This window comes from Drosophila melanogaster, chromosome 2R (assembly GCF_000001215.4).
Source record: "Drosophila melanogaster chromosome 2R".
Classification (NCBI taxonomy): Eukaryota; Metazoa; Arthropoda; class Insecta; order Diptera; family Drosophilidae; genus Drosophila; species Drosophila melanogaster.
Window position 1 is genome coordinate 2,740,454 of NT_033778.4, and position 144,179 is coordinate 2,884,632.

A 144,179-nucleotide genomic window follows, 5' to 3' on the forward strand; every position below is an offset into this window, starting at 1 on the left:
TACATAACAATCACATATACAAATAGGATTTAAGATAAGCGTCAGCTTCTGCTTCCAGTTTTGGTGATCTGTTTGTAAATTGTCAGCTTGTTGGATAGCGACAATTTAGTGCGCGAACAAAGTAGCCAGTAGTGCTTCGCCACCTTAGCACGTAGGCGCGTTCTGACGTCGGTCACATGCTTGGCAATGTGAGCATGCGATCAAGAAGCACTCCATGGTACTTTGCAAGGTACTGTAGACGGGCGGTGGCGTTCTCCGCTTTAAAGTATAGCAGACGTTGTTGGATTTACTGCTACTGATGCCAATGTCCCAATGTCTTGCCCATTCCGAGAACCGGTCTGCAAAGTCCTGGATACCATCGCCTGCGTCGTGCTCGCATCGGGACCTGTAGGTGACGCACGCGTCATCGGCAATAGGGCCAACATTGATTTTCCGTAAAGGCTTACATCCGGCTGCGGCATGTCGTGGCTATACGGCAGTAGAGCAGGTGGCCGAGGACACTACCTTGTGGAACACCAGCTGCCACGTTGTGCTCGGTGGAAATGAAAGCGCACAGCGAACCTCCTTCCTTCCAAGTACGATTTAAGCAACCCAAAATATGGAGCAGGCAGCGTCTGCTTAATTTTCGATTACGAAAATCGATCGATCGATCACTCGATCAAACGCTTCTCCAATGTCGAAGAAGAGGCTGTTACAATATTCCTTATTGTCATTGGCAGTCACATTTTGCTCGTCGACCCGATGCAATCAGTCTCTCAAACACTTTCGAAATTGAAGGGAGGAGACTTATCGGTAGGTAGGAGGCGGGCTCCCTTTCCGGCTTGCCAGGTTTTGGATCATGGAGATTATCCCGAGCTTTCACTGATAAGGGAAGTATTGCAACCTAACAATAGCGTTGAAAACTAACGTTATGTAGAGAATCGCTTGCCTGGGCAGGGCCTTCAATGTGGCGTTGCAGATGACGTCATGTCCTGGGGCTTTGTTTCTACTCTGGCACACAATGACTTCGGCTACCTCGCAGGGTTCAAACGGCGTGATTGTCAGATCCATTTGAAGCGCTTGGCTTAACTGGTCCTTAGTTTCTTCAACCTGTTGCAGACTGGCAAGCTTGAATGGTTGAAATCGCTCGGAGAGGTGCGCAGCGAATACCTCCGCTTGTCCCAAGTTGGTCCGACACCATGTCCCGTTGCTATCGACTAAAGGCGCCTTCCTCGTGCAACGCCTTTTGATTGCGCGCGTGCCCTTCCGCAGCGAATGCGTCGCTTCGCTTTCGACTCCAGTATTGGCAAGCCTTTCGTCGAACCATGCGGATTTGTGCAGCACCAACGCGCATCGGAGCCTACTCAGCGCTCGATTCCATTCCGTCTTGTCTAACGGGTGACGAGACCTCATCCACCTAGTGCGTAAGCGCCTCTTCTCAGATATAAGCAGCAGGATCTCCTTCGTTATTGGGATTCGATCTGCCGGGGGCTGCCGAGATATGCTGCGAGTGGCCAACCTAGCTGCTGACTTGATATTGTTGGTGAGCACTTCAATAGCATCATCAACGTCCTGTCCAGAGTTTAACGCAGTGTTGAGGGGCAGTGTGGACTCCAGTTGCGATTGAAATACCTCCAGGTTAGTACGCCTAGTGATAAGCCCCCGCATCCAGCGTAATTACCAGAGGCAGGTGGTCGGAGCTAAGCTCAACAACCGCACTTATGTTAGCGTATGCCCAGCACACCCTTTGTCAGTGCAAAATCAATGTACCCTGGTGAGCATCTACTGCCGTACAGGTATCTTGTTAGTCCTCCTGTTGCTAGCGAGTCCACCTCCGAGTTTAGGACGAGATTCACTATGCAATGCCTCTTTGGTTGCTCCTTCCCGCACCCCAGAGCCAGTGGGACGCGTTCCAATCGCCCGCAACGATGAATTTCGTCTGGAACTCTTCCAAAATGTCCTTAAAGTCGTCCGTAGTCCATGCAAATCTCGCAAGTTGCACCTTGTCAGTGGCTATTGGTGTTAGCGGGAAGTAGGCAAGGCTAGATTTGATCAAGATAGCTGCCCCGCCTTTGACGTTGCCAGCACTCGGATCATTGGCAGTGTAAGCTACAAAGCCGACTAGCTTACTCATACTCTTCGCTCTCGAGCCAGTTCACTATGGTGCGCATTTGCCGATACTTGATTTAGGTTTTTTCCTTTCAGTCTCCGGAGAAACACGAGACATTCGCTTTCAAAAAAAAATCGCTGCGTGGCAGCACATGGGGGGGGGGGGGTCGAGAGAACCGCAGTAGCCACTGATTCATCAACCGCAGCAGTTTCATTTAAGTAGTTCATACTGTAAGTGTGCAGCAAATCACCAGGGTTCTAGCCAAGACTTGAACCCTGGGATAGAAAAGCTTTAAGTTCGCCAACAGATGTTTGTGCGATCGCGTGGCAGCTGGGCAGCGAAGCCCCAATTCGAGTAAATTAACTTTATCTTTTTGAATGAAAATGTTTTAGTTTCACTATTATTTCACTGTTAGTGACTTAGGGGGTTACTATTTGCGGTATGTGACAGTATTTTGGACTTGTCCATAAGTTTATTACCGCGAAAACTAATTTCACTTTATCCACATCGTCAGGTGCGTATTGTTAGACAACCTTTTATCATCATTCTCAATAATTACGAGAAGGAACTTCAAAGATTCGAATTGTATATCTCTTGGATTAACCGGCCCAGGCTGTCCTGAATGATTACGATGTTGTTAAAGAAAAGCCATTGTTCCGCTCAATAGTGTATCATTTTGGGCAAAAATAAGGCGCGAAGCTGAGGAAGCACTCTACTCTTATTAGGTAGGCAATTGGCAGGAGATAAGGAGAGTTCTAGCGCTACATTAAGCGGAAAAGCGTGATGTGCGGACGATAGAATACCAGCTTAGCAAGTTTAGTCAGGACAACAGGACTGTGGAGGAATACTATTTGGAGGTTAATATACACCTCTCTCGTGTATCCTAAGCGGACTAAAAATATGGGTCACCCGACGGAGGGAGTTAGATCATTGGCCGAACATTCTAGGGACAAGGCTCTCGATATTTTAATAACCGGAGTCGGTAACGAGGCATCGTGGTTATAAGTAATGTGTAGGACTTGCAAGAAGCTTACTTCTTGTACCGTTGGTGGGGCAAATGTTCCTTACAGAGCAAAATATATAAATAAATACAAGAATAAATTACGTCAGATCACAAAACACAGTGACATATATTAAGAAACATTGCCGTTAGAAGATATATTGAGATTATTTTTTCAAAATATTTACTAATGCATGATGAATTTATAGAAAGTAACACACTGAGTCGGTAAGTGATAGTGAATTAAAGCCTCCTTAAATTAGCCAATTCCCTAAATTTGCCACATCACTCATCACTCAAATTTTAAAAGCTTCTTAGATTTCCTGAGCTTAGTAGTTTCGCTTAAGTAATCCCATTTAGCTATAGCAGTTGGCTTAATAAAGGTTATACCAGGAATTAGCTAACGAGAATTAAGTCCGAGAAATAGTAATCAAAATAAAAGAATATAGTCGAGGGAGAATCATTAGATGTAATTTCATCATTACACCCAAGAGGTGGAAAAATGGGCAAAGGCCCTAGAAGGGGAATATATAAATGACCTGTCCTCAGACATAGCCACAAAGTACAGCACAACACTTTCCGTCAAAGAAATGCAATTAACTTATCAGGGATGCTGGCACATTCAATACTCTGGATGGTGCTATGTCCAAATTTTTAAATAGTTGCCCATATGCCAGAAACTGTACTGTACTATGGACATTGAAGGGAAGGGAATTGCCTTCAGGAGTGTTCGCTCATTCCACGGTCACTTTCGGAGAGGAATTCCAGATAAGAGCTGTTCTCAACTCCTGAATGCCTAAAATAGCGTCGGTGTTTGTATGCGCTTCTGCCCGAACGTCCTTCACGTACATATAATTTGAAATTATTTTTTGATATCGTGTAGCTTGATCACTTGATGTATTTATGTATGTTATGTAGTTGTTGGTGGTCTTTTGGGTATTTGTATATTTATATTTATTATGTCAGTGTCACAATGTTTTGCGCTAAGTTATACCCAAACATTTATTGTATTGGTAGAGTAGATATGCTACAATATGCTACAATTTTGCGCCATTTGGACTATCAATCCGATCTAGATAGCTTTCAAATATGGTGCCGTGAAAACGTATTAAACTTAACTGGCTCCAAGTGTAAAGTTATGACCTTTTGTCGTGTCAACCCAATACAAACGACTTACACTCTAAATGGTTGCCCTTTGGATAGAATAACACGGGTTGATTATCTTGGTGTTTTTCTGGACCCTAAAATAAATAATAAAATTTTCTGACCATATTTCGACTATTGTCAATAAGGCCAGGGGTGTGTTTGGTTTTATAAAATTTTTTTATTTAACTTCTCTGTTCCAAGTAGATTGACTAGAAACTATATACCCCTTATCTTAAATAATTGTAGATCTAACTATGAGTTGCATGCATACTTTATCCTATTATCTGTAATCTTGACTGTCTGCCGCTCTTAAAGCAATCAATTTAATTTTTTAGTACATAATTAGATCCTTTTAACACTAATATTAAATATAGTTAATAGAGTTATTTTACATTATATTCCTTTCCTCGTTTCTGTTCCCTTTTCTATATCGCTTCTATCTTCTCGCGAATCGAGCAGTACGATACACGGCAGCGCCCGTCGGTCGGTTGCGAAAAAAAAAAATATATACTACACCTCCCTTTTTATAGAAATAACGTATACACCTAGTCATTTAGTTTTAGTGTTGATATATTGTGTTACAAAATATATATATTTTTTAAATGATGACAAACATTTTTTTTATATATATTTTTTTTATATTAAATTACGTTATGTTTTGTTTTATGTTCAACTTTCTTAGAAGAATATTTTTTTTTGGGTTGATCCTCTTCTTAAATGAATTGTTTCATTGATCATATATTTTTAACCTATCCTTATGTACTTTTTGTTTCTTTTTCTTCTTATCTCTAATTATAATGTTATCTCTGTCTTCTATGGTTTCTACCGTATAAGGACCTAAATATACTGGACCTAACTTATGACCCGCTTCGTTTCGTAGTGTAACTTTATCTCAAGACAAGAGACTCGAAGAACTCTGCAGGTACAGTGGTACTCCTATGCGTGCATGGCTTGTCGCTGGTGACAGGCGGAAGCTATCAATGCCGTGTGCGGTTCGCTCCAAAATAGCGAAATTGCACCGACAAAGTTTGTAGCATTGTCACTCCTAATGGTATGTGGACTGCCACGAAGTCTGATAAATCATATCTGCGCTGTGATGAAAAAATCCGTTGTGAGATGCTGGAAAGCTTCCAAATAAGCCGTCTTCGTGGAGGACCAAACGAAGAAGATTATAAGCTATAGCTTATAATAGAATGGTGCAAAATAGTCCACTCATGTAGTGTGAAATGCTGGATTAGGCTGCACTTGATTTGCAGCAACGAACTTGTGGCCTTTAATCGGCCAGAACCTTTGCGGTAATGTTGCAAGTAACGCCTGCAGTCTGAAAATGCCCGGGGGAAGGGAACCCGGAGAAGGGACCGTGGAGCTGACTCACACCAGGTGAGCCGCCGCCGCCACCGAAACTGTCGTGGAAAATTTCTTGCAGGCAGAAGTTGGCCTTCGGGGCGCTCGGGGACAAGCCACCCCGGAGCATGATGGAGCATACATACATACATAGGTGGAGCTGGAAAAAAGAGTGAGTTGGGTCAACATGGAGGTTATACGCAGAAAACCGTAATACTTACCTTCATTAAGCTGCTACACCGAAACCGCGTGCAATAGAAGATCGGAATGGGGGCGCTTCATCAATGGCGGTCGATCGATAGTGAGATCGATAGGGAGCAAAAATACTGTATACGCACGGATTTTCAACATTCGGCCGCACTATGGGCAGCAATCCGCACAACATGGCAGCACTAGAATATCAATAGATAGAGGCAACGCCGCTCGTCGATATCGGTAACACATTAGTGATGAGTTCGGCGGAGTTGCCAAACACGAGAGATCGTGGATTTAAGAACGGAAGACGGAAAGTTCAAATACCGAGCTGGTGGGGAGGAGCAGAGGACAGCAGCAGATGGAAGCTGGAGAAGGGGGCAAGGATCGAGGTGCGTGGCGAGAGGCCAAGCGACAGGGTCTGATAGGCTGAGACTCCCGGGCCGAGGTCGACGAGAGGAGTTTGGAGAGGTGTATGTGAAGAATCGAGATGCCACGTCAAGATGCTAAACGAAAGGGTCTACTAGGATAAACGGAAAGGCTGAGATCAGGAAGGTGCATGACAACAGAAGGAAGATGAAGAAGGACGCGATGAGGATCGGCGGAATCTTCATCTTTTTCCCCAAATTTGAGGAGTCTAAAAACTGCCCAAAATCTCGTTGAAGCGGAGCGTCCTCGCAACAGCGAAGAGAGCTAGGATGCAAGAAGAGTCAAGGGCGGTCAGGTCGACCGGTAATTAATGGACCTTGGACCCTGGCGAAGCGGAGAGACCGTGAGCTAATGGTACATTCCAGCCGGCAGGTGGTCCTTCGAAGGAGACGACAAGGACCTGGCGTGCTTGAAGGGGACAGGGGATTCAGTGGTCGGCAAAGGTGCTCCCAGGCCGAGCGTTGCCTCAATCGTGGACAGGCAGGGAGTAGCCCCCATAACATCCCAAACCCTTTCGAGCCGGCACGTTGTCCGTCGACAAGAAAACACAGAACAACGAAGGTAAAGCGCGCAGGAGTAACGCCGCAGGAGCAACGCGATCACCGGAGAAGTCAGCAATAAAAGAGAGAGCTCGACACGCGAAGGGAACGATTCGATCTAGAGCAGGCTTACAAGGCCCGCCAGCAGCGAGATTTCCCAAGGGTAGAACAAAACGCGGTGTGCAGGAGGTGCCAAGATGACACCGCAGGTCCGTCGAGGTACAGCAACACAGGCGAAAGCCGGAAGCCAAACCCGGCACAAGTCTGCCCTAGATGTTGTGGCCAGGGCCATTGGACTCAGGAGTGCCGGAACAGGGCGACCAATTTTTGTTTGACCCGCGGTAGAATCGGTCCCAGAACTGCGTAGAACAAGATCGGGAAAAGCCACACGGCCCCAGACTCAGAGGGGCAACCAGGGTTCTCAAGGTGCAGCCCCTCAAAATTAATGGGCAATCTGAAGGCGGAAGAAAGGCGGAGGAAGAGGTCCTACCTACAAGGAGAGAAGTAAGGATGGCAAATGGACTGTATGAAGAAGTCGAATCGCTGATCGAATTAAACATAAGACTCGGGCAGAGGACTGTCCGAATGCAACTGCTGATTCTACACAATATAATCGACGTTCTAGTACTGGGTTGGGATTTCCTGAGCGTAACGATACCGGTTGGCTAAGGTTGTAAGTAGCAATCGTGGAGAGGGCTGCGGACTTCTCGGTGATATTGCTGAATCAGTCAAACTGCGGTATTACCCGAAGAACCCTTAGTTGCAGAATCAGATTATATGTAGGTAGAAATCAACACCAAAGTCGACGACCTATTACAAAAAGGACGTATCGCGCCGTCTAGAAGCCCGTACAGCTCACCAATAGTAATTGTTAAAAAGAAGACGGGACAATGTAGGTTGTGCAGAAATTGCCTGTTTCAACGGAAAGTGATGCCATTCGGACTGCACTCCGCGTCGGCAACGTTTCAACGTGCATTGGACCAAGTAAGAGGGCCCGAAATGATGCCGCACGCCTTCGCATATCAGGACGATAGTGATCGGGTTGACGCTGCAGGACATAACGCAACCAGGAAAGTGAAGACGGCTCACATCAGCAACTTGAAGTCGGAAGCGCGGAGGTTACCGAATCTGCTATACAGGGTATATACAATTCGAAACCAACCGCCAAGCATCCAAGAGATTCATTGCCCACACGAATCGAACTCTGTGACAATACTTTGTTGCAAAGCTGATGGCACTACTTAGTTGCAATGCTTTCGTAAAAGAAACCAGAACGGACGACACAGCACTTTCGCAGATACAAGTCGCCAACAGAATCTTTGTATACATCTAGCCTAACTGAAGTAAGGCAGCTAAAAACGTAAAAGGAAAACCCTGGAAAACTCAGCCTGGAACCGAGATCGTGGCCTACAACTGGTAACTCGGGCGCCGGGGGTACAGGGGACATCGAGTGCTAAACGGTACCAAAAACCGTTGGGTGAAGAAGGGGAAAGACGATACAAGGTATCGAATCAGGACAGGAGACGCTCACACACACACACACGCGATACAAGACATAGAATCAGCACAGAATTCACTCACACACACACTTAGGCCCGTTGAAGCGCCAGAGCGGCACAAGGAGGTTACGCAGCCAAGAACCGTTAACGGTTAACGCACACAGCTGCAAATTCCGTGGAAGGCGAGTACGCGGACGACGAAAGCCCCGTTACCGGTACGAGCCCCACGGAATAACGGCGCAAGAAGCAGAAGGGAAAAATTGACATTTCGTCGCGGAGAGTGCGGCTCGAGTCCGTCTTTTCAAACGAGATTTAATCATGGCAGCACGCATCGTTCACGCCCGAGAGGAATCAAGCGGTCCGCACGATCGAGATGGGAGGGCGCCTATGGCACCAGCAGTCGGTAACGTGGACGTGACCCGCGCCGAGTGAAACTATTGAAGTGTCGGACAGTAAAAAGCGCGCAAGACACGGAAGGACGAGCAGTGGTAGAGCGGGTCTGTAGAGTCAGTGGTCAGCAGAGGTGGTCCCAGGCCGAGCGTTGCCCTATCCCGTGGATAGTATCCTCCTTGTCTGCCGGAGGAGACGACGGCGTGCTTCAATTCAAAGGTCGGCAAAGGTGGTCTCAGGCCGAGCGTTGCATTAACCCGTGGACGATACATCCTGCCCCCTGCAAGTAAATCCGCAATGTTTAAGTCACAAAAACTGGCTTTATTATATCCGTTACTCGTAGAGTAAAAGAATGAAGCTTTTCCGACCAGGATCAGGATCAAGAGTCGATCTAGCCCTGTCCGTCTGTCCGTATGAACGTCGAGATCTCAGTAACTGCTACAGCTAGAAGGTTGAGTTTGAGCGACAGTTTGTTAACCCATGTTGCCACGCCCACTCCAACGCCCACAAGCCACACAAAACTGCAACAACACCACTTTTGAAAATGATGTTGATATTTTTTCATATGAAAGACTTATAAATTTCTATCGATTTGCAAAAAAAAATTGACATGCCCATTTAGCGCTCTTAAACCGACTAAAACTGCCACGCCCACATTTATAAAAAAATTTTCGATATTTTTTCATAATTTCATATTATTTATTTTACGCCCTAAAAGCCACGAAATCGGCCACGCCCACAACATTGAAAAATTTTTAAATTATTTTTCATTTTATTCCCTATCGATATCCGAGGAAAATTATGAAATTTCGCGTTCGCATTCACACCAGCTGAGTAACGGGAAGCTGGTCTATAGCATTTTCTCTTGTTTTTTATATTTTACGCTTTTATATTTTCTGAGGAGCTATCCGGCTCCTACAGAACTCACCACGAAAAAGCGTGTGAGAAGTCTGAAAACTTCCCACAAATCTGAATGCAAGAAAGGCCAAGGCACAAAGGTCGAACGGTAATTTTGCGGACACATAGAAGACCGCGCTGGACATTGAACTCGACCTGGTCAAGGGCACAGAGGTCGACCGGCGTCTTTCGGGTCGTTTATTGCATTTTTGCATGGGAGAGCCCTCAGCGATACCACTGCTTGTGCATGTGGTGATCCATATGAGGACTGGATGCACATATTATGCGCTTGCCCCCATATGCAGATTTGCGAGACCTTGATGGACTTGGAGTGCAGCGCGTTGGCGAATACTGCAGGTTCGACAGAATTCCCGAGGATCAAGAGAGGACTGAGTAAGCGTTCCGGAGGAGGAGGGGTGTTTAGCCCAATGTCTTAGCAGTGAGGTTAGCGGGCGAGAATACTATCACAGCCCGGTGTTGCTTGTCGTACTAATAGGTTTCTCTAACCATGCTTGTCGAAGCAAAAGGAGGAGGCCCACCGAGCCTATTTTTTCGGTACCACGGGTTGCGCAGCTATCCAAGACTGCTCATTGAGGTAGGCCCCCTGGTGGGAGTACCGTGGTGCCTGTGGTTGGTACCAATATTGCGGGTAGAGCCTTCGTGTTCGACGTTTAAGTTACGGCGCTGGTTGCGCAAAATTCGGGTGCTGTGACCCAGAGATCAGTAGATATTTTAGGTAGATCTCGCTCCTCAGCAAGGGGGAGTGCTTGCCCGGCAAGCAAGTACTCGAATTGCTACCGGGGTGGACGCCATGTACATAGCTATAGACACAGACACATGCACCATATGCTCACTTGTGGGTGTATAGGATGTCATGGTTGTAATCCCTTCAGTGTGGAACACGCCACGTAAAACAAGTTCGGAGGGATCCGAAAGTTATTCTATGCTAACACCCATCTGGCTATTCTTCCAGAAGGGCTTTCTCCTAGCACTCCTTCTCTCTCAAAAAAATATTGAAGTTCGCGTTCGCATTTCCACTGGCTGACTAACGTGTACTCTATCTGTACAGATTCCGTTTCTCTAAACGCCCTCTCCAACCCTCCGTTTCCCACAGCCGTTACTGCTCTCTGATTTCTTGCGAAACTGGAAACAGACACGCGCTCCTTTCGACATTTGCATTTGTTTGACTCCTCACATTCTCCCCATTCGTCGGGAGACAATGAAACCGTTTTTGTTGAACCCTCCTGAGATTCCCTCGGTGCTCAAAGCTCCGTCTTGAGTTCCACAGCGCCAATTTCCTCCCAGCGCACTGTTCCACTCCTTCTTTTAAAATTTTCCCCCGATTCTCATTTCCGCTTTTCTGTTCTTCCATCATCTGGTCACACTGCCTTCTTTAGATTGAGTGTTGCCGCCTTCCGACATATCCCCCTGGTGCGGTGTTGGGTAATCGTTGGATTTCATCAGTGTGACACGTCATGTGCCATCTTGGCCACAAATCCCTTGCCCGCTTTTGACAAATGGTGCACGACGTCACCAATCCTTGGCTTCCATTGATTTCTTCGCATATTGTAGTGTCTTGCCTGTTCTTGGGAGACTCTCTCTTGGTTTCTCCGCACTATCTCAAAGATCTCCTTCATCTTCTCGAACTTTCCTTTCGGTGACTCTGTCTGCTTTCCTGCGTTTTTCTGTCGTATAGTGGTCCAGTGGACTGGCTCGCTGCTCTGTGACAAAAACGACGGTGAGTAACCCGTACACTCTAATATACTGGAAATTACAGCCAACATAATTTCGGGCCAACTTTAATCCTCTGTCAGGCGTACTTTGCTATCTTTATCTTTACAGCACGATTCGCTCTCTCAGTTGGATTCTCCTGCGGGGTGTATGGTGCCGTAAACTGCTGCATTTTCCCCATGTCGCTGAGATACTTCTTGAAAGCCCGACTCATAAACTGCACGCCTTTGTCTGAAATAACCCCTTTCGGGACTAAAAACTTCACGACTATGCGTTCCCTAAACGCTTTCTGCGACGTTTCCGCAGTGGCTGTTCGGTACCAAGGCACCATCTCAGTCCATTTAGAAAACAGGTCGACCAGCACTATCAACATATTGTTTCCGTGCTTCTATCTCGGCAATAATACGACGAAGGCAGCACACACTGTTTCCCAGGGTTCTTCCAGAATTTGCGTCAACATTTTTTACGCTGCCTGCCGCTGATATGGTTTGATCCGCAGTCTTCGTATTTCCGCACGTACGCCGTTTCCTGGCCAGTAGTACTGCGCTATTGTCTTTCGACTGTCCACATAGCCGGCTGCTAGGGAGTCGTGGCTTTCACGCAGGACGGTTTCCCTTAGTTCCCGCGGAACGCATAGCATCCAGGTAATCACATCTTCGTTCCCTGGACCTCGCATAACTTCCCGTTGTTTATTTACATATACTGTTCCTATTCTCTTAATCAACTTAGCCTCCACTTCTATTGATCTGCTTCCCATACATAATCTGTTTGCTAGGTGCTGTCACTAAGAGTTTCCAGTGTTGGAAGATAAATTTGCAGCAAATTATATACTTGCTTTTGAGTTTGTGCGCGTTGACTGGAAAAGTGCCGTTACCAGCATGATCCAATTACACAGGTCCCGCCACACGCGTGGAAAATGGATTCGATTGGGGGCAGCGCAGAACATTACGAGTTTCAGTCGGAGATCACACACATAGAACATATTGAACCGGGGGAAGCTTCCAACGGACAAAGTTGCAGCATAAACATCAGCGACCTTGTACCAGAGAATAATGTTGGGACATAAGCATCAGCGGCCGGTCAGCCGCCGACATCCGCCCAAAAAGTTTGACACCGCATTCTTTTCTTGTAGATAGGGCAACATATGCATACACACACACAAATCAATGTTAGCTTATTTAAGTCGAAGAATATATACGGTAGTAAGTTAATAGCGAACAGCAAACATAACAGCAAGTGCCTTTTCCTTCTCGAAAACTTCACAGCGACGATAACAAAAGCGAAGCCCAAGTCAACCTCGACCCACCTACAAGCTACATTAATACCTACCGTTGACTCCCCGGAGGTAACTGGTGCAGCCGGAAAACTGTAATGGAAAACCTTTTAAACCTATTATTAATTTTACTGTAAGTAGTTATGAGAAAAGACTAAAATGAAGAAAATGTCTAAAAATGTTAAAAGTGATTACAACAAAAGTTCAACTACAATATATTGGGTTGCCCAAAAAGTAATTGCGGATTTTTCATATAGTCGGTTTCTTCTGTCAGTTATCAGCTGTTACTTTTAGCTCGCTTCAGAAAAAAAGTGCGCGAAATTTTGTTTACATTTGTTTGTTTGGCGTCAATTTTAATATGGAGCCCACAAAGGATCATTTTCGTCATATTTTATTTTATTATTTCCGTAAAGGAAAAAACGCGGAGCAGGTTGCTAAAAAGTTACGAGATGTGTATGGTGATGAAGTCTTAAAAGGAAGACAGTGTCAAAATTGGTTTCGCAAATTCCGTTCTGGAGATTTTTCACTTAAAGATGAGCCACGTTCAGGTCGTCCAAATGAAGTTGATGACGACCAAATCAAAGCATTAATAGAATTGGATCGTCATGTAACTGAGCGTAAGATAGGAGAGAAGTTAAATATACCATAATCAACCGTTCATTATCATATAAAAAGTCTTGGACTGGTGAAAAAGCTTGATATTTGGGTACCACATGTATTGAAAGAAATTCATTTAACACACCGAATCAACGCTTGTGATATGCACCTTAAACGCAATGAATTCGATCCGTTTTTAAAAGGAATAATAATAAAACAATAATTTAACAAACATACAAAACGATCATAAAAAAATCAACACCTTACTAAGCTTAAACATGCTGTGTTCGTGAAACATTATATGTGTTGTACTTGTGTGAAATCAATCGTTAATCATCACAGCAGCAAACTAGGTAAAGCCAAGTACCATATCCCCGTATACGTAACATGATATGTGTTGTACTTGTGTGAAATCAATCGTTGATCATCACAGCAGCAAACTAGTGTAAAGCCAAGTGCCATATCGCCCTATTCGCGAACATATAATACATTAAAAAAAGAAATAAATAAATAATATATATATATATACAACAAATATCATACATATACATATATATGTACACACGTGTAAAAGTGAAGTGTAATGTACTTGTGTGAAATTAATCGCTGATAATCACTGACGAAGTATATAGCTAGCGTTGAGGAAATAATTATGCTATTAGGGGAACCGACCAAGCACCACTCAGGGCAATAAGGAATAAAATAGTTGGAAGAGCAGACGAAGCCCCTAACTTAGCTAACACCAAACTTATATGGGACGATATCAAAAATAACTTGCTGTTTTTATTCTTAAAAAAAAAGCGAAGCCAAGAAGACACTATATGGCAAAGTTTGTCTAAATGCCTTCATTTCAGGAATTAGAGAACCACTTAAAACAATCATCATACATCATACAAGCTATGACAGATAGAAGGGGCTCGATGCCATAACAGAAATCCATACCCCCCAATCCAAAAAAAAACACCGAACGACGAACGACTAAAAATTACAATGACAATATTAGCAACAATCGCAGTTACAACAACGACCACAAGACCCGTAATTTATCATACACCCAAAATATCATCTGCCCAACACTGGCAATAAAATTGATAACCCGTTATGGGCTACACAACATAGAAGAAGGAAAACCCACCATAGACAACACGCCTATCCATCCAAAATCCTATAGATACCCCTTTGTCCAACAGAAGTCAAAAAACAAATTGAATCAGCAAAAAAATCTCTATAAAACGATAGACCCGTATGCTTTGCCAGCAGGAAAAAAATAAAAAAAAAGGTATATGGGCAGTAAAATACTTCAGACCATATTGTAGGGGTATTATATATCCTCTTAGTTAACTAAAACACACAAAGGCAGGAGTTGGACTCTTTGATTTATTTGTTACTTCCCGTGTTCAGCTTTAGCATTCGACTGCCTCCCTCTCCGTTTGCGATCTGCCTCTATGCTTGTTGCTACAGGGCCGATGTTGCGAAACAGAGAGAATGCCACCCGAAAGCGAACAAGTACTTAATGTTTATATACTATGTTGCTATTATGAACTGAACTTATGTATGTGTACCTCTAGCCTACTACAATTCGACCATCCTGACATTTAAGATCACCTGATCTTGTCGAAATTTCCAACTTATAACTATTACATTGTTCTTAGCCGCTATTTGTTAAATTTTTTTTACTTTTCTTATCTTTAATTATACAAATTTACTTTCTACTCCCTATCCAATGTTTAATATTTTGACTACTCCAGACACCTTGATATGGATTTCGCGCCAATTGAAAACCTTCAACATCTTTAATTAAAAACCTATCATTTTTCAATACCTTCTCTATTTCATATGGACCCTTATGTTTAGGTATTAGCTTTCTAGCAACTCCTCCTGTACTATCGAAATTCTTAACCATAATGTAATCTCCTACTTTGTACTGCGTACTTTCTTTTTTCTTATTATTATATCTTTTTTCATTATCCCTCTGTGCTTTTAATTGCGATTCCGATCCTTTTCTTCTAATTTCTTTCAAGTCTCTAATTTCACTAACATTATCTAACTCTTCTAATTTTTGTCTTAATTCATCAACAACTTTTCCCTTTTGTTCAATTCCAAACAACATCTTGCTGGGAGATTGCGCTACACTTCTTTGTTTGGTATTATTCAGAGAAAATTCTACGTCTTCAATAACTGCATCCCAATGCAATCCCTTTTCAATGTCTGTTAATTTAGCTATCATAGGCCCTACTATTCTATTGACTCTTTCCACCTGTCCATTGGCCTGGGGTGAACCTGTCGCTATCTTTATGTGTTTAATATTATACTCTCCCATAAATTTTGCAAAATCTTCGGATGTAAAACAGGTCCTCTCATCTGATACTATAAATTTCGGCCTGCTATATGATCTAAAATAATCCTTTAACGCTAGAATCACTTCCTTTGTGTTCGTTGTTTTTGTTGCGTATAACCTAACATATTTAGTGAATCCATCTATTATTACAAACAGATGTTTCTTTATTCTACCGTTATCTACTGGTCCGTAATGATCGATGTGTATTATCTCAAACGGCACATTTCCCTTTGGGATGCTATGCAGCATTCCTTCTTCTTTTCCCGACTTCGGTGAAAATGACACACATCTCAAACAATTTCCTATATGCCTAACAACTTTTTCTTTCATATTCGAAAACCAATAAATCTTACCAATAGCATCTATAACCTTATCTCTCCCTAAGTGACCTAATTCATTGTGATATTTATATAAAATTTTTTCTACCATTTCTTCTGGTACACAAAACAACAATCTTCCACCGTTTGCCTTCCTATAAAGTACACCATTTCTCATTTCAAAAATTTTATCTTCCGTTTTCTCTAACTTTTTCCTAATATCTTTCAACTTTTCATCTCTTGCTTGACAAATAATTAAATTATCTTCAAAAGTATTAGTTTCTATCACTAATATGTTCATATTTCTGCTCAATGCATCCACATGTTGCATATGCTTTCCTGCTTTATGAACTACCTCGAAATCGTACTCTAATAGTTCTAATGCCCACCTCGCAATCCTAGGGTTTAATTCTACTTTATTTAACGCTAGACTTAATGCGTTGCAATCCGTAACAATTTGAAATCTCTTTCCTTGTACATTCTAAAGCTTCTTAATGCATAAACGATGGCCAATGTTTCAAGTTCAAAACAATGATATTTGGCCTCATCCTTTGTTGTGGCTTTCGAGTATAAAATATAGGGTGCCATTTCATATCCTCTTTCTTTTGCAATAACACTGCACCAAAACCTTGTGCACTTGCATCTGTATGTAACTCTATTTCATCCTTATAACAATATAACCCTAACACTGGAGCTTCCACTAACTTTTTTTTAAGTGTCTCAAAACATTCTAACTCTTTTTCTTCAAACGAAAATTCTTTATCTTTCTTTAATAAGTCATATAAAGGTTTTGCAATCGTTGAAAAACCCTTAATAAATCTTCTAAAATATGAACACAATCCTAAAAAGCTTCTGACACCGTGCTCCTTATCTGGTACTGGAAAATCTCTAATTGCTTCTATTCATTTGTCATTGGCCTGTATTCCCTTACTTGTTATTAAAAATCCTAAATATTGTACACTCGATTGCAGAAACTCACATTTATCCATTCTCAGCTCTAATTTGTTCCTCGTCAACCTGTCAAAAACTTCCCTAAGTACTTCCATATGTTCCTTAATTCCTTTGCTAGCTATCATAATGTCATCCATATATATAATAACTTTATCCTGCCTTATCATATCCTCGAAAATTCTATTAATAAATCTCTGAAAGACCGCCGGTGCATTTTTCAGCCCCATTGGCATCCTTAAAAATTCAAACTGTCCTAAAGGCGTCATAAAAGATGTATATTTCATTGATTCCTTATTAACAAAAACATGAAAGTATCCATGTTTAAGATCTAACTTCGAGAATATCGTTTTATTTACTAATCTATCGAACAGATCATCAATCAATGGTAAAGGATAATTATCTTTGACCATTGTTTTGTTAAGTTTTCTGTAATCAACACATAATCTTAGGTCTCCTGTTTTCTTTTTCACTAACACTATCGGAGATGCATACTCTGAATCACTCGGTTTAATAATTCCGTTTTTTAGATATTCATCTAAGATAATCTGCAGCTTTTCTTTTTCAGTATATGCTAATCTTCTAGGAGAACAACTAAACGGTTTTAGGTCATTTAATCTTAATTGTATTTCGCACCGAATTTCCGGTTCTTTCGGTCTTTCTTTATTAACATAACAGTTTTCTACAAAGTCAATAAATTGACATTTTATACTATGATCCACCTGATCACCTATTTTGTAATCAATTGAGTCATCTATTACATTAATTTCAAACATTTCCCTCTCCACTTTGCTTATTTCAGCATTGACAGCTTTCTCTAATTTATTTTTAACCGTGTCACTACTCATTTGACTTTTACTACTACCTTGGCTAACACTATCGCTAACTGTTTTATTATTGTTGTACATATTTTCTTCCTTTAACATTTTATCGCTTTTCTTGTTACATCGACTTTCAATTTTATCCACTGTAATCATTTTCAAGGTGTCCAGATTCAAGATTAAATTACATGCTTCCATAAAATCTCTTCCCAATACTACATCATGATTCATAGACTCGTTTGCCACCATTATTAAATTAAAGTGTATTTTATTCAAATTTTTCATAATGTAACACAATATTTTTCCATATGTTTTCAAGGGACTTTTGTTTAATCCGTAAAATGAACTTAAAACTGGTACTCCAATAACATCTTTGGGTACTTTACTAATTTTTATGAACGAAATGGGGCTTCCCGTGTCTATGAGGCATGCTGTAATAAATTTTGATTTAGCATTGTTCATAAAATTAATTTCAAAATATCTTACGTAATTGTTTTCATCCCCATTCTTGTTTTTCAGGCACTTTGCTGCAAAGTGCCCCATCTCACCACAGGCATAGCATGACCCTTTTTCGCGCTTTGGCTTCATGCACTCTTTGGCCCAGTGTCCCTTCGAATTACAATTGAAACAACGCAAGAGTGTGCTGCTATTATTGTTCACCGATGCCACCTTCTTGTCTGCTTCATCCACTTTCGGTAGTTTCACTTCCGCAAATGCCTTCTTTATGTGCTGGATATCTTCAAATCATTGGATACGCGCTTGGTTACGTAGCATTTGATTCGGAATACCTTCAATGAGGAGCGCCACCAATTCTTCCTTATCCATTTTTATTCCATGTGCAAGCATCACCTTATCGTCTGCATAAGCAACAAAGCTTTCGCTCGCTGTCCACTTTCGTTCCTCAAATTTTCGCCTTGTTTCTAACTTCGACTTCCTCTTACCAAACATTGATATTAGCTCAGCCGCCAACTGCTCCGTTGGTAGCAATACACGTTCTGGATCTGCATGCAACCACATGCATGCTTTTCCTTTTATCTTACTGACAATCAACATCTTTATATACGGTTCCTTTATTCCATAAACGCTGGCTATGTTTTTCACCTGTAAGATCCATTTGCGCGCACATGTATCTCCCGAAAATTCATTTACTGCCTCGGTTGCCATACGCAATAATAAATCCATATTTTGCACAGCTTGTCCCACTGTATTTCGTTTATTCTTGCCACATTCTTTGTTCATTTTCTCACCGCCGCCGTCTTCGCTGTCGCAAACTTCGTTTTCGTCGCTATTCCCGTCGGCGCTGTTGTTGTTGCGGGCGCCGTCTGCACTGTTGTTCTTGTAACTGCGTATCCCGCTTTTGTCGTCATATTCGCCGTTACTTTTGTGGTTGCGCACAGTGCTCTTCTCATCGCCGTCTTCGTTGCTATCTCCAGCTTCGCTGTCACTTTCGTCGTCTTTATGCTCTCCGTCTTTTCCGTTATTTCTTTTTCCTTTTTGAACATTATTATTGCTGCTTCCGTCGAAATCTTCTTCCTCGCTTTTTAATAATAATTTCAATTGATTTCGCTTTTCGTTTGTTAAATTATTTAAACGCAAAATCAATTCTCTTTTTGTTCCCGTGGTTGGTTCTTTTACTTCACTCAACCATCCTTTCAATTGCGCCGTCGATGCATTGCTTATATTCATTTTTTTTTCTCTTTGGCTCGTGATCGGCCCACTTCTGATATTGTAGGGGTATTATATATCCTCTTAGTTAACTAAAACACACAAAGGCAGGAGTTGGACTCTTTGATTTATTTGTTACTTCCCGTGTTCAGCTTTAGCATTTGACTGCCTCCCTCTCCGTTTGCGATCTGCCTCTATGCTTGTTGCTACAGGGCCGATGTTGCGAAACAGAGAGAATGCCACCCGAAAGCGAACAAGTACTTAATGTTTATATACTATGTTGCTATTATGAACTGAACTTATGTATGTGTACCTCTAGCCTACTACAATTCGACCATCCTGACATTTAAGATCACCTGATCTTGTCGAAATTTCCAACTTATAACTATTACATTGTTCTTAGCCGCTATTTGTTACATTTTTTTTTTTTTTACTTTTCTTATCTTTAATTATACAAATTTACTTTCTACTCCCTATCCAATGTTTAATATTTTGACTACTCCAAACACCTTGATATGGATTTCGCGCTAATTGAAAACCTTCAACATCTTTAATTAAAAACCTATCATTTTTCCATACCTTCTCTATTTCATATGGACCCTTATGTTTAGGTATTAGCTTTCTAGCAACTCCTCCTGTACTATCGAAATTCTTAACCATAATGTAATCTCCTACTTTGTACTGCGTACTTTCTTTTTTCTTATTATTATATCTTTTTTCATTATCCCTCTGTGCTTTTAATTGCGATTCCGATCCTTTTCTTCTAATTTCTTTCAAGTCTCTAATTTCACTAACATTATCTAACTCTTCTAATTTTTGTCTTAATTCATCAACAACTTTTCCCTTTTGTTCAATTCCAAACAACATCTTGCTGGGAGATTGCGCTACACTTCTTTGTTTGGTATTATTCAGAGAAAATTCTACGTCTTCAATAACTGCATCCCAATGCAATCCCTTTTCAATGTCTGTTAATTTAGCTATCATAGGCCCTACTATTCTATTGACTCTTTCTACCTGTCCATTGGCCTGGGGTGAACCTGTCGCTATCTTTATGTGTTTAATATTATACTCTCCCATAAATTTTGCAAAATCTTCGGATACTATAAATTTCGGCCTGCTATATGATCTAAAATAATCCTTTAACGCTAGAATCACTTCCTTTGTGTTCGTTGTTTTTGTTGCGTGTAACCTAACATATTTAGTGAATCCATCTATTATTACAAACAGATGTTTCTTTATTCTACCGTTATCTACTGGTCCGTAATGATCGATGTGTATTATCTCAAACGGCACCTTTCCCTTTGGGATGCTATGCAGCATTCCTTCTTCTTTTCCCGACTTCGGTGAAAATGCCACACATCTCAAACAATTTCCTATATGCCTAACAACTTTTTCTTTCATATTCGAAAACCAATAAATCTTACCAATAGCATCTATAACCTTATCTCTCCCTAAGTGACCTAATTCACTGTGATATTTATATAAAATTTTTTCTACCATTTCTTCTGGTACACAAAACAACAATCTTCCACCGTTTGCCTTCCTATAAAGTACACCATTTCTCATTTCAAAAATTTTATCTTCCGTTTTCTCTAACTTTTTCCTAATATCTTTCAACTTTTCATCTCTTGCTTGACAAATAATTAAATTATCTTCGAAAGTATTAGTTTCTATCACTAATATGTTCGTATTTCTGCCCAATGCATCCACATGTTGCATATGCTTTCCTGCTTTATGAACTACCTTGAAATCGTACTCTAATAGTTCTAATGCCCACCTCGCAATCCTAGGGATTAATTCTACTTTATTTAACGCTAGACTTAATGCGTTGCAATCCGTAACAATTTTAAATCTCTTTCCCTGTACATAGATTCTAAATCTTCTTAATGCATACACGATGGCCAATGTTTCAAGTTCAAAACTATGATATTTGGCCTCATCCTTTGTTGTGGCTTTCGAGTAATAAAATATAGGGTGCCATTTCATATCCTCTTTCTTTTGCAATAACACTGCACCAAAACCTTGTGCACTTGCATCTGTATGTAACTCTATTTCATCCTTATAATAATATAACCCTAACACTGGAGCTTCCACTAACTTTTTCTTAAGTGTCTCAAAACATTCTAACTCTTTTTCTTCAAACGAAAATTCGTTGTCTTTCTTTAATAAGTCATATGAAGGTTTTGCAATCGTTGGAAAACCCTTAATAAATCTTCTAAAATATGAACACAATCCTAAAAAGCTTCTGACACCATGCTCCTTATCTGGTACTGGAAAATCTCTAATTGCTTCTATTCCCTTGTCATTGGCCTGTATTCCCTTACTTGTTATTAAAAATCCTAAATATTGTACACTCGATTGCAGAAACTCACATTTATCCATTCTCAGCTCTAATTTGTTCCTCGTCAACCTGTCAAAAACTTCCCTAAGTACTTCCATATGTTCCTTAATTCCTTTGCTAGCTATCATAATGTCATCCATATATATAATAACTTTATCCTGCCTTATCATATCCTCGAAAATTCTATTAATAAATCTCTGAAAGACCGCCGGTGCATTTTTCAGCCCCATTGGCATCCTTAAAAATTCAAACTGTCCTAAAGGCGTCATAAAAGATGTATATTTCATTGATTCCTTATTAACAAAAACATGAAAGTATCCATGTTTAAGATCTAACTTCGAGAATATCGTTTTATTTACTAATCTATCGAACAGATCATCAATCAATGGTAAAGGATAATTATCTTTGACCATTGTTTTGTTAAGTTTTCTGTAATCAACACATAATCTTAGGTCTCCTGTTTTCTTTTTCACTAACACTATCGGAGATGCATACTCTGAATCACTCGGTTTAATAATTCCGTTTTTTAGATATTCATCTAAGATAATCTGCAGCTTTTCTTTTTCAGTATATGCTAATCTTCTAGGAGAACAACTAAACGGTTTTAGGTCATTTAATCTTAATTGTATTTCGCACCGAATCTCCGGTTCTTTCGGTCTTTCTTTATTAACATAACAGTTTTCTACAAAGTCAATAAATTGACATTTTATACTATGATCCACCTGATCACCTATTTTGTAATCAATTGAGTCATCTATTACATTAATTTCAAACATTTCTCTCTCCACTTTGCTTATTTCAGCATTGACAGCTTTCTCTAATTTATTTTTAACCGTGTCACTACTCATTTGACTTTTACTACTACCTTGGCTAACACTATCGCTAACTGTTTTATTATTGTTGTACATATTTTCTTCCTTTAACATTTTATCGCTTTTCTTGTTACATCGACTTTCAATTTTATCCACTGTAATCATTTTCAAGGTGTCCAGATTCAAGATTAAATTACATGCTTCCATAAAATCTCTTCCCAATACTACATCATGATTCATAGACTCGTTTGCCACCATTATTAAATTAAAGTGTATTTTATTCAAATTTTTCATAATGTAACATAATATTTTTCCATATGTTTTCAAGGGACTTTTGTTTAATCCGTAAAATGAACTTAAAAATGGTACTCCAATAACATCTTTGGGTACTTTACTAATTTTTATGAACGAAATGGGGCTTCCCGTGCCTATGAGGCATGCTGTAATAAATTTTGATTTAGCATTGTTCATAAAATTAATTTCAAAATATCTTACGTAATTGTTTTCATCCCCATTCTTGTTTTTCAGGCACTTTGCTGCAAAGTGCCCCATCTCACCACAGGCATAGCATGACCCTTTTTCGCGCTTTGGCTTCATGCACTCTTTGGCCCAGTGTCCCTTCGAATTACAATTGAAACAACGCAAGAGTGTGCTGCTATTATTGTTCACCGATGCCACCTTCTTGTCTGCTTCATCCACTTTCGGTAGTTTCACTTCCGCAAATGCCTTCTTTATGCGCTGGATATCTTCAAAGCATTGGATACGGGCTTGGTTACGTAGCATTTGATTCGGAATACCTTCAATGAGGAGCGCCACCAATTCTTCCTTGTCCATTTTTATTCCATGTGCAAGCATCACCTTATCGTCTGCATAAGCAACAAAGCTTTCGCTCGCTGTCCACTTTCGTTCCTCAAATTTTCGCCTTGTTTCTAACTTCGACTTCCTCTTACCAAACATTGATATTAGCTCAGCCGCCAACTGCTCCGTTGGTAGCAATACACGTTCTGGATCTGCATGCAACCACATGCATGCTTTTCCTTTTATCTTACTGACAATCAACATCTTTATATACGGTTCCTTTATTCCATAAACGCTGGCTATGTTTTTCACCTGTAAGATCCATTTGCGCGCACATGTATCTCCCGAAAATTCATTTACTGCCTCGGTTGCCATACGCAATAATAAATCCATATTTTGCACAGCTTGTCCCACTGTATTTCGTTTATTCTTGCCACATTCTTTGTTCATTTTCTCACCGCCGCCGTCTTCGCTGTCGCAAACTTCGTTTTCGTCGCTATTCCCGTCGGCGCTGTTGTTGTTGCGGGCGCCGTCTGCACTGTTGTTCTTGTAACTGCGTATCCCGCTTTTGTCGTCATATTCGCCGTTACTTTTGTGGTTGCGCACAGTGCTCTTCTCATCGCCGTCTTCGTTGCTATCTCCAGCTTCGCTGTCACTTTCGTCGTCTTTATGCTCTCCGTCTTTTCCGTTATTTCTTTTTCCTTTTTGAACATTATTATTGCTGCTTCCGTCGAAATCTTCTTCCTCGCTTTTTAATAATAATTTCAATTGATTTCGCTTTTCGTTTGTTAAATTATTTAAACGCAAAATCAATTCTCTTTTTGTTCCCGTGGTTGGTTCTTTTACTTCACTCAACCATCCTTTCAATTGCGCCGTCGATGCATTGCTTATATTCATTTTTTTTTCTCTTTGGCTCGTGATCGGCCCACTTCTGATATTGTAGGGGTATTATATATCCTCTTAGTTAACTAAAACACACAAAGGCAGGAGTTGGACTCTTTGATTTATTTGTTACTTCCCGTGTTCAGCTTTAGCATTTGACTGCCTCCCTCTCCGTTTGCGATCTGCCTCTATGCTTGTTGCTACAGGGCCGATGTTGCGAAACAGAGAGAATGCCACCCGAAAGCGAACAAGTACTTAATGTTTATATACTATGTTGCTATTATGAACTGAACTTATGTATGTGTACCTCTAGCCTACTACAATTCGACCATCCTGACATTTAAGATCACCTGATCTTGTCGAAATTTCCAACTTATAACTATTACATTGTTCTTAGCCGCTATTTGTTACATTTTTTTTTTTTTTACTTTTCTTATCTTTAATTATACAAATTTACTTTCTACTCCCTATCCAATGTTTAATATTTTGACTACTCCAAACACCTTGATATGGATTTCGCGCTAATTGAAAACCTTCAACATCTTTAATTAAAAACCTATCATTTTTCCATACCTTCTCTATTTCATATGGACCCTTATGTTTAGGTATTAGCTTTCTAGCAACTCCTCCTGTACTATCGAAATTCTTAACCATAATGTAATCTCCTACTTTGTACTGCGTACTTTCTTTTTTCTTATTATTATATCTTTTTTCATTATCCCTCTGTGCTTTTAATTGCGATTCCGATCCTTTTCTTCTAATTTCTTTCAAGTCTCTAATTTCACTAACATTATCTAACTCTTCTAATTTTTGTCTTAATTCATCAACAACTTTTCCCTTTTGTTCAATTCCAAACAACATCTTGCTGGGAGATTGCGCTACACTTCTTTGTTTGGTATTATTCAGAGAAAATTCTACGTCTTCAATAACTGCATCCCAATGCAATCCCTTTTCAATGTCTGTTAATTTAGCTATCATAGGCCCTACTATTCTATTGACTCTTTCTACCTGTCCATTGGCCTGGGGTGAACCTGTCGCTATCTTTATGTGTTTAATATTATACTCTCCCATAAATTTTGCAAAATCTTCGGATACTATAAATTTCGGCCTGCTATATGATCTAAAATAATCCTTTAACGCTAGAATCACTTCCTTTGTGTTCGTTGTTTTTGTTGCGTGTAACCTAACATATTTAGTGAATCCATCTATTATTACAAACAGATGTTTCTTTATTCTACCGTTATCTACTGGTCCGTAATGATCGATGTGTATTATCTCAAACGGCACCTTTCCCTTTGGGATGCTATGCAGCATTCCTTCTTCTTTTCCCGACTTCGGTGAAAATGCCACACATCTCAAACAATTTCCTATATGCCTAACAACTTTTTCTTTCATATTCGAAAACCAATAAATCTTACCAATAGCATCTATAACCTTATCTCTCCCTAAGTGACCTAATTCACTGTGATATTTATATAAAATTTTTTCTACCATTTCTTCTGGTACACAAAACAACAATCTTCCACCGTTTGCCTTCCTATAAAGTACACCATTTCTCATTTCAAAAATTTTATCTTCCGTTTTCTCTAACTTTTTCCTAATATCTTTCAACTTTTTCATCTCTTGCTTGACAAATAATTAAATTATCTTCGAAAGTATTAGTTTCTATCACTAATATGTTCGTATTTCTGCCCAATGCATCCACATGTTGCATATGCTTTCCTGCTTTATGAACTACCTTGAAATCGTACTCTAATAGTTCTAATGCCCACCTCGCAATCCTAGGGATTAATTCTACTTTATTTAACGCTAGACTTAATGCGTTGCAATCCGTAACAATTTTAAATCTCTTTCCCTGTACATAGATTCTAAATCTTCTTAATGCATACACGATGGCCAATGTTTCAAGTTCAAAACTATGATATTTGGCCTCATCCTTTGTTGTGGCTTTCGAGTAATAAAATATAGGGTGCCATTTCATATCCTCTTTCTTTTGCAATAACACTGCACCAAAACCTTGTGCACTTGCATCTGTATGTAACTCTATTTCATCCTTATAATAATATAACCCTAACACTGGAGCTTCCACTAACTTTTTCTTAAGTGTCTCAAAACATTCTAACTCTTTTTCTTCAAACGAAAATTCGTTGTCTTTCTTTAATAAGTCATATGAAGGTTTTGCAATCGTTGGAAAACCCTTAATAAATCTTCTAAAATATGAACACAATCCTAAAAAGCTTCTGACACCATGCTCCTTATCTGGTACTGGAAAATCTCTAATTGCTTCTATTCCCTTGTCATTGGCCTGTATTCCCTTACTTGTTATTAAAAATCCTAAATATTGTACACTCGATTGCAGAAACTCACATTTATCCATTCTCAGCTCTAATTTGTTCCTCGTCAACCTGTCAAAAACTTCCCTAAGTACTTCCATATGTTCCTTAATTCCTTTGCTAGCTATCATAATGTCATCCATATATATAATAACTTTATCCTGCCTTATCATATCCTCGAAAATTCTATTAATAAATCTCTGAAAGACCGCCGGTGCATTTTTCAGCCCCATTGGCATCCTTAAAAATTCAAACTGTCCTAAAGGCGTCATAAAAGATGTATATTTCATTGATTCCTTATTAACAAAAACATGAAAGTATCCATGTTTAAGATCTAACTTCGAGAATATCGTTTTATTTACTAATCTATCGAACAGATCATCAATCAATGGTAAAGGATAATTATCTTTGACCATTGTTTTGTTAAGTTTTCTGTAATCAACACATAATCTTAGGTCTCCTGTTTTCTTTTTCACTAACACTATCGGAGATGCATACTCTGAATCACTCGGTTTAATAATTCCGTTTTTTAGATATTCATCTAAGATAATCTGCAGCTTTTCTTTTTCAGTATATGCTAATCTTCTAGGAGAACAACTAAACGGTTTTAGGTCATTTAATCTTAATTGTATTTCGCACCGAATTTCCGGTTCTTTCGGTCTTTCTTTATTAACATAACAGTTTTCTACAAAGTCAATAAATTGACATTTTATACTATGATCCACCTGATCACCTATTTTGTAATCAATTGAGTCATCTATTACATTAATTTCAAACATTTCCCTCTCCACTTTGCTTATTTCAGCATTGACAGCTTTCTCTAATTTATTTTTAACCGTGTCACTACTCATTTGACTTTTACTACTACCTTGGCTAACACTATCGCTAACTGTTTTATTATTGTTGTACATATTTTCTTCCTTTAACATTTTATCGCTTTTCTTGTTACATCGACTTTCAATTTTATCCACTGTAATCATTTTCAAGGTGTCCAGATTCAAGATTAAATTACATGCTTCCATAAAATCTCTTCCCAATACTACATCATGATTCATAGACTCGTTTGCCACCATTATTAAATTAAAGTGTATTTTATTCAAATTTTTCATAATGTAACACAATATTTTTCCATATGTTTTCAAGGGACTTTTGTTTAATCCGTAAAATGAACTTAAAACTGGTACTCCAATAACATCTTTGGGTACTTTACTAATTTTTATGAACGAAATGGGGCTTCCCGTGTCTATGAGGCATGCTGTAATAAATTTTGATTTAGCATTGTTCATAAAATTAATTTCAAAATATCTTACGTAATTGTTTTCATCCCCATTCTTGTTTTTCAGGCACTTTGCTGCAAAGTGCCCCATCTCACCACAGGCATAGCATGACCCTTTTTCGCGCTTTGGCTTCATGCACTCTTTGGCCCAGTGTCCCTTCGAATTACAATTGAAACAACGCAAGAGTGTGCTGCTATTATTGTTCACCGATGCCACCTTCTTGTCTGCTTCATCCACTTTCGGTAGTTTCACTTCCGCAAATGCCTTCTTTATGTGCTGGATATCTTCAAATCATTGGATACGCGCTTGGTTACGTAGCATTTGATTCGGAATACCTTCAATGAGGAGCGCCACCAATTCTTCCTTATCCATTTTTATTCCATGTGCAAGCATCACCTTATCGTCTGCATAAGCAACAAAGCTTTCGCTCGCTGTCCACTTTCGTTCCTCAAATTTTCGCCTTGTTTCTAACTTCGACTTCCTCTTACCAAACATTGATATTAGCTCAGCCGCCAACTGCTCCGTTGGTAGCAATACACGTTCTGGATCTGCATGCAACCACATGCATGCTTTTCCTTTTATCTTACTGACAATCAACATCTTTATATACGGTTCCTTTATTCCATAAACGCTGGCTATGTTTTTCACCTGTAAGATCCATTTGCGCGCACATGTATCTCCCGAAAATTCATTTACTGCCTCGGTTGCCATACGCAATAATAAATCCATATTTTGCACAGCTTGTCCCACTGTATTTCGTTTATTCTTGCCACATTCTTTGTTCATTTTCTCACCGCCGCCGTCTTCGCTGTCGCAAACTTCGTTTTCGTCGCTATTCCCGTCGCCGTTGTTGTTGTTGCGGGCGCCGTCTGCACTGTTGTTCTTGTAACTGCGTATCCCGCTTTTGTCGTCATGTTCGCCGTTACTTTTGTCGTTGCGCACAGTGCTCTTCTCATCGCCGTCTTCGTTGCTATCTCCAGCTTCGCTGTCACTTTCGTCGTCTTTATGCTCTCCGTCTTTTCCGTTATTTCTTTTTCCTTTTTGAACATTATTATTGCTGCTTCCGAAATCTTCTTCCTCGCTTTTTAATAATAATTTCAATTGATTTCGCTTTTCGTTTGTTAAATTATTCAAACGCAAAATCAATTCTCTTTTTGTTCCCGTGGTTGGTTCTTTTACTTCACTCAACCATCCTTTCAATTGCGCCGTCGATGCATTGCTTATATTCATTTTTTTTTCTCTTTGGCTCGTGATCGGCCCACTTCTGATATTGTAGGGGTATTATAAATCCTTTTGTTTACTCTCCGTTTCGTGCGTTGTTCGCAGTGCTGTTTGGTGTTGTTTTTGTTTGCACATAAATATGTTAGCTTATTTTAGTCGAAGAACATTAAGATTAAATACATATATCCAGATTAAACTCATAATACAACTGTTAAGAAGCCATCGAGATGATCCTGATAGTACAACGGATGAAGTATTAAGAGATGCAACAGTCGTTGCAGAGTCAATTGGGTTGGTGGAGGATATGCCATCACTTCCTCGTATATTTGGTAAGCAATGTAACCGAAATAACCAAAACCAAGCCTGGCTTTGATGAGTGTTCACCGACGACTACTTATGGACGATTTGGATGAATTCAATAACAAAGTTTTAAAAGAATTTAGAAAAACCCCAGAAAGTTATATTTGCTTCAGCTTTGTTCCATTTAAAATAAAAATTGCAGTTTAAAAAAAACTTATTTGTTTTGTATTTGTATATACCCTTCACTCAAAAAGTGAATATTTAGTTAGGTATGAGAGGGTTTGTAATTTACAAAAGGAGGCGTCGCAGACTTATACTTATTTGCACAGATGCCATATATGCCACAAAGCTGTTATTTTCGAAAATATCTTAACCATATTATGCCTCATGAAATCGGGTTATCCAACCGCCAGCAAGCAAGGCCAGTTTTTCCAATGGTTAAGAAACTAATAACGATCCTCATAGACCCGACTTTTGTTTTTTGTAAGATTTTCGAGAATTTTAAATTTTTATAAGCGTGTAAATAATAAAGTTTACTATGTTGAGGAATAATTCACTGTCTACAAATAGAAATAGAAGTTTTCAAACTGTTCTCACTGGCTACTTAAGCGCAACTTGAATTCAGATGTTTTGCTGAAAACATTACCTAAGAGGATAAATTTTATTTAGTTGGAGATTTCTTTGTTTTTTTCATGTTTTTAAAAGCCCCCCAGCTATATTTTTTTTATGGCACCAAGTAGTAAGGAAATATCTTAAAATTTTAAATTTATTCACATTTTTTTTTTTGAGAACAAGTACAGAAAGTTAAAAACAAAAGTTTCAGTTTTTATTTTTAAATTTTGCATATATCTTTAACTTCTCTGGAGTCTCCAGCTGCTTTACACACTTCAGAAAGTAAGTCTTTTAATATTGATTCTTGCCTTCCTTGGGAGCCATCTATTGTGATTGTTGGAATAAACGTAATAGGAGGCCTTAGTGAGTTAGTTGATTCTCCAATTACTTTAAGCAAATCCACACCACGATAACTTTCAAAACAATTTTGGATGACGCTATCGTCAAAATTGATTTGACTTGTGCACTGAAAGATATAAAAATTTATATTGAATATAAGTCCGAAAAAAGTTGTAATCAATTGTTCTTAGAATACCAGAAAGTTATTCCTTTCTTTAAATTAGTTATTTTATTATAAATTTGTTTATGTAAAAATAATAATAATACTATTAACTATTTCCCTTGTTATACCCGTTACTCGTAGAGTAAAATGATATACTAGATTCGTTAAAAAGTATGTAACAGGCAAAAGGAAGCGTTTCCGACCATATAAGGTATTGTAATATGAAAATCCTTGTAGTTGTTTGTTCTTTGTGGAGCATAGCTCCGTTTATTTGATTGACAGGCTCGTGTCAATGGTAAAATTCGACTGATTCTTAAAGCTAAAACAATATTCTTAGGCTATTAATTGCGCCTTCGCTGCCTGGTGAAGTCGGCAGAGAAGCGACTCTTATGTATATATGTTAAAGAGTTGAGCGAAAATGATATGTGCGCACATTATGTATGTATGTATGTATGTAGCTCATAAGCGGGCGATCATATAACGCTTCCACTTGAACATTATTGTTTATGCTAGTATTCTAAATATATGTGTACGCATACCACATCTCCTTCCTTTTAAAAATAACGTAACATAGTGTAGTTATTTTATTCTATTATTGTTATTATTATTTTTTTTTTTTTGGCTTCTTAAATTGTATTTTTCCATTATTAGAATGCTATTTGTATTAAATCATGACGTCATTTATGAATAAAAAACTTTTAATCGATCTTTATGGACTATTTGTCTTTTTATTTTTATTCTTTGATATTGTTATATTGTCTCTTTCTTCTATCTTGTTTACCTTATAGGGTACCGTATATTTAAAATTTAATTTATGACCTACTTCATTTCTAAATACAACTTTATCTCCTACTGTTATTTCTATATTTTTGGTTTGTAAATCATAGTTTTCCTTATCTTTTTTTTATGCTCTTCAAGCATAGTTCTAGCTCTTTTATATGCTACTTCTAATCTATATTTTATATTCTTCGAGTAATCTTCTACATTATACAGTGGTTCTATTCTATTTGTTTTATTAACATTTGCGAACTGCCTTGGTAATCTTCCAAAAACTAGTTCATATGGACAGTAATCATGCATGACTCATGGTGTTGTGTTGAAACAATATACAAAATATTGTATCCAAACGTCCCAATCAGTTTTGTCTGCAGAAATGTATGAACGAATGTATTCATTGAATGTTCTATGACTTCGTTCGATTGTCCCTAAAGTACGGTGGTGATATGCGGTGGATGTAAGATTTTAAATCTTCATATATTTACACATATCTTCAATTACCTTTACCTTATTACCTTTTTATACTCGTTACCCATGTCCGAAATGAACGGGTTCATTGGACCGTACTTTAGTATACAATTTTCGAATATAGCTTGGGACAGTATTTGCGCTCTTGTTCGCGACAGGTATGCCTACCAGATATTTTGTTAAATCACATATTAGTGTGACGATGTATTCATTGCGATATTCTGTTTTCGGTAGTGGACCAACTGTGTCCGCTATCACTAATCAAAAGCATTTGTTGGGGTTTCTGTATGAGTCATTGGGGTCTTCGTATGTGTCGTTGTTTTCGACATTTGGCATTTATGACATCTACGTAGGTACTCTTTTATATGACGAGTCATATTTTTCCAATAATAGTGTCTTTTTATTTTTGCTAGCGTTCTTGTCATGCCTGTATGACCTCCTTGAATTGGATCGCTACTGGATCGCGCTACTCTCAATTTTATATTGCCCATATTTTTGAAAGTATCTATTGAAATGGTTTCAAAGATTTTTTTTACTTGGTGCCAATTTGAGTTGGCTGATTTTTAGTATAACGGCTTGCATTTCAAGCCTGTGGAAGAACTGACCTAAATTGAAAATTCCATTGGTATATAAATCGTCAACATCAATTCTTGCAATAACTTTATTTCCTCTTTTTAGTAAACAAATAGATTCAGTTATTCGCAAGGTCACTACTTTTCGTACTTCATCATTTGTTATGACTTCGTGTCCGTTGGGCTTAGATACATTTTCGATACTTTGCCTAGGCAATAGTTCCTTATTTGTTACTGTACAGTTTTTATCTTGTCTACTTTCTGATTGTTTCGGCTTCCTCTATTTGAGTAGCCACGGCCTCTATAATTGTTACCATTATTTTGGTTACCGTTATTGCCGTAATTGTTCTTGTATTGGTTATTGTAATGGCCTCTGCCGCGACCATTACCTCTACAACCTTGGCCTCTAAAGTTAGAGTTAGAGTAACCTCTCTTTGAATACATTACATGATTCACATTTCCGGTTACTCTGGTGCTAGTTCTTCTGTACGCACCTATGGCAGCATCCATAGTTGTGCACGTACCTGCTTCTAGCACAGTCTTCACACTTTCGTGTTCGGTCTTTTTTATCATAACATCGATGGCATCCCTAGTACTCAATCTATTGGCTTGCTCACTGTGTAAACCTTCATCGATATACGAGCCTTCTAAGAGCTTACGTAAATTATCAACTTCGGTTGTGAACTGTGTAGCTGTTTTGCCTCTTTGTTGTACTGTAGATAATTTTGCCTTGATGTTTTGGGATGTCTCCCCAACAATTGAAGTTTGCAGTTTATTAATTATTGCTTCAATTGTAGATTCGCTCAGTACCAGATTCAGAGTAGTGCCAATCAATTTTGATTTTATTACTTGGACTGCAATGTCCTCAAATGGTCCTTTTGCAAGGTCTACTAATTTGATGGCCATAATAAACCTCTGAAGATGGATCTTTTGTCCATCAAACTCCGGAACTGCCGCTGTCATTTTGCTTAAAGTTATTTCCTGTTCTTCTTTTTTCCCTGAATCTTCTGGCAATTGCAACATTGCTGGTATTGTTAGATCGTTCAGATCTTCTTCTTTGATTTCTAGTTCAGTCAGAATCATTGAGTGATTCTGTTTCTTCTTCACTTAGAGTCAAGAGGAATTAAGAATTGTTGGTATGGATATGTTTAAATCGAACCTTTCTTTGATATTTATTAGATTATTATATATTCTATTATTATTCTATATTATGCTATATTCTTATTAGCAGTTTGCTTATCAAATTTTTCATTTATTCCATTTAAGATGGCTGCTAAATTTTGCCAATCCATAATTTATATGTAGAAAGTAGTAGTAAAGTAGAAAGTTTTTTTTATTATTTTATTATTATTTTTATTTCATTAGTGACCTCATTATTTAAAAATTAAATTGTTTCTAGGCCATTGGCCCTGCTATTATATCTTTTCTTTAAGCATTTATTATGGAGTTTGTACACTTTTATGAGTGCATGTATCATCATTAATATAAAAATTGCTAACAAGAGTAGAGTTATATAGCTTAAATTGTTTGACTCCATCTCCACTTTGTTTATTACATTTGCAGTGGAATCCGCTGTTGTATCAATTAAACCCATATTGGGTTTAAAGATTTCTTCAATTTTTTTCGCAAATTTCTTCCTATATATTCTGGGTGTTACTATTGACATTTACTTTAAAAATGGTATTGCTATTAGTATTTTTATTTTTGAATTTTATGTTAATTAATTCTTTGTTAAAGAAAATTTAGTTTTTTTTTATAAGTATGTATATACAGCTGTGTTCAGAAAAATAGCAGTGCTTTGGACTTGAGAGTTTAAGATAAAAAATACCTATGATTTACAGTTTTAATGGGAATTTTTTTTTATAATATCATTAGGTATTAAATTTCAAACAATTTAACAAATGTTTCACTTTTATTTCTTCAATAGTTTCGAAAATATAGATTAAAACAACATAATAGGCAGAAATTCTGGTGTTCAATGAAATAGCAGTGCTAAGAAAAAATTGTAACAAAATTCAACTTGACTTAGAACGAACTTAGTTTTTCTTTTTAATATGTTAATTAGGGCCTAATACTTGGCTGGAAAGCCTTAGTTAGCCAGCACAGCCAGTAGTCGTCTCCGAATAGTAACGTCACTGATTCCCAAGTTCAGCTCAGACTTTATGTCCCTAGAGGATGCAAAAGGATAGGCGTTGCTCTAACGAACTATGCGTCGATCCTCTATATCTGTGGTTTTTTGTTTGGTACCACGGGTTTCGGGCTTCCATTCATATTTAATGGCATTGGATACCATTTTGGAAAACATTCAAGGGTTTTTTGAATGTCCCTATATGTTTTTCCTTCCTTTCTAAGCTTATGAATTTACATTCTTTTCTGCTGGGAGCAGTGCTTTCCTCTAGCCACTAAAATATATTTTTTTTATTTTTTTTAATGTATTGCCCTTTTAAATATACTAATTAACTTAACCAAACTCACTTTTTAGAAAATATTGACAATTTCGGGACTTTACGTTGGTCAAAACCAGACACTGCTATTCTTATGAACAGCCTAAAAGTTGTGATTTTGCTCAAGAATGTAAATAAAAAAAGGATAACAAGAAAAACTAACCGGATTTTCTTTTTTTCCCTATCTACACATTGCATTTAACAAAAATAAGTGGGATAAAAAGTCGATTCCGAAAAGGGACATGGAAAAATACCTTTGTATTACTTAGTTTCCTTCGCACTGCTATTTTTCTGAACACAGCTGTATAAGTTAACACGAGCAAGTCAGAGGGGTGCAACGACCAGCCGAAATGCCATCCAACACCGGATGTTCCAACAACAACATCGACGACGCTGAATCAGCCCAGTTACGCATTTCGCTTTAGCGAAAGCGATGTGCAAGGATCAGCGTGATGCGAGGCGGGCATGTGCGCGCTGGGTGATCGTCGAAGGCATGTAACTCCAGACGGCACGAGGCGCCTCCAACCGAAGACTTGGCGGCCTTAATAAATTCGATTTGTAGTTACTTCGTAACAGACCAGAATTCAGAGCAGTTGGCTCTAATAAAAGAACCATTTAATAATACAAACGTATTTGGTTTTATTTATATATTTACTTGTTTCTCGTTTATTCTGTTTTCTTTTGCTTAGTTTTTCTTTTTTCATATGTTCCTGCCTATTATATTTGTATAGCTTTACAGGCTATACGGCTCATCGGGAAGAAATATTTCCGCTCAATGTTACAATTTTTGGTTTTTTATAGTTAGAAAAAAAAAAAAGCATCGCAGTGAAATTGAAAAAAAATTACGCTTTCTGAAACGCTGTCGGTTCCCTTGCTGGCTTAACTGGACGCGTTGCAGTTTTAGTTTTTATATTATTTGTGGTTTCGATGAATGAGAGAGTTGGGCTTTGGGTTTTTATTGACGCCTTTTTTAATTCTTGTTGTAAGAAATCAAGCTCCGCTTGTAGTTTGTGAGCAGTTGACCAGGCTGGTGGTGGCCATCTTAGGTGAGCTATTCTCTTTTTTTTTGCCGCACACCGCCACGCTTGTTTCCCATTGCCTCACTCTACTCACTCAAAATTTTGTTTTTTTCATCCGTGTCTCCAGTCCAGTCCAGATCAATTTTTGATTTTATAGGGATTTTAGGAGTCCTTAATCCTTTGTAGTTCTAAGGCCCCTTGTCCTTAGGCCTTAGATCCGACGTCCTGTCACGGTCGCAATGTAATATGAAAATCCTTGTAGTTGTTATTTGTGGAGCATAGCTCCGTTTATTTGATTGACAGGCTCGTGTCAATGGTAAAATTCGACTAATTCTTAAAGTACAATATTCTTTTTAGGCTATTAATTGCGCCTTCGCTGCCTGGTGAAGTCGGCAGAGAAGCGGCTGTTATATATGTATGTTAAAAAGTTGAGCGAAAATGCTATGTGCGCACAGTATGTAAGTATGTATGTAGTGGCATTTGGTTAGCGTGTGAATGCTGACCATGCACTTATGTATGTAGCTCATAAGCGGGCGATCATATAACGGTTCCACTTGAACATTATTGTTTATGCTAGTATTCTGAGTACATTGTACTCTATGTAACTATGTATTCTAAATATGTGTGTACGTGTACCACAGTATATATATTCTTGATCAGGATCAATAGCCGAGCCGATCTGGTCTCAGGTGCTAAATAAAACCTTTAAGGTGGAGATTCAGCATACAGATTCTAGAGACACCGCAGCGCAAGTTTGTTGACCCATGTTGCCGCGAACATTCTAACGTCCTAAAACCGCTCAAAACTGTCACGCCCACACGCGTGTGACTTCGAACTATAATAATCATGAGTCCCAGGTTCTGCCGACTGAGCTAGCCAGGCTATTGGTATATATATATATATATATAATATATATTTTGATATAAAAACAAATTTAGCTCATGGGGTTTTTGTATAATTATTTATGCGTAAAAGTATATATATATAGTATAGTATATAAGTATATATATTATATATTTGTATACATCTGTTTTATATTGAAAGACGCCTACAAATTGTTTAAACCAGCCAAACATTTAAGAATGTTTCTTTTTATTATTTGTCTTTCCGATTTCAAGCACTCGAACCGCCCAAAACTTTCATGGCCACATTTTTTTAACAATTTGGGATATCGTTAATTTTAATTTTTCATGAATGATATGCCGAAAACATTTTGTCCACGTCCACTCTGACGCCTAAAACACGCATTAAAATTATTTATTTTTTCGCCGATTTCTACCGATATTCCTTAAAAATTTTGAACATTTTTGGTCTCACTTGGGTAACGGGTATCTGATAGTCGGGGAATTCGCCTATAGCATTCTCTTATTTTTATATTTTATTTAATGCCTCAATACTTCATTTTATACTTTACTTAAGATTTCTTGAAACAAATAAAACCGGTAAAATATAGTAGCTTAGCAGCCTTCCACTCAAAGAAGGCAACATCTGATCAGCATTCAGGATCCTTATTTCATCATCACCAGCTCCCCGAGGACCGGCCGTATAGAATCGTATTGCGTAACATACCCCATGGAGTATGTCTACAGAATGAAGGCCATATCGTTGTACGTGTATATACTCCACGCAATAAGTCGACCTCCCTCCCCCTTAATATGAGGTTTATTGATCTCAAAAAAGCGGGAAATAACAAGCTTGTTAAGAATATTCTTGTCTTGAGTGATATGGGAGAAACCACGTAAGCAAGTCGAGCCTGTACAATGCCATAGATGTCAAGGCTATGGCCATACCAAAACGTATTGTTCTCGGCATTTTATTTGCAGAGAATGTGGAGAAAACCACCCCATTTCGGAGTGTAGGCTCAAGCAAGATGATGCCAGATGCTGTTATCACTGTGGAAAGCCCCCTGCAGCTAACTTTAAAGGTTGCATTAAATACCTTAAAGAAGCTTCTACTCGTAAGCATCATTTGAAGACCAATGAACCCACTGCTGCTGGTCCTATTAACGGATCCCCTGCCCTTGGCGTTGGAAGGCCGTCTTTTGCGTCCGTTGTCAGAGGAAATCAGCCTGCTGTTCAGCCAATTCATTGGCCTGCCGCTACTGCTACTAATGTAACTACCAACCTGGACTCCAAACTGGAACAGCTTTTTTCTAGGCTTGACAGAATGATGTAGTTAGTGTAAACGTTGATGCAACTACTTCTCCAGACCCGTCCTTCGCCCTCTGCATTTAAAAATGGGTCTTCTTAAGATAGCAGCATGGAATTCAAATGTGGCCTCCTCGAAGACCAATGAGATCCTCGCTTTTATTGAGCTTCACGACATAGACATCCTCCTGATATCAGAAATCCTTTTCTCCTCCCGGTCCAACTTCAGGATGACAGACAACAAGGTGGTGCGGTGATCCTTGTTGGATCAAATATCTCTCATCAACCATTCGACACTCTATCCAAAAATCATATCCAGGCAGTAACTATTCAGCTGACTGCAAGCAGAGGAAACTTTAATGTTCCCTCTGTATACTGCCCTCCGACTCTATTGTTGGGCAGTATACACACAATTTGGCACAAAGTTCCTTGTGGCAGGTGACTGGAACGCAAAACACAGATGGTGGGAAAATTACAGTATCAGAGGTAGGGTGCTGTATTCTTCACGTGCAGAAAATCGAATCGACATCGTTGCAACTTGAGAAGTCACATAACATGTGCCATTGATTTTGGGATCTCCAAAGGCTTTAGACAGCAATAAATCAGGGTGAATGTGCTGACAGAACTGTCATCTGATAATCTCCCTTTGCTCTTTGAGCCATAATTTAGATCATTTTTAAATATTTAGAAGTGTTACAAAAATGCTGTCTCCACAAGCGGACGTTCGGATCTTTAAAGAGCACATCGAGGCTACTGTAGAACTCAGAATATTACGTACGTACGTCGACTACTTCACATCTGCAATCATTGAAGCTGCCCCAACCCCTTCCCAAGTTGGTCTCACGACCATAAGGAGGCCTCCCATTTTAAGCTTGGAGGCTAGGGACTTGCTCAGCCAAAAAAACGCCTCAGAAGGCTATACATCACGACAGGAGATCCAACAATATTCAAGTACTACTAATAGACTGTGCCGTCCGCTAGCCAATAACCGTAAAGCAAACCAAAAATAAGGTATCATTGGAGAGTGCTGGATTCTCAATATGGAAACTCACGAGAGGCAAGAGACAGCTTTTGTGTCAATCACCAATTCAGGACCGAGGTGGCATCTGGCTTAAGACGGATGATGAGAAAGCGAGTGCTTTTACTTCGTACCTGGCCTCCACTTTCATGCCCTTCAATTTAACGGACGACACCAATCGTGAAACCATCGTAAATTTTTTGGATACTCCGACTACAATAACTACTACTACTATACCTATAAGACATACCTCACCGCAGGAAGTAATGATGCAACTAAAGGCTTTGCAACCTAAAAAAAACCGCTGGTTACGATGGCATAGACAACAGAACTGCGAAATTTCTACCACGCAAGGGAGTGCTTACTCTTGTGAAAATATTTAATGCCATGCTTAGTTTAGGTTATTTCCCCAGGCAATGGAAGCGTGCGCGCATTTTAATGATCCACTAAGCTGGAAAGTCACCAACCCAGTTCGACTCATACCGCCCGATAAGCCTGCTACCAACTTTCTCCAAAGTTTTTGAGAGAATTTTGCTTACCCGCTTGATGGAACTGCAGCAGGTAACAGAACACATCCTACAACACCAATTCGGCTTCAGGAAGTCTCATGGTTGCCGCGAACAAATCTATCGCCTTGTAATGTACATCACACATGTCTTTGAGCACAAGCTTAACACAGTCGGCAAGCGTGTGGCATGAAGGTCTGCCATTTAAAATGAAAGATCTCCTCCCAGCAGCCCATTATGCCATCCTCAGCGACTTCATCGCTGATCGGACCATCGATGTTGCAGTACGAGACTGTCAGGGGTTCCCCAAGGAAGTGTGCTTGGACCCTTCCTGTATACCCTGTACACTGCTGTCTGCTGTGCACTAAAACACCGATAAAGCCTCTCCTGCTCAGCTGCTCCTGGCCACCTACGCTGATGACAACGCCATGCTTTTGTACTCATCGCACTCATCCTTGCAATTCGCTTCCAATGCAATCGATGAACTGCCTAAGGGAACATAGCCATTAACTGCAGCAAGTCGGCCAGATTTACCATGCGACCTCAAGCCTGCCTCGGCCTTCTCTTCGACGGAAATACCATTGACTACGTCTCACCCAACTGCTACCTCGGAATTCACCTTGATCGGACGCTGAGTTGGAAAGCCCATATCACGGCAGTTAGAGCCAAATTCTCATAAAAACTGAAAAACTGGACTGGCTTCTACACTCAAGAAAACTACATTTGGCAAGTAAGGCTCTCTTAATAAAAGCGATATTAGGTCCAACACTGAGCTACGCTATCCAAGTTTGGGGAACTGTCTCTAAGACTCAGATCAATACGTTTAGAGTAATACAATCGCTAGCGGCACGACATGCATCTGGGCTACCCTGGTATGTGAGCAACCGAGTTAAAAGTTGTCCCACTGGGAGACCAAGTAAACTTCCACAGCAGCCGATATGCCGATAGAGTTAGCGTCCACCCGAACAAGATGGCGAATGAACTTGTCGACCCTATTTCCCACCGACGCACTTCGTTTTTTTTTGGGCAGTCTAAGTATTTATGTCAATATATCGTTCTTTGGCAATAATTTTCTAAAAATTGACCGAAAGCTTCACTAAATCGTTTTATGAGCTTTTAAAGGTGAAGTGTTGAACAGCTGATTGAGAGAAAGCAATTCCCGCCAAATTATTTCCTTACTTTTGCACTTACGATCGTTAATACGCATCCATAAATTATAGTAAAATATGGAAAATAAAGGCCAAGGTATGTTGTTTTTAACGTATGTAGTTAATATATGTGTAGTTGTACTATATTTTTGTGTTGTGTAACATCCAATTTATGTGTATTTTAGCAGAAAATTCTAATGTGTCCCCTGTGTTTTCAGGAGTATAACTAATTTTCTGACAAAAGCTAAAAACGTCAGTTTGTATCTTTAACTAGTGTCTTTGACGGTAAAGTAATATCTTTTGCCTATTTTTGCTCGTTTTCCTAAAATTTGATTTTATATAGGCAAGTTCGAGTTCAGACATAGCGACCTCATGGACATTTGGAGGCGTAACAATCGACAAGTAAGTTATGTTTCAGGTTACGTTTATTCTGCAATTAACAACAATAATCTGGAATCGAAAAAGACAGAAGAGGTTGACAAAAAAAATAGTACATTTTCAATTATTCATTAAAAACTTCCCGAGTGCAACAGACAACTAGCCCGATTTATTTCCAAACATACTAAGTGGATGGCGTCCAAGATAACAAGTCCTGTTAGTGATTTTGAAAACTCCAAGACACCACAGCAGATGGGACGCAGAAACTTATCTTACCAAAATGCAGGAGAAAGACTAAAAAGGAAACTGGCATCCAATCTGGCAAGTTAAAGTGATCACGACACAAGTCTTATGATCCATGCAGCCCCTGTTTCTGGTAGAAATAAATGCAAGAGGGACGTTGCCTTTGTTCTTATTGAAACTTTAAAAACACCAGAATTTTCAAGCGAATCGAGGATGCAAATTCAATGGCAAAAACCAACCCCTCTTTCACCAGATGAGCCTCTAGCTTATCTCCTGGAAATCACGCTGACAAAACAGCAATATATAAGCACCAGGCTTTTAAATAAAAGCCATAACAGCGACATATGTCCGCCCTACAATGAAGTGATCGAAGCAAAATTAAGTGCCGACCAGAGGGTATAGAAGTAATGGAAAACACTGCTCAAGTGCTATTACAAAATCTCTTGGATCATACATCGCAAAGATTAATTAAGTTGCAATCTGATGTTTTCAACCAATTTCCAGATATATTACAAGCAGAAATTTGAAACTGAAGCTCTTGGCACACCAATTTCTGATCAATCATTATTTTTAACTTATGTCATACCCATACAAATTATAGATTCATTTTATCGGCATATCTGGATAAACAGAGCACCGCAGTCCATTTGATTTTGCAGGCCTCTAAAAATTGAGTTGATAAAGGAAACTGCTGTTCGGCTTTGATTCCACTTAAATGCCTAGGCGAAAATGCGAGTGAAGCCCGGAATAAACTTTACAAAAGGGACCGACTATCACATGCAAGGAAAATAGTCGGATCAATACGATGAGTGATATTTTCCACATAGCGCTTGATTCCTCGGACCCACAATAGTGGGTATAATAATCAACAATTTGTTTAAAAGAAAGAGAGAGAAAAAACAGGAAAAAAACACTTCCGAAGGCAGTAATAAGTCTTTTGGAAATACAGTCTGTCAGACAAAATATTGGATTAACATTCTGATTCTGATTCGAGTTCAGATTCGGAAATCTATAAGGTATAACCAGAAGAAGAAGAGGGCGATTATTTTTAAAACAACAATATACACACTTTTATTAAAAAAAAAAAAAAAACAATCAAATTTCGTTGACTCATGAGACATACCAGTAGTTAATATGGGAGGCAAGAGAGGTGCATGGTCGCACAAACCAAATTTTGTGTGCAAACATTGTGATTTAACAACAAAATGTACAAAGTTTCAAGTCTGTAGCTCAATTTTTAGACTTTATGCCAAATCGAGTACTGGACCACAGTGCGACGTCTGAAGAGAATACATCCCCATGAACTCCTTGCACGTAGGATAGCATAATCTCTCCACGATATATACATTATAATTAAGGAACGATATCCATAATATTATCTTTTGAGCTACACATCACATTTGACAAAAAAATGTTTGTCATGTTCACTTTAACATCTACAAACCGCCCAAAGCTATTACGACTTTACATTTTTCTCCAAAATATATAAAGGTAAAGGTTACTAAAATGAAGTATTTTTTTTTAGCAAACTGATATGCTATCTTGGCGGATTCTGCGACCGAACAACCCAACGAAATAACGCTTGGGGAACCAAAAAAGACCAGGCCTCCACCTATATTCGTAAGAGAAAAGATTACAATTCATTGCTTTGGTTGGTGACACCAAATTCCAAATTATCACGTTTAAAAAGGAGGTAAAGCTGGTAAAAACTACTACACCCACCAATTAAAGATGCAAAGGGCTATAGGTAGTACTTAAGGGCATTGAAGCAACAGCGACACCTGCAGAAATAATTGAGGCTCTGAAGGGTAAAAACTTTTCTGCAAAGACAGCTATTAATATTTTAAACAAAGACAAAGTTACGCAGCCACTATTAGAATAGAACTTGGACCACGAAAAACGAAGTGAATCCAATATACAATCTATAGCACTTGCTACATGTAAGGATCAACGTGGAGGAGCCGCAAATGCAGTAATTGCGCGGAAAAACGTGCTGCAAACTAGTGGTTTGTAAAGGATTAAAGAGCCGCCTAAACAAACGTATTGCCACAGCACATACATACAACAAATTCAATTTCTGCTCTCCCCAACCGATGTTTCAACCACCATTAACTGTCCCAAGCACTACCCCTAAAATTTCCTTTGCTAGCGCCTTAAAATCCGGACTAGAAGAACCCGCCCCACCGACAAGAACTGCATATTCCGAACAAATACCAAATACAAATACATCGTCGTAATGATACTATCAGAAACGAACCTCACAAATAAATACAATTTTCATATGCCAGGATACTTGCTTGTACTTGGTACAAATCATCCAGATGGTTAAGCCAAAGACACTAGACTAACAAGATGCGTAACGCCATACGATTTTTTGGCACACGATTTTTTCGCCGTGGCTCTAGAGGTGGCTCCAGGCTCTCTCGAATTTTTGTTGGAGAGCGGGAGAGCGGAGAGGTCTACAGCGAACAGTTCTTTTCTACGGATACAGTGATAGCAGATAACTGTATGTGTGCACACGTATGCTCATGCATTGTAAATTTGACAAAATATGCCCTTCACCTTAGAAGTTCTTAGACTTTTAATCTATATTATTTTTGATCAATGAACACCAAATTCTTGTTTTATTTCTCAATGTAATGTCTTCATTTTGGAAAATTTATGTTTTAAATTACAGTAGTTATAATATTTTCCTTTGTATTTGCTTTAAATATTTAGTATATTTATTAAGTCATTTGACTTTTTTTTCTTTTTTACTCACACAAGCAAGCAAATTCTATTTTTAGAATTCATAAGCTCTCAGCGTTAGCGAGCGGACAGAGGGCAATTTTGGCCGTAAAAACCACAAGCAGGCTTACAAATGCTCTTAAACAAGAGGAATAAAACAGCCAACGTTCATATATCTCCCATCAGCACTAAGAACCCCCTTTGTGGAGAGCTCACAGAATTCACAGAATATTTTTAGAATTCATAAGCTCTCAGCGTTAGCGAGCGGACAGAGGGCAATTTTGGCCGTAAAAACCACAAGCAGGCTTACAAATGCTCTTAAACAAGAGGAATAAAACAGCCAACGTTCATATATCTCCCATCAGCACTAAGAACCCTTTGTGGAGAGCTCACAGAACCCTTAAGTCTCCAATAGCTTCAATTATGCCACTACGAAGTCCCTCTGGCACCTGGTTTCGCCATTTACAAAATAAAAAAAAAAATTTCGACGAAATCCCGAAACCAACTCATTTATTCTCCCTCCTTTAATAGAAGCAAATTTAGAACCTCAAGAACCCATTGAATTCCGACTATGTGAATTAGCAAAGGTTACCAAACAGTAACTTAAGCCAAAGAAATCGCCTGGCATCGACTTTATAACTCCAAAAACGCTCATTGAACTCCCAAAGTGTGCTATAGATAAAACGCAGCCATTATCATATAGACCGATAAGCTTATTAACTTGTCTCTCAAAGTGGTTTGAAAAATGCTACTCCTACCAATTAGCCCTCATATTAAAATAAACATACTTCCAACATATCAATTTGGATTCAGGGAAAAACATGGAACCATCCACTCGAATCACGTCAGAAATTTGTACTGCTTTTGAGCATCGAGAATATTGTACAGCCATTTTTCTAGACGTCGCGCAGGCATTTGACAGAGAGTGGCTTTTGCCCCAAAACACACATAGCCTACTGAAGACATACCTATACAACAGAGTGTTTGCAATAAGATGCAATACAAGCACCTCACGCGATTGCGCAATCGAAGCTGGAGGAAATGTTCTGGGTACACTCCTATACACCGGATTTCCCCACAGACTACAATATAACAACCTCTACGTTCGCTATATATACCGCGCTACTCAGTCGCTCCAAATGCCCAACAAAAGCCACGGCACTCCTATCTCGAGACTTAAAATCTGTAAAACGATGGCTTTCCAACTAGAAAATCTCAATTAATGTACAAAAAAAGCAAGCAAACAAACAAATATGCCCACCACTGGTCCTGAATAATATGTACATCCCACAAGCCGACAAGGCAACATATCTGGGTATTCTTCTAGACAGGCGGCTCACTTGGTGCAAAAATATAGAAGCCAAGACAACTTAAACTTAAAGAAAAGAGTTCAAAGCTCTCATATACAACTCCGTCTTAAAACCGATCTGGACTTATGGCTCCGAGCTGTGGGGCAACGCATCCAAGAGTAACAAATACATTATTCATTATTCATACATTATTTTGAGAACCATCACTGGAGCGCAGTGGTACCTTCGGACCGAAGACACACACAGAGACCTAAAAATCAAATTAGTAATCGAAGTAATAACAGAGAAGAAAATGAAATACCTAGAAAATCTGACCACCTATCCAAGTACCCTTGCAAGAAAACTAATCCGAGTATACAGTCAAAGCCGGCTGCACCGCAACGACCTCCCAGCCTAGAATTAAACTTATTAGAGTATTAATCACAAACACTATCACTTAGTTTTTTTTTTTTTTTTTTTTTTTTTTATTTTACTTTGCTTTTATTTATTGAATCTTCTTGTATAAGAACTAACAATAAGTTTAAAAATCTTAACTATAACAAGTATTTTTTGAACAGTTGTATTATTTTTCCAACTGTTCTATGTTTAAACGGCCCTAATAATTTATTCGCTGGGTTGGTAGGTCCTTTCGCCGGAGACGGGAACGGCTGCTGAGCTGGATTAGACCTCGCGCTAGGTGGTTGGGGTGCGTGTGAAGCTTGCTATGGTATTTTTCCTTAAGTTCCGTGATTGCGTTGGTAACTGATGGGATATTTAAGTCTCTTTGGATGTTTTCACTCCGAACGTACCACGGTGCCCCAGTGATGGTTCTCAGAATCTTTGATTGTGCTCGCTGAATGATGTCAATATTGCTGTTGCTGGCATTGCCCCATAACTGTGAGCCATAGGTCCAGATTGGTTTCAATATAGAATTGTAGAGCAAGACCTTGTGATCTAGGCTGAGCGGAGAACCAGAGTTGATGAGCCAGTGTAAGTTGTTGGCTTTGAGTTTAAGTTGGGTTTTTTTGGCTTCAATGTGCCTGCGCCATGTGAGTCTTCTGTCTAGGTGTACTCCTAGGTACGTTACCTCGTCTGCTTTCGGGAGTGGTATGCTGTTCAACAAGAGCGGAGGACAGTCTTGTCTGTTTAGCGTAAACGTCACGTGCTTGCATTTTTGCTCGTTTACTTTTATTCGCCAGTCAGAGAGCCACTTCTCAATGTCGATGAGGTACAGTGCCAACTGTGCTGTAGCTTGGATAGGGGACCTTGAACGGCTAAGGATAGCTGTATCGTCGGCAAATGTGGATACCGTTAAGCGACTATTTGTAGGGATGTCGGCTGTATAGATGAGGTATAAGGTTGGCCCAAGAACGCTGCCTTGGGGGACTCCAGCCTCAATTGTATGAACAGTGGAAGTGCCAGTGTTGCACCGCACTGCAAACTTTCTGTCATAGAGGTAAGACTTTAGAAGTTTGTGTGTGCTTTCGGGTAGGGATGTTTTAATTTTAAACATTAGGCCGTCGAGCCAGACTTTGTCGAATGCTTGGGATACGTCTAAAAATACTGCTGTACAGTATTCGCGATATTCAAATGCAGTTCTTATTTCCGTTGTAATACGATTCACCTGTTCAATGGTTCCGTGGCTTTCGCGAAATCCAAATTGGTGGGCTGGGATTATATTGTGGTATATCAGATGTTGATTAAGTCGGATCAGCAGGCATTTTTCGAATAGTTTCGAAATGCATGAGAGTAGACTTATTGGTCTGTAAGATGAAGCGACTGTGTGGTTCTTACCAGGCTTTGGAATCATTATGATCTTCATCATCTTCCATCGTTGTGGAAAGTAACCAAGTTTGGTGATGGCATTAAAGAGCTTGGTTATGTAGCGAACTGCAGAATGTGGCAGCTGGATGATCATTTCCGGTGTTATAAGGTCGTAGCCGGGGGATTTTTTCGGGCTGAGATTGTCTTTGATTATTTTAGTTATTTCTTTAGGACGAAACACAATTGGGGTGTGTTGCTGATGGCGGTTTACGGGATAGGACGGTAGCGCGAATGTGCTAGTAGCCTGGTTTGGCGTGAACACATTTTGTAGGTGAGCGGCAAATGTGTTGGCTCTGTCTTCATCACTACGGGCCCAGCCACCTGATGAATTCCTTATCGGCAAAACGGTTTCAGTCGGTGGGCGAAGAGTTGAGTGGGCTCGCCACAGTGACTTTTGTTTTGTGCCTGTTGGTGTGAGTTGCTCTATGTATCGGCGCTGATCGTCGTCCTATCACTTAGTTAATGTTAAATAAGCTAGATTAAGATTTGAATACTTATTGTTAGTCTCTTAAAACAAAGGGAAGATTCAATAAATAATATATTATATGTAAAAAAAAAAAAGGAAACGATTCGTAAGAAATCTAAAAAAATCTAAGAAACAATCGATATTTAGCCCTAAAAACAAATAATATATAGTGATGTTTTTGCGCCACCCAAACCGGACATTTCAATATTTCGAAGAACTATAAACAATAAGTCACTTAATTGATTTCCATTCTCTATGCCATCTGCGCAGTATGCGTTTTAATAAACATTTCTTTGGCAACAGCACTTAGCCGTTCTTGTAAAAAAAGCCTGACCAAAGCAGCTTTGTCTGCTATCTTTGATCTTCTAAACTTTAGGATCCAAGAGCAATGCTCTCCCGAAAAACAATATTCTTAAAACATTGAGGCTTCTCGTCAATCCCACTTAGTCTCTGTAAACCAAGGTAAGATTTAATAAATAATATATTATATGTAAAACACATAAAAAAAAAAAATTATTTTCTTTCAAATTCACATAGAATTCGGAATACCACGAATAACATAGCGAAGTAGTCCCCGTAAAAATACCATACACAATAACTGTATTGAAGAATTGGTTAAGCCAAAGAGTTTTATGTGTTTTGTGGTATAGGGAGTCTCGAATTCATTAGGTCAATGTTTGGCGGTTGCCCAGCCCCACTTTGCTTTACTGAGAATTATACCAATGTGATCGATAGTTTTTAGGCTGTGGCTAAAAAAATAATTTCAAGAGAAATTGTCTTGTTTATCCCACAGGAATAGATAATAGTATTTGGCTGAGTATGATGAATTCATGTAATTTAATAATTAATTTGTGAATAAACATTTATCCCTGTCAGGGTAAACGCTCTTTTAGAATGCGTAGGCTTAATCGGCGAATTCTTTCCATTGCCATTTAGGTTAAGAAAACAATTTGTTTCTGCGCCGATTCAATTCGGGTTGCAGGAAATGTTTAAACCAGAGAGTTCGATTGGGTGCTTGTGAATAGTGATCCGCAAATTCCTTTATATTGAATTTTAATTCAACGGGAAAACGTAACCTTCTGTCAGCGGTATTATCAGGATAGTACTTTGCTAGTCTGGCTGCTATATACCAGAATTAAGAAGGTGGTGCCCGAGACTTACGGACTAAAATTACAAGATTATAACTGATTTCCGATTTGGATTTTTTTGTTTTGGTAAAAAAAATCTTTCTTGCAGCATTACCAAAAATACGTGTAACTCAGAACGGTTATTAATCGACTCTACATCAGCCATGGGCTAGGACCGTTTCGATTAGATACAAATTTATTATTTAGTTTCAGTTTTTTTTAACGTGAATGTTTAAAAAAAAATGTTAAAAATGTACCTTAATGTGACTTTAAGGAGAGAAATTAGTGCAGCTAGTAGAGTAAGCCTACTATAACTTATATTATACGTTATAAAATTATACTAGAACGTAATGCTTGTAGTTCGCTTAGACTATATTCTTAATATAGTAATCTAATCTTAACATAGATCCTATATCTAATTATTTTATACATATACATCGTATACATAAATATATAGTCAATTCTTCTTATAGTGATTGAGTAGTGAAGTGTTCTGACAAGTCTGCTTCGGTGCTTCCCTTATTCCTGCTGGAATGAACGATATCTATTCTTCGACAGCAGACAGATTGAGATCATGGTGCAGCGGTTTATTACTGACGTACCATTCAGAGCCAATAATAATGGAATCATGGAATCTAAGCCGTGAAAATATTTTCTTAAATGGACACACACTTATCACTTTATAAGGAGATCCTGGAAATTAACGAAGTTCTAAAATAGTATTTTCATTTATAGATCACAGGTGTAACTTCAATCAGCTAGTGTGATTTAATTGGCGATTCGATGGAAATTTTCAAAAAAATTTATAAAATAAAAAATATTTAAAATGTTTGAAATGTGGGAATGACAGTTTAGAGAGGGTTTTGACGTTATAAGGGGCGCGTTCAAAGTTTTTCGGTATATCGATAAATACTGGCATGCAAAAATTTAAATTATCAATATATCATATCGCATGAATACAAAATCTTGTTCGCTAAACTCAATAACAAACATTTAATTGCTCAAAACCAGAGTTATACAATAACTTTTTTGACAATTCAATAGAAAAGTAAGCGACAAATAAAAATGGTTCCAAAATTCGGGCGTGGCAGTTTTGGGCGTTTTTTATAACGTTAGAAAATCGATAGAAATTTACAAGACTAATAAAATTGTAAAGAAATATCCAACAATTTTTAGAAATGTGGGCGTGGCCGTTTGGGCGGTTATAGGGCGTTAGAGTGAACGTGTGCAAAACGTTTTTGTCAAATCGATAGAAATTTACAAAACTAATTTAATTATGAAAAAATATCCTAATATGTAGGAAACATTTAGGCGTGGCAGTTTTTGGCGGATATGGGCGTTAGAGTAGTCGTGGCAAAAAGTTTTTTTTTGCAAATCGATAGACATTTACAAGACTAATAAAATGTGAAAAATATCAACACATTTTTCAAAAGACAGTAAAGTAGATACGGGACACCTAAATCAGGTGGTTTCTTTTCTTAAGATGCATTTTCAAACAGAAGATAGTTGATGGTGATGATTCTTTCTTTTCGTCATCCCCTACCTGTAGAATCGGGAAATTTATATGATCCTACCCATATCAAGGTGAGTACCTCATTTAAGTTCTTTAATCCTATAATAAACCGGTACAGGCTTTTTTCGCATGGCGACAATTAAATGGAATTTCTTCTTTTTATAAACTAGTTTTTTAAATAATTTCCAACACAAATACGAGAAAACCCTTTGACTTGGATTATTATTCTAATTCAGTTGTCTAACTTAAAAAGTGGAAGTGGAACTAGAAAACTAAAAACAAATACAAGACATTAAGTCCGAAAGGAACTAGCAATTAAAGCCAACATATGTTTAAAATTCTACGAAAGTTAAGTTAAAAAACTTGTATATTAAGGTAATAATGAAATCAAAATAAAAATATTAATATAATATTTAAAAGAAAAGGATATTTTCTAAAACAATAAAAATTAAAAATCTACAATAACAATGTCACAATCATTTATTGCCGCAAACCGTGGCGCTGAACGATAACAACCTTGCCGAAGCCCGTCGGCAGGTAAAAGACATAATGTAATTTAATGGTGATCCAGAAAGCCTAATCCAGAAATAAAAAAAACTAATGCTTCTGGAAAAATTAAATATAAAGTAGTAGTGGATTATAGAAAACTCAATGAAATAACTATTCCCGAACGATATCCAATACCAAACATGAGCAAAATCCTTGATAAACTGGCAAAATGTGAATATTCTACAACTATTGATTTGGCAAAGGGAGTTCACCAAGTAGAAATGGACCCAGAATCAATATTTAGAATTTCATTCTCCATCAAAAGCGTTCATTATGAATACATTCGAATGTCATTTGGCCTTAGGAATGAACCTGCTACCCTTTAAAGGTGCACGAATAATATCCTTCGACCTTTGCCAAACAAACACTTCAAAAAACTTAAAGCTTTAATAATAAGAGATTCTCCAATTACTCGATTGACTTTACTTTAACCACAGATGCCAATAATTTAGCCCTTGGGGCAGTACTTTCTCAAAATGGTCATCCCATTGCCTTTACTAGCTATCGAAAAAAAAATACTTGCTATAGTTTGGGCAACCAAAACTATTCGACATTATTTTCTGGGACGACAGTTTATAATTGCTAGTGACGATCAACCTTTTAGATGGAGAGCCAAATTAAACGATTACCAATTTTAAATCGATTAGATTAAGGGGAGGGAGAATTTATTGTAGTTGCATTACGTAGAATTAAAATTGAAGAAAACCATCATAGTAACGTTACTCAACATAGTGCAGAAGAAGACAATACCATTCTTATAACAGAAAATCCAATAAATTATTTCAAACAACAAATGATTTTTGTAAGTCCGATAAAAAGAAAGTAGAGCATTCAATATTCGGTAACCTATTACCACAATTCAATATGATGTAATGACACTCGAAAGGGCCAAACAAATTTAATTAATCATTTTATTCATAGAAACATTACCAATTATATTGAGAGCGACGTTGATTTTGAATTTATTCAAAGAGCACACAGAGAAATTATAAATACCACTTACACTAAAGTAATTCACAGTCTCTTCCTATTAAAGAATGTTAGTTCATAAGCCGAGTTCAAAGAAATTATACTTCAATCACATAAAAGACTTTTACATCCAGGTGGAAATGACAAAATTATTTAATGAAAATCTCTTATTTCCAAATAGCCTATTACTAATTCAGAATATAATTATTCTAAATTAAAAATGACCTTTATAATAACTCAGAATCCTGAACATCGTCGAGACCAATTTGTGGTAGATATTAATTCATCTGAGGGAAAACATTACATCAGTTGCATTGACATTTATTTTAAAATCGATACACTTGAGCAAATTAAAACAAAGGACTGGATAGAATGCAGGAAAGCGTTAATGCGCAATTTTAATCAGTTACGTTTACGTTTACACTAAAGGCAGACAGCTTTCTCCAGCTTGACTCTAAAGCGATGGCTTCAAGAAGAAGGAATCGAATTGCAACTCAATACGGCAAGCAAACAATAAATGAAAATTCGTATAATCAATTTATCTGATGACGAAGAAACAAAATAAAGCAAAATAGAAACAACCCTTTACACATAATAAAAATAAAAAATTAAAGAAAAGAAAATAAATAAAAGAAATCAAGATCGACAGAAATATTATATTGACAGGAAAATTAGAAAACCCTGGTGTATAATGATGTGGTGACTATTGTTCACCACGGGCCACAGTCTACTCACTCTTTTCAAGCAATCCAATTCATATACCAATATGAACATCACTGTCTAAGAATCAATTTAACGGAAATCAATGTAATCACTTATTCTTGTGGTAACAAAATCACAGACTCAAATGAAGTACTTATACAATAAACTACCGAAAGAATAAAATGTTTTAACTATACACCAGCAAAACAGGCAGAAACGCTGTCTATTTTAAATTCTTTTAAATTCCTTTTTGGCACACTTGATGAAAATGATAGAGTAAAAATAAATAAAAAAAGGGATCTAATTGCAGAAAATTATATCCAACTTTATAAACTAAATTATGTCGAAAGTTTTGTGAATGACTGCACAAGCTTACTTACTACGAAAATAACCGTAAAGTATTTACTCGTTTATAAATGCAATTTATTAAATACATAAAAGACATAGAAATGGGCATGTAACTTTCACGTCTTGGGCTTTTTATTCCGAAATTACTCAATTACGACAAGTTAGAAATTAATAACCAAAATATACATTCAATCAATATACTTTCAACTTTTGACCACAAAAATAACAAATTATTACATATCCTTATTAAACAAAAAAAAAAAACAACACCATCAACACTATTAAACCAACTCTCTCAATGGAAATCATCCACTGTGTTACTTTGTAAATATAATACTTACATACTTACAATTCTCTCAAAATTGTCAAGAACTAAATGGCGATATAAAAGTAAATGGAAGCAAAATTTGATAATAAAACAATGTAAAGTTAGGATTGGAAATGTTACTTTAAGCAAGAATCCTTTTCATACGATTTAACTCCATTGTACATGGTGCGGCAGCATAATTTTCTCTTTTCAAAACTCAATGAAAGCTAGGCATTGGAAAATATTTCTTTATTTTTATAATGAAGGTACATGTCTAAAGTTTCCTTATATATTAAATTTAGAAAGCAAGAAAAAATAATCAGGAACCACAACAAGAAATAGAACCCGCACAAAACCAGTTGCCTACATTAACCCTATAATGCCAGCCCAAGGAATCCAATTTATATACCAGTAGTATATGAACATCATGTACGTGGAATCCGGCTTGAGAGGTCTTCTTCATACGAATTGGAAACACTTGTTGTGGTTAATGCAGTTAAGCATTTTCGACAATATTAACATGGTAAAGGGTTTGCTATATTCACTGACTGTAATTCCTTAAAATCATCTCGAAATAAAAATGAGTTGTTACCTAGAGTTTACCGTTGGAGGGCTTATTTACAGACATTCGACTTCGACAGGCTCATGCTTATTTCTTTTCGAATTAACCGAAGTCGAATTAACCGAAGTATCTGAAGATTGGATTCGTGCAGCGCAACAGAAAGAAAGGTATTGTAGAAATCACTTCCAAGTTGAACAATGAAGGAATAATCCGAGGACTCAAGACACAATATTTTGTTTTCGTAAATTGCGCGGCCGGCGTGTAATAAAATTTTATAATCTGTTCCAAAAACACCCGGTTGGTTTCCCAAACGTTTCCACGCCTTCCCATTTCCAAATTTCGTAGGTGATTGATGTATTTCATATTCATATGGAGGAAACTAAAGCCCTTGAATAGGTCAATAGTTCCGCATAAACGCCAAAAAATCAGGGGCAACTCAGATGTGGCCTTTCTGTTCTATAGCGTCCAAGACGACAACTGGTGGGAAGTAAAGCGAGATCTCGCTCTACAATATGCAGACCAACGAGATTTAGGAACATTAGAGCACCAGTTGAGTCAAATGACCCAAGGTAACAGTACATTATAAAAATTTTTCATGGAGGTTTTCGCTGATTTAGGGAATGGAAGTCACGCCCTTGAGGTAATGAACGCGTTGAGATAGGGCTTTGGATGTGTTCATCCGGGGGGTTAATGGGTATTGTTCCAAGATTTAGTGATTCGCCATCCAAAAAATTTGCCGGAGGCATGCTCCTGTCGCGGCATGTTGTCTCTAGGGTGGCAACCAATCCCACTACGGACACGTTCTCTCATCAGCCCACGACGCCCCGCCCCCACCCCACATCAGTCTTCCGGTCCTTCCTGATTTTCGGGCCCATTCCAATTGCACCACAGACAACCAATGGGACCATCCTATAATCCGGGATCGGGAAGAGGCTATCAGAATGCACCTAGATTCCAAGGACGGCCATAAAAATAGAGACGATCCGACCCGGCCAATCGTACTGGTCAGGCTACAGCCAAGGGAACGGCTCCAGTACCAAAAGAGCTTGAGGAAGCCGAAACCCCTTCCGGAAGACGCAAAGGTTGTATCACACGCTAGCTCCCGACAACGAGGGAACCCATGGCTTCCCAAGTTCTACTTCCCGAGGATGACGAGCACAATACGCCCCCAATTATACTCTTGCGAATGTTGCAAACTCTTTAAATACAAAAGAGATTCAAACAAACGTGAATTACAAACCATACTGTTCCAACATATCCGTGTGAAATACATCACATTATTAATATCTTCACGTTGAAGGAAAATGTGTACTTAAAGCTGTATAAAAAAATTCCCCAAATTTTCCAAACTTTATCCCTTATAATCTAAATTTAAAAGACTGGTAGGGGTTCTTCACTATTTTACTGTCTCAAAAAGGGTAGTGTCAGACAACGAGAGGGGACTTTAGTGCCCAACAGTCCTGAGTAAGTCCAGAAGAGTAAAGTCAATGGCCAAGTCGAAAGGTTTCACTCCATCTTTTTGAAAATATATAGGTGTCTCAAAAACGAGCAAACAAGCTTCAAGAATCCCGAGCTACTCCAAATTGCTGTAGATAGATACACTTTTGTCCACTCAGTGACTTACAAGAAGCCAGCCGACATCTTCTTCGGCAGACCTAGCAGAGTATCTACCACATCTACAATTATGAAGTCCCGCTTTAACACGGCAATATCTGGGAGATCAAAGGCGTCTTCAAGATGACGCACGTCGTTGACCTTGTAAAAATGGGACAACTTATGGAGGAACTCGCTCAAGAAAGCGCTACCCTGGCGGACAGTAGTATCTCAATGACCCAACGAAGGGTATTGACCGAATAGCCAGTGCGCCCGTGAGGAAACCTTGCTTTATAAACTGGTTTGGATCTGCTTGGAAATGGTTAGCTGGGACTCCCGGCGCAGCTGACTGGAACGCGATTCTGGCAACTCAGGAGGTCGCCTCGAACAACTGAGGAAAGAGTCAATTAAGAGAATAAACGAGGTCATCGCAAGAGTAAATGTCATCGATGGGGACATCTACGCTACGACTGCTGTCCTAAGCAAAGCTATCATCCTTGCCAACCAAGTCTCGGAATACACAAGAGCTTGCCAGCTAGCTAAGACGGAAATTCGAATCTCTTGGACCTTGTGGAGGTCGAGAATAAACTGGAGGATGAGGTTAGCAATTTGCCTTACCAGAATGCGGTTGATGCTATCGAATTCTCCAGCCCCTCGATTATGACGAATGAGACTTTACCCTTGTACATACTGGCGTTCCCAAAGGTAGAGGAGAAACCGTATCGACTTACGCAGCTACATCCCACGATCCACGAAGAGAAGCAGGTAATGCTGCAACACCCCACCTCCAACGCAGCGTCAGCACCGGACACAGGCCAACGACTCTGTAGCGCTGCAGCGTATCGCTGACTAAGTAGCATACGCTGCGCGCGTGACTGCAGCGAAATGCGCTGACGCCGTGGGATTTGGCTAAGCGTTAGCCTATAAGAATCTAATAGCACTTGTATGCAAGAGCAATTGCACTTGAATCCAAGAGAAACGCAAAACTTTTTCTCTTCATGATCAAAACCCTAAAGTCTAAAGTCCATATCAGAAAAGCTCGATACCGAGGCTTGAACGTCAATCAGATCAGAATAATTATCAGAATTCAGTTTGAGACCTAATTGTAAAAGGTCGGTGTTCTTTTGAAATAAAAATTTTGTAATCATTTAGTGAAATAAAATTTTTATTTTTTTCACTTATAAACATTGCATTTAATTGGTGCAGTCGGTAGAATCCAATAAAATAAAGAGTCCTTTTAGTAAGGTACTGATCAACTGAAGGATATGATATACGACTAGCTATCCAAGATCAGCGAATCAAAATAGTGATTCGAAAAGATTTTAGAGATCCGCAAAAGAATCTACGTGAAAGTAGTATTCAAAAGAAAATCATGTACGGTCGGAAACAAAAATTAATCAAAATTTTTTAATTCCGAAAATTAAAACCAAGTTTAAATAAAACTTAAAGCCAAGTTTAAAACAAAATTAAAACCAAGTTTAAATCAAATTTAAAACCAAGTTTAAAACAAACTTAAAACCAAGTTTAAAACAAACTTAAAAACAGAACTCAAAACCAAAATAAAAAAACACCATGGCGGTTCCACAACTCTTAGAAACCCATCTAAACCAACAATTAAACCAAACCACCAGGCAAGCTAAATGGATTCGTTAACCAAGTAGAACAACTACTCAATTTATATCCAACACAAGATGCCAGACAAGCACACGTCATATATAAAGCAGTGAAGCGGTTATTAGTGTATTCAGCCTTAGAAGTCGTAACCCAGGAAAGAGCTAACACATGGCTGGACATGAAGAAAGCACTGGCAATGGCATTTAAAGACCATAGACCTTATGTAACACTCATCAGACAATTAGAAGACACATTATATCCAGGAAGAATCTGTAAATTTATAGAAAAACTAGAATCACAATACTGGATTATGTTTGATAAGTTAGAATTAGAAAGTGACCCTGTTGACAAATCGAATTATACAGAAATGTTAAACAAATACCGAATAATCAAAGAGGGAATTATTATGCATTCAGACGAGACTTAACACAATCTCAACAGAACAACCCACTTAATAACCCCCTTAACTTCCAACCTTCGACATCAAATAATATTAACAGACAAGGGCCAGTAAAAAGACAACGCGAGAGTCAGAGTGACCAAAGCAGGATGGATGTACATTTTCATCAAGCTGCCTCGGACACTCAAATGATAGTGAAGGACACACAAGTCCCTATGTAAAAAATAAGTCATCATAGTAAAAATTACAAGGGAAAATTTCGAGAATTTAGAAGAAAAGGAAGAAAACCTAACAGTGTATACTACAATATTAAGGGACTAATAAAACTAAAGAAAATTATAATAATAAAACCTACTTCAGTATGTCCGTCTGCTCAAAAATTCTACATTCACAAATTCTCCGATAATTATGATTTTCTGTTAGGTCGAAAGTATCTAGAAGATACAAAAGCTAAAATAGATTATGCTAACGAAACAGTAACACTAGGCTCAAAAGTATTTAAGTTTTTCTATGGAGAAAAGAAGGGCGAGACCGCATCCAAATGCCTCGACCCACAACAAAGGAATGATTCTGCTCCAGTGGACAGAATCAAACCAAAAATGCAAAAGATTAAGACCGCACCTAAGTGCCTTAAACCAAAGCATCAACAACAGAAGAAGGAGACCGCATTACCAAAATGTCTCACTTCAAATGTTTTTAAAGATACAGTGGACAATTTAACACATCTCGATCCCATGTCCGTTGACAACGATATAGTCAACTTCGCGATTAACAATGAGTTACGCGAATGTAACGAGTATAGACTCGAACACTTAAATGTAGAGGAAGTTGAATGTTTAAAGAAGGTCCTATACGAATATAGAGACATTCAGTACAAAGAGGGCGAAAATTTGACCCTCACCAGTTGTTCACACATGAACACGAATATATTTAAAGACTTTGGGCAATTTTGGGCTCCGTTCATCATATGTAAATGAATCGAGAGCGATAAATTATATTTAGGATTTTGTTATCTCAGGCGACATGGGTGCAGTGCTCAAAAACATCTAATCTAAGTGCACACTACATGAGTCAGTCACTTGAGATCGTTCCCCGCCTCCTAAAAAGTCCCTTAGTGGGAGACCACAGATAAGGTCCTCGCCGCTCAAGATAGGCAGATGTGCCGGAGCGTGGGACCCCGATGAGTCGGGGACTATTTACTTAGGCCTCTGCGTAGGCCATTTACTCTAAGATGCGATTCTCATGTCACCTATTTAAACCGAAGATATTTCCAAATAAAACGAGTTTCTTACAAAAACTCAACGAGTAAAGTCTTCTCATTTGGGATTTTACACCAGTACTATTAAACATTTCATCCAGACTCAACGCGAAAACCCAGTATACCGTAAACTCACAAGTACCCCCAAAGCGTTGACCAAGAAGACAACAAATAAATTAAAGAAATGATAGAACAAGGGATTGTTCGCAAATCGAAGTCCCCTTATTGTTCTCCTATTTGGGTGGTCCCCAAGAAGGCAGACGCCTCTGGGAAACAAAAATTCAGGTTGGTAGTCGATTACAGGAATCTAAATGAGATAACTGTTAACGACAAATTTCCCATTCCCCGAATGGATGAGATACTGGACAAATTAGGTAGATGCCAATACTTTACAACTAGAATCTAGGATCTAGCTAAGGGTTTTCACCAAATCCAGATGGATGAAGATTCTATTGCAAAAACAGCATTTTGAACTAAGCATGGGCATTATGAATATCGTATGCCTTTGGGTTAAAAACGCTCCAGCTACTTTTCAGAGATGCCTGAATAATCTTCTGGAAGATTTAATCTACACAGATTGTTTAGTATATTTAGACGATATTATTGTTTATTCCACTTTATTGGAATAACACATTTTATCTCTAAAGAAAGTCTTTGGAAAACTAAGAGAGTATCAAGTTGCAGCTTGATAAATGTGAATTCATGAAGAATTGTCACAACAAATGGCATCAAACCAAATCCAAATAAAACTAAAGCAATTACAAATTTTCCATTACCCAAGACACCTAAGCAAATAAAATCATTTTTGGGATTATGTGGGTTCCATCACAAGTTTATTCCTAACTTTGCCAAAACAGTTAAACCCATGACCCTCAAATTAAGGAAAGGTGCTATAATAGACACCAAATGTAAAGCCTAAATCGAATCATTTGAAAGACTAAAGGTATTGGTAACTTCAGGCCCGATATTAATCTATCCTGATTTTTTAAAACCCTTTTCTCTGACAACTGATGCCAGTAATGTAGCTAACGGTGCAGTGTTATCACAGAATCACAAGCTGGTTTGTTATGCCAATAGAACGCTAAACGAACAATAAATCCATTATGCTACAATTGAAAACGAATTGTTAGCTATAGTTTGGGCTACAAAATATTTCAGGTCATACCTATTCGGCAGGCCATTTGAAATATTAAGTGATCACAAGCCACTGGTATGGCTCAACAACATCTAAGAACCAAACATGAAATTGCAAAGATGGAAAATAAAACTTTGATTGCAAAATCAAATATCTTCCAGGAAGATTACAAAAATCATGTCACGGATGCTCTTTCCCGCACAAAGATAGAAGAAGTTATGGTTGGCGAGGTCGCAAACAGCGCAGACGCAACTATACACAGTGCCAGTGAAGACAATCTAAATTACATATCTATAACAGAAAGATTAATTTCTTCTCTAGACAAAAAAAGGCGATAACGATACAAGTGTAAGAGATTTCTTTCAAAAATTAAAGATTAAAATAGTCTATTAAGAAATTACACCTGAACTCGCCAAAAACCTCATTAAGGAATATGTGTGTACCAAAAAGAGTGCAATTTATTTCCCCAATGACGAAGATTTTCTGATCTTCCAACAGGCATTTACCGAAATTATACGCCCTAACAATTTCGCAAAACTGTTGAAATGTACCACAAAGTTAATTTATATACTAACTTATGCAGAATTCAAAGATTTAATCTTAAAGAAACATAATGAACTTTTACATCCGGGTATAGAAAAAACAATTAATTTGTTTAAAGAAGAATACTACTACCCTGATAGTCAAAAGCTTATTCAAAACATTATCAATGAATGTGAAATTTGTTATCTGGCGAAGACAGAACATCGAGACACAAAGCTGACATATGAAACAACACCAGAAATATTAAACACAAGGGAAAAACACGTGTTATACGTATCCTGTACGTATATAATCATAAAACTAAACATAATAGTACCCAGCAGACATTTTCATATATGCAGGCAGCCCAGACTTTAACGTACAACAAAATAAAATCGATAAGATAGAATACCTCAATAAGAATAGGCACGATTTTGAAGTTGATGCAAAATATAGACAGGCCACTTGTAAAAGTAAAATCACCAATCCATTTAAAAGGACAGGAAGGATTGAGCAAGTAGACAATAAACATTTTGAAGAAACAAACCGCGGGAGGAAAATCCTTCACTATATAATTTAAGAAACAGAAAATTTAATAAGAGCAAATATGATAATTCCAGACTAGCCAAAGAAGCACAAAGTACACAACATACTTCTAATAATGCTTAGTTGCATATTATCACTTATCACCATGGTCAAGTGCAACGATATAGAAGTAAATCCAATAAGCGCGAAGAACGGATATCTTATATTCCAAACAGGAACAATGGAGATTCCAACCAGCTATGAATACCAATATTTAAGCATAACAAAGACTCATATTCGAAAAGTGTTCGATAGTGATTAACTAAGAATGAGAAAGTGCACATTCATTCATTCAGCTTTTTGGTGGAGAAAGCAGCACCTTTAGCTACCTTCTGGCCGATCTGAAGAATGGGCAGGCCGTGATCATTGATCCTGTTTAGAAGCAGGCGAAACGAGGTGCCCACGTAATCTCTACGAGAATGTGCACAGCAAGATCTTCACACTCCCGGAAAACTTCCGCATATATCCGGCGCACGACTATAAGTGAGTGGGATCTGGAATGCTATGTGATATAAATCTGATGGCGGTCATTTCCAGAGGTCAAATGGAAAGCAGTGTGTGGGAGGAGAAGCGGTATAACCCCAGACTGACTAAGGATATTGAAGAGTTTGTCAAAATCATGGAAAACCTGAACTTACCATATCCCAAGAAAATAGGTGGGGATCAGAAAATATTAAGCACTGCGTCTTTTACTTAGTTAAATATCTTTTAGATGCCTCGCTGCCCGCCAATCGAGTAACTGAAGCAAACAACTATCCCAATGTACCACAAATATAATATTTAGTCGACAAATAAAAACGAGAAATAAATGGGTTAAGAATTATTAGTCGAAGCAAAAGAGGTCTTTTAAACGTAGTAGGAAAAGCATACAAATACTTTTTTGGTACATTAGATGAAGACGACAGAGAAGAGTTAGAAGAATGAATAAACAACATGTCAGAAAGCTCTGTAAAAACTCATGACCTAAACACGATTATAGATGTAATCAATAGTGGTATAGATATAATTAATAAGCTTAAAGTAGAAAAAGAACAACACCAACAAATTGCAGTACTCATATTCAACCTACAGCAATTTACAGAATACATAGAAGACATAGAATTGGGTATGCGATTACCTAGACTAGGAGTCTTCAATCCATAGTTACTAAATCACGATTATTTAAAACGCGTAAATTCGGAAAAAAGGCTAAAGATAAAAACGTCAACTTGGCTTAAAACAGACACAAACGAAATTTTGATTATTTCCCATATTCCTAGCGAAGTCACTAAAGTTCCAATATATCAAATTGTTTCGTACCCAGGTGAACATAATTATATTCTAACCGAGCAAATATTCGATAAGTTCTACATATTTGATAACCAAGTATTCCATAAAGATACCAATAGGGTAGTATTCGACAAATGTATTATTGGAATCATCAAACAAGAGCAAACTCAGTACAAATATATTAAAACCCATAAAAACTACCAAATAAGTTGTATAGAACCAAATATACTTTTGACAAGGAATATTCCTGAAACAGCTGTTAACCAAGACTGTACAAACAATAAAATATTAATATCAGGAAACAACATCATTAAAATTAAAAAATTTACCATGCAAATAGATGAATTCCTAATTTCTAATAATCTAGCAGACTACACAAACAATTTATATCACCAACAATGTCACACGTTTAGAACCAATAAATCACTTACAAACGAGAGAAATGATAGAATCCCATGTAAAACACTATAACTTTTTCCCACATGCATTACAACATGTAGTTGGACTCTGTATGTAGCAAATAAGATTAAAAATATACCTAAGAAAATTATTGTCAAATAACGTAAGCAAAAAGAACACACGCACCTTGAAAATAATGTCAATGAAAATATTCGACAAGGAAACAATATTACCTTATGCCCAAATTTAACGACCTGAGGACAGGCCAAATTTAAAGGTTGGGGGAGTGACATATCCATAAGTCCCTAAGACTTAAGCACATGCCTACATACTAATACACATACAACTTGTGCATACACCCCAATACAACATACACTACTCCGGATGTACCCAACAGATATCAGATAAGAATAAGGTTGTTATATGATCCTCGATAATGGAAAAACTCCAACTCTAGATAAGTCACCCACTGGTAGACTAAACATCCAATCCCTGATTTAAACAATTCCTTGCTTAAGCCCTCACCCCATCGTCACGTTCCCACGTTCAAAGCTCGGACTCGCCATCCCGAAAAACGAAAGTATGGATTTCAATAAACAAATTATAAGAATCTAAGAGCACTTGTATGCAAGAGCAAATACACTTGAATCCAAGAGAAACGCAAAGTTCATGTTCAAAACCCTAAAGTCTAAAGTCCATATCAGAAAAGCTCGATACCGAGGCTTGAACGTCAATCAAATCAGAATAATTATCAGAGTTCAGTTCGACTGTAAAAAGGCCTAATTGTAAAAGGTCGGTGTTCTTCTCAAATAATAATGTTGTAATCATTTAGTGAAATATGAAAAAATTCAAGCATTAAATTATATATATTTTTCCATATATATATATATTGTAATATATATATTATGTGTAAATAAATATATATAGTAGCATATGTGCCATAGTATAAGACCACATATACTTACACACACACACACATACATAACCACATAGGAACAGCCATACACAAAATCATAGAATGCCTTAGGATATAAGTCATAAAATCATGTATCCAATAAGAACCCAAATTCTGGTGACAATAACAAATCCAGCCTACCCTAGTGTAAACATTAACATCCGCTGCCGAATCAGTTATTCCCACCAAAGGGTCAAAACTTTCCACGTAGCTCAAACTCGGCTGATCTATATCCATGCGCAATCCACTCAAGAGAGCGCCTTATTAACGTAAACATAAATGAGAGCCTGTGTACGCTCAATATGAAGAAGTAAATAAGCTCAGCCAAGGGTTTGCTAAGCGTTCGCTTTGCAAATTAGATTTAGATTTTATTCATACTTTAATTGTGTAAGACGTGAATTTGTCTCCGACATTCGCTTAAGTTTTTGATCAATAAAAATACTTTTTTTTATAAACCAACAAACCGCGAAATTGTAATTGGCGCAGTCGGTAGGATCCGCGTGTGAATATAATCTCTTAGAGCTAATAGATTAGTTCGAGATTAATAAAGCGCAACTCGTGACGAACAAAGTTTCGCTTGTTTATACAAAGCAGATCCGCAAAAGAACTTATGCGACAAAATATTTGTGAACAGTTATCTAACTCTCGATGTTGGATACTATTAATACAAATATAAATTAAAAAACTGCAAGTGACCATTAAAGTGTGACCCACCAAAATAAATAAAAGGTGTGACTGTTACCAGGTCAGTGTTGTGTAGCCCACCCGACAACAGACAAGAGGCAACATAGTGTACTCTACAGTGCCATCGAGAGGCAGCTGTCCCAACATGCACGATCAGTCCTCATTGATGAATTTAAAACCCAAATCCCATACGAAGAGTTGCTAAGAAGACTTTACAACACCTACTGGAGTGGTAGTATTCGTAAGTTTGTAGAAGAACTAGAAAATAAGATGTTCGAAATTTCAAGTAAATTATCATTAGAAAATAATTATACAAATACAACTCTTTATACCGCCGCAATGGCTAATACTATAAAAGATGTAATTTATAAAAGAATTCCAGACAAAATGTTCATGACATTAGCAAGATATGACATTACAACAACAAAATTATTAAGACAAGTAGCTCAAAGGGAAGGCCTTTACGATACAATTGTATTAAATACAGAAAAAGCTAAAGCTAAATTAAACAGTCCATCTACACCACAAAGCAGTAGTAAAAATAATGATTCTCAGAAGAATAAAGGAAATAATAATGACCAAAGTATAAAACCTTATTATATTCAAGCACGGCAAAGTCAAAATCGAAATAATTATGCAAGTAATAATTCAAAAAAAGTTGAAAGCAACCAAGCGACATACAATGTGTTCAAACAAAAGTTAGACCAAGGTAGAGCGCAAAACGCTCTAAATTTTCAAAAACCCACATCTTATTCTACTACTAACCAGCCCCAAAAAAGGCAGCGCGAAAGTTCCAGTGGTCAGTCTAAAATGGATACCAGTGAAAATTTTCATCAACTTGCCTTGGGATCGGAATCAGAAGTAGAAGAAGAACATACCCATTCATACAAATAACTATGAACGATATCAAACTCAAATGTTTGATTGACACAGGTTCATCAATAAATTTGATGGGTAAAAATTTTTTCAATTGTCCGATCAACTCAAAAGCTCCATTAGATGTACACACAATAAACGGTCAAATTATTTTAAAATCAAAAATTACAGTAAAACCAAAGACACTAGAATAACAAGATGCGTAACGCCATACGATTTTTTGGCACACAATTTTTTGGCCGTGGCTCTAGAGGTGGCTCCAGGCTCTCTCGAATTTTTGTTAGAGAGCGAGAGAGCGAAGAGCGCTACAGCGAACCGCTCTTTTCTACGCATACAGTGATAGCAGACAACTTTATGTGTGCACACGTATGCTCATGCATTGTAAATTTGACAAAATATGCCCTTCACCGTAGAAGTTCTTAGACTTTAAATCTATATTATTTTTGGTCAATTGGCACCATGCGAAAAATTCTTGTTTTGCATTGCCTTAACGTTATTATTATTTGAAAATAGATTAGAAAAAGCCAAATCTATGTACATATTATCACAAAAATCAATTTCAAAAATGACTTTATATAAGAATATTTGTCATTAGAGTATTCATCTTGCGGCGTGTGAAAAATTAATAAGGCAATGATTGTTGAGTGCTTGTGTCCGCACTTCGTGCCTCAAGATATGACCAAAACAAAGACACTAGAATAATTCTAGTGTCTTTGATGTGACTTTTGCAATAAACAGTTTTCATATTTAATGTTAAACATTAAAATATTTAAAGTCGACTCGAAGGTCATATACGTAAATATAAGACCCCATTACAATTGTAATGGCCTCCCCGTGGTGTTCCCTGGGTACCGACTATTACACATATTACACATAAATAATTATCAACATAAATATAAATATGTAAACGGTAGCTAATTCGAGCGGCGATTTTAACAAACGAATTTAAAAAGCTTTAAAATTAAAAAAATTTAAAATTAAAATTAAAATTTTAAAATTATAATAAGAAGGGCGCGAATTTTTAAAAATTATTTTATTTCATCATATTGCTACGAAATTGGAAAAAACTACCCTAATATGTACAATGTAAATTCATTTCTTTGATCAGAATTGATATCGGCCCGAAAATCGTCTTCTAGCACAACACGCACACATATACGCGTTCTCGTCTCTTGTTTTTACTCACACAAGCAAGCAAATTCTATTTTTAGATTTCTTATGTTCTCAGCGTGAGCGAGCGGAAAGAGAGCAATTTTGGCCGTCACCAAAAAAGTGGCTGCATAGTGCCAAACCAATGTATGGCCGTTACGCATCTTGTTATTCTAGTGTCTTTGGTAAAACCTAGTAAATTATGTCCGACAAAGCAAACATTTTATTTACATAAATTCTCAGAAAAATACGACATTTTGTTAGGCAGGGAATTTTTGGAAGATTCCAAAGCAACTATATGCTATACATCCAATACAGTGGCAACGCTTATTAACGAAAAAAACCGAAAAGGAGGGGCTTCGAGTAGAATGGTGAACGAGAGCAGTCGCAAGTTTTTCAATCGCGCCATATACTTATACAACTAGACCTAAACAATTGTCATCAAACAATAAAATAATAATAAACAAGAACTATTGTCATTAAACAATATAAAGTGTACTATAAACAATTGTCATTAAACAATAAAGTAACACTATAAATAAAAGAAGGCCACGCCGTAGAAATTGCAAGCAGACAATTGAAGAAGAACGGCAAAACGACGGTTACGGTGTAGCAGAAGAAGAAGAACGGTGAAGCAATCAGAAAACGACAGTCGCTTCAGTGGCAGAAGAAGCAGAAGAAGAATAACGGCGGAGAAAGAGGCGAGGCAGTAGGAACGAAAGAGGCGAGGACAACGAAGAGGCGAAAACGACGCGGCAAGTTGTGTATCGTTTGCTGTTAACATAGATTTAACAGAGTTGGCTAAGTAGTTTTGAAAACTTTAAAGAGAGGGTATGTTAAGTAGTTTTGCAGCTTGACGGAAAGAATATACAGTTGATTTTATTTCGTATTAAGAATTTTGTACTGATAAATTTTATAATGTTTAGAACGGTTCGGGTTGAAATTCTTGGGCTGCGCGTTGATGACCTACGAAATAAGCTGTCTGAGTTAAATTTGCAGACAAGTGGTACTAAAAGCATGCTGCAGCAGCAGCTCCTTGCTCACTACAGATTAAACAATGAAGAACAAAACATTTCGGACGATGAGTCAATAGCAACTGCACCAATGATGACAAATGAAAATAATAGGTCATGGTTTACTCTAAAAGATGTCGAAGGTAGTATTTCTGAATTCTCAGGTACTATAGGTAGTGTTGATGTTGACCAGTGGATAAATGACGTAGAAGAATGTGGGAGTACAGTTCAGTGGAACCAATTACAAATGTTTGTCTATGCGAAGCATCTTTTACGAGGTGCTGCTAGATCGTTTGTCAAAAGTCAACAAAACATTCGAAGTTGGGAAATATTGAAAACTGTATTGCTAGATGAGTTCGAAGTTAGTGTCATCAGCAGAAATACATCGAAGATTAAATAGACGGCAAAAGAAAAAAGATGAGAGTTTACATGAATTCTTGTACGCACTGATGGAAATAGCTAAGCCAGCAAAGCTTGAAGATGAGAGCATTATAGATTATTTCATTAGTGGCATTCAGGATTCCCCTGCAAGCAAAGTAGTGCTGTATCAAGCAAAAACATTAAAAGAGCTAAAACTTAGTTTGGATGTTTACAAACAAGTTTGTAGTTCAAGCAAGTCATTAAACAAGCCTGGATCATTCGTCGATAAACAGATTTCTGAGTCCAAGAAGATTAACAGTGACAACAAGACACGTAAATGTTTTAAGTGCGGTGATGATACCCATTTGCTAAAAGATGGTAGGAAAAAAGATTTTGTTGGTTTTAAGTGTAACCAACCAGGACATCGCGCATCAGAATGTAAAATAGATGGAAAATTTAAGCAGGATCAAAATACAAATGTTGTACAAGATAGGAAGGAAGAGTTAAAGCCATTAAGCATTTTCACTTCTTCAGGTTTAGAGTTAAAAACTGTGCAGTATAAGTCAATGATGTTTCAAGGATTAGTTGATACAGGTGCTGACCTTTGTCTTATACGCAGAAGTGTTTATACTAAGATGGGCAGAAATAAGTTGACAGGCTTAGCGAAGTGTTTGACTGGCATTGGTGATAGCCAGGTGCTTACATTCGGTAGCTTTGTAATTTCGGTTGAGGTAGATGGTATAGACATGCAAGTTGAATTTCACGTAGTTCCTGATGAGGATATGGGTTTTAATTCGATTTTAGGAAGAACAATCTTAAACAGCGTGGATATGAAAGTAACCAAAGGTGGCACGGAGTTTATAAGTCAAGTTGTAAACCAAAAAAAGGTTGAGAGTCAGAGAATCCAGACATTGGACAAAGGATCATGTGCTGAGTTGTTTGTTGAATTCAAAAGTATGTGCATGTTGGGGGTGGAGCAGGCTGACATATTGGATGAGGTTGATTTATCACATTTGAGTAGTGTTCAAAAAGAAAAAGCTTTAAGTCTAATTGGAGATTATAAGCCAATTCGAAATTGTTCGACACCAGTGAAGATGAAAATACTGTTAACCGATGATTTACCAGTATTCCAACAAACAAGACGTTTGGCAGAGTGTGCAAGTTAACACGCGCAGGGCCAAAATCGCTAACTCCACGATAAGACCGGACGCGGCCGCAGTAACGTCAGCGCGACTGCAACTAAGTCGCGAAATATGACTCCTGCATTCCAACATTCTACTGCCCGGAGCGTGTGAAGCGCAATGTCAGCGTTCTGCCGTGAGCGCTGCTTCAAAAGACGGGCTACTTTATATTAAGCTTAAGTTTTCTGTCTTCAGTTTTAAGAACTCATCTGAACGCGCATAGTCGCAGAATAAACCACAATAACTAAAATTGTTGTCTGTTAATTGGCGCCCACGGCACTCTTATAGAACTCACAATATTTGTTCACCAGCCAAAGCTGTGACAAATAAACGAAAAAGTGCGAAGTGAACTGTGACAAGCAAATTATAAGTGCAAAGCTAATTATAGAACTCAGAATATTTGTTCACCAGCCAAAGCTGTGACAAATAAACGAAAAAGTGCAAAGTGAAGTATTTTTCCGACCAAGAACACAGCAAACAAAGCGAAAACAAGAATAAAAATAAAAAAGCTAAACAAACCGTTAAAACAACATACAAATTAAAAAGAAAAAAACGGTTAAAACAACATACAAGTTAAAAAAATAGAACCCCAACACGAAGTGTCGAGAGAGTAAAGAAAAAATCAACAAATCAACAAGTGCACGCATCGGCAGTTTAAGCAGTTACCCAGAAATGAAATACATGTAAGTGATTTGTTCATTGTGCCATTATAAATGCAGAAAAGATTTAGCGACAGTAGTTTAGAAGGCTATATCCCCTCTTACCGAGAATACAAAAACCGCACAATGACGCAACAAGAATCAGTACAGATTGACCTTCACATACGAAATTGTCTGGCAGAGCAAGCACAAATATTTGACCAAAAAATAGCAACTTTAACAGAACAACTGAACGCCTTAAAGGTTACTGCGCCAGAGGTGACAGCTTATAAGCCTATAGAAATCATACCAGAAGTTAGATGTGAAGAGCCCCTAGACATAGTTAAATCTATTCCTGAGTTCGACGGCAAACAAGAACATTATATCTCTTGGCGCCAAGCGGCCAACGCCGCATATAAAGTCTTCGAAGCTTATGACGGAAGTTCTAGGCATTATCAGGCTGTTGCCATAATACGCAACAAGGTTAGAGGATCTGCAGATGCGATCTTAGCATCATTTAATACAGTTTTAAATTTTCACGCGATAATTGCTAGACTGGATTTCACATATTCAGACAAAACTCCGGTTCACGTAATTCAACAAGATTTAAGTACTTTAAGGCAGGGTGACCAGCCCCTTTTGAAATATTACGATGAAATAGAAAGAAAGCTGACGCTTTTAACTAACAAAACTCTCATGACCCACGACGCAGCTTCGGCAGCTGTGTTAAATGACAAATATAGAAACGATGCACTTCACACATTTATCTCAGGCCTGAAGAAAAAATGGGCAGTTTTTCCAGCCCAACCTCGAGACTTATAGACTGCCCTGGCATTAGCACAAGAGGCAGAATCAAGTAACGAGAGAAGCATTTTTGCCGCAAACTTCGCTCGGCACATAGATGAAAAAGCGCAAAAATCTGGGAATCAGAGGTCCCAAGGTTCGCGTCAAAACTCCCAGCAAGAGAGCGACGCTCCCACTATCTTTAGGAAAAATCCCCATTACCAGAAAGGTAACGGTCAAAAGCCGAACACTTCAGGTAGCGCTAGACAGAGATATTACCAGAAGCCACAAGAATCAACTTCCGAACCCATGGAAGTAGACACGTCATCACGCTTTAGACAGCCCACTCAAGCAACAAATTTTAAAGGTGGTCATTCAGCGAAAAGTCGCCAATCATTGAACCACATGCCCCAAGACCAAAAAACCGAATACGAAGAACAGGGAGAATCCGAGGCAAATGCGGCTGAAGACGATTTGTCTGAGGTCGAAAGCTGTAATTTTTTAGGGGTCACTCCCTGCTTCCGTACATCACACGTACAGTAGCGGGGCAGACCATAAAAGTTCTTATCGATACAGGGACTTCGAAAAATTACATTAAGCCACTTCTAGGGCTGCCACACTTTGTGCCAGTCGACAAGCCATTCCAGGTAAAATCACTACATGGTCATACAAGAATTGAACGGAAGTGCCAAATTCAACTTTTTAAAACTAAAACATATTTTTTTATTTTAGAAAATCTAAGTGATTTTCACGGCATTATTGGCCTAGACTTACTAAAAAAGATTAACGCCAATGTTGATTTCGAAAAAAATTGTATCACTTATGATCGCGGTTCAGAGCCAATCAAGTTTACAAAATGCCAGAACGTAAACTTCATTAAAATAGACGATGGCGATGTTCCTGAAGTCATTAAAGATGACTTTAACAAAATGATTAATAAAAGAACAGGGTCATTTGCAGATGTTAATGAGTCCCTGCCCTACAATATCAATACAGTTGCCACAATACGAACTGACGGGGAGCCAGTATATTCTAAACTGTACCCTTACCCAATGGGCGTATCCGAGAGGTTAAACAACTTCTAGCGAATGGCATAATAAGACCGTCCAAATCACCTTACAACAACCCGATCTGGGTTGTCGATAAAAAGGGGGTAGACCAATCGGGCCACAAGCTAAAGCGTATGGTCATCGATTTTCGTAAACTTAACCAAAAAACGACTGATGATAAGTACCCCATCCCAAGTATTTCAACCATATTATCAAATATGGGCGAGGCACAGTACTTTACTACTCTTGACCTCAAATCGGGATTTCATCAAATCGAATTAGCGGAAAGGGACCGGGAAAAAACCGCTTTCTCCGTAAACAACGGAAAATATGAATTCTGTAGACTCCCTTTTGGTTTGAAAAATGAGCCAAGCATATTTCAAAGAGCCATTGATGATGTCTTAAGAGAGCAGATAGGGAAAACCTGCTATGTCTACGTCGACGACGTAATTATCTTCTCTAACAACAAAGAAGACCACGTTAAACACATCGATTGGGTGTTAAACAGTCTTCAGACGGCTGGCATGAGGGTGTCTCAAGAAAAATCCAAGTTCTTCAAAAAGAGCGTGGAATATCTGGGATTCACGGTATCCCGCGGCGGGATTCAAACTTCGCAAAGTAAGGTTCAGGCCATAAAAGACTTCAAACCGCCAAAAACCTTGTTTAGTCTCAGATCATTTCTGGGGCTAGCAAGCTATTATAGGTGCTTTATAAAAGGCTTTGCCAACATCGCACGACCCCTAACGGACGTCTTAAAAGGCGAAAATGGTAAAATAAGTGCCAACAATTCAAGGAAAGTAAACCTTGAATTAACACAAGATCAACTAAAGGCTTTTAATAGACTAAAAGACGTATTAGCCTGTGAGGACGTTATTTTAGCATACCCAAACTTTAAAAAACCATTCGATTTAACTACGGATGCCTCAGGGCACGGTCTTGGAGCTGTGTTGTCTCAGGACGGACGTCCAATAACCTTGATTTCTCGAACATTACGAGACAACGAAGTAAACTTTGCAACTAATGAGAGGGAACTCTTGGCCATTGTTTGGGCCCTAAAAAATCTTCGAAATTATTTATATGGCGTAAAAAATTTAAATATCTTCACGGACCATCAACCGTTGACTTTTGCCGTGTCGGATAGGAACCCAAATGCGAAGATAAAACGCTGGAAAGCTTTTATTGACGAGCACAACGCAAATATTTTTTACAAGCCTGGCAAAGAGAATTTCGTGGCAGACGCCCTATCTCGCCAGAATGTAAATGTACCTATACTATCGAAACGACCGAAAAGCCTGTAAATTGCTTTAGGAACCAGATCGTAATTGAAGAATCTAACGCCCCATCAGTTAGATCTACTATTTTGTTCAGGGAAAAAACCAGGCACGTTATAAGATTTTTTGACCGTAACACACTTTTGCAAACAGTACAAGACGTCGTAAATGCCAAGGTAGTTAACGCAATACATTGCGACCTACCCATTTTGGCATTCATACAACACAGTCTAGTAAAAGCGTTTCCGTCAACCACATTCCGACACTCCAAAAATATCGTGATAGACATTGTCGATAAAACCGAACAGAGAGAAATAATTATTGCAGAGCATAACCGAGCGCACCGAGCAGCGCAGGAAAATGTGAAGCAAAATCTCCGGGACTATTTTTTCCCAAAGATGAATTCGCTGGCAACAGAGATTGTCGTAAACTGTAAGGTTTGTTCAATGGGTAAATATAATCGACATCTGGTCAAGCAAGCGATGGGTGAGACCCCAATCCCATCATATGTTGGGGAAATATTGCATGTTGACATTTTTAGTACCGACAAAACATTTTTTTTAACATGCGTCGATAAACTCTCAAATTTGCGGTCGTCCAATATATTACTTTACGCGCAATTGTGGACGTAAAGGCCACAATAAAAATAAAATAAAAAACAATAAAAAATATACTAAACAATTTTGATATTCAGATTTGTAATGCCCCACCACTCCACAGCACCTCTAATGGTCAAGTGGAAAGATTCCACAGTACCCTTAAAGAAATAGCCCGTTGTCTAAAAATAGATAAACACCTTAACGAAACCAAGGACATAATCCTTTTGGCGACCATTGAGTATAATAGGTCAATTCACTCAGTAACAAACAGAAAACCGACAGAATTAATTTGCTCCGCCCCTTCGGATTTATTAACAGAAACTAGGGATAAAATTGTACTTGCGCAAGAAAAACAACTTGGGTACATGAACCGAGATAGAATCCATAAAAAGTATAAAGTAGGTGAAAAAGTATGGCTAAAATCAAACAAACGATTGGGTAATAAACTGTCACCACTGTGCACGGAAGAAGCCATTGATGCTGATTTAGGTACGACGGTTCTAATAAAAGGGAGGGTGGTCCATAAGGACAACCTTAAGTAAACCCAAGAAAAAAATTAAAAACAAATATAAATAAATAAAAAATTTCATCGCTTATAGTACTTTTAATTTTAATATTTTTATTACAGGTTAGGATATTTGTGTGTGCTGGCTTCCGCAATCACCTTGACAATAACGACTATGAAACTTAATGACTATTCACACGCAGACTACATACCTATAATAGACGGTGACTTAACGATATGGGACAGATACGGATATCTCGGACACACTTCTAACATAACTTCTTATGAAACTTATGTTGAAGATACCAGACGGCAACTGAACTACTTTGGAAAAAACCATATGCGAAAACTACTGACTTGGGGCACATAGAATCACTAATAGCTACGATTAGGGTACACCATAGACATGCTAGCAGTATAAATCTACTAGGTACAGCACTCAAGGTGATAGCCGGAACCCCAGACTTCGACGACTGGGAACAGATTAAATTTAAACAAGGGCAATTAATAGATTCAGCAAATAGACAGATCGAAATAAATACGAAACTTCAATCTCGACTAAACGAAATTACAAGGTCAATGAATGCAATAAGTAAAACAGACAACGCGGACTCAGAACACCTATTTGAAAGTATACTTGCTAAAAATAGAATAATTATTACAAACCTAGAAGACTTGATACTGTCGGTAACTCTAGCTAAAATAAATTTAATAAGCCCACTTATTTTGGATAGTGTTGACATTCACGAGCTGGCCAGTGAACTTCTCACAAATACGAGCGTAGCAGATATTTTAAGAGTATCTAGCGTTAAAGCCTTTCAGAACAACGATTTATTGTATTTCTTAATCAAATATCCTAAACCAGAAACAGTTTGTAAAAAAATTAACGTTTTCCCAGTTCAACATAATAAGATAATATTAGACTTTGAGAATAATAATGTAGTAGCCGAATGCGGTGCACGCATCTACGCCGTCAAGGAATGTAACGCAGCCATGAGTACCACCTTCTGCAAGAGATTGCAGAACCCGACTTGCGCTCAACAATTGGTGTCTGGAACCGTCGCACAGTGCACCACTCTCCTTGGCCATCTGGATCCGGTGACACTTGTTGAAGAAGGTGTCCTGATTATCAACGACGCAACCTTCAGGGTCGAAGATAGCCTAGGCAGCAGTAAGATGATCTCGGGAACCTACTTAGCCACATATGACGATCGTATATCTCTAAACGGCACCCACTACGAAAACCACCAGGGCGTCCTAAAGAAGAAACCCGCTGCGGCAGTGGCCTCTCAGATCAATGTGACTAGCCATCGAGATCAACTAAGCTTGTCGTTCTTGCACGAGCTGTCGCTGCAGAACCTCCAACATATTGGTAGTCTGAAATCTGACATCATTTCGAGACCCATTTTAAGCAGTGGCATCACCATCGCCGTGGTCCTAATTGTTTATGGGATCATCCAAAGCATCCGTTACTGTCGAGTCAAAAGACGACACCCCGACTCCAGCATCGAGATGACGATACCTTCCCGAAAAGCCGAGGACGACTTTAACCTAACGCGGGGAGGAGTTAACACGCGCAGGGCCAAAATCGCTAACTCCGCGATACGACCGGACGCGGCCGCAGTAACGTCAGCGCGACTGCAACTAAGTCGCGAAATATGACTCCTGCATTTCAACATTCTACTGCCCGGAGCGTGTGAAGCGCAATGTCAGCGTTCTGCCGTGAGCGCTGCTTCAAAAGACGGGCTACTTTATATTAAGCTTAAGTTTTCTGTCTTTAGTTTTAAGAACTCATCTGAACGCGCATAGTCGCAGAATAAACCACAATAACTAAAATTGTTGTCTGTTAATTTGCACAAAAGATTGTGGATGATCAAGTTCAGGAATGGTTGCGTGACAAGATTATAAAGCCGAGTGTGTCGGAATACGCACCTCCTTTGTAACACAAAAGGGACAGTACGAATTTCTGTATGTGCCCTTTGATATTACAAACTCACCTGCAGTTTTTACTCGTTTCATAATATAATGACAGTCTTAAGGGAACTAATCAACAGTGGAGATGTAGTAGTATACATGGACGATGTGATTGTGCCCAGTAAAAATGTGTGTGAAGGATTGGTAAAGCTGGAGAAGGTGTTTAGTGTTGCCAGTGAAAATGGATTAAAAATAATTGTTGTACCGTCGCAGATGGAAAATGAAATAATCGTGATTGCTCATAAGCAAGGACATTTTGCTGCGAAAAAAACGCAGGATTTAGTTGAGAAATCTTACTTCATACCAAAACTTAAAGAAAAGGTTGTTCGTGTTGTGTACAGTTGTGTGGAGTGTATTGTATTTAATTCGAAAGCTGGGAAGAATGAAGGTTTCTTGACCCCGATTGAAAAGGGAGATAGACCGTTCATGACGTATGACATTGACCATGTTTAAGTTGTTAAGTTGTATTGTGAGGAGCAGAAAATTCAGCATCTAGTGATTACAACAGGAGTACCACGTGGAAATGGTCAGGTGGAGAGAATGCATAAGACAGTAGTGTCGATGTTAAGTCATGAAAGTGCAGAAGACTGGTATAAGCATGTCAGTAAAGTGCAGCAAATAATCAATAGCACACCGCCTAGAAGCACTTTAGTGTCGCCTTTTAAAATCTTGACTGGCACTGAAATGCGTCTTCCGAATTTGTTGATAAAGGAATCCTTAGTGAAGGATTTAGATGAGGACAGAGAGCTGGTGCGCGTAAGAGCTTCCGAAAACATAAAACAGTTGCAGACAGGGACTTCGAGTAGAATGGTGAACGAGAGCAGTCGCAAGTTTTTCAATCGCGCCATATACTTAAACAACTAGAGCTGAACGATTGTCATCAAAAAATAAAATAATAATAAGCAAGAACTATTGTCATTAAACAATATAAAGTGTACTATAAACAATTGTCATTAAACAATAATGTAACACTATAAAATAAACTTACTACATAAATACACATTTAAATTGCGACTTGAAGATATTAATGAAGAGGAGGGAACTCCTAAAGAGAGTTTAAAAGAAAACTTATTACAAATATTGAGTGTGTCAATTATACGAGTTTAGTGACATATGGTACAAAGAAGGTGAAAATTTGACCTTCACAAGTACAACTAAACATGTCATAACAACTAAACACGAAGACCCAATTTAGAGACGTCTATATAAATACCCACAAAGCTTCGACGAAGAAGTCGAAAACCAAATGAAAGACATGATACGACAAGGCATCATAAGAAAATCGAACCCTCCATATTGCTCTTCTGTTTGGGTAGTACCCAAAAAGCCAGATACATCGGGAAAGTCGAAATTTCGCATAGTCATTGACTATCGCAACCTCAACGAAATAACCGTTGATGACAAATACCCAATAACAGTAATGGATGAAATATTGGACAAGCTTGGAAATTGCCAATACTTTACAACCATTGACCTCGCAAAAGGTTTTGATCAAATACAAATGGATGAAAATTCTATAGCGAAGACAGCTGACCAAAAATGGTCATTTTGAATATACTCGAATGCCATTTGGTTTAAAAAATGCACCCGTAACTTTTCAACGTTGCATGAATAATCTCTTAGCAGATTTAATATACAAAAACTGTCTCGTATATATGGATGACATAATTGTGTATTCCACTTCATTGGAAGAACACATAATGTCTGTGCGAAAGGTATTCTTAAAGCTCAGAGAAGCAAATTTAAAATTACAGCTAGATAAATGCGAATTCCTAAAAAAGGAAACTGAATTCCTAGGGCACATAATTACAACAGATGGTATTAAACCAAATCCCGCAAAAATTAAGGCCGTAGTGAATTTCCCTATACCAAAGTCCACTAAGAAAATAAAATCATTTCTTGGTCTTTGCGGTTTTTACCGCAAATTTATTCCAAACTTCGCTAAAATAGCAAAACCAATGACATTACGACTAAAAAAAAGCTCAATAATAAATATCAAAGATTCAGACTATTACTTAGCTTTTGAAAAATTAAAAGTGTTAATAACGTCCGATCCCATATTAATACACCCAGATTTTAAAAAGTCTTTTTCATTAACTACTGATGCTAGCAATTTTGCTATAGGCGCGGTATTATCGCAAGAGCATAAACCTATATGCTATGCTAGCAGAACTCTGAACGAACATGAAGTTAATTATTCCGCAATAGAAAAGGAACTCCTTGCTATTGTTTGGGCCACTAAATATTTCAGGTCCTATTTATTTGGTAGAAAATTCAAGATCCATAGTGATCACAGGCCATTGGTTTGGCTTGATTCTATTAAAGAGCCAAACATGAAACTTCAGAGATGGAAAATCAAATTAAATGAATTTGACTATCATATCAAATATCTCCCTGGTAAAGAAAACCATGTAGCAGATGCTCAATCGAGAGTAAAAATTGAAGAAAACTTCCTAGGAGAAACCTCCAGTAACATTTCGTTACCAACACAAGCTACTTTCACAGTGCTCAAGAAGATAACCAAGCTTATAAAATATTTCCTTGACGGAAAGACCAATTAATTACTATAACAGGCAGATATAATTTATAAAAGACGATAATAATACCCTATACAAACAAATACAATACAAACTAACCTTTTCAAAGAAAAATATTATTATAAAAATATACCCAGACAACCAAAAGTTAATACAGAACATTATTATTAAATGCGAAGTATGTAACATATCCAAAACAGAACATAGGTATACTAAACTAAACTATGAGTTAACACCAGAAACTTTTAATCCCAGAGAAAAATATGTTATAGATTTTTATTTAATCAATAATAAAACGTTCCTGTCATGCATTGACATTTATTCAAAATATGCCGCTTTGATTGAAGTCAGTAGTAGAGACTGGCTGGAAGCAAAAAGAGCTCTCCTTAAAATTTTCAATGAAATGGGAAAACCGTCCGAAATAAAGGCCGATAAAGATTCAGCTTTTATATGTTCCGCGTTACATTTATGGCTTAGGTCCGAGAATGTGAATATAAATATCACAACAAGTAAAAATGGAATTTCTGACATTGAAAGATTCCATAAAACAGTCAATGAAAAGTTAAGAATCATTAATAGTGAGTCCGACCCAGAAAATAAGATAACACAATTTGAAACTATTCTCTATGTATATAACCACAAAACTAAACACAATACAACTGGGAGAACACCAGCTGATATTTTCCTTTATGCAGGAACACCTGCATATGACACCCAAAAAGAGAAACAATCAAAAATAGATAAGTTGAATAAAGATAGACATAGCTATGAAGTAGATACTAGATATAAACAAGCACCATTGGTAAAAAGTAAAACAACTAACCCATTTAAGAAAACAGGACACGTAGAACAAATAGATGAGAAACATTACGAAGAAACAAATAGAGGAAGAAAAGTTGAACATTATAAATCTAAATTTAAAAAACAAAAGAGAATTAATAAAAGTAAATACAATTCCAGCTCAACTCCCGAAAATCAAGTGGGGTCCGATTAAACAGTTATTCATAATAACACTTATAATATGTTTCATCCGTGCCGTCCGTGGTCAAAGCCTAGAGGTGAACCCGATACAAGCTAAAAATGGATATCTTATATTTAAAACAGGATCAATTAATATACCTATAAACTATGAATATCACTATTTGTCCGTAAACTTAACAAAGACCGAACAAACTTTTGCAAATTTAATTAAAAAAGCTGAAGAATATGGTACTATAGCCCAAATCCAATATTTAACTGAAAAATTAGACAGAGAAATGAATGGAATAAGAATAATAAAACGCAATAAACGTGGTTTAATTAATATTATAGGTACCGCATATAAACACCTTTTTGGCACTTTAGATCAATATGACAAAGAAGAATTAGAACAAAAAATATACGATCTTTCTCAACATAGTATTCAAATTAATGAATTGAATGAAGTAATAGAAGTAGTCAATAGAGGCATTGAAGTAATCAACCATTTAAGCGCAATAAGTGAAGGTGACAGAAGACTAGAACTTTTAGTATTTAACTTACAACAGTTTACCGAATACATTGAAGATATAGAACTTGGTATGCAATTAACAAGACTTGGTATTTTTAATCCCAAATTATTAAGACATGATCCATTATCACATGTAAATTCCGAAAAATTGCTAAAAAATAAAAACTTCTACGTGGTTAAAATCAGATGCAAATGAAATACTTATTATTTCCCATATTCCTAGAGACATTATAAAAACTGCACTTTTTAACATCGTACCATATCCAGACAAAGATAATAATATACTTATAGAAAATGTAAATGATAAATATTATATTCAAGATAATCAAGTTTACAAACAAAACTCAGGAAAACCAATAATAAACAAATGTATTACAGGAATATTAAATCAAATACCAACAGAATGCAGATATTCAAAAACACATAACAATATTGGAATAACTTATGTAGAACCAAACATAATTTTAACTTGGAAATTATCAAAAATTGTATTAAATCAAAACTGTATAATTAATAGAGAAATTATAATAGAAGGAGACAATATAATAAAAGCTTTTAATTGTTCTGTTCAAATAGAAAACATATTAATTACAAGCACAACACTAGACTACACACAAACGGTCTATATCAATAACAATGTAACAAAATTAGAACCATTATCATATCTAAATGCTAAAGAAATAATTAAAGAACACACTAATACATACAACACATTACAAATTATTACATTAACTATACTTGCTATTATAATACTTACACTTATACTATATTTTATTTATAAATATAAAGGCATTCCCAAAAAACTAATTGTTAAATATAAAAAAGAGAACCCAAAACAAATAGAACAACAAAATAACACAACAACAGAAAATATAAATACAGTACTTGATACTAATCCTGTATTGTATCCTAGAATATCCGCCGGAGGACAGGCTAAATTTAAAGGATGGGGAAGTAGCATATGTGCCATAGTATAAGACCACATATACTTACACACACACACACATACATAACCACATAGGAACAGCCATACACAAAATCATAGAATGCCTTAGGATATAAGTCATAAAATCATGTATCCAATAAGAACCCAAATTCTGGTGACAATAACAAATCCAGCCTACCCTAATGTAAACATTAACATCCGCTGCCGAATCAGTTATTCCCACCAAAGGAATTTGATATTGAGATGTCATCAATTTGTATGGAGCAATTAAAAGCTTATATTATGTTATCTCCCTATATTATTATATCTCTATTCATGCTATTTTGGTTAAGTATATTTTGGTAAGTTCCAGGTTAATATAATATTAGGTTCGACATAACTGATTTCAAATTTCTTATGAGTTTTTACATATCTACATTCTGTATTGAATTGATTCAGTAAGCCAGTTAAACATTTATTTGTTATCAAAGTTTTTGAAGATGATAAGTAAGTGTGATTATTTTGAACATAAAATTCATTTTGTACATTTTCTATTAAAATGTTTTGATCACTGTCTGAATATGGAATTATTGAAAGGATTGGGGTTTTACTTAATTCTTTAGGAATATGGGAAATTATAAGAATTTAGTTTGTATTTTTTTTTTTGACCAAGTGGAAGTTTAAATATGGAAAAGTTTTTTCGAAATTTATATGCGTTAAGTAATCATGTTTTAGTAATTTGAGATTAAAAATGCCGAGTCTTGTTAACTGCATTTCAAGTTCAATATATTGTACATTCGGTAAACTGTTATAAATTGAATAATAAAATGTTTAATCTTTGATCACTTATATTCATCGCACTTAATAAATTCATTAATTCTATGCACTTATTTACTGTATTTATGACTTCGTTGAGTTCGTTAGCTTGGACGATGTTTTCGGACAAATTGTAAGTTTTTAATTCTAACTCTTCTTTATCTGTTTGATCTAATGTTCCAAAAAGATATTAATACATTGTGCCTATAATATAAGCTAAGCCCCGTTTGCTGCGCTTTGCTATTCTTATGCCATTTATTTCTCTTTTTAATTTTTCTACTAAATATTGAACTTGGTTCAGATAAGTAATGATACTCGTAATTAGTTGGTAAGCTTATTGATTAGGTAGCCATTTTTGGCTTTAATTGGGTTATCTTCAAGGCTTTGTCTTTTGGCATATCGGGTAGAACATAGTAACAAATAGTAAAGGATCGTCAAGAATGTGTGGGTTATGTTAAATTGTCTTGATCGTTTGGGTTTGTGCTGGAATTATTATCATATTTAGTTTCATTAATTTTATTACTCTTTTTATATTTCGATTTAGAGTGAGTAATTTTTCTTCCTCTGTTCTTTTCTTCATAATGTTTACCATCTATTTGTGTAATTTTTCCTGTGTTCCTAAATGGGTTTGTTGTTTTAGTGGTGCTTGTCTATATCTAGTATCTATTTTGAATTCGTTTCGTAATTTATTTAACTTATGTTACCTACTTTATTTTTCTGGGTATCGTATGCTGGTAAATAAAAATATTGGCTACAGTTCTTCCAGTTGTGTTACGCTTCATTTTATGATTGTATATATAAAGTACGGTTACGAATTTGGTTTACTTAGTTTCTAGATTATTTTCTGTATAAATTATCTTTAGTTTCTCATGAAACTTTAACTGCCTTGAATTGTACTGGCTTACCCATATGGGTAAACACTAAAAGTATAGCTCGCTTAGCTTCGACCCAATCTCTGCTATTAATTTCTATTAAAGAGGCGAATTTGGAATAAACGTCAATGCAAGATAAAAATTGTTTATTGTCTATCATATAAAAGCCCATTACGTATTTTTCTCTTGGGTTAAATGTTTCTGGGGAATGCTAATTTGGTGTTTCTATGTTCTGATTTTGCAATGTTACATATTTTACATTCGTTTAAAATATTTTGAATTAATTTTGGATGATAAGGGTAGTAAAATTTTTGTTTGAAAATGCTAATGGTTTTTTCTTTTCCTGGGTGCAAGAGCTCTTTGTGACTTTTAAGTATAAATTTATATTTATTGTTTTTTTTTTGTAGATCTCATAACTTTTGTTAAATTATTCTTTTGGGCATAAGTAATCTTATATCCATTGTTTTGCCTGATCGGGTGTCATTTCTTTATACGTAATATGTATTATGGTTTTATGAATATATTATTAGTTAATTGCCATCAGAATTTCCTTTACAAAATTTAATTTGTCGGTTGTAATAATTAATTGGTCTTTCAGTTTATGAAATGTGATTTTGGTTATCTTCATTCGCCGTAGAAGTTTTCTACGACATGGTTTTCTTTTTCTACATAGTTTATTTGGTAATCAAATTCGTTTAGTATTATTTTCCATCTTTGGAGTAGCAAACAGGTTTATGATCCTGTGATAATACAGCACCTAGAGCAACATTGCTGGATCTGTGGTTAATGAGATCGTTTTTTCGAAATTTGGATAAATTAATATTCGTTCGAACATGATAAAAAAATTTAAATTTTTCGAAGGCTGATATATAATCGGTATCTTTAGAATTTAGAACGGAACCTTTTTTTAATTTTTGTGTTATGGGTTTTGCAGTTTTTTCGAAATTAGGGATAAATTTCCGATAGAAGCCGCAAAGTCCTAAAAATGATTTTATTTCTTTATTAGTTTTAGGTAATAGGAATTTTTGTATTGCTTTTATTTTATTTGGGTTGGGCTTTATGCCTTCGGTACTTACAATATGACCTCAGAATTCTGTTTCTCTTTTCATAAATTCACATTTGTCGAGTTATAACTTAAGATTAGCTTCTTGTAGTTTAGCAAATTCTTTACGTAGAGATAACAAGTGTTCTTCCAATGAAGTGGAAAAACTATTATATCGTCCATGTAAACTAAACAATCTTTGTAAATTAGGTCTTCTAATAGATTGTTGATGCAACGTTGAAATGTTGCAGGTGCATTCTTCAATCCGAATGGCATCTTGTATTTTATCTTATCTTGTATTTTATCCATAACTGGAATTGGGTATTTGTCAACAATAGTAATTTCGTTTAGTTAGCGATAGTCGATTACTATCCTAAACTTTGTTTTACCGGAAGCATCGCTTTTTTCGGTACTATCCAGATGGGTAAACAATAAGGTGAGTTCGATTTCCAAACGATGCCTTGTTGAATAATTTCTTTGATTTGTAATTCGACTTCATTGTCGTAGGCTTGTGGTTATTTATAAGGTTTTCTATAGATTGGGTCATCATGTTTAGTTTTGATGACATGCTTTACAGTACTTGTGAAGGTCAAATTTTCGCCTTCTCGGTATTGTATGTCCCTAAACTCGTGAAGAATTTTAGTAAGACAATTTGAATCTTCCTTATTTAGATGGTCAAGCCTGAATTCATTTGATTCGTTTAGTTCGTTTCCTATTGCGTAATTTGTGGCATCATCATTCGTTAATAATGACGGCTCAGTCAATATTGTCTTCTAGGCTACCTTCTCGTTCTGGTGTATACTTCATTAGGAAGTTGTTATTGTTTAACTTTACGCTTGCTTCACCAAAATTTATTTGGGCTTTTGCGTCTTGTAAGAATTCTGTACCTAATATCATATCATATCATATTTTTCTGAAAAATTATGAATATAAAAAGCTTGTTTAGTGGGGCAAAGCTTACTGGGTTTGAAAATATAACTTCTTTTAAAATTATTGCACCGTTGATAGTGTGAACTTGTAGAGTAGTACTTTTAACTGAAGACTTAAAAATGTTTCCTCTTATGATGTTTATTGTAGACCCAGTGTCTATGATACATCGGAGCTGTATATTGTTTAAAACATTATTTATGAAGGAATTTTGTCTTCTTCTTCGTCCGAGGCATGTAGATGAAAATTTTCAGACGTATCCATTTTTGAACGGCGGCTGGTGCTAGCTCTTTGTCTTTTTATTGCCTGATTCGAAGTAGTTGAAGAAACTGGACTTTGTTGATAGTTTACAGGATTTTGCGCCTGTGCCTGGCCGAGTTTTTGTCTAAATTCTTGATATAGGTGGTTATAAGATTGGTCACAGCTGTTATTATTTCTGTTGTTATATTGGTTTCTATTTTGGCTAGTTGATGCTTGGTTATAGTTTTGACTTCTATTTTTATTAATTGAAGCGTTGTTGTATTTTGGACTGTGGTGATTTTTATTTAGGGTATTTTTAGTGTTTTGAAATTTTGGGCGATCGGACCATATATCGTCATAACAACCCTCTTGCTGGACAATTTGCTTTAATTTACTAACTGTTGTTATGTCAAACCTAGCCAAATGCATGTAGAGTTTGTCTGGGAGTTTTTTAATAATTACATTTTTTACTGTATTGTTCATTGAGTTTATATAAATTTGATTATTTACTTCGTTATTTTCTAGGGCTAGCTTATTTGTTATAATAAAGCATTTTGCTTCTAGTTCTTGTATAAACTTACGAACTGATCCATTGAATTGTGTGTTATATAGTCGTTTTAAAAGTTCTTCGAACGATGTTTGGGTGTTTGGGTCCTTCAATTTCGGACGGGTGTTAGCTGCACTGAGCTGGGATATTCTTTGGGCGTCACCTCAATTCGATCGCCGACGTGTGAAGACGTTTTTATCGTGCTCCGCACAAAATCGGTTGTTTTGAGTGAAGTGAACGCCAAATAAAATAAACTAAATAAAAAATCTGAAAGCGAAAGAGACGCTCTATGCGATGCAAGATCGCTTAAATACATAGTGAATTGTTATCTTAAATAATAAAACTATGAGTCAGAATGACACTCGCGCCCAGCGTCAGCGCGAGCATGACGAACGCCGACTCTCAATTCAGCGCAACAACGCGTACTTCTCCTACGTCTCACCGACAATCCCAAACGCAGACATCGAGCGGTCAATAACCCATAGCCCAGGAAACCTTCTTCTACCAACAAATCAAGAAAGAGCGCGCTCCTGCTCTCCCGCTCTATTGGCTCCGACAGAAGCCCCGCTACCTCCAACAACAACAGCTGGAGAGGGACCGGCAGCCCGCTCTGCCTCGTCATCGGCTGCACCCGCTCACGGTCTGACTAAGTCAGCGAAAGCAAAACCGCTAGCAATAAACGGTACTGCTGCACTGCCAGCAAAACAAAACGAAAACGTAAACAAAAAAGCTGGGTCGACCTGGCAGACTGGAATGGACCGCTACATTACAATAAAGCGAAAGCTCAGCCCGGAAAATTCAGATTTGGGAAACAAGCCGAAAAATACACGCGACAACTCTACCTTGATCAAAAATGTAGCCCCTGCAAATACCAACAGATTTGCCTTGCTGGTAGATACCGCTGAGGACGTGCCGCAGGGATCCGTTGATATCGAACCGAAGAAAACAAAGCCTCCGCCAATATACATCCGCGAGAAGAGCACAAGCCGTCTTGTAAATACTTTGATTGGCCTTATTGGGAAAGATAGCTTTCATATAATTCCCCTCGTAAGAGGTACTATCAACGAAATCAAACTTCAGACGAAAACGGAGGACGACTACAGAAAAGTCACAAACTATTTTACCGCACAAAAAATAGGCTTCTACACCTACCAGCTTAAAAGCAGCAAGGGCCTGCAAGTAGTCCTGAAGGGCATTGAGTCTGATGTTACGCCCGAAGAGATAACTGAGGCGCTAAAGGAAAAGGGATTTTACGCCAAAAACGTGTTCAATATCAAAAACAGAAACAGGCAGCCCCAACCACTCTTCAAGATTGAGCTTGAACCAGAAAACAAGCCTCCTAGAAAAAACGAGGTTCACCCAATTTACAAACTCCAGCTCCTTTTGCACCGTAGGATCACGGTAGAAGAGCCGCACAAACGCAACGCTCCTGTACAATGTACAAACTGCCAAGAGTATGGCCACACGAGGTCATATTGTACACTTCGCCCGGTGTGCGTAGTCTGTGGAGATCTCCACGACTCCAAACAGTGTCAAATTAACAAAGAAAATGCATGCGAGAAAAAATGCAATAACTGTGGGGGCAATCACACAGCAAACTACAGAGGCTGTCCAATCTACAAAGAGCTGAAAATCCGTCTTCACAAAAGAATGAACACGGCGCGGGCACACCAAGGATCAGCTACCCTGATACCATCAGAGACAAATCCTGAAGTAATTTTCTCGAAAGCAGCTAGTTTCGCTCCCTGGCCTACATTCAACACTAACAAGACAACATTTGCTAACGTTTTAAAATCAGGTATGACGCCTCCAACCCAAAACTCCCGAACTCCACATGAAGTGCACACAAAATTAGACACACAACAAAACTATCACCCAGCTGCGCAGCAGGAAACAAAAACTGAAGCTATGATGGAATTTATGACATTTATGAAGACCACCATTCAAGACATGATGCGTAATCAAAACCTTTTGATACAAATGCTTGTAGCCCAACAATCAAATAAATAATGGCTACCTTACGCATAGCTACGTGGAACGCCAATGGCGTTTCACAGCGCAAACTTGAGCTAGCTCAATTCCTACATGAGAAGCACATCGACGTAATGCTTCTTTCGGAAACTCATCTCACAAGCAAATACAATTTTCAAATAAGAGACTACCATTTCTACGGTACAAATCATCCCGACGGAAAAGCACACGGTGGCACCGCCATACTCATAAGGAACCGTATGAAGCACCACTTTTACAAAGAATTTGCGGAAAATCATCTTCAGGCCACATCTATCAACATTCAGCTGGATGACAACACTCTCCTTACACTAGCGGCCGTATACTGCCCCCCCCGTTTCACAGTATTAGAAGCTCAATTCCTGGATTTCTTCCAAGCACTAGGGCCACACTTCATTGCAGCAGGTGACTACAACGCTAAACATACTCACTGGGGATCGCGACTTGTGAACCCAAAAGGAAAACAGCTTTATAAGACGATAATAAAAGCCACTAATAAACTTGACCATGTTTCCCCCGGGAGTCCTACATACTGGCCATCAGACCTCAATAAGCTGCCAGACCTGATCGACTTCGCAGTTACGAAAAATATTTCCCGCAGTTTGGTTAAAGCTGAATGTCTGCCGGATCTCTCATCTGATCACTCGCCTGTACTAATTCACCTCCGCCGATACGCAGAAAACGTGAAACCACCAACCAGATTGACCTCTAGCAAAACAAACTGGCTCAGGTATAAAAAATATATAAGTTCACATATTGAGCTAAGCCCTAAACTCAATACTGAATCTGATATAGAGAGCTGCACGTGTGCATTGCAATCCATCCTTACTGCAGCAGCTCTTACTGCAACACCCAAAATAACAAATAATACAATTAATTCAAAAAAGACCAACGTACAAATCGAGCAACTCGTCCACGTAAAACGTCGCTTACGCAGAGAATGGCAATCTTCCAGATCCCCAACTGCAAAACAAAAGCTAAAAGTAGCCACACGGAAACTGGCCAACGCTCTGAAACAAGAAGAGGACGACGATCAGCGCCGATACATAGAGCAACTCACACCAACAGGCACAAAACAAAAGTCACTGTGGCGAGCCCACTCAACTCTTCGCCCACCGACTGAAACCGTTTTGCCGATAAGGAATTCATCAGGTGGCTGGGCCCGTAGTGATGAAGACAGAGCCAACACATTTGCCGCTCACCTACAAAATGTGTTCACGCCAAACCAGGCTACTAGCACATTCGCGCTACCGTCCTATCCCGTAAACCGCCATCAGCAACACACCCCAATTGTGTTTCGTCCTAAAGAAATAACTAAAATAATCAAAGACAATCTCAGCCCGAAAAAATCCCCCGGCTACGACCTTATAACACCGGAAATGATCATCCAGCTGCCACATTCTGCAGTTCGCTACATAACCAAGCTCTTTAATGCCATCACCAAACTTGGTTACTTTCCACAACGATGGAAGATGATGAAGATCATAATGATTCCAAAGCCTGGTAGAACCACACAGTCGCTTCATCTTACAGACCAATAAGTCTACTCTCATGCATTTCGAAACTATTCGAAAAATGCCTGCTGATCCGACTTAATCAACATCTGATATACCACAATATAATCCCAGCCCACCAATTTGGATTTCGCGAAAGCCACGGAACCATTGAACAGGTGAATCGTATTACAACGGAAATAAGAACTGCATTTGAATATCGCGAATACTGTACAGCAGTATTTTTAGACGTATCCCAAGCATTCGACAAAGTCTGGCTCGACGGCCTAATGTTTAAAATTAAAACATCCCTACCCGAAAGCACACACAAACTTCTAAAGTCTTACCTCTATGACAGAAAGTTTGCAGTGCGGTGCAACACTGCCACTTCCACTGTTCATACAATTGAGGCTGGAGTCCCCCAAGGCAGCGTTCTTGGGCCAACCTTATACCTCATCTATACAGCCGACATCCCTACAAATAGTCGCTTAACGGTATCCACATTTGCCGACGATACAGCTATCCTTAGCCGTTCAAGGTCCCCTATCCAAGCTACAGCACAGTTGGCACTGTACCTCATCGACATTGAGAAGTGGCTCTCTGACTGGCGAATAAAAGTAAACGAGCAAAAATGCAAGCACGTGACGTTTACGCTAAACAGACAAGACTGTCCTCCGCTCTTGTTGAACAGCATACCACTCCCGAAAGCAGACGAGGTAACGTACCTAGGAGTACACCTAGACAGAAGACTCACATGGCGCAGGCACATTGAAGCCAAAAAAACCCAACTTAAACTCAAAGCCAACAACTTACACTGGCTCATCAACTCTGGTTCTCCGCTCAGCCTAGATCACAAGGTCTTGCTCTACAATTCTATATTGAAACCAATCTGGTCCTATGGCTCACAGTTATGGGGCAATGCCAGCAACAGCAATATTGACATCATTCAGCGAGCACAATCAAAGATTCTGAGAACCATCACTGGGGCACCGTGGTACGTTCGGAGTGAAAACATCCAAAGAGACTTAAATATCCCATCAGTTACCAACGCAATCACGGAACTTAAGGAAAAATACCATAGCAAGCTTCACACGCACCCCAACCACCTAGCGCGAGGTCTAATCCAGCTCAGCAGCCGTTCCCGTCTCCTGCGAAAGGACCTACCAACCCAGCGAATAAATTATTAGGGCCGTTTAAACATAGAACAGTTGGAAAAATAATACAACTGTTCAAAAAATACTTGTTATAGTTAAGATTTTTAAACTTATTGTTAGTTCTTATACAAGAAGATTCAATAAATAAAAGCAAAGTAAAATAAAAAAAAAAAAACCTCCGATTTGCGTTTCAATCGCACTGAAGAGAATGTGTGACTGACGGATGTCAGTTGTTGGGTAGAGTTTTAGTATGAACTCGATTCTTCTTATGAACGTGCTCAGTTCTAGTGTTGTACCGGTAAATGTTGGTACTTGTCGAATCTGACCAAGAGCCTGGTTCAGACGATTCTCGGAGATTAGTTGCACTTGTTGATGTGGTTGTTCCATTGTTGTTGTTTTGTTTCTTTCCACGTCACGTAGCGGTCACACTTTTTGTAAAGCGCGCTACGCACTGTCTTTATTTAATACACAAAACCTGGAGTTTCAGTTACCCTTTAATGGTCTTGTTCTTGCAGCACTAATGTAATTTTTATCACTTCTAGAAGCGGTCACACCTCTATGGTGGGCTACCAAGCTGAAACGATTTTAATTATAAAGCACTGTCTGACTGGCGGATTAGTTACTTCTTGTAGCACTGATTAGCCTCAAAGTTTAATTTAAATCACACACGAAGGTACTTTTGTTGATCACTGTAAATGTAGGACCACCGACTGAGCCAATAACGAATCCATATATATATACCATATAAATATATATATATCCATATAATATATCCAATATGTATTCAGATATATAATTATATATGTATATATACTTATATATACATATAATATATATATTATATGTATATATATATATATATATATTATATGTATATATATATATATATATATATATACATATAATATATATATATTATATATCAATGTTTAATATACATATATAATTATATAGATTATATGCGATCAAAATGTTGTATGTAAAATCTACTGACTTTATTCATAGCTTCTTGGGGTGAGTGATTGTCCATAATCATGCAGGTTGCTACTTCCAGTCGCAGTAGGGGATCTTCAATTATCTCAGCAGCACATGCGTGGTAAATGTTAGCTTGGCATTCGATAGGACCGTGCTGGCAGTCAAAAGTAATTTTACCGTTGTGCTCTTTCGTTTTTGCTTTGCCATACGGTGCAAGCTTAACCTCCATAATCGATTTAGCGATCTTAAATGTTGGCAGCAGTTGCTTAGTAAGAAAATACTTTGAGTCTGGACACAACGCCTCATAGTACACAGTTACAACCACTTTCATTAGGGCCCCTCCGTGAAGCTGACTCTAAAAAAAAAACGAGCAATAATGAATGCTATAGTTGTACCAAAGACACTAGAATAACAAGATGCGTAACGGCCATACATTGGTTTGGCACTATACAGCCAATTTTTTAGTGACGGCCAAAATTGCTCTCTTTCCGCTCACTCCCGCTGAGAGCGTAAGAAATCTAAAAATAGAATTTGCTTGGTTGTGTGAGTAAAAACAAGAGACGAGAACGCGTATATGTGTGCGTGTTGTGCTAGAAGACGATTTTCGGGACGAAATCAATTCTGATCGAATAAACGAATTTAAATTGTACATATTATGGTAGTTTTTGCCAATTTCGTAGCAATATGATAAAATAAAATAATTTTTAAAAATTCGCGCCCTGACTATTATAATTTTAAAGCCTTTTAAATTTGTTTGTTAAAATCGCCGCTCGAATTAGCTACCGTTTACACATTCATATTTATGTTTAATTCTAATTTGTCTCTCATCTGACAATTTTTGAAGTGCGAAATATTTTTTTTGAAACACTTTTAATGTTAAATGACTTAATAAATATACTAAATAATTAAAGGAAGTACAATAGTAAAATATTATAACTACTGTAATTTCATAAAAATATGATAACTGTTTATTGCAAAAGTCATATCAAAGACACTAGAATTATTCTAGTGTAAATAAAATTAGAATAACTAGAATAATTCTAGTGTCTTTGCTTTGTTCATATCTTAAGGCACGAAATGCGGACACAAGCACTCAACAATCATTGCCTTATTAATTTTTCACACGCCGCAAGATGAATACTCTAATGACAAATATTCTTATATAAAGTCATTTTTGAAATTTATTTTTGTGATAATATGTACATAGATTTGGCTATTTCTAATCTATTTTCAAATAATAATAACGTTAAGGCAATGCAAAACTAGAATTTTTCGCATGGTGCCAATTGATCAAAAATAATATAGATTTAAAGTCTAAGAACTTCTACGGTGAAGGGCATATTTTGTCAAATTTACAATGCATGAGCATACGTGTGCACACATAAAGTTGTCTGCTATCACTTTGTGCGTTGAAAAGAGCTGTTCGCTGTAGCGCTCTTCGCTCTCTCGCTCTCTAACAAAAATTCGAGAGAGCCTGGAGCCACCTCTAGAGCCACGGCGAAAAAATCGTGTGCCAAAAAATCGTATGGCGTTACGCATCTTGTTATTCTAGTGTCTTTGGCTTGTCGCACACCAGTTCTGTTATTCTCCTGTCCCTTATCGTTCTTTGATCGGTTAAATAAAAACAAGAACAATAACTGCATCAGTGAGTTAGTGAGAGCGAAAAAAAAGAGAGCAGAGGAAGAGAGTCTCAATCATCAATAAGTAAATGTGTTGTCGCACCAAATTTAAAAAGAGCGTAAGAAGATATTCGGATACGCAGAGAAATAATGTGTGTATTAGAGTGTTAGAAAATATTCGTAAACGCAAAGAAAAAGAGCACCAAATTTGAAAAGAGCGTAAGAGGATATTCGGATACGCAGAGAAATAATGTGTGTGGAAGAGCTGTTGAAAATATTTGTAAACGCAAAAAAAAAAAATGGTTTACAAGAATTTGGTATAAATAGCCCCAAAATTGAGAAAAATAAAGCTGACTTTAAGTCACGGGCAGTACTAAGAGTACAGGCCTAAACAAAATATTCAAATGGGAGAAGTAACTACGAGCTTTTGAAATTTATCCCATAACCGAGGCTCACCACAGCTATTTGCAAGAGAAGTAAACTTCTTCATCTGGGGGGCCACAGCTTCAAACTGTTGCATTCTCACTACCTGACGCTGTAATAGAGAATATCACTGATAAACAAATAGATATTTAGAAGGTTCTTGTTGATAGGCTATGTGCATATTTCTCACCAAAGCAAAATTTCAGTTTTGAATGGCATTTGTTTAGGCAAAGACACTAGAATAACAAGATGCGTAACGCCATACGATTTTTTGGCACACGATTTTTTCGCCGTGGCTCTAGAGGTGGCTCCAGGCTCTCTCGAATTTTTGTTAGAGAGCGAGAGAGCGAAGAGCGCTTCGCTCTGCCAAAAAATCGTATGGCGTTACGCATCTTGTTATTCTAGTGTCTTTGGTTTAGGAGTCTTGCCCTACAGAAGGGGAGACGTTCGCACAGTTGGTCTTAAGGCTGCAGCATTAAATACATAAATGTAATTTTGGAGTTACTAAAGCAGAAATCGAATAGACTTGTCTAAAGAACGAAATAATGGACAATTGGGCCAGAATAAATCTAAAAAAAATAATTTTTAGAAAAAGAATACACCCTTTTTGAAGCTCCCATTTAAATAGATTTGAACCCTGAGGTATTTGCTTTATTTTTTTGTAATAAAAAACGCAACACAATCATTATTTGGAAAGGATACGGCACTCAATCGATGCAACCATCAAACCGATTCAGCAACCAATAAGAAAAATACCAGTTGCACTTGAAAACAAAGTAATCGCAAAATTGGAAGAAGCTGTGGGTTTTGACATTGTTGAGACAGTAATATGTCATTCAGCTTTGATATCACCTATGGTCATAGTATTCAAAGAGAATGGCGACATCAGAATTTGCATACACAAGAGGCTTGCTAATAAGGCAATCTTAAGAGAGAACTATAAACTTCCTGTACTTAAGACAGAAAATTAAGAGGAGCCAAGTACTTCACACTATTAAACCTGAAAACCTAAAAACAAAGGCATTGAAGTAAATCCGGAAAAATTGACAACTATTCTTTCATTCAGAGACCCTAAGAAAATTGCATACGTTGGCAAATTCATTCCCGACCTGGCCAATCGTACAGAACCCCAAAGGAGATTGCCAAAAAGGGAAAGCAAATTTAACTGGGGCCAGACAGCAACAACGGGTTTTGAAGACCTAAAGCTTGGCGAAAATTCCGAGGTTATCTTATTATGTTGAACTGGGAAAACGTTAATTTTTTTACAAACTGTTTCTGGTTTAGGATATTTGATTAAGAAATACAATAAATCGTTGTTCTGAAAGGCTTTAACGCTAGATACTCTTAAAATATCTGCTACGCTCGTATTTGTGAGAAGTTCACTGGCCAGCTCGTGAATGTCAACACTATCCAAAATAAGTGGGCTTATTAAATTTATTTTAGCTAGAGTTACCGACAGTATCAAGTCTTCTAGGTTTGTAATAATTATTCTATTTTTAGCAAGTATACTTTCAAATAGGTGTTCTGAGTCCGCGTTGTCTGTTTTACTTATTGCATTCATTGACCTTGTAATTTCGTTTAGTCGAGATTGAAGTTTCGTATTTATTTCGATCTGTCTATTTGCTGAATCTATTAATTGCCCTTGTTTAAATTTAATCTGTTCCCAGTCGTCGAAGTCTGGGGTTCCGGCTATCACCTTGAGTGCTGTACCTAGTAGATTTATACTGCTAGCATGTCTATGGTGTACCCTAATCGTAGCTATTAGTGATTCTATGTGCCCCAAGTCAGTAGTTTTCGCATATGGTTTTTTCCAAAGTAGTTCAGTTGCCGTCTGGTATCTTCAACATAAGTTTCATAAGAAGTTATGTTAGAAGTGTGTCCGAGATATCCGTATCTGTCCCATATCGTTAAGTCACCGTCTATTATAGGTATGTAGTCTGCGTGTGAATAGTCATTAAGTTTCATAGTCGTTATTGTCAAGGTGATTGCGGAAGCCAGCACACACAAATATCCTAACCTGTAATAAAAATATTAAAATTAAAAGTACTATAAGCGATGAAATTTTTTATTTATTTATATTTGTTTTTAATTTTTTTCTTGGGTTTACTTAAGGTTGTCCTTATGGACCACCCTCCCTTTTATTAGAACCGTCGTACCTAAATCAGCATCAATGGCTTCTTCCGTGCACAGTGGTGACAGTTTATTACCCAATCGTTTGTTTGATTTTAGCCATACTTTTTCACCTACTTTATACTTTTATGGATTCTATCTCGGTTCATGTACCCAAGTTGTTTTTCTTGCGCAAGTACAATTTTATCCCTAGTTTCTGTTAATAAATCCGAAGGGGCGGAGCAAATTAATTCTGTCGGTTTTCTGTTTGTTACTGAGTGAATTGACCTATTATACTCAATGGTCGCCAAAAGGATTATGTCCTTGGTTTCGTTAAGGTGTTTATCTATTTTTAGACAACGGGCTATTTCTTTAAGGGTACTGTGGAATCTTTCCACTTGACCATTAGAGGTGCTGTGGAGTGGTGGGGCATTACAAATCTGAATGTCAAAATTGTTTAGTATATTTTTTATTGTTTTTTATTTTATTTTTATTGTGGCCTTTACGTCCACAATTGCGCGTAAAGTAATATATTGGACGACCGCAAATTTGAGAGTTTATCGACGCATGTTAAAAAAAATGTTTTGTCGGTACTAAAAATGTCAACATGCAATATTTCCCCAACATATGATGGGATTGGGGTCTCACCCATCGCTTGCTTGACCAGATGTCGATTATATTTACCCATTGAACAAACCTTACAGTTTACGACAATCTCTGTTGCCAGCGAATTCATCTTTGGGAAAAAATAGTCCCGGAGATTTTGCTTCACATTTTCCTGCGCTGCTCGGTGCGCTCGGTTATGCTCTGCAATAATTATTTCTCTCTGTTCGGTTTTATCGACAATGTCTATCACGATATTTTTGGAGTGTCGGAATGTGGTTGACGGAAACGCTTTTACTAGACTGTGTTGTATGAATGCCAAAATGGGTAGGTCGCAATGTATTGCGTTAACTACCTTGGCATTTACGACGTCTTGTAATCTTATAACGTGCCTGGTTTTTTCCCTGAACAAAATAGTAGATCTAACTGATGGGGCGTTAGATTCTTCAATTACGATCTGGTTCCTAAAGCAATTTACAGGCTTTTCGGTCGTTTCGATAGTATAGGTACATTTACATTCTGGCGAGATAGAGCGTCTGCCACGAAATTCTCTTTGCCAGGCTTGTAAAAAATATTTGCGTTGTGCTCGTCAATAAAAGCTTTCCAGCGTTTTATCTTCGCATTTGGGTTCCTATCCGACACGGCAAAAGTCAACGGTTGATGGTCCGTGAAGATATTTAAATTTTTTACGCCATATAAATAATTTCGAAGATTTTTTAGGGCCCAAACAATGGCCAAGAGTTCCCTCTCATTTGTTGCAAAGTTTACTTCGTTGTCTCGTAATGTTCGAGAAATCAAGGTTATTGGACGTCCGTCCTGAGACAACACAGCTCCAAGACCGTGCCCTGAGGCATCCGTAGTTAAATCGAATGGTTTTTTAAAGTTTGGGTATGCTAAAATAACGTCCTCACAGGCTAATACGTCTTTTAGTCTATTAAAAGCCTTTAGTTGATCTTGTGTTAATTCAAGGTTTACTTTCCTTGAATTGTTGGCACTTATTTTACCATTTTCGCCTTTTAAGACGTCCGTTAGGGGTCGTGCGATGTTGGCAAAGCCTTTTATAAAGCACCTATAATAGCTTGCTAGCCCCAGAAATGATCTGAGACTAAACAAGGTTTTTGGCGGTTTGAAGTCTTTTATGGCCTGAACCTTACTTTGCGAAGTTTGAATCCCGCCGCGGGATACCGTGAATCCCAGATATTCCACGCTCTTTTTGAAGAACTTGGATTTTTCTTGAGACACCCTCATGCCAGCCGTCTGAAGACTGTTTAACACCCAATCGATGTGTTTAACGTGGTCTTCTTTGTTGTTAGAGAAGATAATTACGTCGTCGACGTAGACATAGCAGGTTTTCCCTATCTGCTCTCTTAAGACATCATCAATGGCTCTTTGAAATATGCTTGGCGCATTTTTCAAACCAAAAGGGAGTCTACAGAATTCATATTTTCCGTTGTTTACGGAGAAAGCGGTTTTTTCCCGGTCCCTTTCCGCTAATTCGATTTGATGAAATCCCGATTTGAGGTCAAGAGTAGTAAAGTACTGTGCCTCGCCCATATTTGATAATATGGTTGAAATACTTGGGATGGGGTACTTATCATCAGTCGTTTTTTGGTTAAGTTTACGAAAATCGATGACCATACGCTTTAGCTTGTGGCCCGATTGGTCTACCCCCTTTTTATCGACAACCCAGATCGGGTTGTTGTAAGGTGATTTGGACGGTCTTATTATGCCATTCGCTAGAAGTTGTTTAACCTCTCGGATACGCCCATTGGGTAAGGGTACAGTTTAGAATATACTGGCTCCCCGTCAGTTCGTATTGTGGCAACTGTATTGATATTGTAGGGCAGGGACTCATTAACATCTGCAAATGACCCTGTTCTTTTATTAATCATTTTGTTAAAGTCATCTTTAATGACTTCAGGAACATCGCCATCGTCTATTTTAATGAAGTTTACGTTCTGGCATTTTGTAAACTTGATTGGCTCTGAACCGCGATCATAAGTGATACAATTTTTTTCGAAATCAACATTGGCGTTAATCTTTTTTAGTAAGTCTAGGCCAATAATGCCGTGAAAATCACTTAGATTTTCTAAAATAAAAAAATATGTTTTAGTTTTAAAAAGTTGAATTTGGCACTTCCGTTCAATTCTTGTATGACCATGTAGTGATTTTACCTGGAATGGCTTGTCGACTGGCACAAAGTGTGGCAGCCCTAGAAGTGGCTTAATGTAATTTTTCGAAGTCCCTGTATCGATAAGAACTTTTATGGTCTGCCCCGCTACTGTACGTGTGATGTACGGAAGCAGGGAGTGACCCCTAAAAAATTACAGCTTTCGACCTCAGACAAATCGTCTTCAGCCGCATTTGCCTCGGATTCTCCCTGTTCTTCGTATTCGGTTTTTTGGTCTTGGGGCATGTGGTTCAATGATTGGCGACTTTTCGCTGAATGACCACCTTTAAAATTTGTTGCTTGAGTGGGCTGTCTAAAGCGTGATGACGTGTCTACTTCCATGGGTTCGGAAGTTGATTCTTGTGGCTTCTGGTAATATCTCTGTCTAGCGCTACCTGAAGTGTTCGGCTTTTGACCGTTACCTTTCTGGTAATGGGGATTTTTCCTAAAGATAGTGGGAGCGTCGCTCTCTTGCTGGGAGTTTTGACGCGAACCTTGGGACCTCTGATTCCCAGATTTTTGCGCTTTTTCATCTATGTGCCGAGCGAAGTTTGCGGCAAAAATGCTTCTCTCGTTACTTGATTCTGCCTCTTGTGCTAATGCCAGGGCAGTCTATAAGTCTCGAGGTTGGGCTGGAAAAACTGCCCATTTTTTCTTCAGGCCTGAGATAAATGTGTGAAGTGCATCGTTTCTATATTTGTCATTTAACACAGCTGCCGAAGCTGCGTCGTGGGTCATGAGAGTTTTGTTAGTTAAAAGCGTCAGCTTTCTTTCTATTTCATCGTAATATTTCAAAAGGGGCTGGTCACCCTGCCTTAAAGTACTTAAATCTTGTTGAATTACGTGAACCGGAGTTTTGTCTGAATATGTGAAATCCAGTCTAGCAATTATCGCGTGAAAATTTAAAACTGTATTAAATGATGCTAAGATCGCATCTGCAGATCCTCTAACCTTGTTGCGTATTATGGCAACAGCCTGATAATGCCTAGAACTTCCGTCATAAGCTTCGAAGACTTTATATGCGGCGTTGGCCGCTTGGCGCCAAGAGATATAATGTTCTTGTTTGCCGTCGAACTCAGGAATAGATTTAACTATGTCTAGGGGCTCTTCACATCTAACTTCTGGTATGATTTCTATAGGCTTATAAGCTGTCACCTCTGGCGCAGTAACCTTTAAGGCGTTCAGTTGTTCTGTTAAAGTTGCTATTTTTTGGTCAAATATTTGTGCTTGCTCTGCCAGACAATTTCGTATGTGAAGGTCAATCTGTACTGATTCTTGTTGCGTCATTGTGCGGTTTTTGTATTCTCGGTAAGAGGGGATATAGCCTTCTAAACTACTGTCGCTAAATCTTTTCTGCATTTATAATGGCACAATGAACAAATCACTTACATGTATTTCATTTCTGGGTAACTGCTTAAACTGCCGATGCGTGCACTTGTTGATTTGTTGATTTTTTCTTTACTCTCTCGACACTTCGTGTTGGGGTTCTATTTTTTTAACTTGTATGTTGTTTTAACCGTTTTTTTCTTTTTAATTTGTATGTTGTTTTAACGGTTTGTTTAGCTTTTTTATTTTTATTCTTGTTTTCGCTTTGTTTGCTGTGTTCTTGGTCGGAAAAATACTTCACTTTGCACTTTTTCGTTTATTTGTCACAGCTTTGGCTGGTGAACAAATATTCTGAGTTCTATAATTAGCTTTGCACTTATAATTTGCTTGTCACAGTTCACTTCGCACTTTTTCGTTTATTTGTCACAGCTTTGGCTGGTGAACAAATATTGTGAGTTCTATAAGAGTGCCGTGGGCGCCAATTAACAGACAACAATTTTAGTTATTGTGGTTTATTCTGCGACTATGCGCGTTCAGATGAGTTCTTAAAACTGAAGACAGAAAACTTAAGCTTAATATAAAGTAGCCCGTCTTTTGAAGCAGCGCTCACGGCAGAACGCTGACATTGCGCTTCACACGCTCCGGGCAGTAGAATGTTGGAATGCAGGAGTCATATTTCGCGACTTAGTTGCAGTCGCGCTGACGTTACTGCGGCCGCGTCCGGTCTTATCGTGGAGTTAGCGATTTTGGCCCTGCGCGTGTTAACTTGCACACTCTGCCAAACGTCTTGTTTGTTGGAATACTGGTAAATCATCGGTTAACAGTATTTTCATCTTCACTGGTGTCGAACAATTTCGAATTGGCTTATAATCTCCAATTAGACTTAAAGCCTTTTCTTTTTGCACACTACTCAAATGCGATAAATCAACCTCATCAAATATGTCAGCCAGCTCCACACCCAACATGCACATACTTTTGAATTCAACAAACAACTCAGCACATGATCCTTTGCCCAATGGCTGGATTCTCTGACTCTCAACCTTTTTTTTGGTTTACAACTCGACTTATAAACTCTGTGCCACATTTGGTTACTTTCATATCCACGCTGTTTAAGATTGTTCTTCCTAAAATCGAATCAAAACCAATATCCTCATCAGGAACTACGTGAAATTCAACTTGCATGTCTATACCATCTACCTCAACCGAAATTATGCCAGTCAAAAAACTTCGCTAAGCCTGTCAACTTATTTCTGCCCAACTTAGTATAAACACTTCTGCGTATAAGACAAAGGTCAGCACCTGTATCAACTAATCCTTGAAACATCATTGACTTATACTGCACAGTTTTCAACTCTAACCCTGAAGGAGTGAAAATGCTTAATGGCTTTAACTCTTCCTTCCTATCTTGTACGACATTTGTATTTTGATCCTGCTTAATTTTTCCATCTATTTTACACTCTGATGCGCGATGTCCTGATTGGTTACACTTAAAACAAACGAAATCTTTCTTCCTACAATCTTTTAGCAAATGGGTATCATCACCGCACTTGAAACATTTACGTGCCTTGTTGTCACTGCTAATCTTCTTGGACTCAGAACTCTGTTTATCGACCAATGATCCAGGCTTGTTTAATGACTTGCTTGAACTACAAACTTTTTTGTAAACATCCAAACTAAGTTTTAGCTCTTTTAATGTTTTTGCTTGATACAGCACTACTTTGTTTGCAGAGGAATCCTGAATGCCACTAATGAAATAATCTATAATGCTCTCATCTTCAAGCTTTGCTGGCTTAGCTATTTCCATCAGTGCGTACAAGAATTCATGTAAACTCTCATCTTTTTTCTTTTGCCGTCTATTTAATCTTCGATGTATTTCTGCTGATGACACTAACTTCGAACTCATCTAGCAATACAGTTTTCAATATTTCCCAACTTCGAATGTTTTGTTGACTTTTGACAAACGATCTAGCAGCACCTCGTAAAAGATGCTTCGCATAGACAAACATTTGTAATTGGTTCCACTGAACTGTACTCCCACATTCTTCTACGTCATTTATCCACTGGTCAACATCAACACTACCTATAGTACCTGAGAATTCAGAAATACTACCTTCGACATCTTTTAGAGTAAACCATGACCTATTATTTTCTTTTGTCATCATTGGTGCAGTTGCTATTGACTCATCGTCCGAAATGTTTTGTTCTTCATTGTTTAATCTGTAGTGAGCAAGGAGCTGCTGCTGCAGCATGCTTTTAGTACCACTTGTCTGCAAATTTAACTCAGACAGCTTATTTCGTAGGTCATCAACGCGCAGCCCAAGAATTTCAACCCGAACCGTTCTAAACATTATAAAATTTATCAGTACAAAATTCTTAATACGAAATAAAATCAACTGTATATTCTTTCCGTCAAGCTGCAAAACTACTTAACATACCCTCTCTTTAAAGTTTTCAAAACTACTTAGCCAACTCTGTTAAATCTATGTTAACAGCAAACGATACACAACTTGCCGCGTCGTTTTCGCCTCTTCGTTGTCCTCGCCTCTTTCGTTCCTACTGCCTCGCCTCTTTCTCCGCCGTTATTCTTCTTCTGCTTCTTCTGCCACTGAAGCGACTGTCGTTTTCTGATTGCTTCACCGTTCTTCTTCTTCTGCTACACCGTAACCGTCGTTTTGCCGTTCTTCTTCAATTGTCTGCTTGCAATTTCTACGGCGTGGCCTTCTTTTATTTATAGTGTTACTTTATTGTTTAATGACAATTGTTTATAGTACACTTTATATTGTTTAATGACAATAGTTCTTGTTTATTATTATTTTATTGTTTGATGACAATTGTTTAGGTCTAGTTGTATAAGTATATGGCGCGATTGAAAAACTTGCGACTGCTCTCGTTCACCATTCTACTCGAAGCCCCTCCTTTTCGGTTTTTTTCGTTAATAAGCGTTGCCACTGTATTGGATGTATAGCATATAGTTGCTTTGGAATCTTCCAAAAATTCCCTGCCTAACAAAATGTCGTATTTTTCTGAGAATTTATGTAAATAAAATGTTTGCTTTGTCGGACATAATTTACTAGGTTTTACCAAAGACACTAGAATAACAAGATGCGTAACGGCCATACATTGGTTTGGCACTATGCAGCCACTTTTTTGGTGACGGCCAAAATTGCTCTCTTTCCGCTCGCTCACGCTGAGAACATAAGAAATCTAAAAATAGAATTTGCTTGCTTGTGTGAGTAAAAACAAGAGACGAGAACGCGTATATGTGTGCGTGTTGTGCTAGAAGACGATTTTCGGGCCGATATCAATTCTGATCAAAGAAATGAATTTACATTGTACATATTAGGGTAGTTTTTTGCCAATTTCGTAGCAATATGATGAAATAAAATAATTTTTAAAAATTCGCGCCCTTCTTATTATAATTTTAAAATTTTAATTTTAATTTTAAATTTTTTTAATTTTAAAGCTTTTTAAATTCGTTTGTTAAAATCGCCGCTCGAATTAGCTACCGTTTACATATTTATATTTATGTTGATAATTATTTATGTGTAATATGTGTAATAGTCGGTACCCAGGGAACACCACGGGGAGGCCATTACAATTGTAATGGGGTCTTATATTTACGTATATGACCTTCGAGTCGACTTTAAATATTTTAATGTTTAACATTAAATATGAAAACTGTTTATTGCAAAAGTCACATCAAAGACACTAGAATTATTCTAGTGTCTTTGTTTTGGTCATATCTTGAGGCACGAAGTGCGGACACAAGCACTCAACAATCATTGCCTTATTAATTTTTCACACGCCGCAAGATGAATACTCTAATGACAAATATTCTTATATAAAGTCATTTTTGAAATTGATTTTTGTGATAATATGTACATAGATTTGGCTTTTTCTAATCTATTTTCAAATAATAATAACGTTAAGGCAATGCAAAACAAGAATTTTTCGCATGGTGCCAATTGACCAAAAATAATATAGATTTAAAGTCAAATTCTAAGGTAATAGGGCATATTTTGTCAAATTTACAATGCATGAGCATACGTGTGCACACATACAGTTGTCTGCTATCACTTTATGCGTTGAAAAGAGCTGTTCGCTGTAGCGCTCTCCGCTCTCTCGCTCTCCTAGCCACGGCGAAATAATCGTGTGCCAAAAAATCGTATGGCGTTACGCATCTTGTAATTCTAGTGTCTTTGGTTGTATCTACTATCCAATTCAGCTAATGGCAGCTAAGGCACGGGAAAATTACAAAACTTGCACAGATTTAGCGTTATTGCAATCCGTATGCTTAATCAACATTCTAACCCTTATAGTTTCTAAATCACAATGCTTATAATACGTTTTATGCAACTGCTAACCTGTTCCATTAACGATCAAGTCCCCCAACCCCTGTACCACAAAGTAATGACGCCTAGGACGAAATCAGTCGATTTGCAAACATATTGACAATTGTCAAATTAGTACCACATAAAAAAACAACGTCTTATCCACATTCCCAATTATCATAGATATACTAGAACCACAAAATTTTGCGCATCTCTTCATGCCGCATTCCAGCTAGTCGCAAAAAAAGGTGATAAGTTTCCATAAGTTACAGAAATTAGCTTTACGATCTTTACTGAGTTATAGGGATCTCGTCCTCACACTATGAGATCTAGAGTGCGTCCAATTAGGATGATGTCGTCCTGGGACGTACAGGTATGTGAAGACATTTTCGGTGCAGAAAATGCTAATGTCAAGTTCCCCGACTATCAGATACCCGTTAATCAGCTAGTGTGAATGCGATGGCGAAATTTTATCATTTTCTGGGATATCAATTTTGGGGAATCACATGAGAAAAAATTTTAAATTTGTTCAAAAGTGTGGGCGTGACCGGTTTGGCGGCTTTATGGTGTTAGAGTGGGCGTGGCAAAAAGTTTTTTGGCAGATCTGTAGAAATCTACAAGACTAATTTAATTATGAATAAATATCTAAAAATTGTTCAAAAATGTGGGCGTGGCAGTTTTGTGCGGTGTTGAGGCGTTAGAGTTAGAGTTAGATTTTGCAAACCAATAGATTTCAAGACTAACAGAACTAACAGAAACTAACAGACTAACAGAAATATGAAAAATATCAATTTAGGGTGCGTAAAAATCGATTTTTGTAAATCGATAGAAATTAACAAAACTAACAAAAATATGAAAAACTATCAACACATTTTTCAAAAGTGTTGGCGTGGCAGTTTTGTGCGGTTTGTGAGCGTTAGAATGGGCGAGGCAACATGGATCAACAAGCTTGAGCTGCGTCTTAGTCTCTAGAATCTGTATGCTCAATCTCAACCATCTAGCTTTAATAGTTAATGAGATCACGATGTTCATACGGACAGACGGGCATGGCTAGATCATACATACTTTATATGGTTGGAAACGCTTCCTTCTGCCTGTTACATACTTTTCAACGAATCTAGTATACCCTTTTACTCTACTCTCTCTAAGGCAAATAGTTAATAGTATTATTATTTTTACATAAAAAAATTTATAATACAATAACTAATTTGAAGAAAGGAGTAACTTACTGGTATTCTAAGAACAATTGATTACAACATTTTTCGGAGTTATATTCAATATAAATTTTTATATCTTTCAGTGCACAAGTCAAATCAATTTTGACGATAGCGTCATCCAAAATTGTTTTGAAAGTTATCGTGGTGTGGATTTGCTTAATGTAATTGGAGAATCAACTAATTCACTAAGGCCTCCTATTACGTTTCAAGAATCAATATTAAAAGACTTATTTTCTGAAGTGTGTAAAGCAGCTGGAGACTTCATAGAAGTTAGAGATATATGCAAAATTTAAAAATAAAAACTGAAACTTTTGTTTTTAACTTTTTGTACTTGTTCTCAAAAAAAAATACGAATAAATATGAATAAATATGGAAAAAAATAAAGGAATACATACACTAGTGGGCATAAGTATTTGGACAATTAATATATTCAATATATTTGTTTGTAACTCATTGTTTACTGAAAGCGAAATTGTTTAATAATTTTAGTAAATAGGTAGGCTTTCGTAGTTAAATTAGGTAACATAAACATATGTATAACTTCATTGTTGATTTTAAAAAAATTACGTTTTTACAAATTAGCAGTGGCATAAGTATTTGGACAAATTATTTAAATGTTATAAATTGAAAAGAAAAAAAAGTCAACTAAAAATCACTTTTTGAAGACGTTTTGGTACAGACTACACCAAGCTGTGAATATAATCTATTGAAATATCCTTCACTAAGGTTTGAATTTCCAAAATTGTTTGCACGCCTTTTTTTTGTTATATATGACCAGAAGTTTTCTATTATGTTGAGATCTGGACTTTGCGGTGGCTAATCCAATGTGTTTACGCAAACATCTTCAGAAACTGCGTAATCAGTTTGGCCTTATGACAGGGAGCATTATCCTGCTGGAATATGAAGGACTCTCCAATCAATTTATCACCAGAGGGGAATGCATGATTATTAAGGACATCTAAATATTTTCTTTTATGGTTCCATCAACAGGAACCAAATCTCCCAAGCCTGTGAAGGCTACGCATTCCCAAAATATAAAAGATCCTCCGGAACGACTTATTCTATTATAATTATTAAAAAAAAATTTTTGAGCAGTAAAACTCAAAAGAGCTTTCATCGCTCCACAAAACATTGTTCCAGAATTATGCAGGCTGACCAACATATTTTTTATTTTTTAACTTTTTTCGTAGTTATTAGTGATATAACTCTAACAAATGTTCCAAAATCGGCTTTCTTAAGACGTCTGCGAACCGTTCTTTCACTGATATCGATTTCTGCTCCGTCTTTTAGTTTTTTGGCAACCGATCGGGGAGTTCGTAAAATATTCTGCTTAAACTTACGTAAAATATAACCATCGTCCTTTTGAGTTGTTTTACGTGGTCGGTCACTACGCTCAACGTTTTTGGTTGTGTTTTTTTTTTATATTTATTGATTTGGTAATACACAGTTGCCCGTGGAATTCGCTCAGTTCCTTTGTTTTCCCCATGTTTAACAAATTTATGCATGAAATAAAAGTAGGTAGTAACACGTTATAAAGAACAAATGTTCAATTGATCTTAAAAAAAGTCAAAAGTTTTAGATTCTTCGAACAACAGATCAATGCGAACTAATTAAATGAGATGTCAAAATACTTTTGCCACCGCCAAAATCGTTGTCTGTCTAGCTTTCTTATCAGCAGAAGGAAAATTGAAAAGGTAAAAAGCAAAACATACCTCTCGCGTGTAACTGTAATTGCACTCTTTGTTTTATCATCAATAGTTTACTTATTTATTTGACTGTACTATGAAAAGCACAGCCCGGCAGTTGGATGCTAATGTTGTCTAAATACTTACGCCCACTACTGTATGTAATTAATATAGTCGGAAACGCTTTCTTCTGCCTGTTACATACTTTTCAAATTATCTAGTATACCCTTTTACTCTAAGAGTTGCGGATATAATCAATCCACACGGAAGTCGTCCTCATAAAATAAAAAACCGGAATAAAAAAATTTTATATTTTACCTAAACAATAATACTTACAGTTAAAACTGGCACAGGATAGTACCACAATACTACTATGAACAAACAAACTAATGCAACGACCACAAATAATCTGATATGAATACGATTACGTACAGAAATCATTTCAAAATATTAATTTATCAACTATTCAGTTGTTTTTAACTAAACACTTGAAACTTACATGGCCAGCAGTTCCTTGACCTAGAGATAAAAACATTTTTAAATTATACCTTACTTCCACCCTGCTCCATCTTTAAGCTGAATGGCCCAACATTTATTGACCATGTTTTTCATTTTACGCTTCGGTTTTCTTATTACATCCGCGACAGAATGATTATAACATCATTAAATTAGTTTCAACCGACTGCTGTAAATCCTTTAAAATTTATTCTTCATATTCGCTTATATATACAGGCATGTAAACAAATTCGTAAGAATTTTACGATATCGATTTGAAATAAAAAAAAACGGTTCTCCGGTTTTCGAAATCGTAAGAATTTTTCGATTTGTAAGACGGGCACTTTTGTCTGGCCGAAATGAAATGTATAAGTATATCTAAACGTTTTATATCAAATCAGATCTTCTTAACTAAAGGAAAATGTAGTTTAATCAGTGGTCATTCCGCCACTTAGCTATTTAAGAAAAAATTTATTTCTGATTCCGCCTCAACTTAAATAAACAAAATTTGGCCGCCGACAACAAAAGATTTCGATTTGGCAAACGGTCAAATATATGTCGACAAAAATGGCTTGGCAAACAGGCATGTAAAATACTTATAATACATAAAAGCCGATTATACATTAATAATTTAATTCAAAAAAATAACAATATTTTAAAAAGAATTTTACCTAAACAACAAAAATTAAAAATCTGCAATTACATTGGCACAACTAATTATTGCCCCACCCCAGGACAACAACCACGCTATAGCCCGTCGGTAGTTTAAAGACATTTAAGGGTGATCCAGAAACCCGCTATACCTTCATAAGCCGAGTGGACTACGTGATTTCACTCTACCAAACTAACGATGTATCGAAAGATCGAAAGTATCTTGGATGGACACATAACGCGATCTTTGGGACTTCCGAACGTCGAAAATTCGCCTACCCTCAATGAGAGACTAATGCAGAAACAAACACCAAACTAGAAGCTATTGGAGAACTTCAGGGAGACACCTTATAAAAGAAATCTGAGAGCATTCTGCGTAGAGGCGGAAAGGCGACGGTTACACCTGGAAGTAACCAACCAGAATTTTTTATTTATATTCAAGCAATTAAAGATTCCATTAAAATACTGATTAGAGAACTACCAATACAAATACTATTTTGGATGATATTACAGACGATATTAAGATCGTTAATTACTATTGCACGAAGTGAGGGGAATTTATGAAAAACATATTCACATATATTGAATTAATTAATATATAGACATATTTTGAATTAAATAAACTTTCCGAATTACGTAATAAAAAAATCCAAATCCTAATCTGAAATCAATATCACACAATTTCAATACAAAAACCCAAACACAATATCGACCAAGTTACCAATCGAATACAATATTCTCAACCCTTCCAACCCAATTTTGGATCAGTACATGCAACTATTTAGACCCGCAGACAACCGATACATGAACTGCAACAAATCTGCGCCAGCACATCTAAAAATACTAACTTCCCGATTACCAAACGACTCAGAATATCGGACAGTGAAAAAACCAAAATGCAAATAGATGAACTGAGATTTCAAGACGCGCTCGAAAACGACGAAATTCAATCTTCTTATTATGAACAATAGTATTATGCCCAAAATCATTACCATGGGATAATTAATGAAGGGAAACAGATACAACAAAATATGCCCTTCACCCAAGTTTTTAGACTTTAAATCTATATTATTTTTGATAAATTGGCACCATGCGAAAAATTCTTTTTTTGCATTGCCTTAAAGTTATTATTATTTAAATATAGCTTAAAAATAGTCATAAATAAAATAATAAATAATAAATTTTAAAAATGTATTTATATTATATTATTTGTCATAAGAGTATTCAGCTTGCGCCATGTGAAAAATATATAAGGCATTGCTGAGTGCTTGTGTCCCCACTTAGTGCCTCAAGATATTACTTTTGCAATAAACAGTTTTCATACTTTTATTTATTTTATAAATTTTTATTTTCTACTACAAATTATTTTCATGAAATATTTATTTCTTAATGTAATGTCTTCTTTTTGGAAAATGTATGTTTTTAATTACAGTAGTTATATTAATTTCCTTCGCATTTGCTTTAACTAAACAAGTATATTTAAGTATATTTATTAAGTCATTTGACCTTATATGATGTATGTAAATGATCCAATTTTATTATTTAAAATGCACATTAGATTCAGTTGTTTTTTATATTAAGTTTTTTTTTTATATTCTAATTTGATATTTTGAAACAATTTCATCATATTGCTACGATATTGGCCAAAACTCCCCAAATATGTAAATTCGTTTTTTCGATCAGAATTAATTTCGGCCAGAAAACGTGGTACACTGATCGTTAGGAAGACGGGTGAGCAGAGATGCTTCGGAAGCTAAGATCGGACCCGAGCCTTAGCGAACTGGGCAGAGGGAAAAGCCACGGAAAGCGTCTCCAAGTTTAAGGGCGATCTAGAAGCGGCGCTCAATGACTTGTAGGCACGGGAGCGCAAAGAATAGCAAACGAGCTCCACAGCTGCATGGTCGCCCAATTCCAGGGCCTACAGATAAATCCAGAGGATGTCAGGGGCCTTCGCAGTATGCGGGATGGGACGCAGATACCCTCGGTGCTGTTGAACGCGAACGATGTGATAGCAGTCCTAAAACAGGGCACCTTAACCGTTGGATGGTAAAAGTGTCGCATTACCCAGGACGTCCGGCCCACGAGATGCTACAGGTGTCTAGGCAGACTGCTGTCTTAGATGCGGTGAGCGTGGCCAGAATGCCTGATCTGCAGCAGCGAGGTGGATAGTAACCACCTGACGGATAGTTTTGCGTGCCCGACCTACAGAAATTGGCCAAAACTCCCCAAATATGTAAATTCGTTTCTTCGATCAGCATTGATTTCGGCCCGAAAATCGTCTTCGAGCACAACACGCACACATATACGCGTTCTCGTCTCACACAAGCAAGCAAATTATATTTTTAGATTCGTTACGCTCTCAGCGTAAGCGAGCGGACAGAGGGAAATTTTGGCCAAACCAATGCGAAACCAATGTATGGCTGTTACGCATCTTGTTATTCTTGTGTCTTTAGTTGTACGAAGGTGCTACTAGTGAGAACCGCTTGACGAGCAATACTACCCAGACTGAGGCACAAAAGCCTACCAAATAGGCTCCTCACAATGCGCAGGTGCCCAAGGAGCACCTGGGCTTCGAACCAAACTGCAAGGAGACTGACAGAACAGACTGCTGTCTTAGATGCGGTGAGCGTGGCCACAATGCCTGATCTGCAGCAGCGAGGTGGATAGTAACCACCTGACGGATAGTTTTCGTGCCCGACCTACAGAGCGAGCCTAAAAAAAGCCAAGAGCCACCATAATGCACGGCCATATTAGCGTAATGCGGCTCAATGTTAATCATTGCGCGGCTGCTCAAAACCTCCTGATTCAGACTGCGGAGAAGCGCAATATAGACTTCATGCTCGTAAGTGAAACTTTCGTCACTAAAAGGGGACAATCCTCCATGATCCCAGACGAGTCAGGTAAAAGAGCTATCATGCTCTGCACCTCTCTTCACGTCCAGGAATTGGCTGCATCACCTATGCGGGGAGTTGCATATGCGAAGATAAAACACATGCAAATTAACTTTTTGCGGTATAAATTATTAAAAAATAATAATTTTTTATTTTTCAATATCTTTATTGGTGTTAAACTTTTCAACTTATCACTTTATTAGAAGACACTTATTCTTCTTCTCTATTGATACATTTGTAAACCGTTCTTTTAATCCTCCCGAATCAGACTGATCTTCAAATGCTGAGTCCTAATCCTTTTTTTGAAACTTTCTGAACTTTCGGTAAAAGCTTTATGCTGAAATTATTCCACTGCATTGTGAAATTCAATTATGCTGATCGATGCAGTTTTTGATTGAAGCGCAATAAGTTGGCCGTGGTTTGGTCTCAAAGCGGAAGCTGTGTTTACGTTAAGTTTGGCTTGTTTATATTAGCGGGTAGCTAAGCGCTGGCAAAGGCAATGACAAAAACAAAGACAAAGGAAATGCCGACGAGATTGAGAATTGAAATTTGTTTATAAGCTATGCTTAGTAGAAATTGGGAAGTAACCATGCCAAGAAAAAAAAGGTACAGCGCAAACCACCCAAAGCCAACTACGGTCTGATTGCCTCAGGGCTAGGAGATTGGCGCAACGAGGCAGAGGCAGTTCCCACCACGCGGAGCTCATGGAGGCTTTCGGAGTTTAAGCACGGCATAGTGGATGCCAAAACGCGGTCGTATGAGGAACTGCTGGATAGTTAATAGACAGCGAGATCTGGGGACTCGCCTACAAGCTTGTTACCAACAAGCGAAGGAAGAGAGCGGTAACCCCATCTGACCCTGGGGTCCTGGCTAACATTGTAGGGAAGCTATTCTCAAATCAGACAACACTGTGGCTGCCAACAGAGGTAGCCCCTGCCCCGGATTACCCGTGCGTCATAGAACTTGAAGTCGGCGAGGCAGCAAAGCGCATCAAACCCAACAAAGCCCCTGGACTAGATGGCATTCCTGGAGTTGTTATTAAATCATCGTCAGGGCCACCTTCCAGCAATGTCTTCTGGACGGAATCTTCCCAACAAGGTGGAAAAGCCAGAAACAAGCCCTGTTTCCGAAAGGCAAGGGACCAGCACATGCTGCAAACCTACTATGCCTACTGGATATAGTTGGAAAACTATTTGAACGTATCCTGTATACTCGAATCACCGAGAACATCAACGGCCTAGGAAGTCAGCAATATGGCTTCCGAAAAGGAAAGAGTACCCTGGACGTTTTGCTGTTTTGCTGACGATGTAGCAATTACAGCAATCGCCAAAACAATCGCATGGTTGCAAAATAAATGTAACACTACGATTGGTGCTGCCATCCGCTGGCTCGAGAAAGCCGGGCTAGCAATAGCGGCTCACATGACCGAGGTAGTCCGAATAAGCAGCAGGAAAAAGGTGGAGAATATGCTAGTCTCTGTCAATGGCACACAGGTGACCTCCCAAGAGTCCCTAAAGTACATGGGTGTAATAATAGACCACAGACTATCGTGTGTTACGAGTTACGCCAGCAAAAAGGCAGCAGTCACAGCCTCTTCATTGGTCAAACTCTTGGCGGTAGCAAAGGCTTCGCTGCTATACGCTGAACCAATCTGGAGCAATGCCAGGGGTTCAGCAGGTGCTATGGTCCATGGCCCACAGGCTCATTAGAGGATTGAGGACCATTTCCGAAGACGCGGTGCTAGCACTGGCAGGCCTGCCGCCCATTGATCTAGAGATCAAGGCTCTCAGCCTAATGCGGCGTGGTGCTTCCGGCTAGAGGCACACGAGGGGCAGATGGCAAACGTCGCGACAGGGGAGGCGGTCTTACCAGATCATCCCTGAATTGGCGGTTTGGGCAGTTATCCCAGTTCCTCATGGGCCTATCTACTCCGGTTCCGCCACGTAGAGTCAGCTCAAAGCTTGTTCTGCTTCGATTGTGAAGAAACAGCAGAACATGTGCTAATGCATTGTTCCAGGTTTACGGTGGAGAGGGAGCATCTGTAGACGCTGTCTGGTACCCTGTTCAGTCCTATTGGCTTGTTCACGGCTATGCTGGCGAACAGCGAGCAATGGGAGCTGGGACACAGCCTAATCATTAATATGATGAAGCGAGTCGAATCAGACGAGATGGCACCAGCGTGAGTGGCTAAGCCCAAACAGGCGTCCTGAGTGGTGGCGGGCGAAGAATTCTACCTCATCGTTCCCGGCTAGTCGTAAAAGGCGACTAAAGGTTGGAAGGAGGAGCCCTCATGGACTACACTGATGGAAGGGAGTGGGAGCCTCACATCCTGCTCACCGAAGTCATACCTTGACTGGCAGTCCCGGTGAGCGTGAAAGGACTGAAGATCACGCGGAGGTTTTTGTTTTAGTACGTAGGAAAAATACCATTAGGGTTTATGAATCGTGCATGCCACCCACGGTAGTTGGTACGGTAGTTAGAATTTTCTTATTTTCCTGCCGTAAGTCGATTAAATGCAAAAAAAAAAAACAAAAGACAAACAATAAAACGAAAAACAAGAGAGAATGATATAGACGAGTTCCCCTAATATCAGATATACTTTACTCAGCTGGTGTGAGGGCGAACGCCAATCTTTATCATTTTTCGATAGATTTTAAGGAATAAAATGATTAAAATTTTAAAATTGTTTGAAGTGTATCAACAATTATTTAAAAATGTGGGCGTGGCAGTTTTGGGTGGTTTTATGGCGTAGTGGGCGCGGCAAAAAGTTATTAGGCAAATCGATAGAAATTTACAAGACTAATAAAGTTAGTGCAAAATATCCAAAAAATTTTAATAAATTTGAGCGTTTTAGGGCGTTAGAGGGCAAAAATGTTGTTGGCAAATCGATCGAAATTTACAAGACTAAAAATTAAAAAATTTGGACTTGGCAGTTTTGGGCGGTCTTGGGGCGTTGGAGAGCGCAAAACTATTTTAGCAAATCGATAGAAATTTACAAGACTAATGAGGAGAAATAATGAGGTATGAGGAAAAATACCAAAACAAAAAATTCCAAAACGTAATTTATGTAACTTTCATTCAACAATGTTTCAAAGGCTTTATCAATTGGAGTTATATCGTCGATGGCTACTCTAGTTATACAGTTATAACGGTATTCTTAAACTCCGACTATTCCATCGCTGTCTATGTCAAGAAGCTTGAAATTTGTTTATAAGCTATGCTTAGTAGAAATTGGGAAGTAACCATGCCAAGAAAAAAAGGTACAGCGCAAACCACCCAAAGCCAACTACGGTCTGATTGCCTCAGGGCTAGGAGATTGGCGCAACGAGGCAGAGGCAGTTCCCACCACGCGGAGCTCATGGAGGCTTTCGGAGTTTAAGCACGGCATAGTGGATGCCAAAACGCGGTCGTATGAGGAACTGCTGGATAGTTAATAGACAGCGAGATCTGGGGACTCGCCTACAAGCTTGTTACCAACAAGCGAAGGAAGAGAGCGGTAACCCCATCTGACCCTGGGGTCCTGGCTAACATTGTAGGGAAGCTATTCTCAAATCAGACAACACTATGGCTGCCAACAGAGGTAGCCCCTGCCCCGGATTACCCGTGCGTCATAGAACTTGAAGTCGGCGAGGCAGCAAAGCGCATCAAACCCAACAAAGCCCCTGGACTAGATGGCATTCCTGGAGTTGTTATTAAATCATCGTCAGGGCCACCTTCCAGCAATGTCTTCTGGACGGAATCTTCCCAACAAGGTGGAAAAGCCAGAAACAAGCCCTGTTTCCGAAAGGCAAGGGACCAGCACATGCTGCAAACCTACTATGCCTACTGGATATAGTTGGAAAACTATTTGAACGTATCCTGTATACTCGAATCACCGAGAACATCAACGGCCTAGGAAGTCAGCAATATGGCTTCCGAAAAGGAAAGAGTACCCTGGACGTTTTGCTGTTTTGCTGACGATGTAGCAATTACAGCAATCGCCAAAACAATCGCATGGTTGCAAAATAAATGTAACACTACGATTGGTGCTGCCATCCGCTGGCTCGAGAAAGCCGGGCTAGCAATAGCGGCTCACATGACCGAGGTAGTCCGAATAAGCAGCAGGAAAAAGGTGGAGAATATGCTAGTCTCTGTCAATGGCACACAGGTGACCTCCCAAGAGTCCCTAAAGTACATGGGTGTAATAATAGACCACAGACTATCGTGTGTTACGAGTTACGCCAGCAAAAAGGCAGCAGTCACAGCCTCTTCATTGGTCAAACTCTTGGCGGTAGCAAAGGCTTCGCTGCTATACGCTGAACCAATCTGGAGCAATGCCAGGGGTTCAGCAGGTGCTATGGTCCATGGCCCACAGGCTCATTAGAGGATTGAGGACCATTTCCGAAGACGCGGCGCTAGCACTGGCAGGCCTGCCGCCCATTGATCTAGAGATCAAGGCTCTCAGCCTAATGCGGCGTGGTGCTTCCGGCTAGAGGCACACGAGGGGCAGATGGCAAACGTCGCGACAGGGGAGGCGGTCTTACCAGATCATCCCTGAATTGGCGGTTTGGGCAGTTATCCCAGTTCCTCATGGGCCTATCTACTCCGGTTCCGCCACGTAGAGTCAGCTCAAAGCTTGTTCTGCTTCGATTGTGAAGAAACAGCAGAACATGTGCTAATGCATTGTTCCAGGTTTACGGTGGAGAGGGAGCATCTGTAGACGCTGTCTGGTACCCTGTTCAGTCCTATTGGCTTGTTCACGGCTATGCTGGCGAACAGCGAGCAATGGGAGCTGGGACACAGCCTAATCATTAATATGATGAAGCGAGTCGAATCAGACGAGATGGCACCAGCGTGAGTGGCTAAGCCCAAACAGGCGTCCTGAGTGGTGGCGGGCGAAGAATTCTACCTCATCGTTCCCGGCTAGTCGTAAAAGGCGACTAAAGGTTGGAAGGAGGAGCCCTCATGGACTACACTGATGGAAGGGAGTGGGAGCCTCACATCCTGCTCACCGAAGTCATACCTTGACTGGCAGTCCCGGTGAGCGTGAAAGGACTGAAGATCACGCGGAGGTTTTTGTTTTAGTACGTAGGAAAAATACCATTAGGGTTTATGAATCGTGCATGCCACCCACGGTAGTTGGTACGGTAGTTAGAATTTTCTTATTTTCCTGCCGTAAGTCGATTATATGCAAAAAAAAAAAAAACAAAAGACAAACAATAAAACGAAAAACAAGAGAGAATGATATAGACGAGTTCCCCTAATATCAGATATACTTTACTCAGCTGGTGTGAGGGCGAACGCCAATCTTTATCATTTTTCGATAGATTTTAAGGAATAAAATGATTAAAATTTTAAAATTGTTTGAAGTGTATCAACAATTTTTTAAAAATGTGGGCGTGGCAGTTTTGGGTGGTTTTATGGCGTAGTGGGCGCGGCAAAAAGTTATTAGGCAAATCGATAGAAATTTACAAGACTAATAAAGTTAGTGCAAAATATCCAAAAAATTTTAAAAAATGTGAGCGTTTTAGGGCGTTTTTTTTTCTTTGCAAATCAAAATACTGAAATCTTGGCAGTTTTGTGAGGTTTTAGGGCGTTAGAGGGCAAAAATGTTGTTGGCAAATCGATCGAAATTTACAAGACTAAAAATTAAAAAAATTGGACTTGGCAGTTTTGGGCGGTTTTGGGGCGTTGGAGAGCGCAAAACTATTTTAGCAAATCGATAGAAATTTACAAGACTAATGAGGAGAAATAATGAGGTATGAGGAAAAATACCAAAACAAAAAATTCCAAAACGTAATTTATGTAACTTACATTCAACAATGTTTCAAAGGCTTTATCAATTGGAGTAATATCGTCGATGGCTACTCTAGTTATACAGTTATAACGGTATTCTTAAACTCTGACTATTCCATCGCTGTCTATGTCAAGAAGCTTGAAGTTTGATTCAATGAATGCTCTCATTGCCTATAAAATATAAAATAGAAAATGGATAAAAGCGCCATAACATATATATAACATATACATTTTTATCATTTGATTTTAACTTAAGAACTATATTTGTCAGATGTGAAGTATTAACTCTGAATATTCCGTACAAATGGAAAAATTAAGAAAAAGCTTTTAATGACTTTTACATTAATTTTTTGTCTTGTAAACCTTCTAGCTTAGCGGAAAACTCTTAAAAAAGTGAAATATCCCAAACAACTTAAACACTTGTAGTGTGTAAAGTAAAAGTTAAAAGGATAGTTTTATACATAAATACATATAATATATAATAAGACAAATTTAAGCAACAAAGACTATCAGATACCCGAAATTTAATTATTGGAAGTAAGAGGAAGAATTTTCACAATGTGCTTGGTATATCGATAGGAACTAGCAAGACAGATAGGTATGACCAGAAGAACTTGGCTGGCGATACCGATGAAAACCGGTGTGGTAAAAATGCTTCTTTTTGTTTGTCAGAGTTTAAAAAAAACCAAAAATATGTCCTCTAAGATCAGATCCCTGTTGCTCAGCGGTCAAAACATTTTTCAAAATTGTGCGCGTTACAGTTTTGGAAGGTTTGTTGGCGTGGGCGTGGCATACACTTTTATGCACTGGGCATCCAATATTAGATAATCAAAAAATTAAAGAAGGGAAAATAGATAAAATAAATATAGACCGACAGGAATTTGATATTGACACTTGTTAACAATCAACCCTAGTTCGATATATCGATAAATTACGACTCTGGTATGAACTGCAATGCACGCATCTTATACATACATATATTTAATGCTGTATGTTTGTGCAGTAGTATAAATTGAAGTGTAAGAAGACAAGAAGATGCTCGGTCACAAATAAACTTTCATAGTGCTCACTTGTAAATAATCAACAACACTAAATACAGAAAAGATCCTCCAATTAGAAAATCCATTTGAGCCAAAAAAATTGTAGAGCAGACAGACCCTGACTGTTCACGCCAGAAGGGCGCAAACAGTTGAGCGGCAGTGTAAGCGGCCAATGCTTGTACTCGAAGCTCCTCCACGGCTCGCAAGCACCGCTGCTCGCGCTCTCCTTCTCTTCTCCCGCTCTCCTCCCTTCCCGCAAGGTATTCACCACTCCGCGGTCCCGCGGTATTTCTACTGTTAGTGTTAAGGTAGTTGTAATTTACCAGTGCGTGAATAAAGAACGAAAGGTTGAAGTCCACCCCGCGCGTTTTTAATTTCGGGGGAAAATTTCAGCAGCCGCCGCAGCAACCACAACCAAAGGAATCTTTCCGCCCACTCCATTTCATGGTCCTTCGAGCCGGATGAGCTCTGATCCTGCCAGCGCTCCTTGCGGAAAATTCAAGATAAGTACGGCTTTAAATCCTATTCCGTCCGTGGTCGCCAGTTTCGTTTTTTCCAACGGCGTTTATTCTTTCCGTCCATCCGTATCAAGTGAAAAGTGAAAATATATAAGTACATGCGCCCAGCCACCGTGATTACTTTTTTTAAGTGCATAAACAAGCACTTTGCCAATACCGGCCCCCTAATTCGTCTCACGGTGCTCCGCTGATATCCAAGCGCATGTACATATATATATATACACACTGTCCAAAATTCACTGCTATCGTCCGCTGCTAAACTGCTGTTTTTTTTTGTGCCTCAATAAAATATACAATACAATACAATATACAAATTTAATTAAATTCAATAAAATATACAATACAATACAATATACAAATTTAATTAAATTCAATAAAATATACAATACAATACAATATACAAATTTAATTAAATTCAATTAAATATACACATACATATAATCACCAAAAATTTCACATACACACAAATATACATAGCCATATACATACATTACGACATATCCATTGTCATCCAACGATATTCACATACACACAGTCGCGACGTACACAGACTTGCCAAGTGCAAGTTCTTTCGTCTCCTCTTTGTTCGTTATTGCCCTGACAAAAAAAAAACCAGCGCATAGCGACGAGAGAATACCCTATTGTCGAGACATAAAACAAAATAAATAAGTCCGACGATAAAATTTAAAAATAAATTTTAAAATATTTTATTTATTTATTTTTATTATTTAATAAATAATTTAATAAAAAAAAGGGAGAGAAACGATTGTTTTAATTATTATTATTATTGATTATTATTTAATAATTATTTAACCCAAATAATAATTTTTTTTTTTTTTTTTACAAGCTATTTCTGGCTCCCATTTCTGGTTCCTAAATTACAATAATAAAATTGTGGTCCTAAATCCGGTAGCTATTTTTATAAATTTAAACTTGAATTTTCTAGCTATTTTCCATATATTAGCTATTGTTTTTCGGGATTTCCAGTCGATAGCGATTTTTTTATAAATCCTTGGCTATTTTCCAGACTCCAGCCGGTAGCTATTTTTTTTTTTTGCTTTTCGGGATTTTCAGTCGGTAGCGATTTTTTATAAATCCTTGGCTATTACCCAGACTCCAGCTGGTAGCTATTTTTTTTAGCTATTTTTTCAGAAATTGCAATAAACTGAATTTTAGCTATATTGTGCTCAATCTCCAGATCCCAATTGCAACTTTCTCAATTTAAGTTTTTTTTCCAGTTGATTTAAGATCTATTGGGGCCTTATTTCACAAAAATTGAGATTTTTTTTCCTTCGTGCTCCAATCTCCTTCTTGACTTCCTTCTCCTAGGGCATAGCTGAGCATGCCCCTAGAGGGAGACAAGAAAAAGACACCCGCACCTGGAAAAGAACAAAAGTTCAACCCGCAATCTCCGATATCCACTCGCGGTAGGCCAGCACCCAAGTCCGTTAGTCCCAGGGTCAAAACCGCGACTCCCACTCCGAAACCAAAGGTTTTGCCATCGACCAGTTCGAAGACAACTCCTAGGTTGGTCATTTCCCGACCAGTGACGCGAGCGTCTAGTGAGTCTTCTCTATCGAGAAAATCCGAGAGTCCCTCCGCTGTCGGGACTGATTTCCTCCGCGTCACACGCTCTACCACAAAGAGAATGGCATCCTCTGAACAGCCGACGCCCGCAAACGCAGCGTTGCATAAATTCATCGCCGTCAGCGATCGCGTAAGCCTTTTCGAAGCGAAGATCAACACTCCAGATCAAGCCTCTCCGTCCCTACACACGTTACAAGTCCGTCTGCAACAGGTGCGAGCCTTATGGGACAAAGTGGAAAGAGAGTACGAAACATGCTCTGACCTAATGGCCCAAGAAGGATCCCTAGACACAGTGCCTATTCTCCAGGCCAAATATGACTACTGCTACTCAGTATACGAGTCATGTGCAGCACAAATTGGCGAAACAATCGACAGAGCAACGCCTCAAGTCGCGCAAGCACCCTCTCAGCCGCTAATTTCGTCCGGCTGCCGCTTACCTCCATGCGACACGGAAGTCTTCGATGGCGACTACCTCCGATGGCCCACTTTCCGGGACCTATTCACGGCAATTTACGTAAACAACCCCAGGCTGACTCCGGTCGAGAAGCTATTCCACCTCCTTACCAAAACAAGTGGCGAAGCAAAAGCCATCGTGGCGAAATCTCCTCTCACGAATGATGGTTTTGCTTCGGCTTGGGAGGCGCTTCGAGATCGGTTCCAAAATAAGCGACTTTTAGTCAACAGCCAGCTCAAGCTTCTTTTTAACTTGAGCTCAATTTCGCAAGAATCTGGTCATGCTCTAAAAGAGCTACAATCCACGATTCAGGGGTGTTTAACAGCACTAGAGCATTCCCAGGTATCCACAGAAAACTGGGATTGTATCTTGGTTTTCCTTTGCGCGAGCAAACTGCCCAAGCAGACCCTGTCCTTATGGGAACAGTCGCTAACTGCCAAATCCGAGATCCCAGCTTGGGAAGAAATGAATGCCTTCCTGAGCGAAAGGTATCGGACATTGGAAGCCATCGAAGATATGAAACCGACTCAGGCGGTTCCCAAAAGGCTTCAATCCTTCGAGACAAAGGTCAGCACCAAACAGAAAGGGTGTGACATATGTTCTAAGGAGAACCATCCGGTACGATTGTGCCCGCGTTTTCTTCAAATGTCTGTTGACTCGCGCTCCGGATATATAAAAAAGAAGCAGCTATGTCTGAATTGTTTTGCCAGAGGTCATCAGCTACGTGACTGCACAAGCATGCACAGCTGCTTTACATGTAAGGGCAGGCACCATACGCTGCTGCATCGCAGCCCCCCAAATTCCGAAAATGCGAGTTCCTCAACCTCGCCCCCTACACAGCAACTTCCGAGACCCTCTAGCAGAAATGCATCGGCAAGCACCTCAGCGGTGCAAAATTTCTTCGCGTCCGGCACTTCAGCCGTCCTACTGAGCACAGCGATGATAGACGTGTGCCATTTGGGGACGAACTACCGAGCCCGAGCCTTAATCGACTCGGGATCCGAGGCGACGTTCATTTCAGAACGCCTGTTCAACCTTATCAAGTTGCCATTCCGCAACACCCGGACCCAAGTCTCCGGGTTAAATCATTCGGTCTCCGCGAAATCCTCGAAGCTGTGTCACTTCGGGATTCGCTCTCCGACTAAGCCAGGTCTACAGTTAGACACTGAAGCGTACGTCCTTCCGGAGCTCTCAGGCAAACTGCCCTCCTATCCGATCCCTCGGAATTCTTTGAAGGACCTGCCCGCACTCCGCTGGGCAGATCCTACCTTTTTTGAGAGCTCTCAAATTGATGTACTGATCGGGGCTGACATTCTACCATCCATAATGATGGATGGCACCCGACAAAATATTTGCGGCTCGCTCCTGGGCCAAGAAACTATTTTCGGGTGGGTGCTAACGGGGCCGATTTCCAAGGGTAAGCCGAAACGGGTCGCATCCTTCACGACCCAGGTGCACCAAACAGGCGACCCTGATTCGCTCAACTCTAGACCCCTCTCCCCTATGTCCGAAGATCCCTCAGATTTGCTGGCCCTCACACCAGGCCATTTCCTTATTGGAGGGCCGTTGCTTTCCACGGCGGAACCCGAGATAAAGGGCGAAGCCAAGTCGATAATAAATCGATGGCAACACCTCAAGGCACAACATCAGCAGTTTAGTGCACGGTGGAAAGAGGAGTATCTTAAGGAACTCCATAAACGAAGCAAATGGCAATTTCCGACCAGGAATCTCCAAGCCGACGATATGGTAGTTGTCAAAGAGGACAATCTACCACCGAACGAATGGCGGCTCGGCAGAATCGTTTCGGCCTTTCCAGGAGCCGACGAGCGCATTCGAGTCGTCGAGATCCGTACGTCTCGCGGCACCATAAAACGCCCTGTCCACAAGGTTATTCTGCTACCGATGGAGGACAAAGAGTCATCCGTTCCTGGGGATTAGGGCACTTCCCCCATTCCGGGGCCAAAATAGTAGTCGGCTCATACTAAGCTTCTTCATTTCTTTTATTGGCAGACTTACTCACTTCCTCCAATAATGGCTCCTCGTCCTCGTGCCACCCAGTCGTTGGAGAGCAGACGTACTCGAGGTATTAAATCCTACCGCTGCCGAGTCTGCTCTGGAATCCATCCTCTTCGAAAGTGCACGAGGTTCCACAAACTGAGCGTTGAAAAGCGCCTTCGGGCAGTACTTATTAATAAGTACTGCTCGAACTGCCTCGCCCATCAGCACTCAGGAGGAGACTGTCGCAGCCAAGAGGGATGCAAGAAGTGTGGAGGAGACCACCACACCCTACTCCACATGCACGAGGTCCTCCCCGCTCCGAACCCGGCAGCGCTACCAGCTCCGACGCGCAGAGAGCGCCATCCCGCTGCACCTCGTCCGGTCCGGATTTCCCGCACTCCGCCACCAGCCCCAGTCGCCAACAATCGCCCGCGTCAGCAGCAGCAGAAGGCTGTCCCCATACTGCCTACAGCCATCGTCGTGCTGGACACGGGCTCGAAGACCTTCGAGACCGGGGCCATGATCGACCCATGCATGCCGGTGAGCAGCATCGACCGGTCGTTAGCGGCTGCGTTCCGGCTGCCCATCACTCGGCTGGGAGGCAACGAGATCTGCTCGGTGACACTCCGGTCCCGAACCAGCACCTTCCGACTCAACGTCGTCCTGAAGATCGACCCCAGCCTAAGGATCCGGACACCCATCCGAGCTCTGAGCGACGCCGCCAGGGCCAAGTTTGACGGTGTTCGTCTCGCGGACGAGCGCTTCCACCGGCCGGCCTCCATCTCCCTCGTGTTGGGATCGGATGTATATGCCAATTTGATCCAACCGGGGTTCCTAAAAATTGAGGATGGGTTGCCCGTCGCGCAGAACACGGTGTTCGGATGGACCGTTTCTGGAACGTGCGCGAAATGAAGAGGACGATCCTGATGTCTAGCCGGCCAGGGATACCTTTGCCTACGCAAGGGGGGGGAGAATGTTCACGCCAGAAGGGCGCAAACAGTTGAGCGGCAGTGTAAGCGGCCAATGCTTGTACTCGAAGCTCCTCCACGGCTCGCAAGCACCGCTGCTCGCGCTCTCCTTCTCTTCTCCCGCTCTCCTCCCTTCCCGCAAGGTATTCACCACTCCGCGGTCCCGCGGTATTTCTACTGTTAGTGTTAAGGTAGTTGTAATTTACCAGTGCGTGAATAAAGAACGAAAGGTTGAAGTCCACCCCGCGCGTTTTTAATTTCGGGGGAAAATTTCAGCAGCCGCCGCAGCAACCACAACCAAAGGAATCTTTCCGCCCACTCCATTTCACTGACCATTACAGAAATTACTAAGAGAAATGGAGTAAACACAATGGAGGAAACACATGGAGGAAATACAATTAAAATAAAACATAAAATACATAATCAACTTCCAATTTCACAGGCACCTGGCACCAGATAACATTATTGCTTATACTGATCACAGCGGTTTATGGACAACAATTTGAAGTTCATAATTTTTTCTAATAAGCTAGTCCAGATACCATCTTCCTACGAACCGATAACCATAAACCCCAGGTCAAATTTTATACAATAAAATGAAAAGAGAACTATCAGGGATAACCCTGCAACGAATATGTTTCAAAAAGTTGCATTCGGTATTCCAGTTGAAACCTATCGAACGAAATTGATTTTTTCCTCAAACGCAGTTCTTATACGTCCAATGTCGCTCATAACCCTGTCGCGTTTTTGCAAAGTCAAATTAATTTAGTATTTGGCTTTGCCAGTATTTCCTTCTCCTTTTCCATTTTAATTTAATTTGAATAAATAAAAATATTCCAAATAATAATAAATGTCCGACACCAGGGTTGAATAAATCCTTAATCCTTAATTCCTTAATTAATCGAACCCAAATGCGGTCCAACGCTTAGCCAAACTCCACGGTGTTAGCGCATTCCGCTGCAGTCACGCGCACACCGTATGCTACTTCGTCAGCAGCCTTGGTCTGCCCTGTGGTACCGGGCGGATCAGGAATCACGGTGATGTGATATTGCCAGGTTTCGGTAGTCCATGGGTTGAGGTCAATTTCCTCCACAGGAAATACAAGAGAGAAAGGATAAGCAGAGCCAAAGATGCCTCCGTTAGGAATGAAGCCAACAACTGTCCGGTTACCTCTGACATCTTTTCCAAGTTTTTTAAACTCACGTCATGTACGTACTCCAGAGATAGCCGGCAGTCGTTGGCAATTAGCTCGTGTCATTTCGGCCACCAACTGTTACGGCCTCGTCGCCATATTGGACAACAAAAGTCCCTACTAGATGATGTTTCTCAGAGGCAGCTTCCAGAGTTCTATTAAAGTTGGTCAGGAACAGCGTTCATTCGTCGACTGCTTCAATTAATTGTCGGTTATTTCGCTGGTAGGAACAAGCAGCGTGACCTCGCTTTAAAAGGCGTGGAATTGATCCGACTTCCTCCAGCTGTTGCAGCTTCTTGACTCGTGTCAAGGAGTTGTTGGTCGCTATTCTTCGAGGCCACCTCCTGAGTTGTCAGAATTGCTATCCAGTCAGTTGCGTCGGAAGTCGGATTTCCATGCAGATCCCAACCAGTTTATCGAGCGATGTTTCCTCACGGGTGCACTGGCTATCCTGTTAATACCCTCCGTTGCGTCTTTAAGATAGTACTCGAAGAAGATGTGTTATGTGTTTATGTTCTTCTGATAGTTTGTTATTTGTAGTAGTAGAAGTAATTGTATATAAGTATAGTAGTATAAGCCCCATTGCAATATTAGAATGTAAGAACTAATTATAAGAGTCGTGAATGTAAATAGTATATACACACGTGCTGAATAAATGAAGAGTCGTCAGTCGTCGTTGAAGTGTCACGGAGCGCACACTAAAGCTCAGAAGTGGTCGGACTTACCCAAGTTATTTGTTTCAAAAGAAAAAAAAGATCGGCATTAATGAATTGTAATCCTGGCAATTATACATTAAAATAAGTAAAAGCTTTGTGCGTGCAAAACAAACTTAAAAGTAGTGGCAGAAAAATCGAATTGATTAAAAGTCTTGAAAATATTTAATTTGAGTGGCGGGCATATGAAAAAAATAAAACAGTAATGAAAAAAATCAACGCCACAGAACAAACCATTAAAATGGACAGGGATGAAAACAACGACAAGGGCGAAGAACAAAATAGCGAAATCGAGACAGCAAGAGGCAGTGACAACGACGGCGACGTTTGCACATACATACAAAGGAATGCAAGAAACAGAAGGTTCGCGAAAGTAACGGGATCTTGTGAAATGAATGTCAACAACCAAAACGACATCGAGCAATGTTCTGAGAGGCAGATGGTGAGCGCCAGAAACAATGAGTCCAACAAATGTTTGGATGGCTAGCAACAATGATCCTGGGATGCAAATGGCTGGCAACAATGAGCCGGAACAATGTTTTGGAAACCAAATGATGCGCAACAATGTAACTATGCAAGGCGGCGATGTTCAAAGACTGGAAAATTAGTTGAAAATATTGAAGCTGCAAAATGAGATCGACCAGTTAAAAAATCAACAACAACAAAGTGACTTAAGCATTTCTTTCGAAATTTTAAAGGAGATCGTTAAGGTATATGATGGCGGAAACAATTTCAATGTTTGGCTATTTCAACTTTTGAATGTCCAGAAAAATTTCAAGGTCGGTGCCAATACGACGCGTGAGTTACCGACCCATCGGTACAATTCACCACCCCTCCCTCTAAACCACCACGCCTACACAAGTGAAGACATCGAACCGGGAAGCGTTGCGATACAAAGTCGCAACATAAACATCAACGACGAGTCAGCCGCCGACATCCGCCAAAAAGCTGACACCGCATTCCCTTCGCACAGACAACGCAGCGCATACAATCCCATATACATACATACTTGTTAACATACTTTCCGCTGCGTCAGATACTTTATTTCTAAGAACTCCAACATTGTAATACACATACATATTCACTGTTAGTTTATTTAAGACCAAAAAAGACGACTGGCAGTAGAGATCTAGCAGCAAACACTTGTAGACGTATCCAATATTCAATCCGATCGAATTCCCTGACAGCCGTAGCTACTTTCAAGATCGGCTCCTCTCTTCTCTGCATCTGAATATCCCACGAAGCTCTCCGGAGGTCACTGTGGCTACCTTCTGGATCAGCTCCTCTCTTTTCTGCATTTGAATACCCCGCGAAGCTCCCCCGGAGGTAACTCGTGCGCTGATTCACTACAAAGTTAAGGGCGATGCTGAAATATGACTGTATTCAAGCACAAGCGCTACCATGGAGACAGCGGATAAAATGTTAAGCCACCTGGAGAAAATGTTCGTAATGTCCAAAGAGTCAAAGTTGAGTATGCGGCAGAAGCTACAAAACTGCGTCTGGATCAAAGGTGAGGAGTTCTCCAAGTGCTAGAACGAGAAGTGGCAGCTGGCGGATAATTTAGCACTGGCAGAAGATGAATTTTTGGAATATGTCATTGACGGCATACACGATGTCAATCTACGCAATCTGGCTAAGTCGCTTTCGTCCAAGACCGGATTGAAGCTTTTGGAGGCATTCCGAAACGTTGAGTTGGGCTACGTTCCTAAGCCCAAGTTACCATAAGACCGGCGAGCAGGAGATTATCAGAATCAGAGTGCCGCAAGCCTAAGAGAGACAAGATGGTGCCTGTTCCGCATGTGGCTAAGGAGTGTAATAATATGCTGAACCCCATTTTCATATAATGTCAGCACGATAAGTATTATTAAAAAACGTTTTATACCAAATCAAATAAAAATGGAAAATACACCTCTTTAAGTTACGTTGGATTAAATTTAAGTAAATTAAAAATACATGAAAGTGTAAAATGTTCAGTTAAGTTCTCAAATAAAGATACTCCTATGTTACTATATGTCGTGAAGCTATGGGATATGCTATGTTATTGGGAAGGGATTTTTTAGCAAGAGTAAAGGCCAAAATTGTAATTGAAAATGAACATGAAAAAATATCTGAAATAAAAAAAGATTCGATAGTTGAAGAAAATCAAAATTAAAATAAAGAATTTAAAAGTCATTATAAGACAAACGCAGACGGACATAATAATTTTGAAAAACAACTATTATTAATTGATTACAATAATAATGAAAAGGTATATGAGATAGGTTCACAATTAAATTTTAAACAAAGATGCGAATTTATAAATGTTATTGAAGAATATTATATTAAACCAAATAGACCGAAAAAACCGAATTTACAATGTGAAATGAAGCTAAAGTTAGAAGAAGACAAGCCGTTTAGTTATTCGCCAAGGCGCCTGGCATATGTAGAGAAAGAAACATTAAAAGGTATCATTGATGATTATTTAAAAGATGGTATTATACGACAAATTGAGTCTAAGTATTGTTAGCCAATTGTACTGGTAAAAAAGAAATTGGGTGCTCTTCGGATGTGCATAGATTACAGGAAACTAAATAAGATCACGGCGAAAGTTAGATATCCGAAGCCATTAATTGATGATTTATTAGATACCCTAGCAAACAAAGTTGTGTTCTCGAAGTTAGACCTACAAAAGGGGTACTTCCATGTTTATATGGATATGGATATCGATAAAGTATACGTCATTTACCACGCCACTAGGACAGTATGAGTTCACAAGAATGTCTTTTGGGCTGACAAATGCTCCGTGTGCTTTTTACAGGTTCATCAGCAAAGTATTTGAAAGAAATTGAAATACCTCGATGACATAATGATAGCGACAAAGAATATAGAAGATCACCAAGCTATATTAAAAAAAGTATTTGAGCGATTAGTTAAAAACAAATTAGAGCTGCGAATCGATAAATGTATGTTTTTCCAAAGTGAGGTGAAATATTTAGGATATATAATATCAGAAAAGGGTATTAAAGCAGATGATGACGGTGTGAAAGCAATTGAAAATTTTTCCGTGCCACAAAAAGTTCATGATGTTCAAAGTTTTTTGGGGATGTGCTCGTATTTCATGATTTGACAAAGAAAGACAAAAAGTTAGAGTTTGGCCCAGCGCAATTAGAAGCATTTGATGAATTAAAAAGCAAGCTGTTAAAAGCGCCTATTTCGGCATTGTACAGTCCTGAGGATGATACAGAATTGCACTGCAATGCCAGTTTTTTTTTTGCAAAGGAAAGCAGATGGTATGTATTAGTAATTGTTGATGGATGCACTTTGTGAGATTGTATCCAGCGAAATCAACAAACTCAAAGGAAGCAATGGAAGCCTTAAGTGATTATTTTAGAGCGTATAGTAGACCAACGACCATTGTTTCAGACAGAGGGACATGTTTTACATCAGATATGTTCGAAGAATTTTTGGAATCAAGAAAAATTAAGCACGTCAAAATTGCAACAGGCTCACCACAAGCAAATGGACAAGATGAGCGAATAAATAGAGACCTAGGGCTAATGATTAGTAAGCTCGTAGATGTAGAAAAAAACGTACAGTGCCACAAAGTTTTGGAAGAAGTAGAGTCTGCAACGAATAATACAAAGCACAGAAGCATAAATGAGCATCTAAGTATAATGCTGTTTGGGGTGAATCAAAAAGGAAAAATGCTAGATTGTTTAGAAGAAAATGTATTGGAGTCAAGGCTAAAAAGAAAAGAAATTAATTTAGAGAAAATTAGAAAAAATGCAGAAGCTTCGCAGGAAAAAGTACAGAACTATAACAAGAAATATGTTGACGCTAAATGACTAGAAGCAAATAAATACAAATTAAAAGACTGCGTTGTGGTCAAGAATTTTGATTCAACTGTTGGAACGCCTATAAAGGCCTTATGAAATAGCCAAAGTACTAGATAATGATAGGTGTTGTATCAAAGAAGTGGAAGGTTTTCAGTTTTTTCAGACACAAAAACCATACGATGGAATATGAGCGGCTCATAATATTAAACCATGGCTTCGAGAAAAGAATTCGGTATCAAATAATAAAAATACAGATAAGAAAAATGATAAAGAAAAACAAAAGTCTAAAGTAAATGTAAAAAAGAAAACCAGTTAAATGTAGCACTCAAAAAATTAAAGAAAAGAAAATAGATAAAATAAATAAAAATATATAAATAAATAAATAAAAATAAATTACAGAAAAGGTCCACTACAGAAAGGCAAATGAGGCTTTTTATTTGTAACCGAGTGGACAGTTCTGTTATGATCTATTGTTGTGAATAGAATAAGGTCGGTCGCTTCGGTTATGTTTTGATCTATCTTGATGCACCGTGAGATTTCCGCTAGGGTGCTATGAAATCTCTCATCTTGGCCATTATATGTGCTGTGCAACTGGGGCGCATTTGAGACCTTCATACCCTACCTATTTTCTAGGATGGTTTGTATGGTTTGTGAGTTGATAGACCTTTCATTGTCGCAGTAAGCTGTTTTTATTTTGGGGAACAGATTTATTAGTTGTAGTATCGGAGTTTTGATATCTACGATTGCTCTTGAATCGATTGGTTGGACTATAGCGAATTTTGAAAACTTGTCGATACAAGTAAGAAAATGCTTTTTATCAGTTGAAAATATATCTATGTGGATAATTTCCCCAGTATAACCGGGAATTGGTGTTTCCGCTATGGTTTGTTGCACTGGGTGACGATTGTAATTTTTGGAACACGTTCTGCAGTTTGCGGTGATTTCCGCCGCTAGCTGGGCCATTTTGGGAAAAAAGTAGTCTCGAAGGACCTGTTTTACGTTTTCCTGACCTGCTCTATGGGCTCTATTGTGTTCCGTGGTCATAATTTCCCTTTGTTCGGTACTGTTTGTTATATCAATGACCAAGCTCTTACAATGTCTAAATGTCGAATGAAGGCGAGTATAGTTAGCTCGCAGTGGATTGCATTGACGACATCTATTTTTACTAAATCTTTTAGTGAGCGAAGCAATGTTTTGCGGTCTGTAAGTCGCACAATATGACGCGTTTTTTTATTTAAAATTGACTGATTGACTTTACAGACAGGAAATACGCCTGTTCGATCAGTATTTGGTTCCTGAAACAATTTACAGGTTTTTTGTTGACTCTAAAGCGTTTACGTTTTGCGCGACAAGGGGTCGGCTACGTGGTTTTCTTTCCCCGGCTTGTAGAACACTTGTGCGCTATGTTCAACAACAAACGCTTTCCACCTTTTGAGCCTGGGATTCGGATTTTTATCCGACATTGAACCGGTCAGTGGTTGATGGTCGGTGAAGATGTTTATCTTCTTTACGCCATATATATAGTTTCTAAGATTTTGAAGTTCCCATACTATTGCTAGTAGTTTTCTTTCATTTCTTGCCATTGAAATCTCGGTTCCGGGTTACGTGCGAGAAATCATGGTGATCGGACGACCTTTCTGTGAAAGAACAGCCACTAGGCCACTATCAGAGGCGTCAGTGGTCAAGTCAAATGGCTGAGTGAAATCTGGGTATGCCAACATGACATCCTCAGATCCAGGATGTTTCTTAGTTTTTCGAATGATTTTCGCTGCTCGTTGGTCAGTTCCAGTTTGACTTTCTTTGAGTGGTTTGCACCAATTTTTCCGTTGTCACCTTTTTCGACAGAGGTCTTCGACAGAGGTCTTGCGATGCTATCAAACCCCTTTATGAAGCTTCTATAATAACTGGCCAATCCCAGAAATGACCTGAGACTGAACAATGTGGATGGAGGTTGAAATTCTTTTATAGCCTTAACCTTTTCAGGTGCAATTTTAATTCCCCCTCGGGACACTATGAATCCCAAATATTCGACGTTCTCTTCAAAGAACTTAGGTTTTTCTACAGACACTCTCATACCTGCATCGCACAAAGTTTTTAGAACCGTGTTTAAATCGTTGACATGACTCTCCATTGTTTGGGAGATAATAATTACGTCATCGACGTAGACATAGCAAGTTTTACCGATGAGTTCTCTCAGAACATCATCTATGGCCCGTTGGAATTTACTAGGGGCATTTTTTAAACCAAAGGAAGTCTGCAGAATTCATACTTCCCGTTGTTGACCGAAAAAGCTCTCTTTTCTCGATCGCGCTCCGGCAGCTCAATTCGATGGAAGCCCGACTTGAGATCAAGAGTCGTGAAGTACTGAGCTTTTCCAATGTTCGACAGTATGGTCGATATGAATGGTATAGGATACTTGTCATCAATTGTTTTCTGATTCAGTTTCCTGAAGTCAATAACGAGACGTTTCTTCCTATGACCTTTTTTGTCGAAACCCTTCTTATCAACAACCCAAATTGGGTTATTGTAAGGCGACCGGGATGGCCTTATTATTCCGTCTGCTAGAAGTTGTTTAACCTCCGTATTGACGAAATCGGCTACACCCATCGGATATGGGTAAAGTTTTGAATATACGGGTTCCCCGTCAGTGCGGATCGTGGCGACCGTATTTATATTGAAGGGGAGGAACTCGTTTCGGTCCGCAAAGGCTTTTGATCTGTTTTTGATCATCTTTTTCAAATTTTCGTTTACGGCATTTGGCACGTCCACGTCATCGATGTTAATAAAGTTAACATTCCTGCATTTTGAGTAAAAAATTTGCTCCGTATCATGATCATGCTCGATGATGTTTTTTGTTAGATCAATTTTTGCATTGACCCTTTTTAGCACACCCAGTCCAACAATTCCGTCATATCCGTTCAGGTTGTTTAACAAGAAGTAGTATGACTTAACATTGAATAGATGGATCAGACATTTTTGTTCTATTTTTGTATGACCATGGATTGATGGAACTTTAAATGGTGTTTCCACCGGTTTAAAGTGTTTTAATTCTGTTAGAGGTTTTATGTAATTTTTGGAGGCTCCTGTATCCAACAGTAGGGTAATTTCCCGCCCCGCTATCGTACGAATTATGTACGAGAGCAGGGACGTTCCCCTAAAAAATTACATGATTCGGAATGGGACGCTTTATCTGCCTCGATTTCCGCTGCTTCGTAGGATGACTTTACTCTATACTCATTTGACTGCTCTTGAGTCGTATGGTTCAACCGAGCTGTCTGCTCGCCACTGAATTTAGAACTTGAATCGACGTCCATTGGTTAAGGACCTAGGTTTTGCGTATAGCCTTTTCGAGGATTATTTGATTCATTGTTCTGATGTGTTTGGCCTTTATATCTTTGGTTTTTAGAAAATTGGGAGCCATTAGCTTTTATTATTATGATTACTAGTGCTCGGTGCATTATTGTTTTGGTTTTTATTGGAAAGCACCATGGGAGTTGTTGTGGTTATTACCTTGTGGGGTGTTCTGAATTCTGGTCTGTTACGAACTAACTACAAATCGAATTTATTAAGGCCGCCAAGTCTTCGGTTGCGCTTAGTCGGCGCCTCGTGCCGTCTGGAGTTACATGCCTTCGCCGATCACCCAGCGCGCACATGCCCGCCGTGCATCACTAATTCTATTTCGCTAAAGCGAAATGCGTTAATGGGCTGATTAAGCATCGTCGATGTTGTTGTTGGCACATCCGGTGTTGGATGGCATTTCGGCTGGTCGTAGCACCCCTCTGACTTGCTCGTGTTAACTTATATGCAAATTAACTTTTTGCGGTATAAATTATTTTAAAAAATAATTTTTTATTTTTCAATATTTTTATTGGTGTTAAACTTTTCAACTTATCACTTTATTACAAGACACTTATTGTTATCTATTTATACATTTATAAACCGTTCTTTTAATCCTCCCGAATCTTTAATTTCTGAATCCTAATCCAATCAACCTTGGCCAGAAGCTTTTCTCTGACACTTTCTGAACTTTTGATAAAAGCTTTATGCTGAAATTATTTCACTGCATTGTGAAATTCAATTATGCTGATCGATGCAGTTTTTGATTGATGCGTAATAAGTTGGCCGTGGTTTGGTCTCCAAGCGGAAGCTGTGTTTACGTTAAGTTTGGGTTATTTATTTTAGCGGATAGCTAAGCGCTGGCAAAGGCAATGACAAAAACAAAGACAAAGGAAATGCCGACGAGATTGAGAATTGAAATTTTTTTATAAACTGTGGAAGGGTGCTATGTTTAAGGGTTGGATAACTTGCACACGTGCTGAATAAATGAAGAGTCAGTCGTCGTTGAACTGTCATGGAGCGCACACTAATCTTTTTTAATATTTTTCGTTTATGTATTTCTCGCTTTTGGTCTATTTTATAATTTTTTATGTTAGTCACCTGGAGCTAGTGAAACGTATCGTCTTTGTTATACGTTCGATAACTTCCACTCACCCGGGTTGGGACTTGTTCTGTTATATTCGTCATGGTTATCTTCAGTGTTTCCGTGTTCAGCGTTCGCCGCCAAGTAGGTAATCCTGTTTACAATATGTGCATTATAGCGGAATAAAATATTAGAAGATTAATAGAAGATTTAATATTACTGTTGGAAACGTGTTTGAACGAAATAATACAAGACACAATATTTTGACTTTGAAGTTTCGCGGCCGGCGTGATGTTTTTTCCTTTTTTTTGAACAACTATACCGGAGCCCATCCTCTCGTACTACATTTTGTTGTTCGAGCGAGGTCGCCTGGGTGCGCTGGGTACTGTTGCCCGTACTTGTCCGTTTGGGCATTGCCTCTCGGCGTTTCTGGTAGTTGACCACACGATAGCGATTCCCCGTCGACTGTCTTTACGCTTTGCCACCGCGGTGCGTATCAGCACGGTATTTATTTTTTGGATTCTTTTCTGGCTTGATTTTTCACACTCGTGAACTAGCTTTACGCTGGATTCTTTTCTGGCTTGATTTTTCACACTCGTGAACTTGCTTTACGCTTTGTCACCGCGGTACGTCTCAGCCAGTTAAATTTGGCGTTGTGTATTTTAATTGGCACGTTGATAGGGTTCGGATCTTCTCATATATTACAATATTTATCACATTATCGGAGAACTTTCCTCTTTTTCCTATTACGTTTTTTTTTTTAAAATGCATTGTTGAAATTTAAACGCGGGGGTACTCTCGTGATGAGACTGTTCTAGTGCCAGTTAATGTAGTACGTATACTACCTTGGAATAACTCCTCAGATAATTCAGACAGGTTCAAATCAATTACAAGGTTTGGTCCTTTCCGCTGCCGGAATTCGACTGACTGACTAGCGTTTTACCGGCCGCTCGTAAACTACGCGGCTCAACGCTAAGCCAAATCCCACAGTGTCAGGGCATTCCGCTGCAGTCAAGTATTTCAATTTATAAAGTATAGCTGGTTTCTTCATGTACATCTATTTATTTCTTTTAGTATTTTTCGTTATTCAGTAAATTTCATAGACTGCTAACTAAATAAAGGCCTTTTAAGGCTTATCGGAATAAAGCGGGGAATCTATCTGACCATATTAAATTCGGCATTAAAGATACATTAAATCAAATCGTTTTAAATCTTATCACGGGTGTTATGTTTTAACGTATATACATATAATACATTTTAGATATGTAAAACTAAAAACATGTGTTGTCCGGATATTTAAGCCGGAAAACACTCAGAAAAAATTGTTAGCTAGGTCTCACTCAAAGCAAAAAAAGTTAATTTATCCTTTCTAAACAATTCAAAAATGTAGTTTTGCGGCAATTGTTATGATTGCAGAGGTTATTATTGCAATGTACATACGCATACATAAGATATAAACAATCCTTTACACATACAACCATAAAATTAAACATGACACTACTGGACAGACACTTGCTCAAATTTTCTTATACGCTGGGCTTCCAATATTAGAAACTCAAAAAATTAAAGAGAAGAAAATAGATAAAATAAATGAAGACCGACAGAAATTTAATATTGACACTAATTACAGAAAAGGTCCACTACGACAAATTAGAAAATCCATTTATACCAACCAAAAATGAAGAACAGACAGACCCTGTCCATTACAAAATCACTAATAGAAATGAAGTTACGCACTACTACAAAAAACAATTCAAAAAACAAAAGAAAAATAATCAACTCTCAATTTCACATGCACCTGTTACCCGATAACACTATTGATCACAGCGGTTCATGGACAGCAAATTAAAATTAATAGTATTGACACTAACCACGGATATCTCCTTTTTCTGATAAGCCAGTCCAGATACAATCCTCCTTTGAACTTCATTGCTTAAAAATCAATTTAACTGAAATAGACATCGTGGTTGACTATTTTGAGCACAGACTACGAACCGATTACCATGCACCCCAGATCAAGATGCGGATCGTTAGTACGACGATTCCGGTGACGCAGCCAATCAGTATCGGCTGTGTGGGAGGTTGTTTTTAACATCTCCAAGGTTTTAGTATTGTTGACATTAAGTTCCTTGACGAATTCTAGTGATAGTTTCTCTTCTAGGTTTTTAATTGTCATCTCGGTTTGGAGGATTGCCGGCATAGGTTAATGGTGTACGGTGTACTTGTTCGTAAAGGCTTGTTCATCAATTTCTATGGTGGTGTTGCTAAAGTTAATGACCAATAACCCATTAAGTGTTGACGTTTTTCCGTTGACTGAGATCTTGCCGCTGAATTTGTTGAGTAAGATAACTCCGGGTGCGATTTCATCAATTGTGGAGGTGTGTTGGTTGTTGATTCTAATGCAGGTAGCAGGGCGACTTTTTAGGAGATTTGATAGGCAAGATGAATTACTAATATCTATCATGTTTTTATGTTTACAAATTAGAAGTAGATTAAGATTAAGAATTTCTTCTTTAAGCATTTGAATTTGAAACAATGATGTAGTGCTTTGAGCGTCTCCTTCATAATTTAGGCGGTTTATTAAATTTCTATTGGCCAGAGTGATTTTATTTATTTTGTAAATGATAAGCCTATTAAGAATAACCTGGTTATTGTTAGATAAAGCTGAATTTATTTTTTCTTGAATTATTTTAAAATCTCTGCTACCTGGGGATCCAGCCAGCCATTTCCAAGTACTACTTATTATATCTATATGGCTTCTCCTTATACTCCTGACTTTCAAGCTATTGATTAGGTTTTTAGAAATCCTGACTTCCTCTTTTTCCTGTTTCCTGTTTTGTGGTTGAGTGTATTGAATAATTATATTTGACAACTGATCTCTCTATAAGGTCGTTTAATGAACTGTGTAATTTCTCGGCTTTTTGGCATCTAATAATTTCTGAAAGAGTTGAATGAAAGCGTTCGATCTGACCGTCGGCTGAGCTGTTGTAGAGTGGTGCTTTATAGACCTTTATATTGAACTGGTCTTGTAGCATCCGCATTATGGGACCTGATCCAAGGGACTTTTCGTTATCTATTATCACTACTTCAGGAATACCGAAGTTTTTTAATATTTCTTTCAGTGGTTGTTTAATGTCTTGGGTTGCTCGTAAGTTGACTATTTTAGCTTGTGGGAAGTTAGAAAATTTATCTATTGCTGTGAGGACTACTTGTTTACATGTGAGATAAAAGTCGACGTGAATAATTTGCCCTGGGTATTGTGGTATAGGTGTACTTTGTAGCTCTGGCTTATTTGGGTGTCTTTCGTATTTTTGTTCTTTGCAGGTCTGACATTTTCGTTATTTTTGTGATTTTAGCCCTCATTTGTGGAAAATATATTCTTTCTAACAGCTGCTGTTTGTTTTTTCTGCTATTGCGGTGTGCTCTCCTGTATTCCGATATAATTGCGTTTTCTTGGTCATTTTCGTCGGTCAGATCTGTAACCATTTTATTAGAGAATCTGGTTTTGTAATTATTAAAAAGTGGATAAATTTCTTTTAGTTTCCCTAAGGTTGCCTCTTTCCATTATGACGGACGGATTGAGTCTTTCTTTTAGAATTTGTAGCAAGTTGTCTGAATTGAATATTGGTTCTGTAATAGTGTGTCTGTGATATGTTGGAAAAACAATTTCAAATGTGTAAGATTTATTTCCCAAAGATAGCAGTATTTGATTTTTAAAAACATTTATTAGTTCTTCCGCCATAGCTATTAGTTTTTCGGGAGAGCACGGTTTCTGTCATAGCATTTAGTTCTCCATGCGTTTGCAAGGGAGATCTACTCAATGCATCGGCAACCACGTTTGGTTTGCCAGGTTTGTGCAAAAGTTCGTGGTTGTATTCTTCTAAAATTGCTTTCCATCTTTTCATTTAATCGTTAGGGCTTTTTGGATTGGTTGGGTGTGTCAGAGACTCGTGATCTGTATAAATCTATATAAAAAAAATTTCGAAGAGTTGGTATTGACCAAATTATGGCCAACATTTCTTTTTTGTTCGGTGCGTAACTTTCTTCTGCCTTACTTAAAGTTCTAGAAACAAACATTATTGGTTTGTCTTCCTGAGCTAATACGGCTCCTATGGCATAATCGGAGGCATCGGTGGTCAATTGGAATTCTTTACTATAATCTGGATAAGCCAGCATGACTTGTTCGGAAGCTAGAGTTTGTTTTAGTTTATTGAATTTTTTGAAATACGGCCTCGGCCCTCTTAAGAGGGCTGTAAGTCCTAGAAAGGAACGAAGATCTTTGAGGGTCTTTGGTTTGGTAAATTCTACGATAGCCCTTACTTTTTCGGGATTCTTCTTTATTCCAGTATCAGCCACTAAAAACCCTAAGAATTCCACTTCTTTTTTGAAGAATTCGCATTTGTCAAGCTGGATTCGCATATTTGCTTTTCTAGAATATTAAATATTTTCTCGATGTCTTTTAGATGGTTTTCCTCATTTTTGCTAAAGATGATGATGTCATCGATGTATACGAAACACCTAATTCCTATATGTTCTCTAAGGATATCGTCTAGCGTCCGTTGAAAAATTGAAGGAGCGTTTTTGAGGTCAAACGGTAGTCTGGTAAACTCGTATTTTCCTTGGTTAACTGAGAAAGCCGTTTTTTCGATATCTGATTTCCTTAGTGGAATTTGGTGGAAGCCGCTTTTAAGGTCAATGACTGAGAAAAACTTATTCTGTCCTAGTTGGATTACATTACATTACATTACATTACATTAACGTTGTTAATGTCCGGTATGGGGTATCTGTCTGTAATGGTAACCATGTTTAATTTCCTATAGTCGATTACCATTCTGTGCTTTCTCTGTCCTCATGCGTTCATTTTTTTTGGGACGATCCATATTGGGAAATTGTATGGGGATCGTGAGGGTCTAATTATGTCGTTTCCGAGTAGCTTCTGTATTTGTTTTTCTAGTTCTGGTCTAAGAGCCTCTGGGTACGGGTAGTGTCTTAAGTATATTGGGCTCTCGTTTGTACTCCTTATAGTTGCTTCTACTCTTGTTGTGTATGTCAGTTTTTCGTCCGGGTTTCTTTTGAGTTTCTGTAGCGTGTTCGACTTGAGTATCTAATTTGTTGACTTCGCGTGAGGTTTTCTGTTTTATTTTAACTCTTTTGTTATTCTGTATTGAAATATACCCCTTTTGTATAATAATTTGGGCTTTTACTTCGCGCAGTGTATCGTTTCCGATAATGGCATCGAAGGTTTTTAAGGAGGGTAGTATAAAAAATTTAACAAAAGTATTTTTTAGGTCGAAAGGTGGCGATTGTATGGTGTGTTATAAGAATTTTACCGCCTACAGAGTTAACGAAAAAGGGTTGGTTGTTTTTGATCGGTTTCTTAGCTAATCTTGGTTTGATGTAATTTTTGTTGGATCCGGTGTCTATCAGAATGTTGATCATCTCTCCATTACCTGCTTTAGATTGGAAGTAGGGTAACGAAGAGGGTTCCACTCTAAAAAAATGTAATTTGGTATGTTCTGCCTCGTCTGTATCGTGATCGAAATCTGATAATTCTGAAGTTTCTGTTAGTTCGTCTGTCGTCTGTTTTTTGTCTGGCAGTCCGTTAGTCCGTATTTTGCGTAATTGGTCCAAAATTTTTGGTTTTCCAACTTCTCGCATAGCTGAAGTGCTGATGGGAGATCTGCGGGCTCTTTGGTTCCCAACAGTTTGGGCAAGTCGCCGTTCAGGCCTCTGATAAAGGTGTCAAGTGCCTTGTCTCTGTAGGATTTGGCAAAGAGATCTATTGATTCTTTTCCCATTTCCATGCAAGTAATTTTGTTCAAAATAAGGGATAGATGGGTATAAACTTGCTGGTAGAAATCTGCTGTACTTTGATTTCCTTGCACCAGCGAGGTCATTCGATATTCTAGTGTGGTCACATCGCGTTTATCCGCGTAGTGTGCTGTCAAACATTTTGAGATAGCTGTCCAATTTAGTGGGGTGTTGTAAGACTCGAGTACTGAGTCTGCGTTACCTACTAGTTTGTTCCTGATAACATTAAGAATTCCGTAATATTTGGGTGATCCTGCTAATGATGAATATATTTTTAATATTCTCTCTACGCTTTTTCTCCATGAGCTAAATTCTCCTGCTTGGCCAGAAAATTCCCTTAAACACTTTACTATATCTGGGATTCGTTCTAGTTCACTCATGTTAACATTATTGATATGGACTGCTTGATCAAGTAGTGGTGCAGTGTCTGAGTTTAATTTTTGGTTCACAATACTCTCTACTATTTCATATATTGCATATTGCATATTGGTTACGTTAAGGGCTTGGTTTACTTCGGGCCTGTGTTATTATTAAGTAGGGCAGGCCTAATTAGATTGTTTGGGTTTGCCATGATTATTTATAAAATATATTTTCTTAATATTTTCTCAAAGTGTTTCTTCTATAGGTTTTGTATACAATATTTTCAGAAAATTTTTTTCTGTATTTTCTTGTAAAGTTTTTGTATGTTTTTAGTTTTTGTTAGAAAATTTTATATTTTAGGGTATTTCTCATATAGATTATTGTGTGTTCTACGAATATTTTTTTCTTTAATTTTGTTTTATATTTTATATTTTTAGATTATTTCTCATATAAATTTTTGGATGTTAAGCGTTTTGGCGTATCGTAATCAGGGCAGCCTATGGGGTGAACTTACTGGATTTTTTTTACGACGAAGGATTTTTTTCGCGGCAGGACCCTTTTAACGTTGGGCGCCAGTTAAAGTAAAACGTTTGCTTTTACGATAAGATATTCAGGACCAGTGGTCCGTCTTTATTTGGACAAAAATCGGAACTAAATTTAAGGTACAAAATTGGGTGATATTTATAGCACCCAGCACCGTCGCTGCTTCTGCTAGCGTCAGTGCCAACTCCGTTGCTGACTCTGCCATCGTCGCTTCCACGGATGCGCTCCAGACGCTGAACTTGCATTTATCGGTTACTGCAGGTGCACGGCCGGATGCGCGTGCAAGCCTTCGCAGATTGTTGTTGCAAGTTCTTTTGGGGTTAACTTATATTAAGAGAACACGTCGGAAAAACTTGTCATGTTTATATGGATGATATAATAATCTTTCCCAATACAATTGAACAAAATTACACTGATTTAATTCAAATAATTAATATTTTACAAAAAGCACATATGAAAATTTCTCTAGAAAAATCTAAATTCTTTAAATTAGAGACAGCATTTCTTGGTTATATTTCCACAAATTTCCACAATTATGAAGTATCCGAATCCACAAAACATTAGAGAGCTTCGAAGTTTTCTAGGCCTCACCGGCTATTACCGTAAATTTGTCCGAAATTATGCAAAAATTGCCAAACCTCTAACCAAATACCTAGGAGGAAATAATTGAAAAATTTCTAGGAGAATGTCTACAAAAATTACAACACAGTTAGATGACCCAGCTGTTAAAGCTTTTAACATACTTAAAGATAATTTAATAGCACAAGTGGAATTAGTTCAACCTGATTATAACAAAAAATTCACTTTAACGACAGATGCATCAGATATAGCTATCGGAGCAGTTTTATCACAGGATAATAAACCAATTACTTTCATATCTAAAACTTTAAATAAAACCGGACAACTTTACGGCACAAATAAAAAAGGATTGTTATCCATAATCTGGAAATGGTATTCTTTCATAGAAAGTTTCACCCAAAAAATAATATATAAACCCGGAAAACAAATGTCGTAGCATTATCTCGAATAAAATTAAATAATATTACAAACAGCGAAATAGAACAATCAAGCTCAGATCAAAATACACAGCATTCTGCCGAAAGTAGTTTTGAAAATGTAATAAATGAGACCCGTAAACCGTTAAATCAGTTTCAGCAAAAACTGTTATTAACAAAGGGGAGGTATACAATACATGAGTCATTGAGAGTTTTTGAAAAAACACAACATATAATCGAATATTATACGCCAGAAAATTTAATAGGAATGTTAAGTGAATATCTACCACCAAACATAACGGTAGGAATTGCACATTAGAAGATCTTTATCATATCCAATTATCCTTTAAAAAATAATTTCACTAACAAATTTATTTTTACCAAAACATTTCTGCAAGACGTAGGGAATAATGAAGATAAGGCTTTAATAATAGAGGAAATACATAGTCGAGCTCACAGAGGACTAGACGAAAATTACAAACAAATCAATAGATTATATTATTGGCCAAATTTATTTGTCAAGTTAAAGGAATACATAAAAAATTGTACAATTTGTAACGAAAATAAATATAACAGGCATCCAAATAAAATTACTATTGGGGAAGCTCCTATTCCAACTAAAGAAGGAGAAAATGTACACCTCGATATTTATTATGCGCAATACCTTATTTTCTTAACTTGCATTGACGCGTATTCAATGTTCCTAGTAGTATAAGAAATTTCAAATAAACTAAACATCGAGAATAAAGTAATGGAAGAATTACTTCAACAATTTCCCCACACCAAAGTAATTATGACTGGTAATCGTTCTTGTGTGTCCGTCTCGACACTCACTGGCTGATTCCATCTATGTCCTGCGCGTTTCTCACTGCCCGAACCTTCTGACTGTCTGCTATCACTGAACGTCACTTTCTGCTCGCGTTTTAGCAGGCTGTCACTTTTTCCGCGAGTCCATCTGACCGTCTCGCCTTCGAAGCGGCAGAAACTGCCATGAGTCTCTATAAAATTGAAAGCGAAAAATATTTAATCGCTTTAACAATTCTACGTAATAAAATCATAGGAGCAGCATATGATGCTCTGACTAACCATGGTACAGTTTTAAACTTTCAAGCAATTCTTTCCAGAATAGAGTTTATTTATAACGATAAAAGACCAATCCATATTCTCGAAACAGAATTAAGCATCTTTAGACAAGGACGCTTAAGCATTACAGAATTCTACAACAAGGTAAACAAGAAAATGACACGAAATATGAAAAAGACAGCGAAATAACCAAGGAAATGAATTAAACAATAAGGAGCAACTCTCTTAGAATTTTTATTTCTGGATTGAAAGTTTCAATCTTAGAAAAACTCTTTTCCCTAAACCCACCAGACTTGGCAAATGCTCTGGCAAATTTTTTTTTTTTGATATTTTTATATATACATATGTCGGAGAAGCCGAGCGCTACTTTTCTTCCACTTCAGTGTCTATATTGTCCAGCACAGCAAGTTGCCTGCGTGTTGTTCTTTCCATCGTTCTCACCATTATCATTTTATTCATAGAAGCATTACCATTTATTTTGAGGCGATGTAAATTTTAATAAAACGGAATTGCGACATAAGCAATTTGAATAAAACAGAACATAGAACCACCTTAAATGATTTTAAAATCACATCTAATTCTGAACATTGCCGACATTGACATTTATTCTAAATTAGCTACACTTGAGCAACTTAATGCTTATTTTTAATCCGGAAAAAAACAGACTACATAACACAATAAGTGACTAACACGTTAAATTAAGTCTGATAAAAATAATCAGATAAAATATATAATAAAAAACGCTAACCCTAGAAAAAATAATGACATAAAGACTTCTCTGGTTCATTAAACGCCACAACCTAATTTCCCATAATCGACTTGCTTCCAAAAAAAATCATAGCACGATGGACGCGTTATTGCGTATCAAACACTTCGCGTCGAACGCTATTTCGACCAAAAATCCCGTCTCTATCTTGGCGACGGATTTTGAAAGAGCCCTAGATTGCGTGAGGATTCATGCCGTACTTTGCAGACTCGAGCGCTGGGGCATTGGTCCAAGGCTTTTTAACCTTATTAAAGCCTTCATGATAAATCGGTCCTTCAGGGTTTTAATAAACAATGTCACATCGAACTCCCACATTTTACACAATGGAATTCCGCCACGTTCGCCAATTTCTGTGTTTTTATTTATGATAGCCATTGAAGATATAAAGGACATTGTAACCCGGCATAAACATATTTACATCTTACTATAAGTAGACGACGCCATCATCTTTACAAAAAAAAAAAAAAAAATAATATAAATATTAGAAATTAACTTTTGGGGAGCAACCTCTAGGGCCTCTGTTGCCATTGAAAAATACCTACTATTACACATTTGTCGGAAACAACGTTGTAAAGTTTTTAAAAATCTTGGGGATAACCTCCAAACTACTTTTCAAACAGCACTATCAGATTCTAAGAAAACAAGTGGTAACTAGATTTAACATTATTAAATTTCTATCATCTAAATATTCTTACATACATATTAAGACACTCATAGCTATTACGCGCGCATTAATGCTATCTAAAATTGACTACGGTCAACCAATCTTCGGTTAATGTGCTAAATCGCACTTAAAAAAGATACAAGCCCCATATCACATAGCGCCATTCACGCATTTTCCACATCTCCAGTAGAGTGCACATTGGCAGAATTCGGTCTACTGAGTATCCAATCACGCGTAGAAGAAACTACATTGATGCTTATCCCTTTGCTAACCAAAGTCTTCGGAGCCATTTTCAAACAAAACCGGAATTTTAATTGCATATCCACTCTAAGACGTTGCGCCAAATACATCAAGCAACTTGACCTCCCCCTGCCTAAGCCCAGGAGGTCCAGCACATTGGGATTCCAAACAGCCTAACATAAACCTTCAAATCTACAATGCTGCTTTTGAGTGCACAAAAAGATCTTGGTGAGAGAAACTGGACTAACACCGATGGTTCTAAAGGCACCGATTCAACCACGTTTGCGGTTGTTGACTGCAAACGTAAAATAATTGCAGGATTTAGGTTCCCGTCGTAAAACTTCATATTCACAGCCGAAGCTTTCGCCATTCTCAAAGCATGCCAATTTGCCTCAAAAAACGCTGGTATATCTGTTATCTGCACAGACTCTCTCTCCTCTCTATCCGCTATGCGCAACTGGAATCACAATGACCCCACATCACAAGTAGTTAGGCACATTCTAAGTTCAAAAATCATCTTACTGTGGGCTCCCAGTCATCAAGGAATCCATGGAAATGAACTCACTGACAAGGGCGCCCAAGGGATGAGACTTACACCATCAATCCTTTTCACTCCGTTTAACTGCAAGGATATGCAAAGTCGAACTCAGCTTTACCTCATAGAAAAGAAACTTTCCGAATGGGCACTCTTCATGCACAGGTACCAGATTATTAACCAAAATTGCATCATGTTCAAGCCACCTACATAAACGGGAATGCGCGATCTTCATCCGCCTACGTGTCGGGCGCACATAATCCACACATCAACACATACTGACGAGAACGGCGCTACCAACATGTTAATTATGCGGAACCGAACTAACCGTTGACCATATTCTCGACGCCTGCAATCGATTGCACACAATTAGATCTCTATTATTTGGTACACATAGTCTTTTAAAATTCTTAAGTAACCCCTCTTGTGAAAATATCTCAAAAATTAGACAATTTGTAAAAAAAGCTAAGTTTCTTATATAATTACCCATAAGTCTCGAGTCGATGGCCCCCGAAGCTAGTACTCATTAAATTTATTAGGTTTAGTATTGTATACTAAATTTAATTTTATTAAATAAAAAAAAAATAAACATGATTATTAATCCTACAATCTTGGCCTGAAATATGGTGAAAAATAAGCCACTTTAATTTATATTGATTTTCTCTTATTTCTTTGAATTACTTTCTTTATTGATTTATTTCTTCTTTATGGCCAACGGCAGACAATTTTTCTGGATTCCAAGCAATAGTTGGAATCTTACTTATAGTCCGTACATAAGACATCATAACCTTCTGATTGAATATAATGATGAGCTATATTGTGCAACCGGGGCCAATAGTGAGAACTCCTTGCTCAGGAAGATCTATTAATTCTTGCGGTAGGTTATTACATTGTATCCTAGCCTTCGTTATTTCTGGAACCTTGAGTAGCCAACCACCTTTCTTTCG

At 38.3% G+C, this 144,179-nt stretch overlaps 1 protein-coding gene and 1 long non-coding RNA gene across 5 annotated transcripts, besides 5 other annotated features; one reads left to right on the forward strand and one right to left on the reverse strand.

Annotated features, from left to right (window-relative positions):
• Positions 1 to 29,926: 29,926 nt before the first annotated feature.
• On the reverse strand, positions 29,927 to 106,255 carry CG41378 (uncharacterized protein). Of its 4 annotated transcripts, NM_001276230.1 has the most exons (4): positions 106,055 to 106,208; positions 90,413 to 90,590; positions 90,255 to 90,328; positions 29,927 to 30,257 (listed from the first exon to the last, which is right to left on the reverse strand). In NM_001276230.1, the coding sequence occupies exons 1-4, from the start codon at positions 106,157 to 106,159 to the stop codon at positions 30,012 to 30,014; spliced, it is 603 nt and encodes a 200-aa protein (NP_001263159.1). In that variant the 5' UTR covers positions 106,160 to 106,208; the 3' UTR covers positions 29,927 to 30,011. The 4 variants fall into 4 exon arrangements, with proteins under 4 accessions (NP_001263159.1, NP_001163837.1, NP_001104369.2 ...); NM_001170366.2 differs by lacking the exon at positions 106,055 to 106,208 and adding an exon at positions 106,218 to 106,255 and having other exon boundaries at positions 29,966 to 30,257; positions 90,255 to 90,590; NM_001110899.3 differs by having other exon boundaries at positions 29,966 to 30,257; positions 90,255 to 90,590; positions 106,151 to 106,208.
• Positions 64,864 to 66,020: a mobile genetic element.
• Positions 68,369 to 75,086: a mobile genetic element.
• Positions 90,631 to 91,795: a mobile genetic element.
• Positions 101,567 to 102,687: a mobile genetic element.
• A 10,438-nt stretch (positions 106,256 to 116,693) lies between the features above and the next one.
• Positions 116,694 to 122,423: a mobile genetic element.
• lncRNA:CR46481 (long non-coding RNA:CR46481) lies at positions 122,314 to 126,017 on the forward strand. Its single transcript, NR_167869.1, has one exon. It is a non-coding gene; the product is annotated as a long non-coding RNA:CR46481 (long non-coding RNA).
• Positions 126,018 to 144,179: the final 18,162 nt, after the last annotated feature.

Coding starts and splice junctions, on each gene's coding strand:
- CG41378 (NM_001170365.2), bottom strand. CDS start 106,159: ATGATTTCTGTACGTAATCGTATTCATATCAGATTATTTGTGGTCGTT. Junction 90,591..106,054: donor ATCCTGTGCCAGTTTTAACT/GTAAGTATTATT, acceptor TTTTTTTTTTAG/AGTCAGCTTCACGGAGGGGC. Junction 30,258..90,254: donor CCCAAGAAGCTATGAATAAA/GTCAGTAGATTT, acceptor TATATCTTTCAG/TGCACAAGTCAAATCAATTT.